Source organism: Lithobates pipiens, unplaced genomic scaffold, assembly GCF_037356315.1.
Source record: "Lithobates pipiens isolate NorthernLeopardFrog02 unplaced genomic scaffold, aLitPip1_a1.2 Scaffold_8, whole genome shotgun sequence".
Classification (NCBI taxonomy): Eukaryota; Metazoa; Chordata; class Amphibia; order Anura; family Ranidae; genus Lithobates; species Lithobates pipiens.
Window position 1 is genome coordinate 14,910,193 of NW_027507903.1, and position 144,179 is coordinate 15,054,371.

General features: G+C 45.1%; 1 protein-coding gene across 1 annotated transcript; it reads left to right on the top strand.

The window, feature by feature from the left end:
- Positions 1 to 27,655: 27,655 nt before the first annotated feature.
- Positions 27,656 to 106,535, top strand: LOC143963564 (chondroitin sulfate synthase 1). Its single transcript, XM_077473239.1, has 3 exons — positions 27,656 to 28,355; positions 34,093 to 34,588; positions 101,256 to 106,535. The coding sequence occupies exons 1-3, from the start codon at positions 28,012 to 28,014 to the stop codon at positions 102,846 to 102,848; spliced, it is 2,433 nt and encodes an 810-aa protein (XP_077329365.1). The 5' UTR covers positions 27,656 to 28,011; the 3' UTR covers positions 102,849 to 106,535.
- Positions 106,536 to 144,179: the final 37,644 nt, after the last annotated feature.

Genomic DNA, 144,179 nt, shown 5'->3' on the forward strand with positions numbered 1-144,179 from the left:
CTTAAGTGGTTAAAAAAAAATTGGATTTTGAATGTGGGAAAGTGAACAAACAAATGAAAAATCTTCATCAAATGATTACAATGGCTCTTTAAATCACCTTTGGCTTAACTAAAACAGCATTGTTTTTCGAAATGGTACTCTGATAACACACACAGGCTTTGATATCAGCAATAGGTATACAACTAGAATTCGACTGGAGTCCGATGTAAAATTCGATTTTAATTCCAGTCCGAATTTCAAGCGAAATTAGTTTCGTTATTTGGAGCATTCGGTAAAATTTTGTTTATATTGTAATTCGGGTATTCAAATATATCCGAATAACGAAAAATTTGTCCGAATATTAATTCGGAACGAAACGAACTGCACATATCTAATGAGATATACAGTGCCTTGCGAAAGTATTCGGCCCCCTTGAACTTTTCAACCTTTTGCCACATTTCAGGCTTCAAACATAAAGATATAAAATTTTTATTTTTTGTGAAGAATCACCCACAAGTGGGACACAATTGTGAAGTGGAACGAAATCTATTGGATTTTTGAAACTTTTTTAACTAATAAAAAAATGAAAAGTGGGGCGTGCAAAATGATTCGGCCCCCTTGCGTTAATACTTTGTAGAGCCACCTTTTGCTGCGATTACAGCTGCAAGTCACTTGGGGTATGTCTCTATCAGTTTTGCACATCGAGAGACTGAAATTCTTGCCCATTCTTCCTTGCAAAACAGCTTGAGCTCAGTGAGGTTGGATGGAGAGCGTTTGTGAACAGCAGTTTTCAGCTCTTTCCACAGATTCTCGATTGGATTCAGGTCTGGACTTTGACTTGGCCATTCTAACACCTGGATACGTTTATTTGTGAACCATTCCTTTGTAGATTTTGCTGTATGTTTGGGATTATTGTCTTGTTGGAAGATAAATCTCCGTCCCAGTTTCAGGTCTTTTGCAGACTCCAACAGGTTTTCATCCAGAATGGTCCTTTATTTGGCTGCATCCATCTTCCCCTCAATTTTAACCATCTTCCCTGTCCCTGCTGAAGAAAAGCAGGCCCAAACCATGATGCTGCCACCACCATGTTTGACAATGGGGATGGTGTGTTGAGGGTGATGAGCTGTGTTGCTTTTACGCCAAAATATCGTTTTGCATTGTGGGCAAAAAGTTGGATTTTGGTTTCATCTGACCAGAGCACCTTCTTCCACATGTTTGGTGTGTCTCCCAGGTGGCTTGTGGCAAACTTTAGACGAGACTTTTTATGGTTATCTTTGAGAAATGTCTTTCTTCTTGTCACTCTTCCATAAAGGCCAGATTTGTGCAGTGTACGACTGATTGTTGTCCTATGGACAGACTCTCCCACCTCAGCTGTAGTTCTCTGCAGTTCATCCAGAGTGATCATGGGCCTCTTGGCTGCATCTCTGATCAGTCTTCTCCTTGTCTGAGCTGAAAGTTTAGAGGGACGGCCAGGTCTTGGTAGATTTGCAGTGGTCTGATACTCCTTCCATTTCAAAATGATCGCTTGCACAGTGCTCCTTGGGATGTTTAAAGCTTGGGAAATCTTTTTGTATCCAAATCCGGCTTTAAACTTCTCTACAACAGTATTATGGACCTGCCTGGTGTGTTCCTTGGTCTTCATGATGCTCTCTGCGCTTTCAACAGAACCCTGAGACTATCACAGAGCAGGTGCATTTATACAGAGACTTGATTACACACAGGTGGATTCTATTTATCACCATCAGTCATTTAGGACAACATTGGATCATTCAGAGATCCTCGCTGAACTGTTTGCTGCACTGAAAGTAAAGGGGCCAAATAATTTTGCACGTACCACTTTTCAGTTTTTTATTTGCTAAAAAAGTTTAAATTATCCGATAGATTTCGTTCCACTTCACAATTGTGTCCCACTTGTTGGTGATTCTTCACAAAAAATAAAAATTTTATATCTTTATGTTTGAAGCCTGAAATGTGGCAAAAGGTTGAAAAGTTCAAGGGGGCCGAATACTTTTGCAAGGCACTGTACATACACCGTGCCAAGCTGGACAAATATAACTTTACACGTAAGCTGTAAGCTGTAATGTAAGCTCATTATACTAGCTGGAATATTTATTCTAGCCACATGAATGAATTTCCACATTCATGCATATTAATAAGGGTATGTGCATAAATGATGGCGGTCAGCTCCTCTCTGAACACAGGTCTAGGGGACTTTGTTCTAATTTTCCTCTGAATGCCGCTCTAAAATATCAATCTAAATGCCACAGCCACGATTTGATCGCCCCACCCCCTCAACCACTACCCTCTTTAGCTGCGAATTCAGCGGCCATGGATGCACGCCATTCAGGTGGATGGGGCCACTCTGCAAGCGCAACGCACTAGTACGAGCTTCAAGGATTACCCACTTAAAAGGATAGTTCACCTTTACAAAAAAAAAAAAAAAAAACTGCCCACGCAGGTAAGGGATGTTTGTAGATTAAGGGCTGTTTCTCACCACATGCAGTCCAGTGCGTTTTTTTTCTTTCTGCATCAGAAACGCATAGATAGTAAGTTATATGGCTTCCAATGGCATTGTTCACACCATTGCTGTCCGTTCCAGTGCATTCCAAGTCCAGAAAAAAATAAAGTAGAACATGTTGCATTTTTTCTGCACTGAACAGTACTGGAACGTGGTAAAACGCATCAAAAATGCACTGGAATGCACATGAACCCACCATAAACTCACACCGGAATGCACAAGTCCCCATTTAAGGTGAAGAAAAAAAGAGTTGGGAAAAATGCACCAGAAACGCATCAAAAATGTGTTAAAAAAATGTGCATGCAGAAATGCATCCAGACTGCGTTTATATGGTGTGAACTGACCCTAAAACAAATTGCAGCTGTGACTAAAAATGAATAACACCCTTGCTATAGGTGAAGGCCATATACATTACTTATGAACCCCCAGGACGTTGCTAAGTACCCTCAGGAAGTTGCTAAGTACCCCAGGACGTTGCTATGTACCCCCAGGACGTTGCTAAGTACTCCCAGGACATTGCTATGTACCCTCAGGAAGTTGCTAAGTACCCTCAGGACATTGCTATGTACTCCCAGGACGTTGCTATGTACCCCCAGGACGTTGCTATGTAACCCCAGGACGTTGCTATGTAACCCCAGGACATTGCTATGTAACCCCAGGACATTGCTATGTACCCCCAGGACGTTGCTATGTACCCCCAGGACATTGCTATGTAACCCCAGGACATTGCTAAGTACCCTCAGGACATTGCTAAATACTCCCAGGACGTTGCTAAGTGAGGCCTAGTCATCACTGCTCACCTCCAACATCACAGAAGTGAGCTCTATAACACGGAGCTCAGAGCTAATGCATCAGGGGAGAGAAACAGTATGTGAGGAGGTGTGTATCAGAGAAAGAGCTCACTTCTGTGATGGTGGTGAGCAGTGATGACTAGGCCTCACTTAGCAACGTCCTAAGGGTACTTAGCATTGATCTGGGGGTACTTAGCAATGTCCTGGGGGTACTTAGCAACGTCCTGAGGGTACTTAGCAATGTCCTGGGGGTACTTAGAAACATCCTGGGGGTACTTAGCAATGCAATCGGATAATTCCGATAAGCCCCCCGCCCGCAGACCCCGACAACCAATGGCCAGGGTTGTCGGGAAGAGGCCCTTGTCCTCATCAACATGGGGAAAAGGTGCTGTTGAGGGCACGAGACCTGGTACGGCTCGGGGGGGGGGGGGGGGGGGGGGGGGGGCGCTCGCTCGTCCCCACCCCCTTTCCTGACCGGCCGGGCTGTGTGCTCGGATAAGGGTCTGCTATAGAATTTGGGGGGACCCCCACAGCGTAGGAGTTCCCCTTTAAATCCATACTAGGTGACGGGAACAGCAAGGGGTCAATCTCGGCGATGGAGGTCCGCCCTATAGCAGTTTACTGCTGCAGGCCGACACCTCTGTGCCGGATCATGTGTGTGTGTGTGTATATATATATATATCCACTTGCTTACTGGGCACTTAAACACCCTTCCTGCCCAGACCAATTTGCAGCTTTCGGTGCTCTCACACTTTGAATGACAATTACTCAGTCATGCAACACTGTACCCAAATTCATTTTTTGTCCTTTTTTTCCCACAAATAGAGCTTTCTTTTGGTGGTATTTGATCACCTCTGGGGTTTTTATTTTTTGCGCTATAAATAAAAAAAGACAGAAAATTTTGAAAAAAACGCATATTTCTTTGTTTCTGTGACAGAATTATTCAAATTATAAATTTTTCTTCATAAATTTTGCCCACAATTTATACTGCTACATATCTTTGGTAAAAATAACCCAAATAAGTGGATATTATTTGGTCTTTGTGAAAGTTAGAGAATCTACAAGCTGCGGTGCGAATCGCACAAAATTGATCACATCTGATGTACTGGGGGCCTATCTTATTTCTTGTGACCCGAACAAGTCAGGAAAGTACAAATACCCCCCAAATGACCCCTTTTTGGAAAGTAGACATTCCAAGGTATTTAGTAAGAGGCATAGTGAGCTTTTTGATGTTGTCATTTTTTTCCCACAATTCTTTGCAAAATTAAGATTTTTCATTTTTTTTTCCCACAAAATTGTCATTGTAATAGGTTATTTCTCTCACATGGCATGTTTATACCACAAATGACACCCCCAAAAAAATTCTGCTACTGCTCCTGAGTATTACAATACCAAATGTGTGGGACTTTTTCACAGCCTGGCCACATAGAGAGGCCCAACATGCAGGTAGCGCCATCATGTGTTCTAGGAGCATAAATTACACATCTAACTTGTTGACTACCTATTACACTTTTGAAGGCCCTGGAGCACCAGGACAATGACATGTGACACTGATGATAGATGGCACTGATACGTGGCAATGATGACACTTATATGTGGCACTGATGACACGTGGCACTGATGACAGATGACACTAATATGTGGCACTGATGACAGATGGCACTAATACGTGGCACTGATGACAGATGGCACTAATACGTGGCACTGATGACACGTGGCACTAATACGTGGCACTGATGACACGTGGCACTAATACGTGGCACTGATGACAGATGGCACTAATACGTGGCACTAATACGTGCCACCGATGACAGATGGCACTAATACGTGGCACCGATGACGTGTGACACTGATGACAGATGGCACTAAGTGGCATTGATGACATGTGACACTGACAACAGATGGCACGGGACACTGACACGTGGCACTGATGACAGATGACACTAATATGTGGCACTGATGACAGATGGCACTAATACGTGGCACTGATGACAGATGACACTAATATGTGGCACTGATGACAGATGGCACTAATACGTGGCACTGATGACAGATGGCACTAATACGTGGCACTGATGACACGTGGCACTAATACGTGGCACTGATGACACATGGCACTAATACGTGGCACTGATTACACGTGGCACTAATACGTGGCACTGATGACAGATGGCACTAATACGTGGCACTAATACGTGCCACCGATGACAGATGGCACTAATACGTGGCACCGATGACGTGTGACACTGATGACAGATGGCACTAAGTGGCATTGATGACACGTGACACTGACAACAGATGGCACGGGACACTGACAGGTGGCACTGATGACAAATGGCACTGATACGTGGCACTGATGACAGATGGCACTAATATGTGGCACTGATGACAGATGGCACTATGTGACACTGATGACACGTGGCACTGATGACAGATGGCACTTATACGTGGCACTGATGACAGATGGCACTGGGGACAAATGGCACTGACAACAGGTGGCACTGGGGACAGATAGCACTAACAGGTGGCACTGGGGGCAGGTAGCACTGGGGTGGATGGCACTGGGGTGGATGGCACTGGGGCAGGATGGCACTGGGGTGGATGGCACTGGGGGAAGATGGCACTTTTTTTAAGTTTTTTTTTTTTTTTTACACTTATGGCCGCTGCAGCCATTCATCTCTCCCCTCTCACACGCTGTCTGTGTGAGGAGGGAGAGCGGCGCTGAGAGATGATCTCATATGTTTACATATGAGATCATCTCACATTGGACACGCCGATCGCACTGTAAACGGCCGCTGTGATTGGCCATTTACAGCGATCTGTGTTTGCCTGTCTCCGGGGGACACGGCAAACACAGAACTTAACCGATGCACGCCCGCGGCGGCGCGCATTGCGGAAGTAAACAACAGGACGTCCAGGGACGGCCTGCCGGACGAAAGCGCCTGCTCTACGGCCGTCATTCGGCTATAGGGCGGGCGCGAAGAGGATATATATATATGTTTGTGCGTGCGTGTTTGTATATATATATATATATATATATATATATATATATATATATACTGTATATGATACCATATGTGTGTGTGTGTGTATATACATGAACCCATCTCTTCCCCTAGTACAAGCACCTCACACAGTACACAGAAACTCAGGTAACCCTTAGATCGCCCCTGATGTTTAACCCCCTTCCCAGCCAGTGTCATTAGTAAAGTGACAGTGCTTTTTTTTTTTTTTTATTTAGCACTAATCACTGTATTAGTGACACTGGTCCCCAAAAAGTGTCAGAATGTCCGCTGCAATATCACAGTCCCACTATAAGTCGCTGATCTCCACCATCACTAGTGAAAAAATAAATAAATAAATAAATAAAACAATCCCATAGTCTGTAGACACTCTAACTTTTGTGCAAATCAATCAATATGCACTTATTGGCATTTTTTATTTATTTTTTTACCAAAAATATATAGCAGAAATACATATTGGCCTAAATTTAGGAAGAAATGTATTTGATTTTTTTACATTTTTTTTATTGGATATGTTTTATAGAAGAAAGTAAAAAATATTGTTTTTTTTTTCAAAATTGTCGGACATTTTTGTTTATAGTGAAAAAAAAAAAATCACAGAGGTGATCAAATACCACCAAAAGAAAGCTCTATTTGTGGGGGAAAAATTGGACATAAATTTAATTTGGTTATAGTGTCACATGTCTGCGCAATTGTCAGTTAAAGAAACGCAGTGCCGTATCAAACAAAATGGCCTAGTCATGAAGGGAGATAAACCTTCCGGGGGTCAAGTGGTTAAAGCAGACAGTGAGGAAGCGATACAACACCTCTTTACCGCCTGTCAGATGCTGCAAAGCTGGTGTGAACGAGTCCTTAAAGCTGCATTTCTTTTTCTTTTGTCCGTGTGCATTAAGACTGAAGTATGCCCAGAGGCTTTAAATTAGGAGGCACTTTGCATGAGTTTACATACACCTGATTTAGCTTAATTGTCACCAATGTCCCCTAATTAGCACAACACCCCCTTGACACTGTGCAGGGTATAGTATATACTAGCATTGCAAATGCTCCAAAACTTAAACCAATACCTTCATGTATATGCGAATTGGATGCATTTTGAACCACATCCGATTCGCATGACATGTGAACCTGCAACCTTTTCAATGGAGCCGGTACACATATGCACCGGCCGCAGCACGCTTTTAGGCTGGGTTCACACTGCTGCGGTTACGAGAACCGGATGTGATTCGCACCGCACTGCAGTGCAAATCACATCCGATCTCTGTGCGATGCGAGTTCAGCCATACAGATAGTATGGCTGAATTTGCATCGCACCCGCCCCAAACTCACACAGGACCCTTTTTTTGGTCCGCAGCAGAATCGGATCGCATTGGGTGTTCACACCATGCGATCCGATTCCTGTCCGAGTTTGCAGATCGCACTGCGATATGCGAACTGATCTGGGGGTGTCATTAACGTTTCACTGACACTCCCGGCTGTTCGCATAGGGCAGTGTGAACTGCCGCCGGGAGGTATGCGATGCGGGAACCCGCCGCGGATTCGCGGTGTTCCCGCATCGCTGCAATGTGAACCTAGCCAAAAGGAGTCTGGTACAATTTTTAAGCGCGGTTTGCGATTTCCATTGTCATACACTTTGACAATTCGCACCTTAATTGCAGCTGAACCACTGAACAAAGTCACTCCGGAGGGGGCTGAAATCCCGCTGTCAGAACCGGACCGCACATATGTCACTGAAAATAGGTATCGGTAATTGGTATCAGCAAGTACTTGAGAAAAAGTATTGGTACCCATACTCCGCAATAAAAAATGAATATCTCTGCATCCCTAGTATATACTGTACACAGTATAATATGTATAAGGCATACAGTAAAAGGTATAGTGTGTGTATATACAGTGGTGTGAAAAAGTGTTTGCCCCCTTCCTCATTTCCTGTTCCTTTGCATGTTTGTCACACTTAAGTGTTTCGGAACATCAAACCAATTTAAACAATAGTCAAGGACAACACAAGTAAACACAAAATGCAATTTGTAAATGAAGGTGTTTATTATTAAAGGTGAAAAAAAATCCAAACCATCATGGCCCTGTGTGAAAAAGTGATTGCCCCCCTTGTTAAAACATACTATAACTGTGGTTGTCCACACCTGAGTTCAATTTCTCTAGCCACACCCAGGCCTGATTATTGCCACACCTGTTCACAATCAAGGCATCACTTAAATAGGAGCTGCTTGACACAGTAAGGTCCACCAGAAGATCCTTAAAAGCTACACATCATGCCGAGACCCAAAGAAATTCAGGAACAATTGAGAAAGAAAGTAATTGAGATCTATCAGTCTGGAAAGGGTTATAAAGCCATTTCCAAAGCTTTGGGAATCCAGCGAACCACAGTGAGAGCCATTATCCACAAATGGCGAGGACATGGAACAGTGGATAACCTTCCCAGGAGTGGCCGGCCGCCCAAAATTACCCCAAGAGCGCAGCGACGACTCATCCAAGAGGTCACAAAAGACCCCACAACAACGTCCAAGGAACTGCAGGCCTCACTTGCCTCAGTTAAGGTCAGCGTTCATGCCTCCACCATCAGGAAAAGACTGGGCAAAAATGGCCTGCATGGCAGAGTTCCAAGGAGAAAACCACTGCTGAGCAAAAAGAACATCAAAGCTCGTCTCAATTTCTCCACAACACATCTTGATGATCCCCAAGACTAGTGATGGACGAACTTCCGACGGGACGTTTCGCGAACGCGAAATGCGAACGGACCCAAACGTTCGCGAAACCGAACGTTCGCCGCGGGCCCCATTGACTTCAATGGGAGGCGAACTTTGCAAACCTTCATGTCGAATTTGCGGCCACGTGGTAATTATTAGGGGGTAAAACGTAGTCCCACCATCTGGACAATGACATAATACATGTATGAGGTGAATTTGGGATCGATAACTACAAGCATTTTTATTTTATTTGGGAAATTGTTCTAACAATTCAGGACTATGGAGCTAATGAAGGCAATGGAGGAGAGGGAAGGTCAGGGACCAGGGTAGGCAAAGAAGAGGGTGCAGGAGATGATCACCAGCAGCGTGACATACCGGAATGACACATGCACCGTGATAGAGGCATCTGACAGCAGCACCGTAATACAGAGCACTGACAGCAGCACCGTGACATACAGCGCTGACAGCAGCACCGTGACATACAGCGCTGACAGCAGCACCGTGACATACAGCGCTGACAGCAGCACCGTGACATACAGCGCTGACAGCAGCACCGTGACATACAGCGCTGACAGCAGCACCGTGACATACAGCGCTGACAGCAGCACCGTGACATACAGCGCTGACAGCAGCACCGTGACATACAGCGCTGACAGCAGCACCGTAAGCAGCCCCAGGAGGAAGTCAGCACAGCACAGGGATGGTGTGATCCCCTCATAATAAGAACCCCCAGGAGGAAGTCAGCACAGCACAGGGATAGTGTGATCCCTTCATAATAAGAACCCCCAGGAGGAAGTCAGCACAGCACAGGGATATCATAAGCAGCCCCAGTAGAAATATGACACCGCTCAACCTCTTCAAAGAGGAGGGTAGGGGCATATAGTACGGTGTGCTTTTTTGGGTCAAGGAAGTGAGCCAAATGAATTAAGAAGGTCTGTGTGCTTGATTAAAAAAATAGTTTATAGACATATACATGGTCTACTGGTCACATGTGTTGAATTCCTCCGAGATCCATGCCTCATTCATTTTTAGAAATGTGAGGTAGTTAACACTGTGGTGAGCTAGGCGAGTACGCTTATCGGTCACAATCCCCCCTGCTGCGCTGAACGTCCTTTCGGACAGGACACTGGATGAGGGGCAAGCCAACAGTTCGATTGCAAATTGGGCAAGCTCTGGCCAGAGGTCAAGCCTGCCCACCCAGTAGTCTAGGGGTTCATCACTCCTCAGAGCGTCCACATCGGCCGTTAACCCAATGTAGTCGGACACCTGACGGTCTAGGCGTTCCCTGATGCTGGATCCGGATGACACCTGTCGATGGGTCGGCTGAAAGAATGACCTCATATCCGAAGTCACCAACACATCTTCAAACCGGCCTCTTCTTGCAGGCGCTGTTGGATTGGTACCCGCAAATCCTTCTCTGGGAGTGGGAATTGCTCCTCTGCCAGCGCACGCAAAAGCAGAATGCAGCATTTCTCGAAGCAAGGCCTGGAAGTGCTGCATTCTGACAGCCCTCTGCGACGGCGGTAACATTTCCGCCATTTTGTGTTTGTACCGGGGGTCTAAGTACGTTGCCACCCAGTACTGGTCCTTGACCCTCATGCTTTTTATACGGGGGTCCCTATTAAAACACTGGAGCATGAAGGCCCCCATTTGCACTAAAGTGGAAGCGGTGTGGTGGCCTGGCTCCTGCTCATCATCCAGGATAATGTCGTCCTCTTCATTCTCCTCTCCCCATCCTCGCACAACAGGGATCCCAGAAAGGTTTAAAGCATGCTCTTCTTGCTCCTGCTCATCCGCCCCGGCACCATCCTCCTCTGACTCCTCATCAGACTCCTGTTGTTGACTTGTCTCAGATAGAGTAGCCCCCCCTGGGAATTCATCCAGCATTGCGACTTCCTCATCTTCCCGCTCCTGCTCCTCCACAGCCTGATCAATGACACGACGCAATGCACGCTCCAGAAAGAAGGCATAAGGTACCATGTCACTGATGGCGCCATGGCTGCGACTGACCAGTTTGGTGATCTCCTCAAATGGCCGCAGAAGTCTGCATGTGTCGCGCATGAGCAGCCACTGGCGCGGTGAAAAAAAACCCAGCTCCCCAGAACCGTTTCTTTCGCAGAGTTCATACAGGTAGACGTTAACTGCACGTTTCTGCTGGAGCAGCCTATCAAGCATATAGAAGGTTGAGTTCCATCGCGTCGGGCAATCGCAAATAAGACGTCTGACCGGCAGATGGTGTCGCCGCTGAATGTCAGCAAGGCGAGCCATGGCCGTGTAAGATCTTCTGAAATGGGCCGAGATTTTCCTTGCCTGCCGCAAGATGTCCTGGACCCCAGGGTATTTGACAAGGAATCGCTGCACGACCAAGTTTAAGACGTGTGCCATGCACGGCACGTGCGTGATTTTGCCCTGTTTCAATGCGCTAAGCAGATTGGCACCGTTGTCACACACCACTTTACCAACTGTCAAATTGAGCGGTGTTAGCCACTCATCTGCCTGTGAACGCAAAGCTGAAAGGAGTGCCGGGCCAGTGTGGCTCTTTGCTTCCAGGCACAACAGACGCAGCACGGCATGGCAACGTCTCACCTGGCATGTGGAATAGGTTCTGGGGAGCTTGGGCGGTGCAGTGGAAGAGACGCTAGCAGCGGAAAAGGAGGAGGCAGCTGAGGAGGAGAGGGAGGAGGATGGAGTAGGAGGAGGAGAAGAAGAGTCAGGCCTGCATGCAATCCGTGGCGGTAAAACCAAATCTACACGGGTGCCACGGGTTACATGCTTGACGGCCGTCAGAAGGTTCACCCAGTGGGCAGTAAAACTGATATACCTTCCCTGCCCGTGTTTGCTAGACCACGTGTCTGTGGTCAGATGTATCTTGGCACCGACACTGTGTGCCAGAGATACATTCACTTGCCGCTGAACATGGCCATATAGCTCTGGGATGCCCTTCTCTGAGAAATACTTCCTTCCTGGGACCTTCCATTGTGGTGTTCCAATGGCCACAAATTTGCGAAAGGCCTCCGAGTCCACCAGTTTATATGGCAGTAGTTGGCGGGCTATGAGTTCTGACAAGCCAGCCGCCAACCGTTGGGCAAGAGGGTTATCCGGCGTCATCATTTTTTTACGCTCAAACATTAGGCCCACGGAAGCCTGCCTTTTTGCAGAAAAATGTGAGCTTGGCGTGATGGAAGGTGGAGTGGAGGACAATTGTGAGGAGAGAGGAGAAGGAGAAGTAGAAGACGAGGCTGGACGGTGAGAGCCTGCAGTGTGGCTTTGTGTGTTCCGTTGCTCCCACTGGGCTCGGTGATGGCTGCTCATGTGCCTTCTTAAGGCGGTCGTCCCTAGGTGAGTATTGGGCTTACCGCGACTAACGCGTTGACTGCAAAGATTGCAGATGGCAACGCTATTGTCAGCAGCGGACACGTTAAAAAAAGCCCACACTGCGGAGCCATGTGCCGGTGTCCTGGGAGCGCCAGATGTGACCGTACATGGTCGATGACTCGCTCCTGATACATTTGCAGTCTGCTTTGTCCCTGCTGTGCAATGTAAGTCATTGCTGCTTCTCCTCCCTATCTGCTGGTCCATATCTCCCTCTGAACTCCCCTCCTCTTCCTCTCTTGTGGGCACCCACGTGACATCACTAGACACGTCATCATCAACGTCACCTTCCCCACCGCTATAAGTAGAGATCTCGGAGTAGGCAGCAACACCGGGGACCAACCTCCTCCTTGGGCTGATCTGGGTACTGGCGTCAGACTGCTGAGTAGCGCTTGTTGCTACCTCCTCTTCCTGATCCAATACCAAGAGTGGCTGCGCATCAGAAATGTCCTCTTGATATGGATCGGAAAATAATTCCAGTGACTCAAGCGGAAGGTATGTGGTGGTGGTGGTGGTGGTCGTGTTGTTGGTGGTAGTGTCTTTGGGGGTGCACATAGCAGAGAGTGAAGAAGAGGGTGCAGATCGAGAGGATGAGGAGGGTGCAGAAGAGTAAGGCTGAGCGAGCCACTCAACCAAGTCTGGTGCATCCTTTAAAGTAATTGAACGCACCTTCTGCAACTTCCCACTTTGGCTCAAGCCTGTTGCTCCTGCCCTACCCCTACCACCCCTGCGGAAGGGCCTGCCTCTTCCTCTGCCTGTCATTTTTTAAATGACCCTGTGACAAAACTCTTAGTCCCTATACCGATGAAGGACTGCTGCAGTATAGGGCAGCGGTCAGCAGTGGTGCACGTCAACCCTATCTATTGTGGACCGATAGCGGTCCTTACAGAACAGCAGACTGTACCGCACTCAAGCCTATGTACCGTAGCACCCTATACCAAGTTACCAGTCCTTATAAGAACTTTTGTGGAACAAGCAGGTTGTGTGTTAGTGATTAGCAGACTGTACGTCAGTCCCTATACCGCTGAAGGACTGCTGCAGTATAGGGCAGCGGTCAGCAGTGGTGCACGTCAACCCTATCTATTGTGGACCGATAGCGGTCCTTACAGAACAGCAGACTGTACCGCACTCAAGCCTATGTACCGTAGCACCCTATACCAAGTTACCAGTCCTTATAAGAACTTTTGTGGACCAAGCAGGTTGTGTATTAGTGTTTAGCAGACTGTACGTCAGTCCCTATACCGCTGAAGGACTGCTGCAGTATAGGGCAGCGGTCAGCAGTGGTGCACGTCAACCCTATCTATTGTGGACCGATAGCGGTCCTTACAGAACAGCAGACTGTACCGCACTCAAGCCTATGTACCGTAGCACCCTATACCAAGTTACCAGTCCTTATAAGAACTTTTGTGGAACAAGCAGGTTGTGTGTTAGTGATTAGCAGACTGTACGTCAGTCCCTATACCGCTGAAGGACTGCTGCAGTATAGGGCAGCGGTCAGCAGTGGTGCACGTCAACCCTATCTATTGTGGACCGATAGCGGTCCTTACAGAACAGCAGACTGTACCGCACTCAAGCCTATGTACCGTAGCACCCTATACCAAGTTACCAGTCCTTATAAGAACTTTTGTGGACCAAGCAGGTTGTGTATTAGTGTTTAGCAGACTGTACGTCAGTCCCTATACCGCTGAAGGACTGCTGCAGTATAGGGCAGCGGTCAGCAGTGGTGCACGTCAACCCTATCTATTGTGGACCGATAGCGGTCCTTACAGAACAGCAGACTGTACCGCACTCAAGCCTATGTACCGTAGCACCCTATACCAAGTTACCAGTCCTTATAAGAACTTTTGTGGAACAAGCAGGTTGTGTGTTAGTGATTAGCAGACTGTACGTCAGTCCCTATACCGCTGAAGGACTGCTGCAGTATAGGGCAGCGGTCAGCAGTGGTGCACGTCAACCCTATCTATTGTGGACCGATAGCGGTCCTTACAGAACAGCAGACTGTACCGCACTCAAGCCTATGTACCGTAGCACCCTATACCAAGTTACCAGTCCTTATAAGAACTTTTGTGGACCAAGCAGGTTGTGTATTAGTGTTTAGCAGACTGTACGTCAGTCCCTATACCGCTGAAGGACTGCTGCAGTATAGGGCAGCGGTCAGCAGTGGTGCACGTCAACCCTATCTATTGTGGACCGATAGCGGTCCTTACAGAACAGCAGACTGTACCGCACTCAAGCCTATGTACCGTAGCACCCTATACCAAGTTACCAGTCCTTATAAGAACTTTTGTGGACCAAGCAGGTTGTGTATTAGTGTTTAGCAGACTGTACGTCAGTCCCTATACCGCTGAAGGACTGCTGCAGTATAGGGCAGCGGTCAGCAGTGGTGCACGTCAACCCTATCTATTGTGGACCGATAGCGGTCCTTACAGAACAGCAGACTGTACCGCACTCAAGCCTATGTACCGTAGCACCCTATACCAAGTTACCAGTCCTTATAAGAACTTTTGTGGAACAAGCAGGTTGTGTGTTAGTGATTAGCAGACTGTACGTCAGTCCCTATACCGCTGAAGGACTGCTGCAGTATAGGGCAGCGGTCAGCAGTGGTGCACGTCAACCCTATCTATTGTGGACCGATAGCGGTCCTTACAGAACAGCAGACTGTACCGCACTCAAGCCTATGTACCGTAGCACCCTATACCAAGTTACCAGTCCTTATAAGAACTTTTGTGGACCAAGCAGGTTGTGTATTAGTGTTTAGCAGACTGTACGTCAGTCCCTATACCGCTGAAGGACTGCTGCAGTATAGGGCAGCGGTCAGCAGTGGTGCACGTCAACCCTATCTATTGTGGACCGATAGCGGTCCTTACAGAACAGCAGACTGTACCGCACTCAAGCCTATGTACCGTAGCACCCTATACCAAGTTACCAGTCCTTATAAGAACTTTTGTGGAACAAGCAGGTTGTGTGTTAGTGATTAGCAGACTGTACGTCAGTCCCTATACCGCTGAAGGACTGCTGCAGTATAGGGCAGCGGTCAGCAGTGGTGCACGTCAACCCTATCTATTGTGGACCGATAGCGGTCCTTACAGAACAGCAGACTGTACCGCACTCAAGCCTATGTACCGTAGCACCCTATACCAAGTTACCAGTCCTTATAAGAACTTTTGTGGAACAAGTGAGTTGTGAATGTTTAGCAGACTGCAGCAGAAGGGCAGCAGTCAAGTATAATATCCTTTCTATATTTGGAAGAAAGAATATTATACATGTACAAGCCTATTACTGTACCACTGATACCAGTCCTGAAAAGAACCTTTGTGGAACTAATAATAACAGCAAGTCTTTAAAATTACCCTCACTGCCTGACAACACTGCTTCCTTCCTGTCCCTATACAAATTGGCAAAAAAAGAGAACGATTAGTGGTTACTGGAACAGCTCTTTTGTGGACCTTGATAGTAACAGCTAATGATGATGATGATGATGATGATGATGAAAGACTAATCTGGCTGTCCCTGTAGCATACACCGTCCTTTCCCTTTCTCTAAACTAACAAAAGACACTCAGGCTGCTGCAAGAATCAGCAGCACAGCAAACCTATCAACACCTAACACCTATACCAGTCCTGAAAAGAACTTTTGTGTACCAAATAGCTAGTGGTTTATCTCTCCCTACTCCACACAGGAACCTGTCCCTATCGTAACAGAAGAAAGAATGTAAAATGGCCACCGGATCGGGTGTATTTATAGGTTAGGGGGAATGTACAAGTGTCCATGTGCTGTCATGTCTCAATTGGCTGTCCTGTATCACATGATAAACGTGTCACCAAAGGTTAAAGTTCTTGTATACATTAAACACGTAAGTCCGCCGCGGCGAACGACGGAAAAAGGCGTTCGAACGTGCGGACCGCGAATGTCGGAAATTCGCCGCGAAACGACCGCCGGGCGAACCGTTCGGCCATCACTACCCAAGACTTTTGGGACAACATTCTGTGGACCGATGAGACAAAAGTGGAACTCTTTGGAAGGTGTGTGTCCAAGTATATCTGGCGTAGAAGGAACACTGCATTTCATAAAAAGAACATTATACCAACAATAAAATATGGTGGTGGTAGTGTGATGGTCTGGGGCTGTTTTGCTGCTTCAGGACCTGGAAGACTTGCCGTGATAAAAGGAACTATGAATTCTGCTGTCTACCAAGAGATCCTCAAGGATGTCTGACCATCTGTTCGTGTACTCAAGCTGAAACGAACTTGGGTTCTGCAGCAGGACAATGATCCTAAACACACCAGCAAGTCCACCACCGAATGGCTGAAGAAAAACAAAATGAAGACTTTGGAGTTGCCTAACCAAAGTCCTGACCTTAATCCTATTGAGATGTTGTGGTATGACCTTAAAAAGGCCGTTCATGCTCGAAAACCCTCTAATGTAACTGAATTAGGACAATTCTGCAAAGATGAGTGGGCCAAAATTCCTCCAGGACGCTGTAAAAGCCTCATTGCACGTTATCGCAAACGCTTGGTTGCAGTTGTTGCTGCTAAGGGTGGCCCAACCAGTTATTAGGTTTAGGGGGCAATCACTTTTTCACACAGGGCCATGATGGTTTGGATTTTTTTTCACCTTTAATAATAAACACCTTCATTTACAAATTGGATTTTGTGTTTACTTGTGTTGTCCTTGACTATTGTTTAAATTGGTTTGATGTTCCGAAACACTTAAGTGTGACAAACATGCAAAGGAACAGGAAATGAGGAAGGGGGCAAACACTTTTTCACACCACTGTATATATATATATATATATATATATATATATATATATATATATATATATATATATTGTGGCAGCACGCAGGTAAAATCACCTGGTTGTATTCAGGATGGGAAATATGTGTGTCCTAGATTCAGGCTTTATGCAGACTTTTACAATTAGAGGGGAAGAGTTAATGAGCCCAGCTGTAGTAAGTGGGCTCATTAAGGCCTCTACAAAAAACCCCAGCATGCATAGGGAGATGCTCCATTCTGGAACCAGTTTTGTGTGTATAGACTGGGGAGTCTGAGATCTGTTCTGTGTGGTGAGTTAACGCCTGTGTGGCAAACCCCTACAATAGAGACAGGGACTGGGGCAGCACAAGGCTGCACCCAGTTGTTAGACAGGGAGTCTACGTGTGTAGTTAGAGGTCAAGCTGACCAGGATTTATTTTCTTGTTTTATTTTGTTTGGCTGTTATTTGTATCACTGCATGTAGCAAAAATAAACCGGATCTTTTGTTTTTTAAACCTACACCGCTGTCTGCTGTGCCTGACTTCGTGTTGTGAACCCATCCAGGGGGTCACACACACCCGCTACCGAGCAAACCCCTCACAGTTGGTGGAGAATTTTGGCAAGTTTTTTTTTCAATTTTTTTTAAGGCCAGCATGGAAGAGATACTGAGACAGCTGGCTCTAGCAAATGCAAACCAGCAGCAAGCAAATGCAAATCAGCAGCAAACAAATGCAGCTTTACAAAAGAGCCTTGCAGCCCAGCAGAAAGCTCACCAGCAGAGCCTGGAAGCTCAGCAACAAGCACTGCAGCAATCTGAAGCCCGCTTTATAGACCTATTGCAGAAACAAGAGCAGAATTTTCAACAGAAAATAGAGACATTAATACAGCAACGTCCGCAGACCAATGAAGCAAGTGGTTACAATAATACCGCATCCTTTGGTGTGAGCCGTTTATTGACAAAAATGACTGGAGAGGATGATCCGGAGGTGTTTTTGACCACATTTGAAAGGACTGCTGAAAGGGAAAAGTGGCCTAAGGAGCAATGGGCTGGACTGGTGGCCCCTCTGTTAACTGGGGAATCGCAGAAAGCTTATTATGACCTAGAGCCTGACCAAGCAAAAGACTATGTGATGCTAAAAGCAGAAATATTGGCACGGCTGGGTGTCACCCTGGCCGTCCGGGCTCAGCGTGTGCATAATTGGACTTTTCAGGTTGGAAAACCCCCCAGGTCTCAAATGTATGATCTCATTCACCTGAGCAGGAAGTGGCTGCAGCCAGAGACTTTGACCGCACCAAACATTGTGGAACGTGTTGTTATGGATCGTTTCCTGAGAGCTCTTCCTACTGCCATCCAAAAATGGGTAAGCCATGGAGACCCAGAAAATGCAGATAAACTTGTGGATCTGGTTGAGAGGTACTTGGCTACAGAGAACCTGACCACCTCTTCCAAGGACTCACGGACTTTCCACCCTAAGACCAGATCATTCCCAGGGGCGGGTAAGATGTCTCCAAGGGGTGAGGGTGGAGAGAGTGAGAGGGTGGGAGTTCTACCTAAGGTCTGGCGGGAGCCACCCAGGAAGCCCATGCTGCAAGAGACAGCGAAAAAGATTGTTTGCTACCGCTGCCGGCAAGAGGGACATATTGCAGCCAATTGCCCCGTTGTGGATGAGCCTATGCAATGTGACTTTATAAGGGAGAGACGTCAGTCGCTGTTTGCGACAGTTGCATGCACTGCCATTCGGGGACCTGAGAAACATTTATGTAAAATGTGTATTAATGGTAGAAATGTTGATGTGTTGCTGGATTCAGGTAGCCTGGTAACATTGATAAAAGCTGAATTAATTACTACAGAGGTCTCTGGGAGGAACAGGGTGGCTGTTATTTGTGTGCATGGGGACACCCGAGAGTATCCTGTAACTTCAGTGTTTTTTGAGACCCCCAAAGGTAACCTCTCTCATCAGGTGGGGTTAGTGTCTCACTTACCACATGATGCTATTGTGGGAAGGGATTTTCCAAAATTCTGGGAACTCTGGGATTGTCCTGAGGCCCCCATTGGTGCCCCTATAAACCAGGAAGATGACCAGAATTCCTCTGGGAGTGGTGAGGACTCTCCTGAATTTCCCTTGTCGGTATTGGTGGGGGAAACTCGAGAAACTGGGGAGGAGCCAACTTCCTCAGATGAAAACATGCCGTCTGTGGAGTTTTCGGATCTTGAGGTTCACAGGGAAAATTTTGCCACAGAACAGTTAAAAGACCCCACCCTAATAAAGGCACGGGAAAATGTGGTGAAAATAGATGGCGAGTTAGTGAACCCAGATAAGACTTGCCCTTATCCTTACTTCACGATGGAAAGGGACCTGCTATATCGAGTGGCTCAAAGGGCAGAAGAAACCATTGAGCAACTTGTAGTGCCCAAACCTTACAGGAAGTTGGTGTTAGAATTGGCTCATGGACACATTCTGGGAGGTCATCTGGGGACAGAGAAAACCAGAGAGAGGGTATTGCAGAGATTCTATTGGCCTGGGGTCATGAAGGAAATAGAAAAGTATTGTTCCTCCTGCCCTGTGTGTCAGAAGTCGGCACCTATGCCACATTTCCGTAACCCACTGGTACCTCTTCCTATCATTGAGGTCCCCTTTGAGAGGATCGCAATGGATTTGGTAGGTCCGATAATGAAGTCCGCCAGGGGGCATCAGTACATTTTGGTTATATTGGACTATGCCACCCGTTATCCGGAAGCAATTCCTCTCCGAAATACCTCGGCCAAAACCATAGCCAAAGAGCTATCTCTTGTTTTTAGCCGTGTGGGTATTTGTAAGGAACTGCTTACGGACCAAGGTACACCCTTTATGTCCCGGGTTATGAAAGAATTATGCAAGTTGTACAAAGTGAAGCAATTGCGTACATCTGTGTATCACCCCCAAACAGATGGGTTGGTTGAAAGATTCAACAAAACCCTAAAACAAATGTTAAAGAAGGTGGTGGATAGAGATGGAAAGAATTGGGATTGTCTAATACCCTATCTGATGTTTGCCATTAGGGAGGTACCCCAATCCTCTACGGGTTTCTCACCCTTCGAGTTGCTCTATGGGAGACACCCAAGAGGGCTGCTGGATATCGCCAAGGAAACTTGGGAAAATGAGAGTTCTCCTCACAGGAGTGTGATTGAGCATGTCGCCCTGATGCAAGATAGAATTGCACAGGTAATGCCAATTGTAAAGGAACATTTAACCCAAGCGCAGTTAGCACAGCAGAGTGTGTACAACCGTGGGGCCAAGACCCGTACTTTTTCCCCGAGGGATAGGGTCTTGGTGCTAGTCCCTACGGTTGAAAGCAAATTTCTGGCCAAATGGCAAGGTCCATATGAAGTAATTGAAAAAATTAGTGAGGTGAACTACAGGGTTAGACAGCCAGGAAGGCGAAAGCCGGAGCAGATCTATCACGTCAATCTGCTGAAAGCCTGGAGGGATAGGGAATCCCTAGTCGCAGAGACTTTGTCACAAGTACAGCCTGATTGCTTAGTTCCTGAGGTTGGAATAGCAGACACCTTATCGAAACCCCAACAACAGGAGGTTAAAGAGTTTGTACTTCGTAACAAAGAGATTTTCTCTGAGCTTCCGGGACAAACATCTGGCGTAGAGCATGACATTATCACCCCGCCAGGAGAAAGGGTAAAACTAAAACCTTATAGAATACCAGAGGCCCGACGGGAGGCAATACGTGGGGAGGTTCAAAGGATGTTGGAATTGGGTGTGATAGAGGAGTCCCAGAGTGACTGGTCCAGTCCTATTGTACTAGTGCCCAAACCTGATGGGAGCTGGCGGTTTTGTAACGATTTTAGACAATTAAATAAAGTTACAAAATTTGACACCTACCCCATGCCACGTATAGATGAGTTGGTTGACCGGCTGGGAACAGCCCGATATATGACAACTCTTGATCTCACCAAAGGGTATTGGCAAATTCCCCTGGCCGAGTCGGCCAAGGAGAAAACTGCGTTTGTAACCCCAGATGGGGCATTCCAATATAAGAGAATGCCGTTTGGGTTACAGAATGCACCGGCAACATTCCAGCGGAAAATGGATACGATTCTGAGGCCCCATCATAAATATGCTGCAGCTTACCTGGATGATGTGATTATCCATAGCACAGACTGGGTCTCACATTTGCCAAAAGTACAAGCAGTCCTAGACTCTATCCGGGAAGCTGGGTTTACGGCCAATCCAAAGAAGTGTACCATTGGACAGGAGGAGGCCAAATATCTTGGGTACACTATTGGGAGGGGGGTGATAAAACCCCAAGTCAATAAAGTCGAGGCCATACAGAGTTGGCCACGTCCCAACAGCAAGAAACAGGTACGAGCCTTTCTGGGAATCGCTGGCTATTATCGACGATTCATTCCCCATTTTGCTTCTCAGGCTGTGCCCCTCACCAACCTGACAAAAGGGAAAGAGTCGGTTATGGTTAAATGGTCCCCAGAGGCTGAGGAAGCATTTCAGTCCTTAAAAACAGCCTTATGTAGCCAGCCAGTGTTGTACTCACCAGACTTCTCTAAGGACTTTGTTGTACAAACTGATGCATCAGACGTTGGGTTAGGAGCAGTGTTATCCCAGGTCTGGAACGGGGAAGAGCACCCAGTCATTTACCTCAGCAGGAAGTTGAAGTCCCATGAGGTAAATTACTCCACGATTGAGAAGGAATGTTTAGCAGTGAAGTGGGCTCTAGATTCCCTTCGGTACTATCTGCTAGGTAGGCACTTTGACCTGGTGACTGATCACGCTCCTTTAAAGTGGATGGCTCAAAACAAGGAGACCAATAGAAGGGTAAATAGGTGGTTCCTGGCCCTACAGGAATTTAACTTTACAGTTAAGCATCGTCCTGGTGTTAAAATGGGAAATGTGGATGCTTTGTCTCGGATACATGCGTGTCTGGCTGCTTGTGTTACAACCCCAAGGTTGAAACAAGAGGGGGGGGTATGTGGCAGCAGGCAGGTAAAATCACCTGGTTGTATTCAGGATGGGAAATATGTGTGTCCTAGATTCAGGCTTTATGCAGACTTTTACAATTAGAGGGGAAGAGTTAATGAGCCCAGCTGTAGTAAGTGGGCTCATTAAGGCCTCTACAAAAAACCCCAGCATGCATAGGGAGATGCTCCATCCTGGAACCAGTTTTGTGTGTATAGACTGGGGAGTCTGAGATCTGTTCTGTGTGGTGAGTTAACGCCTGTGTGGCAAACCCCTACAATAGAGACAGGGACTGGGGCAGCACAAGGCTGCACCCAGTTGTTAGACAGGGAGTCTACGTGTGTAGTTAGAGGTCAAGCTGACCAGGATTTATTTTCTTGTTTTATTTTGTTTGGCTGTTATTTGTATCACTGCATGTAGCAAAAATAAACCGGATCTTTTGTTTTTTAAACCTACACCGCTGTCTGCTGTGCCTGACTTCGTGTTGTGAACCCATCCAGGGGGTCACACACACCCGCTACCGAGCAAACCCCTCACAATATATATAGTGTAGCATATACAGTATAAGGTATAATATATATGGTATATTGAATATATAAGTTATAGTAAATACAGTATAATGTGTATATATGTTATGGAGTGTATAAGGTATAGTGTATACAGTATAAGGTATAATGTATATAGTGTATATATATATATATATATATATTTTATATATATATGGTACAATGTATAGTATCTACAGTATCAGGTATAATATATATGGTATAGTGTATATAAAAGGTATAGTATATACAGAATAAGGTACATTGTGTATATATATATATATATATATATATATATATGGTATAGTGTGTGTATATATAAGGTATGAATAAACTGTGTATGGGGATTGCGCCCCCTATTTATAGTTCCCCCCAAAAAAATCCTAAAGTGCTTGTGCTATATTTATATACATTTCCAAAAAAGCCTAAAAGAGCTAGTTTTGAGCGCCGGTACGATTATAGATTTTGATATATAAAGTATGGTATAGTATAAGGTATGGTATATATATGTTTTAGAGTGTATAAGATATAGTTTATATGGTATAGTGTATCTAAAAGATATAATATATATATGGTATAGTGTGTATATATAAGGTATAGTATATACAGCATAAGGTATAGTATATATGGCATATAATGTGAATATATAAGGTATAGTAAATACAGTACAAGCTATACTATAAGTTATGGAGTATATAAGGTATAGTGTATACAATATAATATATATGGAATGTAATGTGTATGTGTGTATGTATATATAGAGTGTATAAGATATAGTGTATGCAGTATAAGGTATAATGTATATATGGTATATAGTGTGTATATACAAGGCATAGTAAATACAGTATAAGGTATAGTGTATAAGTTATGGAATAAATAAAATAGTGTATACAGTATAATATGGTGTGTGTGTATATATGTGTATGTATGTATGTATGTATATATATATATATATATATATATATATATATATATATATATATATGTGTGTGTGTGTTTGTGTATATATATATATATATATATATATATATATATATATATATATATGTATATATTTATTATAGTAGATCTTGCACACTGTCAGTTTCTTCCTATTGGCAGTCATAGCCGTATATAATAAATGATGGGTTCCCCTCATTACACTTTCCTTTGATGAATTATCCCAATCACTAGTAACAATGTTAAAATTCTACTCATCCCATTACCTATAATAGTGTTTTTTTTAAAACACAAAGGGGTCCTCCTTATAATTAGGTTATTGCATGTAATGTACCTACCACACGCTCTACACCCTCCTGTATTGTCTAATCTGGAAGATAATAAAGATCTTGTTGAGGTTTTCAGATCAAAGAATTCCTTTCACCTCCAACAAAGACTTTTTTTCTTTCTTTTTGCAATGTCTTTGTTCCTGGCTTGTTATTACACCATACCCCCAGAAGGGGGACTCAGAGATCTTATAGTAGGGGTTTCCCTTTTCTGTCCCTGTTGAGACATCTTATATCTATAACAAGCCTATTATAATACTGCTTTGCCTTATGTTACCCTTGTTGATCAGCATGGGTATATGATTTTTACATGCCAAAATGAAGAAATCTACAATAGGTGTGTGCAAACATCTTACACTTTTATAGTTAATAATAAAAAATTTGTGTAATATTAATAATGTTCTCATGTATTGACTACAATTTTATTAAAGGCTCAAAACAGAGTTTAGATACTTATTAAAAATAAATATATTTATATAAAAGTTGATATAATGATAGCACTTTTTTCCGTGCAGCGTTGGGGTCTCCAGTTTTTATCCTGGCCAGGGCAAAATCTGCCTGGGGTTTGTATGTTCTCCTTGTGCCTGGGTGGGTTTCCTCCGGTGCTCGGGTTTCCTCCCCCAAACCAAAGACCTGCTTGTAGGTAATTGGTTCCTGTCTAAACTGGCCCTAGTATGTGTATGTATGTGAGTCAGGGACCCTTAGATTGTAAGCTCCTTGGGATAGAGACTGATAAATATTCCCATAGTGTGAAGAGGTATTGACATAATTTAATGGTTCCATGAAGACCTCACAGGGGAAGGATGGCAAATACCACCCCTTGGAAAGGCTTACAGAAAGCCCCTCAGGGGCAGCACTGGGAGACACCGGCAAACATTTCACTTCACAGAAATAGTCATAGATGTACTACACACCGATCAGCCATGACATGGACCCACCACAACCCGTTGAGGCATGGGCTCCACTAGACCTGTGGAGGTATGTTGTGGTATCTGGCACTAGGCCATCAGGAGCAGATCCTTTAGGTCCTATAAGTTGTGAGCTGGGGCCTCCATTGATCGGACATCAGATTCCTTGATTGGATTGAGATCTGAAAAATATGGAGGCCAAGTCAACACCTTGAACTCATTGTGTTCCTCAAATTCATCAAACCAGGCACCTCCATGCGTTGCTCTGTGGTCCAGTTCTGTTGCTCACGTGCTCATTGTAGGCACTTTTGGCTGTGGGCATGGGTCAGCATGGACACCTTGACTGGTCTGCGACTATACAGCCCCATACTCAACAAACTGTGATGCTTTGTGTGTTCTGACACCTTTCTATCAGAACTAGCATTATTCTTTCCAGCAATTTGACCTCCAGTAGCTCTTTTATTGGCTCGGACTACACGGGCCAGCCTTCCCTCCCCACCTCCATCAATGATCCTTGGGCACCCATGACCTTGTCACCAGTTGGCCAGTTTTCCTTCCTTGGACCGCTTTTGGTCAGTCCTGACCGCTGCAGACCGGAGACAAACCCACAAGAGCTGCCGTTTTGCAGTTGCTCTGACTCAGTCATCTAGACCAGTGGTCTCCAAACTGTGGCCCTTTGCTTGCATCTGTCAGGCCCTTGGGTCACTATTCCTCCTACTGACACCAACCATGAGGCTCCATTCCTTCCACTGACTCCAGTAATTACAATTTGGCCTTTATCAAAATCACTCAAATGACCATTTTTTTTTCCTGCTTTTAACACATCAACTTCAGAGACAACATGCTCATTTGCTGCCTAATATATCCCACCTACTTTCAGATACTGTTGCAAGGAGATAATCCATGTAATTCGCTTTACCTGTCAGTGGTGAGAATATGGTGGCTGATGGGTATAATATGTGCCCGCCTATGTCGGGAGAGGTGAATGAGGTATAAATTCTATATAGAAGTGGAATCTATCAGAGATGAGCTCCAGGTTTGGTCTGGATTATTTTGCCTGTTCAGATGTTTAGTAAACTAAATGTGTGTTCAGTCGAGCTGAACCTCCAGCTGCAGCGGTGTCTGGTATTCACTTCGGGGGACTCCCCACCATTCATTGTTTTTTTTTTCATTTGTTTGTTTTCTGTGCCCCCCACCATCCCACTTTGACATCTTTACCAGATCCTTGTCAAGGGTTAGAGTCTAGTATATATTTTTATGGGAACCCACACAGTTTTATTTTTTTCACAAGAGATGGTCAAAGACTGGGGACACGCTGTAGACGTGGTTGGAGACTGGGGACACGCCATAGGAGATGTTAGAGACTGGAGACACGCTGTAGGAGTTGTTGGAGACTGGGGACACGCCATAGGAGATGTTAGAGACTGGAGACACGCTGTAGGAGTTGTTGGAAACTGGGGACACGCCGTAGAAGTTGTTGGAGACTGGGGACACGCTGTAGAAGTTGTTGGAGACTGGGGACACGCCGTAGAAGTTGTTGGAGACTGGGGACACGCTGTAGGAGTTGTTGGAAACTGGGGACACGCCGTAGAAGTTGTTGGAGACTGGGGACACGCCGTAGAAGTTGTTGGAGACTGGGGACACGCCGTAGAAGTTGTTGGAGACTGGGGACACGCCGTAGAAGTTGTTGGAGACTGGGGACACGCCGTAGGAGTTGTTGGAGTCTGGGGACATGCCATAGGAGATGTTAGAGACTGGGGATATTCTGTAGGAGTTGTTGGAGACTGGGGACACGCCATCAGAGTTGTCGGAGACTGGGGACATGCTGTAGAAGTTGTTGGAGACTGGGGAAACGCCATAGGAGTTGTTTTAGACTGGGGACATGCCGTAAGAGTTGTTGGAGACTGGGGACATTCTCTAGAAGTTGTCGGAGACTGGGAACACGCGGTCTGAGTTGTCGGAGGCTGGGAATATTCTGTAGGAGTTGTTGGAGACTGGGGACATGCCGTCTGAGTTGTCGGAGGCTGGGAATATTCTGTAGGAGTTGTCGGAGACTGGGAACATGCCGTCTGAGTTGTCGGAGGCTGGGAATATTCTGTAGGAGTTGTTGGAGACTGGGGACACTCTGTCGGAGTTGTCGGGGACTGGGAATATTTTATAGAAGTTGTTGGAGACTAGGGACAAACCGTAGGAGTTGTCGGAGTCTGGGGACACGCCGTAGGAGATGTCGGAGACTGGGGACACACCGTAGGAGTTGTCGGAGACTGGGGACACGCCGTAGGAGTTGTCGGAGACTGGGGACACGCCGTAGGTGTTGTCAGAGACTGTGGACACGCCTTTGGAGACTGGGGACACGCTGTAGGAGTTGTCGGAGACTGGGAACATTCTATAGGAGTTGTCGGAGACTGGGAACATTCTATAGGAGTTGTCGGAGACTAGGAACATTCTATAGGAGATGTCGGAGACTGGGGGCGTGCTGTAGGAGTTGTCGGAGACTGGGGGCGTGCTGTAGGAGTTGTCGGAGACGAGTTGTATCATATGTACAGATTATTACGAGACGTGTATATATAGGATGTAATATTGATTATATTTTTTATTATGAGGGGGGAATTATGTTGAAGAAGAAGAAGGGGTTGTGAGGTAATGATTGGTTGCTATCACGTGCTCCGTTGCCCAGGGTAACCGCTGCACGACACTCCCCCGCCGTCTCCCTGTACGGCACTGAGCTCTGTGGGGAGGCCGCGGGGAAACTTTTGCTCCTCTCACAGGTCACGTGAGGTGGCGGGGGAGGCGGGGTCTGTGACTCTGAGCCAATGAGAGGCGGCGGACGGGTGCCGGGCGGGTTCGATCCCTGGCTGTGTCTGTGTGCGCCTCATATAGAGCCGCGGTGCGGGTGAGGAGCGGAGCAGAGGCCGGGAGATGAGGGGGTGTGATCCGTGACAAAGGCCGGAGCGAAGAAAGGAAGGCGGGTTGTCAGGCCGGACGGACGGAGAAGGAGAACGGCGGCGGTGGTGGGGTGTCCCCGCTGTATGACGGAGAGTGGCGCGGCTGGATGGGCCGGCGGTGATCTCTTCTCGGTGTGATCTCCCGGTAGCGGTGGGGACTCCGGCGGTGTCCGCCCTGTACATAGGGGCCCCCTCCCCCCCTGCAGCTGCTGCTGGCGGCACTGCACTTCCCCCCCTCCCCGGTATGGCCGGTCGGAGCCGCCGCTCGTGGCTCAGCGTCCTCCTCGGACTGGTCCTCGGCTTTCTCCTCGCCTCCCGCCTCATCCTCCCCCGGGCCGCCGAGATCCACCGCTACGGCCGGAGAGGAGGAGGCGGAGGGCTCCGGGGGGGAGGACAGGCCGGGGGAAGCTGCGGGGTGCCGGCCGGGAGCCGGAGCGATCTCCTCCAACTACCGTACATCGGATCCCGGGCCCCGGAACCGGGGGACACCGGGGAGGAGGAGGACATCCCCCGGGACCGGAGATTCCTCTATGTCGGGGTCATGACGGCCCAGAAGTACCTTCATACCCGGGCGGTGGCCGCCTACAGGTGAGACCTACCTACCTATGTACCTACCTACCCCCCCTATACATAGAAGTGCCTATAGGTGAGACCTACCTACCTGTGTACCTACCTACCCACCCCCCCATACTTGGGTAGGTCTCACCTGTAGGCACTTCTAGCTGTGTACCTACCCCCCCTCATACATAGAAATGCCTACAGGTAAGACCTACCTGTGCCTACTGTGTACCTACCAGTGTATACAGGTGAGGCCTATCTGTGTACCTACCCCATCCTCTACACCCCCTCTATACATAGAAGTGCCTACAGGTGAGACTTACCTACCCCATCATCTACACCCCCCTATACATACAAGTGCCTACGGGTGAGACCTACCCCCCCCCCCAATACATAGAAGTGCAACCTACAGGTGAGACCTACCTACTGTGCAGCTACACCCCCATCTATTCTCCCCCCCCCCAATACATTAGAAGTGCCAACAGGTGAGACCTAAACCCTTCTCTTTACCCGTACATACCCAGGTTGTGGCCACCTACAGGTTAGACCTACCTACCCCCGATACATAGAAGTGCCTACAGGTGAGACCTATCTACACCCCCCTCTATACATAGAAGTACCTACATACCCGAGTGGTGGCCACTCACAGGTGAGACATACCTACCCCCCCCCCCCCCCATTACATAGGAGTAACTACACACCTGGGCTGTGGCCACCTACAGATTGGAACTACCTCCCACACCTTCATCTATACCCCCCCCCCCCACATGCATAGAAGTACCTCTATACCCGGTGGCCGCCTACAGGTGCGTGACCTACCTGTACCCCCCTCCCCCCAAATAGAAGTACCTTCATACCAGGGCAGTGGCTGCCTACATATTAGACCTACCTGTCTCCCCCCCCCCATACATAGAAGTGCCTACAGGTGAGACCTATACCCCCCCCCCCTTACGTAGGAATAACTACACACCTGGAATGTGGCTGCCTGTAGGTGAGACCCCCCCCCCTATATGTATCCCCTCCACACATACACAGAAGTACCTACATGCCCAGGAAGTGGCCACCTACAGGTTAGACCGACCTACCTCCAATATATAGAAGTGACTACAGGTGAGACCTATCTATACATAGAAGTACCTACACACCGGGTGGGAGCCACCTACAGGTGAGACCTATCTATACCCCTCTCTATACATAGAAGTACCTACATACTGGGGTGGGGGCCACCTACAGGTGAGACCTACCTGTACCTACCTCTATACAACTTCCTACCTACACCCTATCTATACCCCCGCATTTATAGAAGTGCCCACACACCGGGTGGTGGCTGCCTAGAGGTAACACCTACCTACTGTATACCTACACCCCCCTCTATAACCCCCACTGCCCACACATAGAAGCATTTGCAGACCTGGGTGGTGGCCGCCTTCAGGTGAAACCTTCCTACCGCTATACCTACCACTATACCTACCACTATACCTACCTGCACGACTTCCTACCTTGTAGTAGGTGTGATGCTGGGGATTGTTCTTGTGGTTGGAAATCATCAGAGCCGGGAGTCTTCCTTGTCCATGGACACCCTCCCCCTCCCCCGCCATGTGCTCGCTCGGGTTCTGCTGGCACAGCGCCTTTATGGCATTTGATTTATTGTTTGATTTATTGGAATACGATTTGTCAGATTGTGTGCTTGTAAATAGGTGCCAATTAGAGGCTGTAATCCGGGAGATCTTTCGTGGGAAACGTTCCTTCCAAAGAGTAATTTCTACAATCCTCAGCACTCTTATTATTATTTATTATTATTATTATTATTATATATAGTGCAAGGTTGTGCAGAACTTTATAACACGGATCCGATCATTTGCCGGTGCCAGCCTCTAATTGTATTCAGTTTATTCCTTGTCACACGAATTGTAAATGTACCCCCCCCTTGTTCCTCCCCCCAGGGGGTGCCTGGAGATCTTCCTTCTATCAGTAGCTTGGGGCAATGCTCTGCACACTTCTATCATCAGGATGGTGTTTGTTCTGATGAAGATCAGTATGAATATAAACATTCCCGCCCTCTATATACAAATAATCTTCCTGGATCTCATTGTAGTCTTTGCTTGTCTTCTCTCTCCCGGGGTGCTTTCATGTCTCGGCACACACATTGTACATGACAATCAGAACCTACCCCCCCCCCCCCCCCCCCAGACACCCATGTCTCCACAATCCCCTCTGATAGAGGGGCTTTACATCCCTTTCACATTGAGGTGCTTGAAAACTGACCATAAAATGCCGGGTGCTTTTGCAGCGATCGCTAGGCATTTTTCAAGCACTTTTGAGGCGTTAGCGGTGGCTTTTTAAAAAAAAAAAAAATAATAATTTTTTTGCGCTCCAGTAATGCTGCTTGCAAGAGTTATTACCTGCACTCCAGTGTGAAAGCTTTTATTGATTTTAATGTGCCTTTTTTTTTTTTCTGCCAAAACACTTGAAAAGTGCCTCGATGTGAAAGGGCTCTTGTGCTGCTTTCACAATGGGGCGCGTTGGCGGTAAAGCGCAGCTAGGTTTAGTTGCGTTTTTAGGCCACTAGCAGGGTGCTTTTTGGGAGCAGTATACAGTACACCCAGAAAACGTGTTGGTTTTTTTTTCCTTCCCCATCCTGCAGTGTGATAACACTGAGGCTTTTACACTGCGGAGGCATGAGGTGTTGTTTTTAGCGCCTTAGTGTGCAAGTAGCTGGGGGTGGTTAAAAATATAACTTTTTAGCAGCAACTATAAACAACTCCATTTTTTTTTTTTTGTAAGTGTAAGGCTATCTCCTATCACTGAGCAATTAAACACTGCCGGTCACTCGGTTCGCAGAGCGCTTGGCTGTGGAGGGGGCAGGAACAGCCAGCTCAGGCTTGCAATGGCTCATTGCAGTTGAGCCGGGGTTCCGTCAATCTGCGACCCATCAGATTGGGTAGCGGAAGTGACATTACATCAGCTCCACTTGCATCCCACCGCTACAAGATTTGCTCATCTGACAGAACACCTGCAGTCAGAAGGCAGCAGACATCTTGCTACACCCAGCTACATGTTGAATTTCAGTGTCTATCTTCCAACATGGCCTCCACCACCTTCCTTCTGCTGGCCTTCAAACAGCATCACAGGTGTCCATATACTTTATACACTCGCTTTATTGCTAAATTTATTCTGAAATTCTAGACGTAGCCGGGTGGTGTAAGATGTCTGCTTCAGCAGGTGTCAGATGAGCAAACCTCTTAGCGGCGGACGCATGCGCAGCTGACCAAACATCACTTCCATTACCTAATCTGAGTCACCGATTCTGATGGCATAGTGGTCCAGGCATGTGGGCGGACCCCCGAATCTTGCCTGAGCCTGGACCGGTGTTGTGCCATATAGCGTCCGGCCATCTAGAAGTGGCCGCCCCATATTGCACAGGCGCAGCGCTTGCGCAGTACTGAGCAGAAGGAGATTCGGAAAATCTCCGAAGATGAACGGCGCCTGCGCTGTGAGTCGAGGTGCAAGCCCCACCATCCAAGTGGACATAGGGCTGCACATATTAGAGGGTCCTTCGAGGGGCTCGCTTCGCTCGCCACACTTCGGGCTCGGCCTTGCTGCGCTCGGCTCTTTTTATTATAACTCTATGTCCACTTGGATGGTGGGGCTAGAACCTAGACTCGCGGCGCAGGCGCCGTTCATCTTCAGCTATTTTCAGAATCTGTGTATCCTGTGTACTGCGCATGCACGGCTACAGTGCAGTCGCACTTTGGTGGGAGGCTGTAATGCGACTTGTGCTGTCTGCACGCCCCCTGTGGCACGCATTGGCAGTGATCTGTGATAGTAGCCTCCTTTGGACACAGCTGATGCGCAGTACACAGCAGACACTATCTGATAGGGGACATTATGTGATAGTACACCGGCTCTGTGACATCAGACAGAGAGCTTCAGCCCGCTGTCTGCGGAAAACTGGTCAGAAGAGTACAGAACCAACCGCACTCCTGTGATCCACAGAAGTACAGCCAAGCCAGCTTTCCTGTACTTCTCCTTTAATAGAATTTCATTATCTCGGCTCATGCCTGCATGCTGTATTATGGTTTGCATTCAATGTGACAAGACTCTGTTGGTCTCCTTCAATATTCTGTAAATGTGCGATTTATTTAACGTTTTGGCTTTTGAAGAATGTGGTTTCTAGAACTATTTTTAACTAGGAGAGCGAGCTTTTCAGGTAGTACAAGTGCAGTGCGCTCCATTCCCCCCGGACAACTCTACACCTATACATTCCTAAACTGCCTCTCAATCCTAAGGCTGACATTGCATTGCGCCGCCTTTAAGTGCGATGCAGTCGAGCATGCCGGTTTGTAAATGCAGGAAAGGTCTTATGACATGTAAGGTAAAGAGGATCCATCTTTGTTCCTGGGTCTAGTGGTTGCCGAGTAAAGTTCCTGATAAGTATGTCTATACATTGGTGACTAATGCAGCAGGAAGCCCGCCATCACTAGGTCATCGTTCAGCTGTAAAAAAAAAAAAAAAAAGTATTTGTCATTTTTCACAAGAAGGTGACAGACATGGAATCAGCGTTTGGATTCTGGTCAACGGGATTATGGAAACAATTTGTGCCCCCCTACTGACATTATATGGGCCAGGAAAGATGGCTGACTTCTGTGTGGGACCAAACACAAGCTCATGCCTTCTGCACAGCCAATCTAAAGTGGTTGTGAAGGCAGAAGGTTTTTTTAGGTAAGGTGAAAAAAACACCCGTATGCAGCCTCCCCCCCCCCCCCCCCCCCCCGCAACTCGTGCAAGTGTGACATTGCATAACAGATTGCACTGGCGTCAACCAAAGCTCAATGTGACAGTAGCTGTAGGGGAGGGGAACCCCCACCTACTGTCATGGGGTAGAGAGGCTATGCTAGAGCACGGCGCACCATATTTTCAGGGGGGAGGGGGGAGTGTTCTAAAGATCAATATATCCTTTAAAATGTAACACTTTCCCTCTAGCTTCACATTAGAATGGCCTTGGTTGGCATTAAAGTGATTGTAAACCTGAAATATGAACAAAGCCTATCCCTCTATAGTGTGTACTTGTGTCTATCCAGAGACCTTAGACTGGGCCAGATTCCCCCATCCCTCCCTGGTCCCGCTCTACCAGTGTCCCACAGGGATTTGAGATCCACCTGGGTTGCTTTCCTCCCAGTACTGACAGGACAGGCTAGACGGATTTTGATTGGTTAGTGCCCTCTGACAGTGCTGTCCAATTAGAATGCCTTTTGTCTGTGCACGCTGAGGGGTACGGATAGGATCTTAAGCCACAGGGATTTGAAATCCCTGGACTGGTGAAGTGGCGTCCCAGTGTCTTACAGCGGGGGAACGTGGGACACTAATGGGGGTCCAGTGTAAGGTCGCCTAAAGGTCATCATTTTATTTATTTTTTTCACGGCTGCGCTTTAGCCGAACGGCTACAGTGCAGTCGCACTTTGCTGGGAGGCTGTAATGTGACTTACGAAAAAAAAACAAAAAAACATTCCAGTGGTGATTAAATACCACCAAAACAAAGCTCTATCTGTCTCAAAAAAATTGCTAATTTCATATTGATAGTGTTGCATGACCATGCAATTGTCATTCAATCTGCAACAGTGCTAAAAAATGGGCCTAGGCAGGAAGGGGGTAAAAGTGCACAGAAGGCAAGGGGTTAAAATCTTGACTCTGCATAAAGTTTTACTGATGGTGTTCTCCTCCTTCTGGATGTCTGTTCTAAATCCGATACGTTTTTTTTATTTTTCAGAACCTGGTCACAGTCCATCCCTGGAAAAGTGGAGTTCTTCTCAAGCGAGGGCTCAGACACATCCATACCAATTCCTATCATAGCGCTCCAAGGTGTAGACGACTCCTATCCACCCCAAAAGAAATCCTTCATGATGTTGAAGTATATGCACGATCACTATCTGGATCAGTACGAGTGGTTCATGAGAGCGGATGACGACGTCTATATCAAAGCCGAACGCCTAGAAAGCTTCCTGCGCAACCTTAACAGCAGCGAGCCTTTGTTCTTGGGGCAGACTGGCCTGGGCACTACGGAGGAGATGGGCAAACTGGCCTTGGAGCCGGGTGAAAACTTTTGCATGGGTGGTCCTGGGGTGATTATGAGCCGAGAGGTCCTGCGGAGGATGGTTCCACACATTGGGGAGTGTCTCCGATCCATGTACACCACCCACGAGGATGTTGAAATTGGCAGATGTGTTCGGAGGTTTGCCGGAGTGCAGTGCGTTTGGTCTTATGAGGTAAGGGATGATGCTGGGCGTTATAAAAAACATGAGAGGTCTGGTGGTGCCTAGTTTTGACAAGTACCTAGCTCCTACTTTCACTCGGCCTGCCTAGGCGGCTCAAGCGGAAGTTCTTCTCCTCCCCCTGCACTCTTCTGGGACAGAAGATTGCCCAGCCATTGAGGAGGCGCAGTGCGACTTGCGCATGTGCAGTGAAGCCGCAAGCTGTCAGACCCGGGTGCCCACACTTGTAATGCCGTCGAGGGTTCAGGCAGCCGCATCACTGGCTCCTGGGACAGGCGAGTGTCAAGTCAGAAGGTACACTTTTTGTAGCTGCTGACTTTTAGAGCCCTTTCACAACGAGCCGCAGGGGGCGTCGGTGGTAAAGCGGCACTATTTTTAGCGCCACTTTACCGTCTTGGTGGCGCTGTTCAGCTGCTAGCGAGGGGTTAAAATCGCCTAAAACAAAGTGGTTAAATACGCTCGCAAAACGCCGCCGGTATCAATGGTTTCAATGGGGAGGATCGGTGAGTTCACCGCGCCAAAGAAGCTGCTGGCAGGACATTTTGTGACGTCCTACCAGCGCACCGCTCCAGTGTGAAAGCCCTGCTTTTTTCAGGCACAATACAGGTGCCATTTTTAGCGCTGTTGCGCCTGAAAAAAAAAGCTGGCCGTGGTTAGGAGTCTACATAAACACACCAATCGCTGGAATTCCGCTTTTAAAGTGGAAGTAAACCCATCAATTTAAACAGTTTAAAAAAAAAGGCATGCCGGGAATGCTAACTGCACATTGGCTGGGCTCTCAACCAAACTGTCAAACCACCCAATGGCTGGTGTCATACCGGATCACATGTGCAGCACTGTGGCAGCTGAAGATTAAACGGAGGCAAAGATGGCAGCTTCCATGGATGAAAACGATAGGGGAGTTTACTTCCACTTTAATGGTTTTTAGAAATCAAATCCTAGAAGAAACGCGTTGATATTTTAGATTTTACACCCAGCAGAGAACTGGCCAATGCGTTTTTGGGATTTACTCTGCAGATCTGCCGCTGATCTATTGAGCAAATACCGGAATGTACACCCCGAGCTCCTGAAATGGCGCAGATGTCAGATGAAAGCCCAAGGCGGTGACACGGATAATCTCTTGACAGTTAGAAATGCAGCAAAGAACATTTTTGAAGTGTGAATGTTTTCATCATCTACCTAAACAGAATAGGTTTGTCCTATTACGTTTGAACTTTGTGATTTTTATGGGTGTAACCTTCAACGTTTACCGCAATTTATTTACAGAAGAAAGGCTGTGATGTCAGTATGGATTGTGAAAGTGGGTACTTAATGCTGTTTAATCACACTTAGACATTAAAATCACTCAAAGTGCTTAGAGGTCACCGGAAGGTTTAATCTCCCCAAGCCCTTTCCTTTTTTTTTATATAATTTTGCGCATTCACAAACGATTACATTGGGTCATTTGACAAGCCGCTCTCATTAGGCGCTCACCTATCTGCACTTTTAGACACTGATATCTTGTGACATTGTTTCCAGTCCAGTCTGCAGGAAATGAATAAGATATGAAGATGGATCATCCTTTCCACTGAGAACGAACAAATCCTCTCATAAGGATAAAGAGACTTAGTGCTGTAGGCAACTAATTAGAGAGCTGCGTGCGGTTTCCAGGCTGAGGGCAACGCTCGCTAGTTACATTTTACACTACATAAGGGTTTTATGGCTCGGCGAAAAGTCTGCAAGGTTCGGCTTCTGTGGAAATGGGCAGCTGGCCTTTTAGGTGGGATAGTAGAGACTTGCCACCGTAATCACTGCTGTAAAATAATATTGTATATCTGGAAAGATCATTTTTAGATCTAGATGCGCTCAATTGTCAAAAGTATTGTGACACCTGCCTTACACGCACGTGAACTTTAGTGGCATCCCAGTCTTAGTCCGTAGGGTTCAATATTGAGTTGGCCCCGCCCTTTGCAGCTTCAACTCTTCTGGCAAGTCTGTCCACAAGGTTTAGGAGTGTGTCTATGGGAATGTTTGACCATTCTTCCAGAAGCGCATTTGTGAGGTCAGGCACTGATTGTTGGATGAAATGGCCTGGCTCGCAGTCTCCGCTCTAATTCATCCCAAAGGTGTTCTATCGGGTTGAGGTCAGGGCTCTGTGCAGGCCAGTCAAGTTCCTCCACCCCAAACTTGCTCATCCATGTCTCTATGGACCTTGCTTTGTGTACTGGTCCAAACCATTTGGTGGAGGGGGGATTATGGTGTGGGATTGTTTTTCTGGGTTGGGCTTGGGCCCTTAGTCCAGTGAAGGGAACTCTTGAGGCATCAGCATAGCAAGACATTTTGGACAATTTCATGCTCCCAACTTTGTGGGAACAGTTTGGGGATGGGCCCCTTCCTTTTCCAACATGACTGCACACCAGTGCACCAAGCAAGGTCCATAAAGACATGTCACAATTTTAACGTGTTCAGGAATGGGTGCACGGATCTGAATGCAGACAGTGTGAGTTTAATTCTGTGTACCCATTTTGTACTAGAATAGCCATTCCACAGCACCTGATGTGAACCAGGCCTAAAAACCCCTTCACACTGATCTGCTTTTGGTACCTTCTGATTGACTTACAGTGGAAGGTGCACTTCAGAAAAGTTGCGCTAAAGATGCAGCATGTTTTAGCGCAGAGCAACTGCAGTGTGAACAGTTGGATAGGATTTAATGGGGAATAGTTTTCATGAGCTTTTATTGCCCTGGAATAGTACAGAATAGATGTACCGGGGTGAAAGGGGCCTACTCGCGCACACATCTTGCTAACGCATGTGCCAAAATGCATGGTAACACAGTACCGTGTGTTTTGGTATGGCACAGTTTTTGAAAATGGTCAGGCTCTTTTACCTGTTTCTCGTGTGTTGGGCCACCCGTTTAAAATGGATTTCCCTAAACACGATGTGCAAAAACACGTGCACTCCATTGCACCTTCATGGTGAGCAGAGCCTTAATGTGATACTAAAGTCTTGGTTATTTTTAAACAAGTCTTGTCTGTTTTGTGTAATGGTTTTGACCAGAGCAGCCCCGGTCCTTCTCTTCTTGGGTCTCTAGCTGGTGCTTCTGGCCCCTCCCAAATGGCCCCCACAGCAAGCAGCTTGCTATGGGAGCACCTGAGCTAAACCGCTTCTCTCTGAGCCATTGGCGCCTGCTACTGTCAAGGCCAGCTGAGCCTCTTGTGCTGGATCAAGATGGGGCTCAGTTAAGTACTTGGGGGGGGGGGGGCAGCTGCTGCAACCCGTAGTTGTAGGAAAGAAAACTGCTTAATATAGGGCCGGCCTTGCTGCATGATCATTGCCTATAGCAGAAACGGTGCAGCCTTTATAGCAGAGGGACCTGCTGCTGGTGCGTTCTGACCCAACACATGGCCAGCACAGGTGTGTTTATATTGTTCGAGAAGAACAAACATTGCAGGACCATCTGAATGGGAGGTTCGGCACTTTGTACATAATGGTCTCTATATGGTGTTTGCATCTTTCATCTCCCAGGTAATACAAGTTGTCGGGTGTGCTCCGGAACAATTCTGTGTTCACTCGAATGTTTGACTCCTATGAAATGTCAATACCTTGGTGTTAAAGGTAATGGTAGAGCAGATCTAGACATTAACAATGTATATAATGAAAACTCTCTCGGGTGTTTATTAGCTGTCAGTAGAATCTGACCGGTTACTTTCCTCCTCCTTGGCTATTTTCTGCCTCGTTGCTCTCGCTCATTAACCCCGCTGATTCTGATTCCTCTGCCTGCACTGAATGGCTTTCTAACCACGTGGCACATTTCTCGGCATGGAAGGGGATAAGGAGCGCTATGGATTAAACGTCATTTTCGATAAGGTCAGCAAAGGCTAATCTCTCATCACTCTGCTGGGAAAGGTGCACTAATGTTTTTTCCTCTTGAGTGCCTGCTAAGTTTTCCAAGAGCAATGAAATCTCTTAACGAAGATGCGCATGAATGATTAATGGTATATCCTTTAAAGGAGAAGTCCGGCCCAACAGTAAAATTGCTACATCTATAGACATCCACGATCTAACCCTAACCTATCTAACCCAGTAAATAAGAAATCGGTATACATAACCTTTTCTGAAGCTGATCAAGGAAGCTCTGCAGAGGACATAGCTGATAACGGCTGTGACATGAATGGAAAGTGACGTCACCCATACTTGCTATGGGGCTTCCGTTGTCGGCTGTGTCCTCTGCACAGCAAAGCCACCGCTGACAGCTCAGTTTGGGATTGGCTTGAGAAAATGTATGTATACTGATTTCCTCTTTACAGGGTTAGTGTTGGATCGTGGATGTCTGTAGATGCAGGGGTTTTAGTGTTGATCTGGACTTCTCCTTTTTACAAGCTGGTTTACACCAGATGCGGTAGGACTGCGTTGGGCGGCTATTCCGTCGCAGTCCCACCGCATGGACAAGGCAAAATGTCTTGTTTATGTGCCCAGTTCATACCACGGGTAAGATGCGCTGGAAAAGTACTGCATGGAGGTTTTGTTTTTTGGCATGCTGCCTAACGCTGCCTGGCCAGGAATTGAACTTTGAGATGTCTGTCCTCTTTAAAAAAGGAAAAAAAAAAAATAAAAATCCGTCATCACTGCACTGATCTCGTTCGATCGTAATGCATACCAGCCACTGCACTGTTGGTGTGAGCCAGCCCTTGGTGCAGAGAAGATGGTGTCTTAGACCCCTTTTACACCACACCGCCCATAGCGTGGACGGTAAAACGCCGCTAAAAATAGGATTTGCAGCGCATTTCGGCAGCTAGCGGGGCGTTTTTACCCCCGCTAGCGGCCGAGAAAGGGTTAAAACTGCCGGCAATTGCGGCGGTATTACATCGCTGCCCCATTGATTTTTCAATGGGGAGCAGTGGTGGAGGAGCGGTAAACACACCGCTCCTTCACCACTCTAAAGAAGCTGCTGGCAGGACTTTTCCCTGACGTCCTGCCAGCGCACCGCTCCAGTGTGAAAGCCCTCGGGCTTTCACACTGCAAACAATAGTGCAGGCGCTATTTCTAACGCTATAGCGCCTGAAAAACACCCTGGTGTGAAAGGGGTCTTGTACTCGTAATTCCCATTTACAGTAAAGCTGTTTTTTTTTATTTTTTCATTTTACCACTTGACCTCCAGATTTAAACCCCCCCCCCCCCCCCCCCGTCATGACCAGGCCATTTTTGCGATACGGCACTGTTACTTTAACAGTTTAACTTTGCACGGTCATGCACTGCTGTACCCAAATATAACGCATGTAATTTTTCTTTCCCACCACAAATGCACAAATAAAGCTTTCTTTGGTTTTTGCTTACCACTGCGGGGTTTTTATTTTTTGTGCTATAAACAAAGACAAACCCCAATAGTTTTTACTTTTCTGTTATAAAACATATCCAATAAGCTGTAAAATCAAATTTCTTCATCGATTTGGGCCAATATGTATTCTGCTACGTATTTTTGTTAAAAAAATAAATAAAATCTAAGTGTATATTGCTTGGTTTAAAATTTGGATTACGTGCTGGAATTTTTTATTTATTAATGGCGGGTTTCGGTGACTTATAGCAGGCCTGCAATATTGCCACAGACAATCTGGCACTAACTGACTTTGTAAGAACCAGTGACACTAATACAGTGATCAGTGCTAAAAAAAACAGTACTGTCACTGTACTAATGACACTGGCTGGGATGGGGTTAAACATCTACGCCAATAAAAGGGTTAAAGAGGAAGAGAAACCCTGATGAGTTTACTTCCTCTTTGATTCCCTGTAAAGGTAAAGCATAATGGACTACTATGGCTTACCTGACACAGGACCCAGCGAAGTTACCGCTGTCCCCTTGTGTACGGAGCCTCCATCTTGGTGGGTCTCACTGCTCTGGCGCTGTCATTCGACGGAGCCGCGATGACGTCACTCCCACGCATGCGCACGGGAGCCTCCACTCGCAGCATATTGCCATTAACAGCGGCGCGCTCAGTGCGCCTGCGCGCTGCTGTCTATGGCGCCGTAGACGGTGCCTGTCTCTTGGCAAATATCTCCTAAACCGTGTAGATTTAGGAGATATTTCTTGGACCTACAGGTAAGTCTTAATCTAGGCTTTCCTGTAGGTCAAAGTGGTCTGTAAGTGTTTACAACCACTTTAAGGCTTCATGTAGACTGTTGCTGGTAAATAGACTGACATTTTAGGAGCAGTTGGCATTTTCTTTTATTTTTTTTGCTGCCCCTGAACTCTCCTGTTATAAGTACATGGACACGGTGTCGTTTTATAGTAATTTCTCGGCAGTTTGAGTTTAAAAGCATTTTTTTGGAAAGAAAAGATGGGTTCAGACGGATGTTCAGAGGCATTTGAAATGCCTGTAACTGCCTGTAAGCGTGTTTTTTTTTTTTTTTTTTTTTTTTTTTTTAAGTTTTTTGACTATTTGAAGAGAGGGGAAAAAAAACTTGCAAAGCGCGATGGTTTTTAAATGTCTGTTTCTATCAAGTTATTCCTTTGTACATTAAGCCTAGCCAGTGTTTTTGTGTACTGAGAGGTGCTTTTACTAAGGGAAGTGATGGGTTTTATTCCATGCTTTACGAGGAAAGAAAAGCCATTACTTCCCCCGCTGACCGCACGGAGCTGTGCCTAGACAGGGTTCTGTCCTGTCTGCCTGATGATTGGTGGGTGCCGCCTGACATCTATTGGCTGGCACCTGCTGATCGCCATTTGATCCGTGCAATCACAGCATAGCTGGGGGTCAGAGTGGTGGATCGCGTACTTGGTACATGATCTGGCACAGGAGAGCCGCCTTGCAGCCGTATATGTGAGTTGTATGGTCAGCAAGTGATCAAGTCAAATTTTATATATTAAAAAAAAAAAAATTTCTTCGTGAAGCTTGGTTTACTTGCACATAAAATTGAGAGAAGTTTTAGACTCCAGCCTAATTTAAAATTTATATATATATATATATATATATATATATATATATATATATATATATATATATATATATATATATATATATATATATATATATATATATATATATATATATTATAATTTTTTTCTGTTTTGCCTTCCAAAGGCGAAAGCAATAATCCAGTTGGTTGCCACATGCAGCGTCTGGTCCTTCCTTCGTTGCACATACCGCATGACACAATTTAGTGTAGACACTAATCCTAGTCTCCGACCTCCTGCATTACTCATATAGAAAACAGTACATTTCCTCCACTTCTTTGAATCAATACTTCTTTTTACCAGCAGTCTATTGCAGTATTTCCTATGTGTCGTGTTGCTGGAGTCACTTGGCGCCTGCTTACTGTTGGCGGTGTGCATGACCTCTGGGGTCACAAGTTGATTGAAGAACTAGGGCCAGCTTAGTGCCAGTCTGACGTCACCCGAGGGAAGCTTCTTGTCCGCACTCACTTCCCCAAATCTTCAGATTAGGCAGACCCCCGGTGTGGCAGAAGGGACCTGTCTTGTGTCTATCTGCAGAAGCCTGGGAAAAAATAAAAATAAATTACTGGCCGCATATTGTCAGGAAGGTGGAGATTATCATCTTAACACTCTGGAGAGTAAAAGCCTTTAAGCATGTGTACAGGGGGCCCTGCCAGTGTCTGCCCATAAAGGTTCTGGAGTTTTGAGGCTTTAAAGATAAGCAGTGCTGGGAGGCTTCTGCACAGCCTAGGATTGCTGTTAACCCTTGCTGCAAAAATAGTTTTTAGAAGTGACTACTGTCTGAGCACCAAGCATTTGCTGGTCCTGGGAGTGCATTATAACTATAGAATGAGCCACAAATGTCCTGCCCTGATCCAACATGGCTAAAACCATGCAGCGGGTTTGTTGGAGAGGTCATTTTTTTATTTGTTGGTACGATTAAAGATCATGCAGCTTTTAAAGGCTTGGTTCATCTTTGGACAAAAAAAAAATAGTAGTAGTAATGTTTTAGCAAGGGGAAAAATGATCATTTATTACGAGATCTCGCAAAGCATTGCACTTGCTATCAGTGGATTATGGGTGCAATGCCAGCCTCCTGCAAACTTTTTCCAGCTTCCCGCACCTCTGTATGGGCTTTCCATTAGGGAGCTAGAGGAAGATTCAATAGACTGATTGTGCGCTGATCACCGCACTTTCATTACGAACTCCAGGTCCCTCTGGTGCTGTAGCAGAAGAGGCTTAAAGGAGTTGTAAACCCTCGAGGCTTTTTACTTTAAGGCATTCTATGCATTAATGAAATGCCTTCTGTAGTGCAGCAGTCCCCCCAGAACCCCACTTTACTTACTACTGAATCTGATCGTTCCATTGTCTCGGGTCTTCATATGATAGATTGATGGCAGTGCACCTATTGGCTCCCGTTGCTGTCAATCAAATCAAGTGACGGGGGAGTTCTGTCTGTGTCAATGGACGCAGCAACAGGACTCGGGAGCACGCCCGCATGAGTGTTCCCTTTGGAATTCAGGTCTCCTAGGGGGCACTCGATGTGGGGAGGAGTGCCGCAGGGGGACCCCAGAAGAGGATTGGGGCCACTCTGTGCAAAACCCTTGCAGAGAGGAGGGAATTATAACATGCGTTTGTTTTATTGTTTTTAACAAACTTTCACAACCACTTTTAAAGAGGTATTACTTTTTTTTTTTTTTTTTTTTTTTTTAAATCCTACTTGCCTAGGTGTATTCAGGGTCGGTCTGATGCTCCATCTGTCGTCGCTTCCCCCCCCCCCCCCCCCCCCGCCGGCTCTACAACTGAGGATCAAGCAATCAAAGCCCGCTGATCACTCAGTTCTCAGAGCTGGTGGCTACTGTCGGTTACCAGCTCTTTGCTTTGCCCCCAACCCTCCGGTGCTTACTGGAGTGCTGGGCTGTGGAGGGGGTTGTAGCCTGAGTAATTTGTTGCTCAAGGGTTGTGGGCGGATCCCAACCATATTTTTGCAAGCTTGCCCAGCCTGGACCAGCTCTGTGACGTCAGCTGACGGCAGGCTTCAGCCCGCTGTCTGCTGAAAACAGTGGGCCACAGGAGTGCAAAACAAACTGCACTCCTGTGATCCACAGGAGAAGTGCAACCAATCAAGTTTTGGCTGTACTTCTTCCTTTTTTATTTTTATTTTATTTTTTATTTTTTGTAGCCCTTCAGAGGCGGAAGGAAAGAAAATTGCCAAATTTCCTCCCAACAGTCAGTGTTGGGGGGGGGGGGGGGGGGGAATCCCTCCCGCAGTGCTATCGTGTTCTGCTGGTGGGGAGCCTTTCCTGCCAGCAGAACACAATGATCACAGCTGGCCGCTATAGTCGCCTACAGTGAACACGACTGGCTTTATAGTTCATTTATTCAAATGCCTGTGAATAAATGATGTGGCTGTGCGGGCAGAGCTGCTTAAAATGTGACGCTGGGTGGTAGAGAAACCCCAACCTCTGTCGTGGGGGCAGTTGCCGGTTTTGAGGGTGCAGGGGAGGCATTTGCACCATGTTACTCCCTTAGTCCTGGTTCACCCTGGTGTGATTTGTCATGCGATTTCAGTTGAAAATCGCATGCACCCCATTGCCAGCAATAGAACTGTTCAAATCGTTATCATTCCAACTCAAGTTACACCAACTTTGCAGAAAGTTTCCTGCACTACTTTCTTTTTTTTATTTTGTGGGGATTTGATTGCGACTTGCAATGACTTCTGGTGAAATTGGAGGTGCCAATCATCATTCTGTGGCTTTCAAATTGTGCTGATGTAGTGTGCGATTTTTCAAAGCTGCACTGGTGTGAACAAGGACAAAATACAGGTGTAACAATGCAAAGGGTGAACTTGTCTCCTCCCCTTTTTTTTTTTTTTTTTTTCTTTGAAAGCAGAACTTCACCCAATAGGGGTGGTTCCATTCTTCTCTCCCCACTTTAAGATTTGGCACCTTTTTTTTTTTTTTTATTTGTGGGGGGGGGGGGAGGGGGGAGTTCTTGACAGGTACCCGCGCTCATACTTCCAGTTGGATCGCCATGGCAACCTGAGCTCACGTTCAGTCCCTCTCCTTCCCCTGGTGCCTTCTGGGGCACATCACAGAGCTGGGGAACCAGATACGGTGCAGCTCGCGCATGTGCAGTGAAGCCGCAAACGCACAGCCAGCTTGCCAGTTGGTATAGCAGGGGCCGAACCCCGATGAGGACATCGCTGGATCCTGATATGGATTTTATATTATAATTTTTTATTCAGCAGCTACAATTTTTGTAGCCGCTCACTTTATTTTTTCAAAAGATGACAGAAGAACCGCTTTTTAAGGCGCCTCTGAAGTTACCCATCTCGTGTTCCGAGATTTGTTGGCATTATGTGTTGACGTTTCGTATTTTCTTGATTTGTACATTTGGTACTCTAAAGAAAACATTTTGACTTCTGTCCTAAAGGAGTCATTGAAAAGTCCGGCACAGAGTGAAGAGCTTCATGTATTGGTGTCTCGGGGATAAGATGTGGAGGAAAAGGCAAAATGTGAATTCCAAACCTACCAACTGAGCAACAGCTTGTTTACTTTACTGGCCTGCCGAGGGTATATCTTACAGACTGAGCCTTGTTAGGATTCTGGATGGCACAAGGCCTGTTTGTAACAACTCTTCACCTAGGCTCCAACACTGCTCTCTATAATTAGTACGGGACACTTTCCTCTGCAAGCACACTGCTGGAGCAGCAAAGGTATGCGTGCAGCTGATTAGAGCCGTTCGGTGGGTATACTGTCCTATACTGTCCTAGTGAGCAGCAGAAGGTTCTGTAGTCTCTGTGACTATCAAGGATAAATGCTGCATTCACTTAATTTAAAATGGGAGGAACAGAAGTCGTTTTGTACTCCGCTCTCTCTCTGGTTTTGCCTATCTGTCATCTTCTCCTGAAAAGACATTAAATATTCTACAGTCTAATGCAGCCTTACTCAACCTTTTCAACACAGAGGAACCCTGGAAATAAATTTCCAGTCTCAGGGAACCCCTGCTAAAAATTACTATCTATTCATAATACATTAAAGTGGAAGTAAACCCACTTTTTTAACTTTTACCTACAGGAAAGCCTATAATAAGGCTTACCTGTAGGTAAAAAAAATATCTCCTAAACCTGTACGGTTTAGGAGATATTCCCCTCGGTATGCGCCGCTGACTGCAGCGGCGCATGCGCACAAGGGGGTTCTCTCCGCGAAAATCCGGCAGCGCTCGTCCGGCCGGATTTAAATCTCCCGCGCGCATGCGCGGGAGTGACGATATCGCGGCTCCGGCCACTCACAGCGCCGGAGCCGCGATACCCGGAAGAGACGCCGAGGGAGCATGTCGGCTTCCTCGGCGTGGATCGGGCGAGATGTCGGGGCCTCGTTCTAAGGTAAGTATTTCATAATGAGCTAGTATGCGGTGCATACTAGCTCATTATGCCTTTTGCTTTGCAGGTTTTAAAAAAAAAAAAAAAAAAATGCGGGTTTACTACCGCTTTAATGTGATGGTCAGTGTTCCTTGCACTTGTGGCCATTGGGAAGAATTACCCCCTTTACAGATGTCTAAAAAGATCAATTGTCAGTGGAAACCTATATAAGAGGCAGAAATTGCTGAAGGAACCTCTAGCAACCTCGTGGAGGAACTCTGCATTGGTGTGATGGTCAGTGGGAGGAATGCTGCTTACACTTGTGGCCTTTGGGAAGAGTTACCCTCCCCTTACAACTAAAATGACCTCTAACTTAGAGGAAGTAAACCCTGATGAGTTTACTTCCTCTTTCATTCCCTGCAAAGGCAAAGCATAATGGACTACTATACATCGCATAGTATTCCATTATGTGTCACTTACCTGACACAGGAGCCAGCGAAGTCACAGCTGTAGTCCGGCGCATCCATCTTCTCGGTGGGGTCTCGCAGCTCAGCTGCTGTCATTCGGCGAAGCCGTGATGATGTCACTCCCGCACATGCGCACGGGACCCGAGACGCGCGACGTCTTCGTCATCGACGATGCCACGCTCAGTGCGCCTGCGCGCCGCTGTCTACGGCGCATGCGCCGTAGACAGCGGTGCCTGTCTTCGGGCAAATATCTCCTAAACTGTATAGGTTTAGGAGATATTTCTTGGACCTACAGGTAAGCCTTAATCTAGGCTTGCCTGTAGGTCAAAGTGGTTTGTAAGGGTTTACAACCACTTTAACTACCCTGTTTCCCCCGAAAATGAGACCTATCGTGATTGTTGGTGATGGCTGCAATATAAGCCCTACCCCCCCCCCCCCCCCCAAATAAGCCCTTGTTAAAGAGGAAGTAAACCCTTCCAAACAACTTGGACCTATAGGTAAGCCTAGATTAAGGCTTACCTGTAGGTCCAAGCAATATCTCCTAAACCTATATGGTTTAGGAGATATTTGCCCGAAAATGGGCACCGCTGTCTACGGCGCATGCGCCGTAGACAGCGGCGCGCAGGCACACTAAATGCGGCAAATCCAAGAATGGATTTGCCAAATTTGTCGACTCCCATGCGCGGGAGTGACGTCATCGCGGCTTCGCCGTATGACAGCAACGGAGCTGCGAGGCGCGACTCCCGTGCGCATGCGCGGGAGTGACGTCATCGCGGTTGCGCCGCTGTCATTGGTCGGAGCTGCGAGACGCCACCAGCAAGATGGACGCGGCGGACTACAGGGATCAGCGGCGACTTCGCTGGCTCCTGTGTCAGGTAAGTGACACATAATGAGCTACTATGCGATGCATAGTAGTCCATTATGCTTTACCTTTGCAGGGAAAAAAAGAGGAAGTAAACCCATCAGGGTTTACTTCCTCTTTAAAGTCCTTGTAGGTCTTATTTCCAGGGTAGGGCTCATTTGGGAGGTAGGGCTTATATTGCAGCCATCACCGACAATCATTTCTAGGTCTTATTTTTGGGGAAACGGGGTAAGATGACTAAAAAGCATCAATGGTGCCAGTGGGATATTATTGGAGAGGCAGAAATTGGCCTTTGCTCAAGGAACCTCTGGAGGAACCATGGTTGAAAAACCCTGCTTTGGTGTGATGGTCCTGCAAAGAATGCGTCTTAAACTTGTTGCCTTTGAAAAGAATTACCCCCTTACAGACAGCGCAAATGTTCAGTTGTGCCAGTGGAAACTTATCTGAGGCAGACATTGCTCAGGGATCCTCTAGCAACCTCTGGAAGGAACCATGGATGAGAAACCTCGGCCTAATGGATAGGGCTGGGGGAAAAAAAAATCTATTTGAGAGGTCAAATTAAAAATTTCAGCAAATCATGTTTTTTTAATTTTTCCAGGTGCTGACACTGCGCTGGTGCTGCGAGCAGGGGTTTTTAGGTGAGGCTTCGGCCTAGTCCACAGCCAGATGCCACAGACTAGGCCGCAGCCTCACCTAAACTCCTGCCTGCAGCTCCCAAGGACCAGCAAAAAATTGTGAATCATGTGTTTAATTTATATATATATATATATATATATATATATATATATATATATATATATATATATATATAATTTTTTTTTTTTTTTTTTTTTGAGAAAATCACCCAGCTCTACTAATGGAATATGACACATTAGCACTTATTTTTTTTATTTTTTTTCTTTCAATGCAAAAGCTGTTAACGTGCACCCTAGAACTGTGTTGAACCTTGGCACCCCAGATGTTTTGGAACTACATTTCCCATGATGCTTTGGCACTCTGCAGTGTAGTAGAGCATCATGGGAAACTTGGTTCCAAAACATCTGGGGGGGGGGGGGGGGGCAAAGGTTTTGCCATCACTGTCCTAGAATGTGACGTCATTGTGGTGCGCTTGGATGGCATTGACCTAAAAGGCAATGGTCCATGCAACGTGCAAGACTCTTCTCCAATGAGCTAAACAGCGCGCGTCGGTGGGCAGACATGTTGAAGAGCAGACTTTCTGGTGGTCAGACATTTTACGTGTACTGGAAAAATGTACAAAAAAAATCTCCAGGCTGTTCTCAGTTCTATGATGTCACCAGATAAAAAGTAAATGGCTCCAGGGGCGGACTGACCATTCGGGCTCTGCCCGAGGGCCCCATGAGTTATCAGTCCGCCTCTGAATGGCTCTTTCCCGTCCGAAGTCTCTTAGTTCATGTAACCTGCATTTCTGGCAAGTGTTTTCCAGTCATTCTTGTTCTGCTGGATAATTGCATCCAAATTTATTATCCTTCTAGCATTTGTATCACTCCCCTACCTAATCATTACTGGGATAATATTCGCCTCTGGGATTTTTGCTGTTCTGCAAGGATTGTAAAGATTAAAGCAATTTAAACGAGCGTTAAAACGCATTATGTTAAAAAATAAAATAAAAATTGTGTAATCTGTTCGTAGCATTGCTCCAGATTTTCATGTCCGTTTAAGCCCCGGTGTACTCGCACACACTTGTCGGGCACGCTCTGTTCAGACAGCGTAAACTATTTCAGCTTTGAGTCTATTCACCACAGGAATCGGCAAAGACCAAGTCTAATCCATAGTTAATTAAACCAGCATGAGTTATAAAGCCAATCTCCTTTAGATTGCAGCTGCGGAGATGGAGCGCGGTTCTATCTTCCGTCGTCCCATGCAAATGTCCCTGCTGGCCTGTCCGCTTGGCCCTTTTTCCTGATGCCCGGATTAGACGTAGCCATGCCATTTAATTTTTTTTGTTCAGATCACGTTAAAGCCAGGATGTTAGATTGGGATGCTCTGTAGGAGGAGGGGTGCATGTGCTGTCCATGTGTGTAAAGCGGAGTCAGGCATAGGTCAAATAAATGCAGTCATGTCTGGGTCCCATACGCATAAATATACTCACTGCCTTAATGGATGAATAATAATGGCAATGATGCTCATAAACTATTAAACAGTAAAAGGAAAAAAAGCTAGATTCTTTCATTTTAAAGTACATTGCAATCTCAATGAACCATTGTTTAAGTATGTGACTTCCTGAGTGTATTTTGTGTCCCTCTTTACTGTTTTTTTTTTTTTTTTGTTCCAAGTGGACTATAAAGCAGCTGGTAGCCACACCAATGGACTTGATGTGCAGATGAGATGCCAACAAGACTTTGCATAGCAATCCCTTTGATCTTCTAAATTTTTCATTTTGTGATTTGATCCATCTCTTCCACTACCTGTGACCTCGTTTCCTAGAGTTATGTAATCTCCAATATCCATCTCCATTTGGTCCTCAAGCTTCCCAGAGGAACAAGATTTATTTTTTTTTTTTGGAATGACTAAAGAGCAATGCATGACAGCCCAAGTCAAGTTCTGACTTGCGTTCAGTTCTTCAAAGGGGTTGTAAACCCTGGTGTGTTTTTCCACCTTAACGCATTAAAGCTGAGCTCCACCTTAAAGTGGAACTTTCACACAGCGGATTCCTCTGACCCCTTTCAGAGGGGAGGGGGTGCAAATACCTGTATAGTTCAGGCTCTGAACACACTTCTGGGCATAGATAGCCACAGATTCTTATTAGAGGCATCCAGCTCCTGCTTCCTCCTGGGGCGCTGGAAGGAAGTTCCTCTCCCTCCCCTCCCTGCAATCTTCATGGACACGTCACAGGTCCCAGAAGATTGCCCGGCCATTCACAGCGTGTGGCTCATGCATTCGCAGTGCAGCCACAGCTGGGCGCCCAGTTACAATGCCGGCACATTTGTTCCCCCGCATCGCTGGACCCTGGGACAGGTGAGTGTCCCAATTAAAAAAAAAAAAGACACTTTTTGTAGCTGCTGACTTTTAAATGGATTGGGGGGGGGGGGGGGGGGGAAACAATTCTCTGATTATCTAGGCAAAGATCAGAACTTGTACTTTTAAGTTCCGCTTTTAAGGTGTGCAATAAATCATGGAAAGTTCAGAAGGCAGGTGTGGAGCTGCCATGGCGTAGTGTATTATGAATGGTTAGTTCCTCATCGCATAAAAAAAGGATTATCCTCCATAGACTAGATTAATACTGGTGTCCACTAGGACTGCAACTAACTATTATTTTCATAATCGATTAGTTGGCAGATTGTTTCGATTAATCGGTTAAAACGGGAGTCCGCTTTTTTAAAGCCAGCAGCTACAAATACTGCAGCTGCTGACTTTTAAAATGACACTTGCGCGCCCACGATGTCGGCACCCGAACGCCGATCTCTCGATCGTCTCTCGGGTGCTGCCGCCGCCATCTTGGGTATGGGAATCAGGAAGTGGAGCCTTGCGGCTTCATTTCCCGGTTCCCTACTGCGCATGCGCGAGTCGCGCTGCGCAATAAGGATGGTCCCCGCTGTCTCTGGGATCCGTGTGTTTCCCAGCAGACAGCGGGGGACTTTCGGAAAGGGGCGTAGATTCTGCGGAAAGGGGTGTACCTTCTGCAGATATCTATGCCGGAAGTGGGTGCAGATACCTGTACTGTACAGGTACCTGCACCCCCCCTCCCCCCTGAAAGGTGCCAATTGTGGCGCCGGAGGGGGGGGAGGGTTCCAAGCTCCACTTTAGGGTGGACCTCCGCTTTAATAACCGTAAAAAAAAAAAAAGTGGGCCAAATTGACGGTAATTTTCAACCACAGTGACGGGAAAATTTGGAAATGGAAATCTTTCAGCGAATGTACAAAGATTTTTCATCTGAATTTTCTCACCTGAAAATTGATCCGGGAGGCCAGCATAAGGCTCGGTACACACATATGCAGTTTTTGCTTTTGATCTGTTTCTGCGGTGCTTTTTGCTGTGCATTTTGATTTTTGCACATGTGACTTTACTGCAATTTGCATTTTTTTTTTTTTTTTTTTTTGGGCAGATTAAAAAACACAAATTGCTGCAAAAATGCATTACATTCTTTTATGCAGCTTCTCCATTGAAGTATATTGAACCAAAAAAAGCATAGTTTTGCGTTAAAAGTCCCCGACCCTCTCCAAATATGCAGCAGCTGAAAAAAGCACAGATGTGAACGTGTCCCATAGGAAACCATGTAAAGTAACTGTAGTGCATTTCTACAAAAAGCACCAACAAACATATATAGACGTGAACCAGGCCTAAGATGTTTAGTAACATAATTGGGTTAAAAAGAGTAAAATTCGCCCTATAGTCAAAAAAGCAGATAATCACTACTGGAAGGGGTTCATTTCTTTACTGTAGAACGGTGAAAGTAATATTTACAGTAGTGATTTATATTTTTGTACTATAAAGGGCTAATTTTAGTTTATTTTTTAACCCCATTATGTTCCTGGCCGATCAATTATGAAAATAGTAATTGATTCCATAATTGATTAGTTGTTTCAGCTCGAGTGTCCACTCCTTCTCGTCGATCGTCCTTGGTGCCATATTTTCAGTAGTGTCTGATCGGTAGAGTTTGACAAGGCGGAGGAGAGGTTGCGGGTTCATGCCTGGGAGTGTAGTGTTAGAATGCGGCCATTTGATTTACCGCTTGCTGACTCAAGTCTCGCAGACAAGTGTGGAACAAGGTGAGCTATGAATAACGTGCGTCTTCACCTCCGCTCTCCAGGCAATGCCATTCTGGGCTTTTTGAAGGAGCACCGCCTTCACGTCCAACTTTAATCTTCCCTCATTGTTCTGTATTATAGAGCATTATGACACAACATTAATGCTTCCTTTTTTTTTTTTATAAAACAAATTCTTTCTTTTTGTATAAAGCACAACCATAGAAATTCTCCTTAATCTTTATAATGACCACTTTGATGTTTTTGAGGTGATTGCTCGGTTTTGTCATTTTAACTTTTTAAATAAAATAAAAAAGTTGGCAAGGCTTCCACCAGCAGAGGTAATGAAATGGTTAAAAAAAAAAATAACCCTAATGTCGTGTACACACGGCTGGACTTTTCGTCGGATTGAACTCCAAAGGACTTTTTGTCGAAGTTCCGCCGAAACTGACTTGTCTACACACAATCGCACCAAAATCCAACGGATTCGACCGTGATGACGTGCAACTGGACTAGAATAAGGAAGTTCATAGCCAGTAGCCAATAGCTGCCCTAGCGTCTGTTTTCGTTCGTCCAGACTAGCATGCAGACTGTTTTTGTGACCGGACTCGAGTCCGTTGGAAAGATTTGAAACCTGTTCTAAATCTAAAGTCCATCTGATTTTTCGACAGCAAAGGTCTGATGTAGCCAACAGTCGAATTGTCCACATTCGTTCCGTTGGACCTTTGCTGTCAAAGTCCGGCCGTGTGTACACGGCGTAAGGGTTTAAGTAGTATCTTATTTTAATATATTGAGAGATCTATCGAGCTGAACTCGTATTCTCTTCATTAACCAGAAAACTCGGGGTGCCTCTTAAAACTGGTTTCATTCTGTGACGTAACTTTAGGGCTGAGCCTTGCCAGCCGCTTTACCCCATGCCCATTAAAAGCACCTTGTTGGTGATTAAGGGCATTCTCATTAGGCAAGTGGAAGTTTCCCTATAAGCCAGAGGGAAAGGGTCTCCTGTGAAGTCATCGGGATAAAGTGAGAATAGTGACAGTTTTGATGGGCACAGGCTGCATTCTTTTTTAGACCGGCTTTCTTCTAAGATCATTCAGAATTCATTGCAGATGACCTGCAGTTTCTCCTTTTTGACCCAAGTGGTAGTTCGGGATACTTTTACATTGGGGAGAGCATCTAGGTTCGGTATTGTACGTCGTGCAACGACGTTGAGTACATATTCAGATATTAGGAACTCGCTAACAGTCAACAAATTGCATGTAAATCAAAGAAGGGAGATAAAGGTATATACAAATCGTCTCCTCTCCTGGTGTGGAACCCCAATTGGGAGCACTGTTGCTGCAACTTTTTGATCAAAGATTGGGGTAAAGAACCAATCACAGCTGCTCTTTACCATGTGATCAGCTGTGTCCAATCGCAGCTGATCACGATGTAAACACACTTGCTAGTTATTGGCATTCCTTTCCTCATGCTGTCAGAGGTGAGCTGGTAGCATCAAGTGTGAAAGACAATTACACCTATAATCGGTACCCCCCCCCCCAACAGTGCTGGAGAAAAATTACCTGTTCACAAAATTTTATAACTTATAATAAAGAAATTTAGTATTTTTTTTTTGCCTTGTTTTTTTTTTCCAAAAATGTTTAACAAAAAATAAACCCCAGTGGTGATTAAATGCCACCAAAAATCTGTACAAACTAATAAAAATGTCCATATGGGTACAGCGTTGTGTGACTACGCAATTGTCATTCAAAGTGTGACCTCACTCAAAATTGGCCTTGGCAGAAAGGGGGTGAAAGAACCCGGGAGCAGGCAAGTGGTTAAACCAGGATGAGCCCTGGCGGCAGCATGGGACTGAAGTGCATTAGCTGGCGGTTTTAGTTACACCTGCTCTCCCGCCGCTCTGGTCCAGTCGCTGCTGGGAGGACCTCCAATGTCTCAGCGCTCGCCAGTCTCTGGGATGTCGGTGCAGAAATGGTTAAGCTGGTCTCTAATGAGCCATTCAGCACCCCCCCCCCCCCCCCCAAAGTCTCTCTTCAGCTGTAAAAGGATATCGCTCAGGATATGGTTTAAGAGAAGGGGGTGAATGAAGTCCTCCCCGTGCATTTTACAAAGCCCACATTGTTCAGACCCATTGCCAGCCCCCTGCCCAGCGCTTGCTGCAGCGCTCTCCCTGCAAGAGGATATTGAATTCAAGTTATCTTGTGATAAGTGATATATTACAGAAGCCTTTTCTGCACAATGGCTCAGTCACAAAACAGAAAAACACCTTCCGTTCCCATTTACCTCCTACTAAAAGGCACATTGTCATCTTCAGGAATGATTGAAAGGATCCTTTATTCAGGAAGACTCTGGTTACTCCATAGTAATGGAAGGCATCTCTGGGATTCTCTGTGCAGGCCTGTCCATGGAAGCGGGGCGCAGAGCGGTGCTGGATTCTGCATGATAGTCCCATTTCCCCCCCCCCCCCCCCCCCCGCGTGTTAATCTGTCTTTTGCCATCAACAATGTGAAATATTTTTAGTCTGGGTAAACTGATGTGGTTTGTGGGGGGGGTGGGGTGTTTTATTTTTTTCTCCTCTTTGCATTTGACAATACCCAATTGGCTCTTAATCTTAACTCCGCTGCTGAGTGTGTCTCTTGAGACCATTTGTTTCAGTTTCACAAGGGAATAAGTGATGTTCAATGTTAATCTTAATTCAATTCCCTGTGATTTGTGATTACCCGGAGGAAGAGCTCCCCAGTGACTAATAAAGAGCCTTAACAGGCACGTTCCTCCTAGTGAGATTCCCGCCACACTGAACTGTCTGGAGGTGGCAGAATTATTTATTTTAGTCGTATTCTTTAATAAATGCAGGTCATAAAAGAGGGGGGTGCGTCTAGACCAGGGGTAGGCAACTTGGGGTCCTCCAGCTGTTGCAGAACTACAAGTCCCATCTCGCCTTTGGGAGTAATTGGAACTGCCAGCCTTGCAATGCCTCATGGGAAATGTAGTTCCACAACAGTTGGAGGTCCCCCAGGTTGCCTACCTTTTTAGTCTAGGCAAGTGATGGGGGAACCTTGGCACCCCAGATGTTTTGGAACTACATTTCCCATGATGCTCATGCAGTGTAGTGGAGCATCATGGGAAATGTAGTTCCAAAACCTCTCGGGTGCCAAGGTTCACCATCACTGGTCTAGGCTGTACAGATGATCCCACCTTAAATGGAAGGCCTTTGCCTAGTGGGTGTCTGTGGTTACTAAGCAGTGTGGCAGCTGCTCAACACAAGACCCTAAAGCAGTGATGGTGAACCTTGGCACCCCAGATGTTTTGGAACTACAATTTCCATGATGCTCATGCACTCTGCAGTGTAGATGAGCATCATGGGAAATGTAGTTCCAAAACATCTGGGGTGCCAAGGTTCGCCATCACTGCCCTAAAGGCAGCAATGATCACTGTAGTAGCGCCATTGACTACTATAGTGATTCCCAGCTTCCACAGGGATCAGAGGTACGGTATATGCATGCATACACTGGTCCAATGTAACTGATAAAATCTATACCTGGAATTCAGCTTTAACCACTTCAATACCGGGCCTATTCTGGCACTTCTCTCCTATATGTATAAATCATCTTTTTCTACCAAAAAAAAAAAAAATTTACTCAGAACCCAAAAACATTATATATGTTATTTTAGCAGACACCCTGGGGAATAAAATGGCGGTCATTGCAACTTTTTATCTCGCACAGTATTTGCGCAATCATTTTTCAAACGCCTTTTTTATTTTTTGGGAAAAAGATTTCATGAATTAAATAACAGTAACGTTAACCAAATTTTTTTTGTATAATGTGAAAGATGTTGCACCAAGTAAATGGATACTCAACATGTCACGATTTAAAATTGCGCACGCTCATGGAATGGCGCCAAACGTCAGTACTTAAAAATCTACATAGGCGACGCTTTGAAAATGTTTACAGGTTACCAGTTTAGAGTTAGAGGAGGTGTAGTGCTAGAATTGTTGCACACACGGCGATGCCTCAGATGTGTGGTTTGAACGGCGTTTACATATGTGGGCGGGACTTGCGTTTGCTTCTGAGCGCGAGCTGACGGGCGTAAAATAAAAAAAAATTAAAAAAAAACTATCACTTTATTCCTATTACAAGGAATGTAAACATCCCTTGTAATGGGAATCATTTGTGACAGGTCCTCTTTATGGAGAGATGCCGGGTCAATACATTGTTAGGCAAGGTCGCGGCTTCGGCCTGATCCGCGGACTAGGCGGGAGGTACGGCCTCGCCTAAACTCCTGCCGGCAGCTCCTCAGGACCGGTGTGGTGGTGAGGAGAGAAAAAAAATCAAAACTTAAAATTTGAATCGATTTGACCTCTCAACTCGATTCAAGATTTAAATCGTGTGTTTTTTTTTTTTTTTCCCCTTCCCTAGGTTGTCACCAGAAAAGTAATAAAGGGGAAATCTTCCACTTGGGACACTAGTTCTGCTAGCCTGGGGGGTCCCTAAGGAAGTCCCTTTAATTTTGGAGGGATTTCCTCTCACTTCCGGTTTGGCTGTGGGACAGGAAGTGAAGGGTAATCTCTGCAATGGGACAGATGATGATTTCTGGTTATAACCCTCCTGTACACTATCTAAAATAAATAAAATTGCCTATTTCTGCTTTAAGTGTCACAAATTGGTGGAAATGTCTATATTACCTGATCACTTTGCGGGGACATATACCGTATTTTCCAGCGTACAAGACAAACTTTTACACATAAAAAAAAAAGGCCAAAAGGTCTTATATGCCGGATAGCTGTATGTCAGCCTGCCGAATGTGCGGTAATACTCTATGTAGCTTTGGCTACATACGGTATACACCGCTGAGCCAATCCCGGCGAGCGATGTATTCTATTAATGAATACAGAGCCTGCTCAGATTGGGGTGATGACCTCTGCCAGTCTGAGCAGGCTACATACAATGGCCTGCTCAGGATTGGCTTCGAGAGAGGCGCGGGCTGATGTTACAGCCTCTGCCAATCTGAGCAGGCTTTGTATTTAATAGAATACATCGCTCGCCGTGACTGGCTTCAGCAAGAAGGAAATATGAAGCCTTGGAAGGGGTCATCTTATACAGTGAGTATAGGCAAAAACTGTAGAAAAAAAAGTAAAGGGCGGCACAGTGGTGTAGTGGTTAGCACTCTCACCTAGCAGTAAGAAGGGTTGCTGGTTCAAATCCCAACCACAACACTACCTGCCTGGAGTTTGCATGTTCTCCCTGTGCCTGCGTGGGTTTCCTCCGGGTACTCCGGTTTCCTCCCACACTCCAAAGACATGCAGGTAGGTCAATTGGCTTCTGTCCAAAATTGGCCCTAGTATATGAATGGGGACCTTTGATTGTGGGCTCCTTGAGGGTAGGGACCGATGTGAGTGTGCAATGTACAGGGATAGGGACAATTGTAGACACTCACTCAGGTTGAACTGGATGGACTTGTGTCTTTATTCAACCTTACTAACTATGTAACTATGTAAAATGAGGGGTTTGTCTTATACACCAGAAAGTGTTTTTCAATCCCATCTCTTGTATCCATTAATGTGCTGCAGACTTGTGAATGATTTACCATAAAATTGATTGGCTGTAGATGGATGGTATAGATAGAAGTGTTGGGTGCTGCAGGTGGGTGGTATAAATAGGACAGGAGTGGTGGGTGCTGTAGGTGGGTGGTATGGATAGGACAGGAGTGGTGGGTGCTGTAGGTGGGTGGTATGGATAGGACAGGAGTGGTGGGTGCTGTAGGTGGATGGTATGGATAGGACAGGAGTGGTGGGTGCTGTAGGTGGATGGTATAGATGGGACAGGAGTGGTGGGTGTTGTAGGTGGATGGTATGGATAGGACAGGAGTGGTGGGTGTTGTAGGTGGATGGTATGGATAGGACAGGAGTGGTGGGTGTTGTAGGTGGATGGGACAGGAGTGGTGGGTGTTGTAGGTGGATGGGACAGGAGTGGTGGGTGCTGTAGGTGGATGGTATGGATAGGACAGGAGTGGTGGGTGCTGTAGGTGGATGGTATGGATAGGACAGGAGTGGTGGGTGCTGTAGGTGGGTGGTATGGATAGGACAGGAGTGGTGGGTGCTGTAGGTGGGTGGTATGGATAGGACAGGAGTGGTGGGTGTTGTAGGTGGATGGTATGGATAGGACAGGAGTGGTGGGTGTTGTAGGTGGATGGGACAGGAATGGTGGGTGTTGTAGGTGGATGGGACAGGAGTGGTGGGTGCTGTAGGTGGATGGTATGGATAGGACAGGAATGGTGGGTGTTGTAGGTGGATGGGACAGGAGTGGTGGGTGCTGTAGGTGGATGGTATGGATAGGACAGGAGTGGTGGGTGTTGTAGGTGGATGGTATGGATAGGACAGGAGTGGTGGGTGTTGTAGGTGGGTGTTGTAGGTGGGTGTTGTAGGTGGATGGGACAGGAGTGGTGGGTGTTGTAGGTGGGTGTTGTAGGTGGATGGGACAGGAGTGGTGGGTGTTGTAGGTGGATGGGACAGGAGTGGTGGGTGTTGTAGGTGGATGGTATGGATGGGACAGGAGTGGTGGGTGTTGTAGGTGGATGGTATGGATAGGACAGGAGTGGTGGGTGTTGTAGGTGGATGGGACAGGAATGGTGGGTGTTGTAGGTGGATGGGACAGGAGTGGTGGGTGCTGTAGGTGGATGGTATGGATAGGACAGGAATGGTGGGTGTTGTAGGTGGGTGTTGTAGGTGGATGGGACAGGAGTGGTGGGTGCTGTAGGTGGGTGGTATGGATAGGACAGGAGTGGTGGGTGCTGTAGGTGGATGGTATGGATAGGACAGGAATGGTGGGTGTTGTAGGTGGGTGTTGTAGGTGGATGGGACAGGAGTGGTGGGTGCTGTAGGTGGGTGGTATGGATAGGACAGGAATGGTGGGTGCTGTAGGTGGATGGTATGGATAGGACAGGAGTGGTGGGTGTTGTAGTGGTGAATCTGGGGACATGTTGTTCTCATTTTGATGATTTTTTGCTTTTTCTTCTGCAATTCTTTCCACAGCTCATCTGAGCACATTGTCATCGCTGGTTAACCACTTGTTTGCACAGTATACGTATTGGAAGCTCTGACTTCCTGTGTCGGTCGCACACAACATGTAGTGTTATCTCTCTGCCTTCAATCTGTTTAGCAGTTTCAGTCTTTCTTCAAAAAACTCTTCTATTTTTATGTCTGCGGTGAAGCTATTGTTTTGCTTTAGTGGTGTTTATTTTTGTGACAACAAACTACCATCGGGACATCTTGTCTCCGGGTTGCTGATTTTAATTGAAGATATTAAAGAGGCACTTCACTTTTATTTTTTCTCAAAAAAAAAAAAAACATTCCCCTCTGGGGAATCTCTGTACATTGCAGGGATATTGCCCAGGGTGGCTTTGTTTTAAATCGTTGTGTGTTGTGTGTTTTTTTTTTTTTTTTTTTAGAAGAGCAACTGTCATCTGTCCCGCAGCTGACTCACTGACGGCTATATTCACTTTAATGGGACGGCTGTTGATGCGGCAGCGACACAACAAGGTGAGGGATGTGGTGGCAGCATCCGTCTCTTCAGTGGGCGGTCCGGTTTACGATAATGGTGGTCTCTGCAGCGCATTTGCCACAAGATCAGTTATCTGTGTGAGAGGGGGTCCCACCTCCCGCTCCCTCTGCTTACCGGAGGTGATTGTGTCCTCCTTCCTAGCTGGTTATGGATACAAGTGAGGGAAAGATGGGCCCCACCCGTCTCCATACCATAGCTGGGCAGAAGCAACGTCAAAATGCCACTTCCGCCCATACCTCTTAAAAAAGAAAAAAAAAAATCTACAGGTTGCATGTTTTGAGTTATAGAGAAGGTCTAGGGCGTTTTCATATGCGGGTGCCACTATTGTATGTGTTTGACATGACAGGGCACATTTAAAAAAAAAAATTTTTTTTAGTTATTTAACCTTTTTTTTTTTTGATATAAGAGCTGAAGTCTTTTTGACCACAGATCTCATATTTAAGAGGACGTCATGCATTTTTGTTCCCCCCCCCCCCCATAAAAAAATTGGTGTTTTTTTTTTTTTTTAAGTAAAAATAAAAGGTAAAATAAATAAAACATTTTTTTAAATGTGCCCCGTCCCGTCGAACGCATACAATAGTGGCACCCGCATATGAAAACGCCCACAAGACCTTCTCTATAACTCAAAACATGCAACCTGTAGATTTTTTTTTTTTTTTTTAACATCGCCTATGGAGATTAAGGGTAAGAGTTCTAATCTACCCCATTCCACAAGCGGGCGCAGTTTTGAAGCGTGACATGTTGGGTATTGAATCGATTTACTGAGCATTACATTATCTTTCACAATCTAAAAACAAGTTGGGCTAACTTTACTGTTTCATTTTTTTTTTTTTTTTGTGAAGTATCGGTACTTGTTGTTTTTGGGGAGGGGGGGGGGGCAGGTATTGGTGGAACCCTAAATTTTGAAGGGCAATCTGAAAGCCGATGGCTCTTCAGCACACATGGCAAGTGTGAATGAACCCCAGTCCTGATTACGGCCGGCTTGTGAACCCCATGTGTAGCAGTGACCTCCTGTTACTCCTGGCAATCTGCTGCCACACTTGCCATGTTTCCAAATAAAGTGCAAAAATCTCATCTATTTGCAAATTATAGTGAAGGAAGAGAAAATCTACAATGTATATTCTGTAATATTTATTTCCACCAAATCGGCTGAAGTGTACAGCTCAAATGCTTGCTTGTCTATAAATGTATCTTTCCCCTCCCCCCCTCCTCAGTCTCTGTATAATGATGACTGCATGCAGACTGAAGGTGAGCAGAATCCATGGCCTGTCATAAAGTCTGATTCAAGAAATGTTGAATATTTCATTGCAGGCTGTGGAAATAGATCTGCGGGCTGCTTGGGGTTTCAGGGAGGTATCCAGTGGAGGAAGCCGGGGGGCCCCCAATTGGTCCCCCTGTCATTGTACTGCTTCATCCTGGTCATATCTTACCCATACACAATACTATAAACGCTGCAAAAAAACCTGCTCAGCAACTGGGCAACAAATCGCTGGTATTGCTGCAACAAAGACTTTTTTTTTTTTTTTTTTTTTTTTTTATATATATACAAGTAGCATCATGTCACACAAATGAGTATAAAAGAGAGGTGCCTCTAAGTGTAGCAATATGGTTACATTTTAATGAAGGTACAACATTTAGCAACATATTGCTACACTTATGCCCTGTACACACGATGAGATTATCGGACAATGATCGTCTGTTTTTTTTTTTTTATTTATTTTTTTATGCTAATCTCAGATCGGATCTGATGCGTTTACTAAAGCTGCAAATTCCCATACAACAGAAAAAAAAATTCTGAAAGAGGGATTCCACCTACAAAAAAAATATTAAAAGCCAGCAGCTATAAATACTACAGCTGCTGACTTTTAATAAATGGACACTCACCTGTCCCGGGTTCCAGCGAGGCCGATCAATCTCTCGGCTGCTGCCGTCACCATTCTAGGTGAGGGAATCAGGAAGTGAAGCGAATCGGCTTCACTTCCCGGTTCCCTACTGCGCATGCGCGAGTCGCGCAGCACAATAGGAATTCTCCGCGCTGTCTCTGGGACCCGTGTGTGTCCCAGCAGACAGCGCGGCAGAACAGGAAATGGCGTAGACTCCCACGGGAGTCTATGCCCGGAAGTGGGTGAAAATACCTGTCTTTGACAGGTATCTCCACCCCCCTCCCCCCTGAAAGGTGCCAATTGTGACACCGGAGGGGGGGAGGGTTCCGATCAGCGGAGGTTCCACTTGAGGGTGGAACCCCGCTTTAAGTGATGTCATGTGTTGTAAGGAATTTGTATTGCATTTTCAAACAATGGCTGTACTGATTAAATGAAAATCGGACGATCTGGCATTGTACATAAAACAATTTTGTGCATGTCCGATAGAATAATATCGGATGAACTGTCCTGATCAGCTCTCGAAATCTCTGTACTAGCGATCCGATTATCATACGATCGCTTCAAAATCAGTATTTTCCATACGGTTTTCTGATCATCTGTATGGGGCATTAGAGGCGTCTCTCTTCTCTTTTATACTCTGGCGCTCCTGCTGGATTTTTCTTCTAATCCCCTTGTGGAGGCTTCCATCTGTGGATGGACATTTTCTGGTTACACAACCTGATCACATTGCTGTAATCTTTTTATATGGACTACAAACTAGAGGATTTATGAATAAATGGTTGTGGAACGAATCATTTTAGTTTCCATTATTTCCTATGGGAAATTTTGCTTTGGATTACAAGCATGTGTCTGGAACGAACTATACCCACAATCCAAGGTTTTACTGTGTTTTTGGCCGGTGATTCTGCGTACCATAAGAACAATCATAGCGGCAGTTCAGCTGCTTGATCGTTCTTACAGGTGGGGACATCCCCCCTCCCGCCCTCCTCCGGTGCTTCCACGTGTGAGTTGGGGAACGAATCGGTCGCCGCTGGAAGTTGATCAGAGATTTCTGGTGATCAGATGGTCCTCGGTCATCTCTACGACCCTCGGAGGCCCAGGCGCAATGTTGTGACAACTATGCCGGGGACTCGGCTGGGAAGGCTGAGGCTTGTTATGCCGCGTACACAGGATCAGACATTCTGACAACAAAATCCATGGGATTTTTTCCGACGGACGTTGGCTCAAACTTGTCTTGCATACACACGGTCACACAAAGTTGGTCGGAAATTACGAACGTCAAAAACACAGTGACGTACGATGAGTTGACAAAAATTAAGTTGAATAGCCAGTGCGGCTCTTCTGTTTGATTCCGAGCATGCGTGGAACTTTGTGCGTCGGAATTGTCTACACGCGATCGGAATTTCCGACAACTGATTTTGTTGGAAAATTTGTCATCCAGATCTCAAATTTTGTGACGCAAATTCCGGTGGAAAATGTCCGATGGAGCCTACACACGGTTGGAATTTCCGACAAAAAGCTCCCATCGAACATTTTCTGTCGGAAAATCTGACACTGTGGTTTTTGGGTTTTTTTTTTTTTTTTTTTTTTTTTTTTTCTCTCCATAGAGGACCTGTCCTACACTATTCCTTTTACAATGGGTTTACATTCTTTGTAATGGGAATAAGTGATCAAAAAGAAGAAAAAATTGAAAGTGTAAAGGTAAAATGAAGAAAAGCGCGCACGCATATGTAAACGGTGCTCCAATCACACATGTGAGATCGCAGCGTGCGTAAAAGAAACAATTCTAGCCCAAGACTTCTAACTCTAAACATTAACAGTTTTAATGCGTGACATGCTAGATGTCAGTTTACTTGACGTTAATCATTGTTCAAAAAAAATTGGGCTAACTTTTAATTTTTTATTTTTTATTTTTTTCATGGGGGGGAAAAAATTCCTGCGCAAATACCATGTGACGTAAAAATTTGTAATGAACGCCATTTTATTCCCTAGAGTCTGCTAAAAAAAAAAAATAAATAAAAAGTTTGAGTGTTCTGAGTAATTTTCTAGCAAAAAAAGATTTTTCCATTTTAGGAGAGGAGTGCCAGAATAAGGCACGGCATGGAAGTGGTTAAAGGCCAAAATTGCCTTTCCTGTGAAAGCTTCTGTGCATTCATGTGTGCCCAGAAGATTAAAGTGTGTTTAAACCCAAACACTAAAATTGATTGTATTCAGCTTACCGGTCCTAAAGCTGGCTGCTTTCTTTTTTTTTTTTTTTCTTTTTTTTTTCTCACTTATTTTAAAGAGTTCTGGTCTCCTGTGGAAAATATGCCTGGAGCTCCGCTTTTAAGCTGACCCTTGGTGTCTTGGTCCTATCATATAAGGTTTCCCATCTGATAGTGTCCGCTGTGTACTGCGCATGGCGTTTTTCGTTACGGCACTGTCGCTTTAACAATTGCACAGGCGGGCAACATTGTACCCAAACCAAAATTGTGTTTTTTTTTTTTTTTTTTTTTTTTTTTTTTAAATGCACGCACGAACGCACAGCTTTCTTTTGCTGGTATTTGATCATCTCTGCAGTTTTTTTGCACTATAAACAAGACCAATTTTGAATGAACAGCATTTCTTTTACTTTCTGCTAGAATACATATCCAAAAAAATGTAAAACAAATTTATTCACTACCTCACCCACACAATAATTGCGATCTGCGTTTTACAGAAAAAGCTTTGGAGTTTTACTCCGGCAAACCTCCCCACCAGTCACCTGCTTGCCAACCTGCCAAACATAATAGTCTTTGTTCAGCTCTTTCCCCAGACCACAATATTTGCCTGGGTAAGGAGTTTACCATCTTATCTTTGGTTATTAGAATGTTCTTTATGAATTGTTTAAACGCTCTCCATACAATGATGAAAGTAGTGCGGCTTCTACATTCCTCCTCACCGTGCCAGCCTGGAAGCAGACTAGTCCAATATGTATTCTACATATTTTTTGGTAAAAAATCACAAGAATACAGTAAAACCTTTGGATTGCGATCATAATTCATCCCAGAAACCTGCTTGTAATACAAAGCACTTGTATATCAAAGCAAATTCCCCATAAGAAATGATGGAAACTCAGATGGTTCGTTCCACAACAGTTTATTCATAAATCCTTCAGTTTATAGTCCATATAAAATGATTATAGCAATGTGACCAGGTTGTGTAACTATAAAATGTCCATCCACAAGGGGATTAGAAGCAAAATCCAGCCGGAGCTCCAGAGTATAAAAGAGAAGAGAGGCGCCTCTAAGTGTAGCAATATGAGTACATTTTAATGAAGGTACAACATTTAGCAACTCGCATGGTTGAGTAAGAGGCGCATCTAAATATGCAGGCATCCGGGGTAAAGTTGTCCACGTAGACCATCCTCCACACCGTGTGCCAAAAACTGCCACCCCCCCCCCCCCCATTGGATAGTGTTTGCCCCATACAGCTCAGGCTCAGCGCTTGTGCAGTACAGAGGACAAGGAGACTCTGAAAATCTCAGATGAATGGTGCCTGCACACCGAGTCCAGGTTCAAGCCCCACCATCCAAGTGGACATACGGTAGCACTTAGTAACCAGGCCCCTTGCAGGCTCGCTTCGCTCGTCACGTTCCGGACACGGCCTCGCTTCGCTCTGCAATTTTTTCATTCTAACTCTATGTCCACTTGTTGGTGGGGCTTGAACCTGGACTCAGTGCGCAGGTGCCGTCCATCTTCGGAGACTTTCAGTGTCTCCTTGTCCTCCGTACTGCGCAAGCGCAGTACAGGGCGGACACTATCCGATGGGGGTTATTATTCGACACAACACCGGCTCTCATTGCTGTCAGTCTGCATTTGTGACTGGGAAGATTACCCTGCAGTAGAGTGATCTGAAAGCGAGGCTTGAAGCGCTCGTGGAAGGGATGGCATCGATGGCGGTGTGGAGGGCGGTCTATATAGACAGCTTTAACCCGGATGCCTGCATACTTAGATGTGTCTGTTTTAAATCGACCATGTGAGTTGATAAACGTGACTTCATTAAATGTAACCGTATTACTACACTTAGAGGAGCCTCTCTTCTCTTCTTTTATACTCTGTTGTGACATGACGCTACTTCTATATCAAGACATCACTTGTTTATCAAGTCAAAATTTATTGGAAGATTCTGCTCGCCTTGCAAAAAACTCGTCAAACTAAGGTTTTACTGTGTGGTTTCTGCAAAAGTTAGTGCATCTACAAAATGGGGGGGATAGATTTAGGAACTTTACTTTTAATTTTTTATTCTTACTAGACTTTACTAATGGCGGCAATCAGCAATTTTTAGCACGACTCTGACATTGCGGCGGATAGATCTGATCTTTTGACACTTCTTGGGGCCAGTGACACCAATACAGTGATCAGTGCTAGAAAAAAAATGCACTGATCACCGTATAAAAGTGTTCGGGGAGGGGTTAATAGAAGGACATTCAAGGGGTTAAGTGTGTTCCCTCCGTGTGTGTTCTAACTGGGGGATGGGCTCGCTGGGAAAAACAGATCACTGTTCCTAATTACTAGGAACAGCCGATCTCAGTGTTGTCCCCTTGTCAGAATGTGGATCTGCCTTGTTATGCATGGGCAGATCCCCGTTCTGCCTCTGGAGCGATCGCGTGTGAACGAAAGACGGTCTGCCAGATCTGCATGCATGCTCGTGCATCGGCGCACGTGTCCACAGCATCTAATGCACAAAACCATGTACAGGTATGTCCTTTCACACAGCTGGACCCACCTGCCGCAGTCTGTGCAGTGAGCGCTCCGGAAGTGGTTAAAAGATACGATCCGGAATTTTCCAGGCATTAATTCTTCTAATGCTAACTGGTCACGCAGAGCGTTTTAGCAATACTTGGCAGAAGTAAGTTTTAATCTTCATCTAATGAAACGGTAAATTGTTTTATCGTATCCTCCGTCATTCATAAACCTTTATACAACCTTTCCAGAAAACCACAAATCCGGATCTCTAATTGTTCTGTTAATGTTTGTTTTGTTTTTTTTAGGTTGTGTTTCTCTTGTGCAGCTTCCAGGTCTGGTGGATGCCAAGTCTGCTCCCAGGCTGGCACGGGGAGGAGGAATGTAGAAGCCGCACTACTTTTATCATTGTTTGGAGAGTGTGTTTAATCTAACAATGCATAGAGAGCGCATTCTATTTACCAAAGATTAGATGGAAAACACCTTACCCATCCAAATATTGTGGTCTGGGCAAAGAGCTGAACAAAGACTATTATGTTTCCCAGGTTGGCAAGCAGGTGACTGGTAGGGAGGGTTGCCGGAGTAAAACGCCATAGCTTTTTCTGTAAGATGCTGCAGATCGTGATTAGTGAAGAGGGGGGTGTGTGGAGTAGTAAAGTGGTTGGTATTCCTAGTATCAGATCTTAGCCTGGGGGGCTAAATGAGAAAAATGGTGAAAATGCACACCACAATGATTTTTTATTTTCCACAGGTCATGTGACTCAAAGTAACCACAGGTATGTGTGTGTTGTATTTTCAATGCATTTCAACGGGGAGGTGTTTATTTTTTTTCGGGGGGTTTACTGACCAGCAATGCAACAAACAAGATTTTTAATACAATGGAAACATAACGGACCAGTGTAAAGACGTACAGTAAATGAAAAGGGGTGCATTTTCTTGCGCCAAAGTTGCCAAAGCTCTCGTCTGTCTATTTTTTTAATTTTTTTTTTTTTTTTTTTTCGGCCGAGTGCATCCTGAGTTTTCAGTGTCAGCACCAAATGTCTGTTCCGTGTCCCTCTGTTTGCTACACGAGTCACATTTGTAATTGAATGTTATTAAAAATTGACTATCCTCTTCAATCTGCAGAGTTTTTTCCAAACTACTTTGGTGTTCTGAAGAAACAGCTGTTTCAGTGTCAATGTGCAAAGTGAACCTAATGGCAGTGGTTTTATAATTATCAGCTGCTGCACTTGCAGGGTTCTGAGGAAATTGGCTGGGTCTACATCCCTTTTTAGATGGGATGTATACCATCTGTGTACAGAACACCTCCATTTTTTATTGTACAGAGCTGCAGATTGAAAAGGAAAAGTCATTTTTAATAACATTCAGTGACAATGACTTGCGTAGCAATTGTATACAGTATTTTTTTATTTGCTATCGTTTTTTGTTTCCCCCACAAAAGTTGCCTTACTCGTTAAGTGGAAACCAATGGTTTTCACAAGCTTCTAAAAATGAGAAGACCTTTTTATTTGCAGATATAAGACACACGACTATTAAATCTGCATCATAATTTAATTTCTTCTTTTTTTTCTTTTTTTTTTTTTTCTTTATTTTATTTTTTTTCCTTTTTCAGTGCATCTGCTGCAAAAAAACATTTGGCACTTAAGGTTAGGGAGCAGTGCTGAATAAAAGGAGTGTTTTGTTGAGCCAGTAGAAGATCTCCATGAGATGGCGAAAAACAAAACAAAAAAAAAAACCCTTTCACCCCACTGACTGCCGAATCCCAAGCCGCTCTCCATTCTTACTACAAGGAAGCTGATGAGCTGATTTGTGATTAACTTTACCGGTTACATTCTGAGTGGTAAACCGGTGCCAGGACTTGCCCGTGATATATGGAAATTGTTGTGGCTCATTGACCGCTTACACCGTCACCTGTGCCTACATTTATTCCACAATGGCTGCTATGTCAATTATACGTGTCTGGAATAAGTTGGTGACATTCCAGAAATATTGTGCGGAATGCAGCTTGCCCTGTTTGCTTACTTGAAGACCAAACTTTTCTTTCGTCACGTTTTTAAGTCAGTATTTTTTACTAGAAAATTACTAATAACCCCGTGTGTGTGTGTGTGTGTGTGTGTGTGTGTCTATCTCAGTGATGGCGAACCTTTTTGACCCCAAGTGCCCAAACTGAAATAAAGTTGTGTTGCAAAGTGCCAACATGTCAGTTCGTGAAAGAGAGGGGTGGGGGAGACTGAAAAAGAGGGGGGCTGAGAGAAGGAGACCTCTAGCTGTCCTACTCTGCAGTCCCAATCTTTGTCTACATGTAGTCGGTGTATAATTGTCCCCGGTACCTGTCTCCGTCCTTTATCCGGGAGAGCTCTCTGCTCCATCCAGTGGCTCCCTCACAGGCTGCACCTCCCACCTGTCCTTGTCTTCTGGGCCCAGAGTCCACCTGTTCTCCAGCCTCAATGTTGAAGAGGTATTAGTCCAGGCTCCCGAAGGTGCCAGGGATGCTGCGCCCGCTGCCTCCCTCTTTTCGGTCAAGTAAGCGGTGAAGCTCTTCTCTCCCTCCCTGTAGCCTTCCGCACGGAGTATGCGGGGCCGCCTGCCCACTCACTCGTGTAGTTTCCCTCTGCTTGCTGCTGTGATCTCCCAGTCCCAAACCTGGACCCTCCCGTGTGCCCAAAGCGATGGCTCTGTGTGCCATAGGTTCGCCATCCCTGCCCTAGCAAATAAATTGGCAATCCGTTTATTTTTTTTATTTTTTTGTCAATGTCTATGCTATTCTGGGGAAAAAAAAAGACACTTCAATGCAAAACCCCACAATATATACCCCAATTTTCTAAATGTTAGACCAAGTAGATGCTCTTTCCAGCTGTCCTATATTGGTTTAAAAAAAAAAAAAAAAAAAAGTCAGCACATTCATTCAAATTTGCATCCTGCAGAATAAGTAGATCACACACGGCTTTCCATTAATTGTGCAGATCGGGATTCTGCGTGCATTTCAGGAATAGACAAACAAGGCTGTTTATGTAATCCAGTGCAGTCATTTAGTGTTCCTGGAAGTCGGCATTGACTGCTCACATCTGAATAGCTGCACTAAAACATCCAAGATTTGTTTACAAAGACGCTCTCTTCCATAGACCGGCTTCCTGGCTGTCCGCTTTCACTTGTCATTTATCTTAATGAGCACAACTTAGGAACTGGGATTTCTAACTGGTAATAGACTTCCACCCATCTTCCCCCAGTCTAGGGAAGACCGGCAGCAGTCACCCAGGCCTTAAATTGGCTGTCCTTTTTATTTTATTTATTTTATTTTTTTTATTTTTTTTGATACCAGGATCCTTGAACTCACCTAACTGCCATCTGTCATTAGTAATCCACTATTGTACATTGGGAGAGTAATAAAGAATTGTAACGTGTGTGTATGCTTTTGCTACAAAACTTTGCTTCAACCCAGAGATGTTGATCATACTTCCCTCCCACATTATGCACTTGGTTGAGCATTCGGCACTAGGGATGGTTTTTGCACAGAGCAGCCCCAATCCTCTTCTTCTGGGCCTCCCTCCTTTCGAGTGCCCCCCACAGCAAGTAGCTTGCTATGGGGCACCTGAGCCAAGCCACAGCAGTGTTTTGGCCCCACCCGCTCTTGTTCCTTATTGGCTAACTGACTTTGACAGCAGTGGGATTCAATGGTGCCACTGTCTCAGCCAATCGGGGGGAAGACTCCCAGACTGCTGAGGCACTCGTGCAGCATTGCTGGATTGAGATGGGCTCACGTAAGTATTGGGGGGGGGGGCTGCTGTACACGGGGGTTTTTTTTTTTTTTCCTTGTATAGAACACCTTAGACCCCTTTCACACCGAGGCGCTCAAACTGCCCATAAAATGTTGGTGTTTTTTTGCGGCGTTGGCAATGCGCCTTTTTTTTTTTTTTTTTTTTGTTTTTTTTTTTTTTTTTTTTTTAGTCACATTTCTAAAAAAACATTTTGCGGTGCTTTTCGTTCGCTTTTGAATTGCTTTCCATTTATTTCAATGGAGAGGAGTTTTTGAGGTGCCAAAGATGCTGCTTGCAATACTTTTTTCACCGCCGCAGTGTGAAAGCATCCAGTGACATGAATGGGAAGCACCTCGGTGTAAAAGAAAGGAGTCCTAAAGCGGACTTCCACTCATAAAAATACTTTTGCATAACTGCAACAAATAACATGGCAAATGACATTGGGAGAATTTTATTTTTAAACTTGCGTTTTTAATCCTTGTTATGTGGTCCAGTCTAATCTTCCCCTTCCTCACTGCGACGCCTGACGTCACTTCCCTCGGCTCCTCTGCTCGCTCCTGGTAGACGAGTCATCATTTCCCAAGAGTCAGTGGGCAGCACCGAGGGCTTTGTTGACTTCACAATGGGGCGGGCACTTCTGACGACACCGCCCATTGTGATGGCAGCCTGTATAGCTTACAGCGCTGCTACGCATTAGTACTGTGCATATGTGAGAATGGGAGGTGTATGCTGGGAATACAGCAGTGCCGTATACCGGAAGACCATGCATGTGGGCTTCACATGCCCATAAACAATATGGGAACTGCCAGGATATTTCTTATCTTAAAGCGGCGACCTTTTCAAAACATGTGAGTGGTATAATGTCTGCTCTGATCCTAAGATGTGCATTAACTTGTTGCCGCCCGCCCACTGTCATATGATGGCGTCCCAGAACAGCCGCCCTTACATGCCTGTGGGGGTGCACGGCAATCGCGCCATGTTGCTCGGACACGGTGCGATCCAGATCTGTGTCAAGAGCTGCGTCCGTGGCTCTTTAACCATGTGATTGGCTGTGTCCAATCACATCCGGTCACATGTAAACACGGAGATGCCTTTTAATCGGCTCTCCTCGCCTCACATTGTCAGAGTTTGAGGTGAGGAGAAACTATCAGTGGCATCTCCTCACAGGGGGACATCTAGGGATGTAATCAGGGCACTGATCATCAGTTCCCTGATTACAAGAAAGAAATATAGTATAACGATACAGAGCCCACCAATGCCAGCATACAGTTGCCCACCAGTGGCGAAAATCAGGGCCTACAAATCAGTGCCCATTAGCCATGCCAGTCAGTGCTGCTCATCACTGCTGTCCATCAGTACCACCAATCAATGCCCATCAGTGCCACCTATTGGTGCCAGCCACTGCCTCTTGGTGGCATTTATGGGCACTGATAGGCTGAACTGGTGGGCATTGATGGTGCCCATCTGTGCCGCCTCATCGGCACACATCAGTGAAGGCGAAAAATGACTTGGTTACAAAATTTACTGACAGAAAAAAACGTATTTGTTTACAAAAAAGCAAAAAAAAACAGGAATGATTAAATACCACCAAAAGAAAACTATTTGTGTGAAGAAAATTAATAATAAAAAACATGTTTGGGTACAGTGTAGCATGACTGCGCAATTGTCATTCAAAGTGCGACAGTGCTGAAAAATGGCCTGGGCTGTAAGGGGGTGTTGGTGTCTGATAGGCAAGTGGTTAAGAAAAAAAAAATGAACGTGTTGAACTCAGTTTTTAAGATTTAAAAAAAAAAACAAATATTCTGACTTTAAAACTACTTTTATTAACTTGTATCAAAGTAACTAAACATTAGTTTTTTTTTCTTCCCCCACTAGAGAACGGCCATTTCCTATGAAAGGGGATTGCTGGATATTTTCTGTGGCTTTTTTAATGCATTTTGAACGTGCTTCTAGTCGGGGAGACGAGCGCTGAGGACGTTCTTGCTGTCACTTCATAGCCATACATGACGCAGTTCCATCTTTATGCATAAAGTTTCACAATTTCTCAGATTCTCTTCCTGGCAGCTAATAACTCAGATTTCTGCCTCCTTCGTATTGGATGAGCGCACACAGGATAACGATCGTTCTCTGCTCTGCATGTCTTCAGTTTTTTTTTTTTTTCCATCTCACAACTTCAACACCCCATTACCACTCTTTGTTGTGTGGTGGTTTTTTATTTTAATTTTTTTTTTTTTTTGTACGTGCGTCTCAACCACTTCCTGGGAATTTGCTTTCTTTGTGCATTGAAAAGAGATCCTTTTAATGGGGGGGGGGGCTACCTTACTAATGGGGTGGATTTGATTTAAACTATTTAAATCACTAGTAAAAAGGCTTTATTTTAATCTACTTGCTTTAAATCATCATTAATCACTTCCCTACCGGGCCATAGTAAAATGACGTCCTTGACTTTGGAGGCGGGGCTGGATGGATATCTGATGCCTGCAGCTAGAGGCATCATTCAGATATCCTTATTTCCAGTTGGCGATTCTGTGCACCATAAGAATGATTATAGCAGCAGTTCTGCCGCTTGATCGTTCGTTCTTATAGGTGGCAGGAGGGGACGTTTCGGTGCTTCTCTGGGCTCTCCTGTGCCATCTGGGGCCTGGTGCTGGATGACTACGATAGAGATTTCTGGTCACCGGTCATCTCTGACTATCAGAGGCCCGGGTGTCCACATGAGGTGGGTGAATTTTTTTTAATTGACCCCCCGCAGCTCTCCATAAAGAGGACCTGTCGCATAGATAACAGGAAGTGATTGGAAATCTTCACAAATGGACACTTTAGTTAGAACAGGGAAAGCCTAGGATTTCTGACAAAGTATTGGTGTTTGTGCTTTCTTGGTAACTGCACTACTTACTACTATACTTCTAGTATGAAGGTGTGTGTGTGTGTGTGTGTGTATATAATATATATATATATATATATATATATATATATATATATATATATATATATATATATATATATATATATATATATATATAAAAATTTATAATATAAAATATATTTTATTTTATGTTATATACATTTTATTTTATTTTAATATAAAATAAAAAATATAATATAAAATAAAATAATTTTATTTTATATTATATATACATTTTATTTTATATTAAAATAAAATATAAAATAAAATATATTTTATTTTGTATATATTTTATATTATATATATTTTATTTTATATTGGTGTGTGTGTGTGTATGTATACAGTGTCAGAAATACTAGGCTTTCCCTGTCCTAACTGAAGTGTCCTTGTGAATTTTCCCACCACTTCCTGCCCTGACAGGGGGACCCTTCTATCCCAAAAATTTTTTGTCTGGAGTTGGCCTTTAAAGAGGAACTGCAGTCTGCTCACATAATTTGTAAGAATAACATATTTGCCGTTCTGAAGCTTCCTTATATTTATATAATTTATTTTTATTTTTTTATATTCTGTGCTTGCCAAACATGCTGCAAAAAAATCTGCCGCCACTGAGTCTTGCCTCCATTTTACCTGTGGGTACCTGAAGCTGCTGCCTGTTCACTTCCTGGATTTAGACACGCAGAGGCATACCTTCAGCTTTCATTGGCCCTCTTATGACTCCTCACGCCTCCCTGGAAAACAGAGGGAGCTGTGCATGACGACACAAGCCTAGGCTAATGACCAAACGGGAAGGGGGCTGTATAAGGTATTTACTGGCAGAAAAAGTTTTTACTATCCAAAGTTAAAACTACAACAAGGGCAGAAGATTTAATAGATGGAAAGATGGGGAAAAAAATATGACTGAAGTTCCGCTTTAAATTGGGGGAGAGATCTCCTCCTTATTAGGGGTACTATATAAGAAATCTTTTATGGCCTCGGCAGCAGAACTGTGCAGTGTATAGTTGCTTTCTGTCCTGGAAGGGGTTAAGAATCGGCTTGTAGACCTCAGAACTGGATTTCCATTGTGGTGTCCGGGGGATCGGGATTCCGCTCTTCCTTCTGCTTTTTGTGTTTTCTTGGAGTGGATCAGCGGAGGTTTCTTGGCCTCATCACTCTGACTTCATCCAACATCCTGACACTCGCACTGCTGATTTATTGGGGATCTCACATTGACGCATCCACCTTTTAGTGGCCTCTTGTTTTGCATAACTGATGCCAAATGATCGTCGTCTGTTTACACGCAGTACACGGTATATGAAGTTTACTGCCTCGGCATGGATTGTATAGTTAGTGTGACTTGTAATGTATACAACACCAAGTCATACGTGTTTGCAGTCCAAAGTACAGAAGAGTGCCAGCTGACGTGATCTCTGGAGGTCTGGATGTGACTCAGAAGATTTGTAGTACATGAGATAATCTATTCCATATTGTCAGTAAATTGTCTAAGCGGCTTTATTGCTGCACTGTTACTTTTATCTTATCTCTGACAGCCATGGCTGGCATAGGAATGTGCCATTGAAATGTCAGCTTTAAACCCGTCAGATATCCGGTTTTGAAGATCGCGGCTTGAGTCAGTAGCTGTGGGAAACATTCAGATTTTGCATTTCTGACTTTTCAACGTTTCTACATTTTATTAAAATGCTTTTTCTTCTCGGGGTGGATTTGGCTTTAAGCTTTTTTACTAGTGCTTTAATTTAAATCAACTTTATTTTTAAAGAGCGACTGCCGTCTGTCCCGCAGCGGCTCCTCCTCTGACCTGCTGTTGACTCACAGACAGTCCCATTCATTTTAATGGGTCGGCTGGTTATGTGGCAGTGACACAACAATGTGAGGGACGTGGCGGCAGCAGGTGAGTGGATGCCCGCCAACGGGCACTGCCATGATGAATCTGAAATGACAGGTGCTCTTTAAATGTAAGGACTTATTCTTGATAAATAAAATCTTTAATATTTGCAAACCTTAAAAACTTTTATTTGAAAAAATGTCATGTCAGTAAAGCCGTGATATCGGAACTGATTCAATCATACAGTTTGTAGTGTACATGGATTTGCAAAACAATGGAATGAAGGAATATTCATGAACCGTTTTTTTTTTTTTTATCTCATGGTTATTGTGAAATTGTGTGAATGCATCAATGCAGTGCATGTTAGATCAGCTTGCAGAGCTTGGATTCATTGAATGAGTTTACCAAAAATATAAATATTGCAGAATATACAGCCTCGTGCTACATAACTAAGCTCCATTTCATGCTGGATAAAACTAAAGTGAAGGAAAAACTTTAGATAGATTTTTATTCCTAAAGCATCTTATTAAAATTTGAGAATTCAAAAACTTTTTTTTTTTTTTTTATTAAAAAAAAAATATGGCTTTTTACCACCCGGTTACAAGTGCAGCATCCTCAGAATGAAGGTGGAAAAATTTCCTTTTTGCCCTTTAAACTATCTGTATATCCAATAGCTGCAGGGATCTCCAAACTACGGCTCTCCAGCTGTTGAACTACACGTCCCATGAGGCATTGTAAGACTTGACATTCAGACATGACTAGGCATGATGGGAGTTGTATTTCCAGAACTGGAGGGCTGTAGTTTGGAGATCCCTGTATAGGGTATAGCACAGAGGCAGTTTTAAGACGTTAAAGCAAAAATAAAACTAAAGAAGGAAAAAAATTAAAAAAAAAACACCCAATGCAGCCATCACATCTAAAGAGTGATAAGCCACAATATAATAAAATGTTTGCTTCTGGGTTTAATACCGCTTCAAGAAAACCTATATCTGTACACTTGGGCCTCGGTTTCACAGGCAATGATGCCCATATAGAAGACCTCCACAATTTAAAAAAAATTGTGATCTCGATTCAACCCCTCTGAGATCTCTATTGCAGAGTTTGCAGATTCTTTCATATAACAAGTGGAGAGACTTATCTGCTCACTCAGCTGTCAATAACTTAGCAGACTGCCGATTTTGTTTTCTTTTATGAAACATTGTAACTAAGCTTCCTTCTTAGATCAAAGGATACAATTCTGTTTGTAAAGAAAAAATCCAGCCAGTCTGCCAAGTTTTCAACAAATGCTGGAAGTTTAACCACTTAAATCTTTTTCTGACACTTCTTTCTTAGAGGTGTTGCCATTTAAAAAAGAAAATAGTCAGCAGCTACAAATAATGCAGCTGCTGCCTTTTAAAATAATCGGACACTTGCCTGTCCTAGGGTCCAGCAATGCATGGGATCGAAGCCCCGCTCAACTCCCCCCTCCAGCGGGCGCTGGCATTGTAACTGTGGGCGCCCGGCTGTGGCTTCACAGCCGGACACCCACTGCGCATGCCCGAGAGGCGCCATGCAATTATCTGGGACCTGTCGCGTGTCCCAGATTGACGAGGGAGGGGGCAGAGCTGAGCCCTTCCTATGCCGAGGGGAAGTGATGTCACGAGCTCAGGCACTGAAAGAGGCAGACTACGAGGGACCCCCTAGCAACAGCCATTGAGAGGTGAGTAAAAAAAGTGTGTTTTAGGAAAATTGTTTGGGGAAAAAATACACTTCCATGAAAGGGGGGGGGGGGAAAAAAGCCTTGAGAATCGTGATCTATCTTCTAAGCAAAAAAATTGATTCCCATATTGGCCAGAATCGTGCAGCTCTACCATACAGTGTGAACGGATGTTTGTGTTTGTGGTTTTATTTTTTATTTTTTGCGCATGCAGCAGCCCTGCAAAGTCTGTTAGAATATTACTGGGCTGCTATAGCACCAGGAGAAGACAATAGATTTCCACACCAACACTGGCTGTATTGCTGGGGGAACTGAGCAAATCTTTTTTGCCTGTGGTTGCAGCAAAGAAATTATCGTGTGGACGGCCTAAGTTGCACCTGTTTATCTACAATGTTCTCTTCAAAGTCCAGAATTTTTATAACTCTTGTCTGAGCTGTCAAAGCTGTAAAATGGCACACATTGAAGCTCGGTGAGGATCGCTCTGAGAGCTGATTGGAGGGAAAGTGACAGCCACAGCTCTGTCCCTGTGTGAAAGGGGGTCAATCACAGGCTATGTGCTGGTGCTCTCTCCCCGGTCACTTTTTTTTTTTTTTGTCGGAATCGTGTCAGAAGTGATTCATACAGATTGCAGAGAAACTAGACAGCAGTGAGAGATTGCACTTAGTGCTCTGGATTGAGACAAGTACACAGCATAGAGGGATTTGCTTTTCTCATATTTCATGTCTGAGGTTTATCTCCAAGTACCTCAGTTTTACCCCTCGGATTCCGGTGTGCACCGATGGCCAGCAGATCTATTTGACGTAAACTGGAAACATTCTTGGGAAATCCTGGCAATGTGATTACCTGTGACATTTCTATTCTCTGCTCTGATACAACAAGCCTATTGTTCCTCAGTTATATTGTTCCTCAGTGATTTGCTGCCGTATATTTTATATAAAAACTCCATTATGTGTAAATCTAGAGTCCGGTTGTTGGTGACTAGCAGAGGTCTTATAAAGCCGACTGACGGCTCACATTCTCCTAGAAAGCTGCCGAGTCAAAGTCGTTTTCATTGCCGAGCTCCAGACCTCATAAAGAGCCTCAGCACTTCCTTTCAGCAGATTGTTATCACAGGCCTGTTAGTTATCAGGGAAGTAAAAGACTTCTTCATGGGGCCTGGCCAGCGGGCCAAGACTTGCTCCAAGGACTAGTCGAGATGACAGCACAGAGCAGTTAATGGAGTGTGTAGTTTGCTCCGATAGAAGTCTTACCTGGATCACACCTGGACTTGCACCCGTGTTCCACCAAGGCTCACATATTTGGGTGCTGGCACTGAGGGCACAGCTCGCTGTGGGGGCACAACAATGTCCCTTTCACACAAAACAAGTGTTTTGCAGAAAATGGTCCCCAGGGAATGTCACCGGAATGTCACCAGAAAGGGAAACTGTCTTCTGTGGCCATTTTGAGTCGTGTTTTGCAGCAGAATGTTTCAGCCGGTGCATATTGATGATCTGGCTGTCCTCTTCTCCAGAAGCCGTGTTTCATCTCGGCAGCTTCTGAATTTGGACATCCAGAATTGCAGGTCCATGTAAAGTTCCCTACTACAGGGCTTGACAGATTTGCTTTGAATCTAGGATCCGCTTTTCTTGAAGCTTAGTGTGGTTTTTCAGCACCTGAGGCAGGGCAGATAATTTGTGCCTCCTAACTTACAGCAGAGCGGCCAACTGACAACTCTGATGTACGCCCCCCTTGCTGTCTGGAGGTGTTGTTCCCCCTCCCCTTGATGTCCGATGTGTGTCCCCCCCCCCCCTTGCTGTCCGGTGTTCTTCTCCTCCCCCCCCCCCCCCCCCTCCCCTTTGCTGTCCGATGGTGTTCCCCCCCTCCCCTCCCCTTTGCTGTCCGATGGTGTTCCCCCCCTCCCCCCCCCTTGCTGTCCGATGGTGTTCCTCCCCCCCCCCCCTTGCTGTCCGGTGTGTCGTCGTCGTGTTCCCCCTCCCCTCCCCTTGCTGTCCGGTGGTGTGCTCCCCTCAAATTTGAGTATACAAAACAATATTTATTTTCCTTCTCTGGCAGTGGCATAAAATATGTAGGCAAATGAAGGGGGAGAAGCTGGGCCAGCACAGAGGAATGGGCTGATGACATGGCAGGAAGGGGGCTGTGCTAGGTAATTGAGTATTCAAATTTTCATAGTAGGTTCAAAGGCACACTGCAAGTGAATAGAAATTTTTCGGAGGGATAAACCCTGCAAAAGTAAGAATATAAAATATTTGATTTTTCGGTGCTTTTACTTATGATCAGGACTTCAATTAGCTGCTTTTTATCACTTGCTGTGCAGAGATGTAAACCTAATTGGTAAAGGGTGCCTAATGATGGTAATTTTTTTTTGGGTCATTATCTAGTTTGGCATCTTGTTCCTACGTGTAGACAGTATATACTGGCCCAGTAATGACCGTTCTGGAGAAAATCCAACCATGCCTTAGATTGGAGAAACAATGCCTGCAACAGACTAAACATCTCTCTGCTGTCGGTGACCGTAATTACAGGCCCGATGGTGCCATGCCAAGGTCCCAAGGTGCCATGCCAAAGTGGAGGGCTAACAAATAACCCATTCACCCGAAAATGGTACATTTTTACCATCGTCCGGTCTGCTTCTGAAGGACCTTTTTTGTTTTCCTATTTATAATTTTGCTTAGTAAAGTTGAAAACAAGTTATGATTACTTTTGGGAAATTCCAGCTGATTTCAAACCTTTTTGTTGCTATTATAATAAAGTAGAAAGGCAGCAGCTATTGCCTAGTAACGTGTACAGGTCAACAATAGTACAGGTTCCCATACAGACTGTCCACCCACACAAGTAATTGGAGTCCACCTGTCGGAAATATGTAGGCTGTCATTGTTTACCAGCTTCTAAAATTGCCGTTTAGGCTTTTCACCCCTTTCTTAGTAATGCAACATACTAAAGGATCTGCATTACAACCCAGCAACTAGTATTTCCGCAGGGAGGGTTGAGCAATAGCGGCCTCCGTGTCTTTTTTTCTGATGACGCGTTACAGTTAAAGAACTAGAGGCAAAAATACTTGTTCCAAAATGTCCTTTTTGTATTTGCACTATGTATGTTGCAAAACATTTTAAAGAAAATTTACCCATCTGATGCCCACTAGGTCCTTTGCTGACACCGGCATCTTCTCCCCAGCTTCTTTCAGTTGCCTGTCTGTGATTGGTGTGTGAAGACCTCTCTTGTGTCGGCGCGTAGACTGTGTGTGTCGGCGCGTAGACTGTGTGTGTCGGCGCGTAGACTGTGTGTGTCGGCGCGTAGACTGTGTGTGTCGGCGCGTAGACTGTCAGGGATTTAAAGGAGTACGACCAAAGCTTGTTTGGCTGTATATCTATGGATCACAGGAGTGCAGTTCGTCCTGCATGCCTGTGACCTGTTTTCAGCAGACAGCGGGCTGAATCCGCCCACATGCCTGGACCGGCACCCAGCTCAGTCTCTCAAAACCGCTGAGAGACTGCGCCGGCCGCTCCCGCCCCCTCCACAACTCGGCTCTCCGGGGGCAGAGGAGACAGCTGCTGACCATCGGTCACCACTCTGCTCAAGAACCTGTAAGAACAGAGCGATCGACAGCATTCGCTTGGTTTTCAGTTAGAGGTGCTGGGGGACAGATACAGCATTGGGGCGATGCTACATCCGCCTAGGCAAGTATTATTCTTATAAAAATTTTACTTAAATAAAAACATGCTTATCTGCCTGTTTGTAAAAGTAGTATCTTCTATTGCTGAGATTTTATGTCCAAAGACATGCTGGTAAGTTGACTTCTGTCTAAATTGGCCCAGTATATGAATGAGTTGGGTACCTTAGATTGTAAGCTCCTTGACGGTAGGGACTGATGTGAATTTACAATGTATATGTAAATCGCTGCGTAAATTGACGGCGCTATACAAGTACCAATAATGTCTGCAATAAAGAGCTGGTCTGCTTCCCGACCCCCCCCCCCCCCCCCACACACACACTTTTAAGTGCACCTTTTTAGAGAAATATAGCGACTGGCCAAGTAATGCTAGTTGCCTGGCTGTAACTGGCTTTAACAGTCCTGAGTCAGAGACCTGGCTCAAACATGCTCCAAAATCAGTAAAATCTTCCCCGATCGCATTGATTTTTCTGGGATGGTGATTTAACCCCTAGGTGATGACAGTACTCAATTATATTTCCTCTCGGCGGGTGGGCCTTGACGCTGAGCGACCGCATATTTGCGTACCAATTAGCAGACACAGCTGTGCACCTCCCCGCCACAGTTGCCGTCCGCTAGCAGAAAGCTCCCGATTTTGCTTTTTTGGATCATGTGATTGCCGTGACTGCCAATCATGGCGGTACTCTGGTTTTGACAGGTACTCGCTCCCTCTCACACATGCAAAATGGCCAGCCAGCTGTGAAGCTGCAAACAGTAAGTCGGCTGCCCACAGTTGATATATACCAGTTGAGGACCGCACTGGATCCTGGAGATAGCTGAGTCTTAAGTCAGCAGCTACAGTTTTGTAGCTGCTGACTTTTAATTTTTCCGCAAGTTGCTGTAGAACTGCTTTACAGTATTGAACCCTATGAATCCACATGGGCAACCAAGTAATTGGCATTGGCAGAAGATAAACTGTGGTAGCCTACATAGGATGAGTTTACTATAATGCCCTGTACACACGGTCTGACTTTCCGATGGAAAATGTGCGATCGGATCTTGTCAGAAAATCCGATCGTGTCTGGGGGCTCCATCAGACTTTTTCTGTCGCAATTTCCGACAGTTTGAGATCTGGATCTAAAATTTTCTAACCACAAAATCCGATCGTTTAAATTCCGATCGTGTGTAGACAATGCCGATACACAAAGTGCCACCCATGCTCAGAATAAATTACGAGACTAAAGCTATTGGCCTCTTTATTAAACAGTAAAGTTAGCCCAATTTTTTTTTTTTTTTTTTAAATGTTCTTTTTATGTGAAAGATATGCCGTGAGATTTGTGATCTTTATTCTAAGCAAAAAAAAATCGCTTCCCCCCCCCCCCCCCCCCCCCAAAAATAGTGCAGCTCTAACCATAGATTACCAAGACTTCAGAAAATCCTCATTTATATATCTTTTAAGGTGATTATATAATCTTTTTTTTAGAATTATGGATTGCATCAACTCAAATTCTCTCAAGGCGTGGGTTTTTTTTTTTTTTGTACTTTCCTGAGACTGGCAAGATGATGCATTCTGTCCTCTGCCCATGGTCTAGTCACTTATCCACCCGACTTTCCTCTTTGGCATGAGACGTATGCTAAAAAAATAAAATAAAAAAAATGCCACAGCCAGGAAAAACTTACAATTACGTAAAATCACCTCATCTTCTCTCATGGGAGTGCAGGGCTCTCTAGGTGCATTTTTTTTTTTTTTTTTTTGTTCTATTTAATACCATTACAGAATAATTTTCTGCCAGGTGTGTCTAGAATTTTATCTACAGTAATACGCTGGCAGATTCTGGACCTAGACTGTACTCTGCTACGGTCACCCATACATGGAAGAAAGTCCAATTAGTGATTTGTCTACATGTTGGCATCCATTGAGAGGTAATGAAATCCACATAGTATACCGAGTCGGCATGTAGTGAGCAGTACCTGATATGATTGGTTGGCAGTAGTAGTTAGGGGCGAAACAACTAATCGATTATGAAATTAATAGATTACTATTTTCATCTATTAATCGGCCACTAACATAATGGGGTTAAAAAAAACTAAAATTAGCCCTTTATAGTACAAAGAGCAAATCGCTACTGTAAATATTACTTTCTCTGTCCCATAGTAAATTAACCCCTTAGGCTCGGTTCACACAGGGGGCGATGCGAGGCGACACGACTTGCTGCGCCGCGACCTCAGCGGCGTCTTGCAAATGACTTCTGTATAGAAGTCAATGCAAGTCACCCGAGGTCGCCCAAAAGTAGTACAGGAACCTTTTTTCTAAGTCGGAGCGACTCGAGTCGCTCCTTAGAACGGTTCCGTAGTACAGAACGGGGGCAACTTGTCAGGTCGCGGCACGGCAAGTCGTGTCGCCTCGCGTCGCCCCCTGTGTGAACCGAGCCTTACAGTATCAATTTATTTGCTTGCTTTGAACTAATTTGTAGTTTTTTTTTTTTTTTAACCCCATTATGTGTTACTAAACATCTCAGGCCTGGGTCACACCTCTGTGTTTTTTGGTGCTTTTTGCAGAAACACACTACAGTTCATTTACATCCATTATTTTTTTTCAGCTGCTGTGTATTTGGAAAAGACCAGGACTTTTTGTTAACGCAAAAACGGTGCTTTTTGGTTCAATATACTTCAATGGAGAAACTGCATGTAATGTGTTTTTGCAGCAATTTGTGTTTTTTAATCTGCCCAGCAACAAATTGGCCCAAAAAATGTAAAAATGCAAATCGCAGCAAAATGAATTCCCCCCCGATTAATTGGCCAACTAATCAATTATGAAAATCATTAGTTGCAGCCCTAGTTGTAGGTGATATGAATTGTGCCGAGGTTGGGAAGTAAGAAGACCAGGGATCTCTAGGTCATGTTATAAATTTATGGAACATACAGCAACTTTTCAACCAATTTATAAGCCCTAATTAGATTGTAAATGGAATCTTCATAAAGATAGTGAAGAGAAGGGTTCACTTTTGTTAAAAATTTAGAAATGCACTTATTTTTATTTAACTTTTTTCAGTTAAAATGTGCATTTTTATTTTTGGAGAACTAAGTCGACAGTCGCAAAAGATTTTGGGGCTTGTAGTTTATTCACACAGAGCTGTATAAATTATACGCCCGCATGGGCGAAGCCCTGCATGGCCACGCTGATTTCAAAAAGTGGAATTTAGTACTGTCAGCGGGGGTGGTTTGTGTGATCGGGCAACAGCTGCAGCATTGAGACCAAGTTGCATGTTTCCAAAGGTGAAATGATCCTTTAAGCCGGCCATATATGGTTCACAGCTTGGCCGGTTCAGCAGGGATCGTCTATGGGCAGGCTGACTTGCCAAATTATTAATGATGATAATTTTTTTTTTTTTTTTGTACTTTCCTAGCGGTCTGATGCTGCATCTGTCCCCACCAGCTCCAACGCTGAGAACCGAGTGATCAAACACGGCCAATCACTCACTTGTTTTGCATTCTATCAAAAACAAGTGCACTTGTATGTGTGGGTGCCTAGGAACTCTTGTGCCTACAGCCTCATAGCTGTGTATCTGCAGTGTGATCGGACTTATTAGTGTAGATTTGGAGGTGTCACTATTGTACTGCTCACGGTTCTCCTTGCTGAAGTTTCTGGCACGAGGAAGCAAAGCCCTGCCTCTACCAAGATGGCTCCCTTTACACTTATACAATGCCTGACATGGGATGCTGGTAATGGGTGGGAATGATCAACTGTAGGAAAACCATTGGCAAGCCAGGCGATTAGTCCTTTACCATCTGCCTACCATTTTTTTTTTGGAACAGTTTCCAAAGTTAGTTGCATCTTATGACATTGCAAGTAGAGAAAACATACCACTTGATCTGCCAGATATGCACTCCGTTCCAAATTTACTTCTGTGGACCTACTGTGGTGAGCAACCCAGTCTTTGCATCCCATGTCGAGTGGCTGCACTGCTGCATAGTGAACACGGGTGGTTCTCTTGGCGCTGCCACCGTTCACAGGACGCTTTGTAGGATTTTTCAATGAATACAAGGAATTCTCTGACTTGACGAGGTTGAGTGACGTCGATGCCCCACCAGAAGACCATGGAGATCTCTATAGTAGCAGTGACTAAAATGATTCTGACGGTGGCCCCACATGTGTGGCTTTATCATGTATACCTAAATCTGTCCAAGCTGGAACTATATCCACTAAAGCTGGACTCCAGGTATGGTTTTTAACCAACCAAAAGGAAGCGAATCAGATGTTGGTTTTTAATTGGGGCATCCTAAGATCTAGCTTATTTATGAGGCTTCTCATTGGTGGCAGATATATATATATATATATATATATAATGCGCCATGCGATCATCCAGCTATAACCTTTCTGTCCTGGTCGAGTTGCGCAATCCCCCCCCGTGGCATATAGAAACGTGAAACCACCAGCCTGTGTGAAATGACACGTGTCCAGCAGTGTTTTGAGTTTTTTGGAAAAGCCAGGAAATGAGGTGTTTCCCCCTTCTAGTCTAAACAAACCCTAGTGGATGCATAAATCTCTATTAAGATCTGGTTTTCCTTTTTTGTATATAGGAACCGCCACTCGTTGCCCATTGTTCAGGTTCTAGAAAGTCTGAGCTCTGTCTTTCCGCTCTCGCTCCTTGAAGTCTGTGCTGCGATGTCGTAGGCTTTCTCTTCTGACATGCATGGAGCCGAAATCCGTCCACAATAAAGTAGAGCCTGGAGGCAAGAGTTCTAAACCTCACACGCTGAATGTTGTAGATATCATTATACAAAGTCTTTGATGGAGGGGTTACATGGGGGGGGGAATAGATTTGAGAAAATGTGGCACATGTCTTTGCTTCTCCTAGTTTTGTTCAGGGGGGTCAGGCCACCTCTGGCTCCTCTGATTTCAAATCAACGGCCTTCAAATGTAGATGGTGATTGCAGCTGATTCCTTGTGTATGTGTGTGCCTGCTAAGCCGGGGTGTTCTGCACAGATGAGGACGCACAAAGGGCTTGATCACACTTGCAGCTGGTTTGTGGTAAAATCCAGCAATTGAGCTGCGGTTTTACTACCATCACCAGTCTATAATTTGGCATTTTTCTGTTGAACCCCAGTAGTTTAAAGGGATATTACTTTTTTTTTTCTTCTTCTTCTTCTTCTTCTTCTTCTTCTTCTTCTTCTTCTTCTTCTTCTTCTTCTTCTTCTTCTTCTTTTCTTCTTTTTTTTTTCTTTTGTCTTTTTTCTTTTTCTTTTTTTCTTCTTTTTTTTATTTTTCTTCTTTTTTTTTTTCTTTATTTTTTTTTTTTTTTCTCCACTTCCTTCCTTCCTGTTCTACTTGCCACCTCTGTGCAGTGATTTTTGTACAGGGCAGCCCAGATGCTCCTCGGGCCCCTCGCTAGCGCTCCTGGTCCCTCCCTCCTGCCAAGTTCCCCAACAAGTAGCTTGATAAGGGGGGCACCCAAGCCTCGATGTGTCCATTTAGACACAGAGCTGCAGTTTGGCCCTCCCTCATTGGCTCGCTGACTTTGACAGCAGAGGCAGCGCCTGCTGCCGTGTCTCAGCCAATCAAGAGGAAGCGTCATGGACAAGCCCACACCTTGTGCAATGTTGCAGTATTGAGAGGGGGCTGCTTCACGCAGGGGGGGGTGTGTGGGTGGGTTTTTTATTTTTTATTTTATTTTTTTTCCTTAATGCATTAAGATAAAATTTAAAAAAAAAAAAAAAAAACCTGCCCTTTTTAGAACCACTTTAAAGTTTTTAGGTACACCTTTTCAAAAATAAATGAAAAGGTGAGCTACTGCCGTACACTCATGGAGAATTATCCCTGGGATTGAAATGTTTGCAATTGTGTATCTATAATTGGAGAATGTAAAGAATACGTAAACAGTCGTCTTTTTCACTTTATTGTGGCACTATCTACGTAGGTTTTGAGGTTTTTGCATTCATGTGAAGCTCTAAAGTTCGTATGGAAGTTTTTTATTACAAGTAGAGATTAAGTGATCCAGCGCTGTGCATGGCTGCATCTCTTCTTTCTCTCTTCCCTTCCTCTGCACAGGGACTCGGGCAGCAGTGGGAGCCATTGGCTCTTACTGCTGTTAATCAAATGTTGAAGCGGGGGCGAGACCAGGCTGCACTGTGAGCACTGCTACATAGACACAGCTCAGGAGCAAGCATAACTGTGTGCCCCCATAGCTTGTGGCTTGCTATGGGGGCTCATGCAGAAGAGGAGCCAATATCTCAATGTGGGAGCCCCAGAAGAGAAGGCTCAGAGCTGCTCCTATGTGCAATACCAAGTAGATGTGTGTGTGTGTGTATATGTATATATGTATATATATATATATATATATATATATATATATATATATATATATATATATATGTATGTGTGTATATATGTATATAATGTGTGTGGTGTTTCTTTTGTTTTTTTGTGCCTTTTAGAAACCCTTTAAGAACTCGTAAGTATACAGGATGCTTTCATCAAGAAATTACAGATGACGTAGGATATGCTTTTGGTGTTTTTAATGAGATTTAAATAGAATGAATGTCTTCCAACAGGCACAATGACATGTCTTATTTGGTAAAATAAATCATAGGGCTCTAAATACAACTTTATAAAATGGCTCTATATTTAGTGATAAGCAGCGAGCGTTCCATCTGGTGGAATGCTAATTGTAGGAAGAAGATTGAATGTTGTGGTTAGATCGTCGTCCCACAATACAGAGAAGAGAAATAACGACTGAAAAGTGAATGGGTTGTGTGAATTTTTTGTCCAGGAAACCTCAGGCCCATCTGCCATGCTGGACAGGAAACCTTCCCTTTCACAGCAACGCAAAAACTATTCTTGGGCACGGGTCCGACCTGTGGCCAGCAACAGATGGTCTGCAGCAGGACATGGCAGACGCGGGTCTGTAAATACAGCTCAGAATACTCCATTATACAGAAGGCACAATTGCTACGTCTCGCCCTTTGTGACACGTGTCGTCTGAAATGTTGCTCTTTTTAAAAATAGTGATTGCTACCAGATTCCCTGGAAGAAATAATTCCACTTCTATATGTCCTGGTCCCTTTTTTAGGCGCACAAATAGTTGTGTTGAAGTTAAAAAGTTCTGATCATTTCAAACCTAGAGCTGGCCATACTCAAGAGGCAATTCCACCCTAAAACTAAAAATCCCTGCTTCTGCAGACATCTACAATCTAACACTAACCCTGTAAAGAAGAAATCGGTATACATAACTTTTCTGAAGCCAAACCAGCCCTGTCTCCAGTGGCGGAAGCTCTGCAGAGGACATGGCCGATAACAGCTGTGACATCAACCATAGACTTACTATGGGGCTTCTGTTGGCTGCACCCTCCGCCGCAGCTGACAGCTCAGTGTGGGATCGGGTCAGAGTGGCTTCAGAAAAGGTATGCATACCGATTTTTTTTTTTTTTTTTTTTTTTTTTTTTTTTTTTTTTTTTCTTTACAGGGTTAGATAGGTTGGTGATCTTGGGTGTCTGTAAATGCAGGGATTTTAGTGTTGGTGCCGGACTTCTACTTTATAGTTTGGCTAATTCCTGCTGACTTGGCAGAAATTGAGTACGACCCTTCCAGCAACACTGTTCAAGTTCAATCGACTTTTTTGATGAAGGAGCTGGTTGGAAAATTGTTGGCTGAACAGCGTCTGCATGCAAAAAGATGCAGGAGCGGTTTGTGTATTCTGTTGCGCTGGCTGTCTAAATAAAAATGGTCCAAGGCTCCCGTTATGCTGGCCAGACTTTATACAATGCAACATTTTATACAATTTTTGTTCCTTTTTAGATTTACCCAAACTGTATAATTTGAGGTCAAACCTAACGCTCTTTAATTTATATGCAATCAGACAGGCCCCTACACTACATAGTTGAAGGTAAAGCTAAAGAAAATTGTATAATGTATGACCAGCGCCAGTGTGGATGGAGAAATCTGTTAATGTCATTTTTTTTTAGCCTGCAGGTTGAGTGAACAATCTGGCGCCAGCTAAATGCTTCATTCAGACAGGTGTTGACACCCATTCTGTATGTAGCCGGTGTGTTGTGCCTGCAGGCAGCCTATTGAGGTGGATGCAAGTGACGCAGCTGCTGCCTGCGTTGGGATTTGTGCACCACTCCTGCAAGCATGTACTATTTTGACATGTGGTGCTGTGTGCAGCCATCTCTAAAGGCTATATGCAGCGAAGGGTGGATGCAATAGCAAGCGTGGCCTGCATGTGTCCCGATTTGTTTGTTTTTCTTATGCTGTTTAAAAGATGGAGGCTTTGGTTGTGAAGACCAACAATTGGACAAGGCCCAAGGTGTGTGTGTGTGTGTGTAAAAAAAAAAAAAAATATATATATATATATATATATATATATATATATATATTAAAAATATTATATATATATATATATATATTAAAAATATTATATATATATATATATATATATATATATATATATATATATATATATATATATATATATATATATATATATATATATATATATATTAAAAATATTATATATATATATATTAAAAATATTATATATATATATATTAAAAATATTATATATATATATATATATATATATATATATATATATATATATATATATACTCTATCATGATCCCCATTTAAAAAAAAAAAAATTCCTTTTTAATATTTAGCAATCTAATGGTTTTACTTTATTACTAATGTCCAGATAAAGGAACACCTGGGTAGCAGTGATCATAACATGATTTCCTTTGATGTTAGCGCTAAACAAGAAATACATACGGGTAAGATAAAAACACTTAACTTCAAGAGAGCTAATTTTCCAAGGATGAGGGCTACTCTCCAGGACTTAGACTGGGAGAGAATATTCGCTTCAATGGGCACAGAACAGAAATGGGAATTCTTCAAAAAGACTGTTGGGGACCTCACTGCAAAGTATATTCCCATGGGCAATAAGTTTAAAAGGCTAAAAACAAAACCTATGTGGCTCACGGCCAAAGTTAAAAAAGCTATAAACTGTAAGAGAAGAGCTTTTAAAAATATAAAAATGAAGGATCACTAGTGTCATTTAAATGTTACAAAGAATATAACAGAATATGTAAAAAGGAAATCAAGGATGCAAAAATTCAAAACGAACGACAGATTGCAAAAGATAGTAGGACAAACCCCCAAAAATTCTTCAAATATATTAATAGTAAAAAGGTCAAGTCTGAGCATGTAGGCCCTTTACAAAACAATCTAGAGTTTGTGACTGGGGACAAAGAGAAGGCTAATTTATTAAACACTTTCTTCAGCTCTGTGTACACAAAAGAGCATGGGGGAGCTCATGTCCATAATGGGGGTGGTAGTGACACAGCCCCAAATGATCCACAATGGCTCAAAAGGGATATGGTCCAGAAATACTTAGACAGAATAAAGGTGGATAAAGCACCTGGCCCTGATGGCATCCACCCACGGATCCTAAAAGAATTGAGCTCTGTAATTTCAGAGCCATTGTATCTAATTTTTAGGGACTCATTAATGACGGGAATAGTCCCACTGGATTGGCGCAGGGCGAACGTGGTGCCTATATTTAAAAAGGGATCAAAGTCTTTACCAAGTAACTATAGACCTGTTAGCTTAACTTCTATAGCTGGGAAGATACTGGAGCGTTTAATAAAAGACCACATCGACGAGTTCTTGCTGAACAAAAACACTTTAAGCAACAGACAGCATGGATTCATGAAAGAGAGAAGTTGTCAGACAAATCTGATTTCTTTTTATGAGGAGGTAAGTAAAACCTTGGACAGAGGGGTGGCGGTGGACGTGGTATACTTGGATTTTGCAAAAGCATTCGATACAGTTCCGCACACACGGCTCATGTGTAAGGTAAAGTCTACAGGTTTGGAAATATCAGTTTGTAAATGGATAGAAAATTGGCTAGAAGACAGAATTCAAAGAGTCGTGGTTAATGACTCTTACTCTGAATGGTCTAAGGTTATCAGTGGTGTACCCCAAGGTTCAGTGTTGGGACCCTTACTTTTTAACATCTTTATAAATGATATTGGGTCTGGCATCAAAAGTAATATTTCTGTCTTTGCAGATGACACCAAGATATGCAGTGGAATAACGTCTTTACAGGATGTCTCCAATTTACAAGCCGACCTCAATACACTGTCTAATTGGGCGACTATGTGGCAGATGAGGTTTAATGTTGATAAATGTAAAGTTATGCACTTGGGGCCTAAGAATATGCATCATACATGCTAGGGGGAGTACAACTGGGGGAATCCATAGTGGAGAAGGATCTGGGGGTTTTGGTAGACCATAAGCTCAATAACAACATGCAATGCCAAGCTGCTGTTTGCAAAGCGAGCAAAGTCCTTTCTTGTATTAAGAGAGGTATGGACTCCAGAGAAAGAGATATAATTTTGCCCCTGTTCAAATCATTAGTAAGACCTCACCTGGAATATGCCGTTCAGTTTTTGGCACCAGTTCTCAAAAAGGATATCGGGGAACTGGAGAAAGTGCAGAGAAGGGCAACCAAACTGATAAGAGGCATGGAGGAACTCAGCTATGAGGAGAGATTAGAGGAACTAAATTTATTCACTCTTGAGAAGAGGAGATTAAGGGGGGATATGATTAACATGTTCAAATATATTAGGGATCCATATAGTGAACTTGGTGTTGAGTTGTTCTCTGTACGGTCAACCCAGAGGACACGGGGGCACTCTTTACGTCTAGAGGGAAAGAGATTTCAGCTTCAAGTACGGAAAGGTTTCTTCACAGTTAGAGCAGTGAAAATGTGGAATAGACTCCCACCAGAGGTGGTTCTGGCCAGTTCAGTAGATTGCTTTAAGAAAGGCTTGGATACTTTCCTGATGGTACATAATATAACTAGGTACTAACATAGGTAAAGTTGATCCAGGGAAAATACGATCGCCTATTGGGGGATCAGGAAGGAATTTTTTTCCCCTGCTGTAGTAAATTGGAGCATGCTCTGCTGGGTTTTTTTTTCGCCTTCCTCTGGATCAATTGTGGGCATAAAATTGGGTATCTGGATTGTACGATTATTTTTTATTTTATTTATTTGTTTTTAAGGTTGAACTGGATGGACTTGTGTCTTTTTTCAACCTGACTAACTATGTAACTGTGTAACTTTAGATTGGGGCCTCTAGGAGCATATTTCCTATCATTGTAGTCTACTTTTGCCAGGAAATGTGATTTATCGGTTCCAGTATTTGCGAAATAAGATGCATATTTTAGCATTTTACGCCCCCTTAGTTTGGCTTCAGAAAAGCTTTCCAAAGAATTTCGGGCTTTTCATTCATGGTTTTCTTTTTCCATTCAGAGATTCTTCATCGTCACTGCAGACCTGTGCATTCATTGTCTGTTTTTATAGGCTCCATTTACACCTGAGCATAGCAACAACTGCTGCAGCGAGGTTGTGTGTTTTTTTTTTTTTTTTATTTTTTTTTTTTTTTTTTTTTTTTTGGGCCGCACCGTTCATTTGAATGGGCCTCCCTCTCCAAAAATCGCTCCTAAGCTCATGTCCTGAAGCTTGGCACAGATCCTGGAGTGTTTGGTGTTGCAATTTTAGCGTGTTTTGTTGCTAATCATGTCAAAATCGCACTGCATTTAGGTGCTGTTAAATAATGGCATTCCAAATATATGTCCCACGTTTTTTGCAATTTCAAATCACGTAGGTGTGAATGGAGCCTTAGTGGTCTCGTTCTTGGCTGCTTTTTATTTTTGTCCTTTTCTCACTTTTAAGCCCTGTAAACATGGGCAGAATGTTGAGACATTTGCCGTTTACAAAAAATACCAGCCGGCATTCTGCCCATGTGCATGCTGTAAAATGCCAGCAGCCGACCTACTCTCTATCAGCGCTTTCAGCCAATGTCAAGAGAACAATAGTCGGAGTGTTCTGGCGGGGGGGGGGGGTATTGGGGCATCCCCCTGTCAGGGCACAACAACTTAGCGGGGTAGACCACTGAACTTGCCTTGCATGGTTAGTACAGCGGCTCTCGACCGGAGATATGTTTGTGTGTGTTTTTAATTTGCTATTTATTTATTTTTTCATGGGGGTTGCACAAAAATGGTGTGTACCTGGCTTTAAAGTGAGGAGCTTTCATGGTTTTGCTTTTTTGGTAAAGCTGGATAATGGGTAAAACATCAGGGTTTTTATTTTTATTATTATTTTTTTAATATCCACCTATCTTGAAGAAACTGCTCCTGGTTCCCTCCAGTGCCAGTCACATCACACCAATGCCTTTTTGGCATGGCATTTGGTCATCTCAGCCATTGAAATGGATATTGGTTCAGGCAGAGCTGCAAATTGGCCCTCCTGAATATTTGACCTACGCCCCCCCCCCCCCAAGGCAGGTTGCCTTTCATTTTTATTTGTATTTTTGTAATGTAGATGTACATGAATGGATTAATGGCTTTTATATTTTTATAGATGGATAGATAGATATATATATCTATCTATCTCCTGCTCTTATTTAATATCCTGCAGGACTGTTCCGTTTCTTTAAAATATTGACTGGATTTATTTTCTAACAGGCAAAAACTGCTGAAGGGCAGTCTAAACCCGTCTATATGGTGGCCAGATGCCTGGCTGCAGCTCTCCTATTTGCATGGGCAAACGTTTCCTTCTGCTTTTCATCTCCTCTGCGGTTTTCTGTAATATACCTGCCCTTTTATAAATGTTATCTCTGTCCCTTGTAAGTGTGTGTGCTTTTTCAAGGGCTATTACTTGGGGCCCAATTAGCTTTTTTTTTTTTTACCACACTGGTGTCATGTGACTCGTTAGTGTTACAAGGTCTCAGGTGTGAATGGGGAGCAGGTGTGTTAAATTTGGTGTTATTGCTCTTTCGTATTGGTCACTGGAAGTTCAACATGGCACCTCAGGGCAAAGAACTCTTTGAGGAACTGAAAAAAAGAATTGAGCTCTACATAAAGATGGCCTAGGCTACAAGAAGATTGGCAAGACTCTGAAACTGAGCTGCAGCACGGTGGCCAAGACCATACAGAGGTTTATCAGGACTGGTTCCCTTAGAACAGACCTCGCCATGGTCAACCAAAGAAATTGAGTGCACATGCTCAGCGTCATATCCAGAGGTTGTCTTTGGGAAATAGACATATGATTGCTGCAGAGGTTGAAGGGGGGGATGGGTCAGCCTGTCAGTGCTCAGACCATACGCCGCACACTGCATTGAATTGGTCTGCATGGCTGTCATCCCAGAAGGAAGCCTCTTCTAAAGATGATGCTCAAAGCCTGCAAACAGTTTGCTGAAGACAAGTAGACTAAGGACATGGATTACTGGAACCATGTCCTGTGGTCTGAGACCAAGTTAAACTTATTTGGTTCAGATGGTGTCAAGCGTGTGTGGGGGCAACCAGGTGAGGAGTACGAAGACAAGTGTGTCTTGCCTACAGTCAAGCATGGTGGTGGGAGTGTCGTGGTCTGGGGCTGCCGGCACTGGGGAGCTACAAATCATTGAGGGAACCATGAATGCCAACATGTACTGTGACATACTGAAGCAGAGCATCATCCCCTCCCTTCAGAGACTGGGCTGCAGGACAGTATTCCAACATAACGACCCCAAACACACCTCCAAGACGACCACTGCCTTGCTAAAGAATCTGAGGGTAAAGGTGATGGACTGGCCAAGCATGTCTCCAGACCTAAACCCTATTGGGCATATGTGAGGCATCCTCAAAGGTGGAGGAGCACAAGGTCTCTAATATCCACCAGCTCCGTGATGTCGTCCATGGAGGAGTGGAAGAGGACTCCAGTGGTGACCTGTGAAGCTCTGGTGACCTCCATGCCCAAGAGTTAAAGCAGTGCTGGAAGATAATGGTGGCCACACAAAATATTGACACTTTGGGCCCAATTTGCACATTTTCACTTAGGGGTGTACTCACTTTTATTGCAGTGGTTTAGACATTAATGGATGTGTGAGTTACTTTGAGGGGACAGCAAATTTACACTGTTATACAAGGTGTGCACTCACTAATTTGAGATATCGGAGGTCTAAGCAGACCCCCATCTTTTGAGACAAAAAGACTGAAGATGGTCCCTTTTTACTGTATCACTTGATTGAGAATCTGTATAGATTCTTCATTCAAAAAATACAATGCATCAGACTGTCAGCTCTCGTGGTTACTCAGCTGTCAGTTGGGATTGCTGCATGTGCCCTCTCGTCTACTGGGGGGGGGGGGGGGGGGGGGGATCTTGGTAAACACATGTCTACTAAAGTGCCAACTTCACCACCAGCCACACCACTCCCCTGGCTATGAAGCGGGTAAAATCTTCCGGAGCTCAAGTGGTTAAAAAAAGTAGTTTTGTGGCAATTTCCCATTGAACCTTGTAACCTTTTTATTGCGCATTAGACTTCCTAATTGCTTATAACAACTGATGTGTTCTGCTTATCTGACCTGCCTTGGCAGCGTCTCCCAGGGTGGAGCAATTAAGGTTTAACCAGGCAGAACGAGACTCTATTCAGTAGTAGTGTACTCTATAATGTACAGATATAATCCTGCTGAGTGATGCACGAGGAATAACCGTACAGGGCACGGTAGATGGATCCTTGGGAATCGTTAGTCGGTGTATTCTGCTGTACAGGAGTGTCCTGGCAGAGGTTTTGGTGAATTGGGGTGTTTCTGTTGCCAAGCACATGTCCAGAATCCCGTACAACGTTGTCATTTTGTCTGCAGCCGTCCAAGCTTAAGTGGTTAACTTGCTAGATTTAAACTTGTGGGCAAAGGCTTGTGGTTGGCACAGGGCAAATAAGCATACTGTTCTGCCTCTATAAAAAGAGAACTACTAGGCACTCTTCTCCTAATTATGTGTATTGGAGTCCTCCGAGGTATACCGAGAACCGCTTGTGTGCCATCGTGCCAGGATCAAGTGACTAGGTGACATCTCATTTACTCCGGTGCCACATCATCCATTTCCTCTTTCTAATATTGGCAGCAAGATGGATTTTCAGCGGAGAACAAGTTTGTATTCCAGAAAATGAATGTTACTGAAAATCAGACAGTCTTGTGCCGAAGAACATTGTAAGCCCCTGGAATGCAGTTTATCTCTAGGTTTAAGCTGTGGGCTAACAGACTGGTTGGGTGACTGGGTTGCCTTGTATTATGATAGACCCGGTATATGGACTACAGGTTTATATATATTTTCATGCTTCATTGTTGTACACAAACATCCAGAATTTATGGCCAAGTTCTTGATGGAAACAGATACTGTTTATAACTTGGCTCATCTTTTATTTTACTTTCTGCTTCTGAAGAGGACTGGTTTTATAGTCTAAAGCAGTGATATGCAATTAGTGGACCTCCAGCTGTTGCAGAACTACAATTCCCATGAGGCATAGGAAGACTGACAGCCACAAGCATGACACCCAGAGGCAGAGGCATGATGGGACTTGTAGTTTTGCAACAGCTGGAGGTCCGCTAATTGCATATACCTGGTCTAAAGCAAAACCTTTTCATTTCAATTGGCATTGTATAAGCCAGTGATCGCAAGACTGCGGCCCATAGGTCAAATGTGTCCCTTTGCTTGCCTTTCATCCAGCACTCGGGCCACTATTCTTCTGATATGAGCCACTATTTCTCCCATTGACACCACTGACCGTGCGCCCCCCACCTCCTCGACCCGGGGTGAGGCGTGCCCACCCCCCTCGACCCAGGGTGAGGCGTGCCCACCCCCCTCGACCCGGGGTGAGGCGTGCGCGCCCCCACCCCCCTCGACCCGGGGTGAGGCGTGCGCGCCCCCACCCCCCTCGACCCGGGGTGAGGCGTGCGCGCCCCCACCCCCCTCGACCCGGGGTGAGGCGTGCGCGCCCCCACCCCCCTCGACCCGGGGTGAGGCGTGCGCGCCCCCACCCCCCTCGACCCGGGGTGAGGCGTGCGCGCCCATAATGTTTGGAGCCCCCTGGCATAAACTATTGTTAAAACCCCATGGAGGGGTGTGCGTTTTTTTTTTTTTCCTCCATCTTGCAACTCATCTGCTAATATCAGTAGATCGATGTCAGTACAACCAGCCTGCCCCTAGATTTGACATTCGTTCGGTTTCTCTTGAACTGGCCAAATTTTGTTCTTACTATGGCCAGCTTTAGTATTAGAAGCCAGCAGAGGGGTACAACAGCCAAGTAACGAGCATTTTCCGATGGTCTCAATATTTCTTTCCTGAGGTTTACTTTTTAAGAATAAAATAATTCTGGGCAGGACTGTTCTGGTTGAGTTTGTTACCTGGAGTGATCCGTTCAGGATATAAAAGCCTCGCAATATATACAAAGAATCAATACTAGAAGCTGCTAATGGTTTGTTGCCAGAGCTTTTGTTGGCTTTGGCAGGACGGAGAAGGTGCTCAGTTTTGAACTGGATACACTTTTCTACTTTCACTGCTTCTGCCTTTGTGTAACCGAGGCCAAGCCTTTCACTCAACCTGCTTCAGGTACATTGAATGAACAGCTTTCCAGATGAGTTGGCACTGGAGTCTGGGTGTGCCATTTATGCAACTATAACTTGTATGCCGTTACAGCACCCATTGCGTAAATAAACTTTTGAGTGCGGTAATTATATGGTGTGCACATTCATATTGCTGTAATAGCTTTGTCTTTTCAGAAATTAATAGATTTGAACTCTTGGTTCACAAAGCTAAGGACACAAACCTGAGTGACATTACTAAAAAAAAAAAAAACTTTCCCCAAATATGGTAGTTTTTTTTTTTTTTTTTTTTTCACATGGTGACAATCGTAGAGTAGTGGTGGATTGCACACAGGTTTTTCCGTTTTCTGAGCCAATAACAATGTAACCTACATAGCAGGTAATTGCAAATTGAGCATGGCTGATCCAAAGCAAACCAAACAGGGTTCCCCCAGAGGTTGCTAAGGGTTGCATGACATCAGTGATCCCCCCCCCCCCTCACATTAGAGGCGCTCCAGTTGTTTGTTTTTTACAGTCAGCAGCTACAAAAAAAAATTTATGAACACACGCGCCTGTCCCTGGGATGCAGCGATGTGGTCACCTGTACAGCCGGTTCTCTCCCTCTCTTCTCCCCAGAGCTGGCATTTCAATTGTGGGCACCTGGATGTGACAGCTGCCATCTTTACAGCTGAGTGCCCATGTGCGTTGTGCTGCAGCTGCTGAATGGTCCAGCAGTCTAGAAGACTTGGGGTAGGGCAAATGACAACTTCTGCTTGGATTGCCTAGGTCAAGGGTCTCCAAACTTTCTGAACAAAGGGCCAGTTTACTGTTCAAACTTTGTGGAGGAGGGGGGGGGTTCCAAACTGTAGCCAGTGTGAGTAGAAAATGCCCTGGCACCAACGCAAGTAAAGAGTACCTCATAATTGGCATTAGTGTGAGGAATATTGCCCCGTTGGGTTGGTATTGGGGGAAGAAATGGTGCACTAACATTTGTCATTGGGAGGAATAGGGCACCATTGTTGGTATCAGAGGAAGGAATAGTGCCCCATCATTGGTGCCAATGGGAGGAATTGGTGCCGCATTGTTGGTATAAGGGCAATGATTAGTGCCCCATCATTGGTATCGGTGGGGAAAAATGGGGTCCTGCAGTTGGTGTCAGTTGGCTGAATAGTATTCCAACCTTGATGTTGGTGGGAAGAATAGAACCTACCATTGTTGGGGTCACTGGTTGTATTAGTGCCCCATTTTTGTTAGCTGTGACAGAAATGATGCCCTATTGTTGAAGAATGAATAGTGTCTCATCATTGGTGTCAGTAGAAGGAATAGTGCCATATTGTTGGTATCGGTGACAGGAATTATGCCCCATTGTTGGTGCAGAGGGAATAGTATCAGTGGGAGGAATAGTGTCCCAAGGGCCCGATCAAGGCAAGCAAAGGGCCACAGTTTGGAGACCACTGGCCTAGGTGATCCAAGTGGGGAGCAGATTCCTGTCAAAACCAGATACCAAAAAATACATTTTTACAGGGGTTTTATTTTAAAACCAAACTCCCCCTTTTGGGTGGAGCTCTGCTTTAAAGTGGAAGTAAACCCTCCTATCGTTTTCAGGCAAGGAAGCTGCCATCTTGTAAGCTCTAATAATTCAACTGCCATAATGCTGCACATGTGATCAGTTATGACACCAGCCATTGGATGGTTTGAAAGTTTGGTTGAGAGCACAACCAATGTTAGCATTTCCGGCATCCCGGGAATGTAAGTGTTTTTTTTTTTTTTTATTGGGTTTACTACCGCTTTAAGAATTTTCAGAAATCCAAAAATGAGCCACAACCAGTGATTATATATGTATATTATTATTATTACTTTTTTTTTTTTTTTTTTTTTTTAATATAGCGGTCTGTAAGGTTGCTGTTCTCACCACCCAACTAATTTCTTTTTAGCAGGGATTCCCCAAGACCTGATTATTTTAATGTTTCCACTGAGATGAGGTTGAGAAGGGGGCTGCTTTAGATCTTGCTTATAATTGCCCTTTTGTATAGGCACCTGGATAATGCCAGGATTTGTGGATTACTTGATGTAGGGTACGGAGTGTGACCAGGGCAGTGCCCTCTCATATCCGTCACCTGTAGAATGTGCTTCTAAAGAATATCGGCATCCGCAATGTCCATTTCCAGGTAGAGAGGAGCGCGTCTTCTATAATAAGCCATCACATATTGCTTGCACTTATGCATTGATAACCCACTGAACATGAGGCCTTGTTCATTGAAGTATGCCAAGCTCTGGAGTCTGACTCTGCAGTACAATCTCTGACTGTGATGAAATCCTATGGGATTCTCCACAGGCAGGATGCCAGGTTTTTCTATAAACCGGGTCTTCTATTAGAGCCGCGGATTGACCAATACATTGAGCGCTCGCTGGCAGGAGTTTGTCTTCATTAAAACTCAAGAACACAACACACTCGCTCTTTCAGTCGCTTTGCTGGAAAGCAGCCAGTGAAGTCCACAACAGCTGGACCACAAACATTCAGCCTTTAATGGATGGGAGAACTTTAGAGCATTTAAGGCTTTCACAGATCTCGGGTAAACAGATGATGGCGGAGGCTCCGTGTCCCTTTTTTTTTTTTTTTTTTTTTTTTTTTTTTTTATCAACTCTTTCGTTTGAAAAGACCAAAAAGTATAAAAAAATGCTTTAACAGTAAACATCTAGTGGATAACCCGGCTTTAATATGGATGAAATTGTGTAATTAAAAGCTTCCTCTCGCCTGTCTTAATCTTTAGTGCCGGTTCACACAGGGGCGACTCAGATCCGACTTCAAGTCGCCCCTAGTCGCCTCAGGTCGCACAACATGTAGAATTCAATAAGTGAATGAGAGCCGTCTTAATGCACGCTACTGAAGTCGCTCCGACTTCAGAAAGGGTTCCTGTACTACTTCAATCCGACTTGTAGGTGACTGGTACCCATTGATTTCAATGGAGGTCGCCTCCAAGTCGGATCTCTGTCTATACAGAGGCGACTCTCAGAGAATTATCAGCTCTCAAAAGGAGTCGTCAACCCCCCCCCCCCCGCCCCGAGCTCATTCTCTGATTGGCCATGGCAAGTCGCCGGGCCTGGAGTAGTGTTGTAAGTCGCGTCACCTCAAGTCACGTCCAAGTTGCCTCCAAAAGTCATGTTGCCCCCTGTGTGAACCGAGCCTTAGGCCCCTTTTTAAACAGTGTTTTGTTAGGAACCAGGATTCTTCTATGAGTTATTATAGAAGAGCTCTACTATAGCATTTAAAACTTTTTATTTTTATTGAATGTTTTTTTTTTTTTTTTTTCTGTGTGATCTAAATGTAATCTAGTAATTGGGAAGGCTCTGGCGTCTTGGTATTTGGTGCTGTTCTGCATCTTTTAACTGGTTTCTAGGACATAATTGGTGCCCATTTTCATCTCCCAATACTCTGGCACTTCATAAGTGAAATTGGGGAAACCCCAAAGGGTACATGAGTTAGTCCTCAATCCAAATGATTTAAAGCAGCTCTGAAAGTGTAGATACTTAACTGATGTGATTTTTCCTTTCCTACAGCCGCAGGTTGCAGGAAAGAAAATAGCTTGATTCTGACTGTTGGGGGGGGGGGGAGGGGAATCCCTCCCACGGAGCCATTGTGTTCTGCCACCAGAAAAGTGATTACTGCTAGCAGCTATAGCCACTGGCTGTAATTACATGGTGGTTGTACCCAAGTCGACCGATTGAATTGGGTACAACGAGCCTGCCCATAGATGGCTCAAATCTGTCGTTCCGTGCAGATTACAACCATCTATATATGGCCAGCTTGAGTTCCAATGGTCTGATGCCAGCAATCTTCTGTGTTCTTCCAGCTGTCAATCTTTGGCCAGTTGGATTTGGCCGCTGTGGGATTACAGCCTGGCAGTGTGCTGGAAGGTAAACATTCAGAGGCTTGCAAATAGGTGTATTTTTAGAGACATTGCATGTCTGTTCTGCAATAAAAAGCCTGCTCACAATTTTTTATTTTTATTTTTTGCATTTAGTTCTGCTTTAAGATTGCAGGATGTTGGAGGGAAACTTGAGCAGGTGCTGCTCACCTCCAGTAGAGATAGGCAGGATATATATTCTGCCCTTGTTTTTAACTTTTTGGATAGTACCTAATTTTTTATTTTTTTTTATTTTTTCTGCCAGTAAATACTTTTATATTGCTCACTTGCTGTTTCTTATGATGTGCACAGCTCTCTTGTGAGGGCGGTGTTGTGAGTCATAAGGGTACCAATGAGAGCTGGAGGTGTGTCTGTAAATCCAGGAAGTTAACAGGTAGCGGCTTCAGCTGCCCACAGTTAAAATGCCTGCAGCCAGACTCAGTGGAGGGAGATTTCTGCAACATATTTGGCAAGTAAAGAAGAAAAAATGTATATAAATAAAAATTATATATCTATCATCTATCGTATACATATACATTTTCTTTTTTTTCTTTTTTTTTTCTTTTTTTTATGGTTACGGATTAACATTTTTGTGGTTCTTATAACCAGATTGAGCACAAGTCTGCTTTTTATTTTTATTTCCCCCCCTCCCCTTTCTTGGTTGTCCCTTTAAGCATTCTCAGATGGATTCCATACATTCCTGCTGAAGTTAAAAATACTTTTTCAAAACCTTTATTAAGTAATCTGGACCACATTTGTCCAAAACTATTTTTTGATTTAAAAATTGAAGGGTAAATATAGCTTAATAAATCTGTCATCTAGTTTCACATATATTCAGATTTTACTGTACAATCTGTGTCATGACTTTCCATGTTTTGTGTTAAGCTGCACATTAAGCAACCATAATATAATCAATAGCAAAGTTTTCAGTCTGTGAATGAATCACACTTTAAACATTTGCAATTTTTTTCCCCTGTCTATGGGAAAAGCGGTAAACATGCTGTATGTACATATAAGGATTGCAGTTAAAGCATGTATGGAACGGACTTTAATTTTTATGTATTTTTATTTTTTTTTTCTTCCAGATGCAGCAGCTGTTTTATGAAAACTATGAGCAGAACAAGAAGGGATATATTCAGGACCTGCACAACAGCAAGATCCACAGAGCCATCACTCTACATCCGAATAAGAATCCACCATACCAGTATCGACTGCACAGCTACATGCTGAGCCGCAAAATAGCAGAACTACGCTACCGCACAATCCAGCTTCACCGGGAAATCGTTTTGATGAGCAAATACAGCAACACCGAGGTCCACAAAGATGATTTTCAGCTCGGAATAGCTCCGTCTTTTATGAGGTACCAGCCACGCCAACGGGAGGAGATTTTGGAATGGGAGTTTCTCACCGGCAAGTATTTGTTTTCAGCGGCTGATGGGCAGCCCCCAAGACGAGGAATGGATGCTTCACAAAAAGTAGCGCTAGATGATATAGTGATGCAGGTCATGGAAATGATAAATGCCAATGCCAAAACCAGAGGGCGTATTATTGACTTTAAGGAGATCCAGTATGGCTACCGTAGGCTGAACCCGCTATACGGCGCAGAATATGTTTTAGATCTGCTCCTGCTTTACAAAAAGCACAAGGGCAAGAAAATGACTGTCCCTGTGAGGAGACATGCCTACCTCCAACAAACCTTCAGTAAGCTTCAGTTCAAGGAGCATGAAGAGATCGATGCTAAAGAGCTGGCGAATAGAATCAACCAAGATTCCGGCTCCTTGTCTTTCCTTTCCAATTCCCTTAAGATGTTTGTCTCATTCCAACTCACCTCTTCGAAGACTGAACACAAGGAGCCCAAGGAAAAGAAGGTCAACATTCTGGTTCCATTATCTGGGCGCTTTGAAATGTTCAGTAGGTTCATGGCCAATTTTGAAAAGACCTGCCTTCTTACCAACCAAAACGTGAAGCTCGTTGTTTTGCTGTTCAATTCTAACTCCAATCCCGACAAGGAGAAACAAATCGACCTCATGAGAGATTATCGCGTTAAGTATCCAAAGTCAGACATGCAAATATTGCCGGTGACTGGGGAGTTTTCTAGAGCATTGGCCCTGGAAGTTGGATCTTCTCAGTTTAGCAACGATTCTTTGCTCTTCTTTTGCGATGTGGATTTGGTGTTCACCACTGAGTTTCTTCAGCGTTGTAGAGCCAACACTATCTTAGGACAACAAACCTACTTTCCCATTATCTTCAGCCAATATGATCCTAAGATTGTTTATGCCGGGAAGGTTCCCAGCGACAATCATTATGCATTTACACAAAAAACTGGATTGTGGAGGAACTATGGCTTTGGTATTACTTGTGTTCATAAGGGAGACCTCCTTCGTGCTGGAGGATTTGACGTTTCTATACAGGGATGGGGACTGGAGGATGTAGACCTTTTTAATAAAGTAGTACAAGCAGGTTTGAAGACTTTTAGAAGCCAGGAGGTTGGTGTGGTCCATGTACACCACCCGGTGTTTTGCGACCCAAATATTGATCCTAAGCAATACAAGATGTGTTTGGGATCCAAAGCATCAACGTACGGTTCCACCCAGAGACTGGCAGAACTATGGCTTGAAAAAAATGACCCAGCCTTTGGCAAAACTACTCACAAAAATGATACTGTGAGGACAGCCTGATGAGCCAGCGTAGCTGGCCCACAATGAACTTTTTCATAGCCATCTAATTTATTTTTATTTTTTGGTTTTGTTTGTTTTTTGTTTTCAAAACTTTAGCTAAGGAAACCATAGTTTTTAGTTATTTTTATTTTTTATTTGTTTTTTTTTCTTATGAGGCGCTCTGCTCCCAAATGAACTTTTTGAACAAAAAAGAAATGTGATCAGTATTTGCCTTTCAAACATTGCAATACACAACAACTTGAAGCTTTTTATGTACAGATCTCTGTTTGTCACATTCCATGATGTCTTTTGTTTTCTGTCCTGCCCCAATCCCTCTTCTGCAACATAGTGAGTATGGCCAGTAGACCCTGCACTGTACCTGGGATATCTCTGGTTTGTTTGCCCCAAACATCAATCCATCGGTTTTTTTTATTTTTATTTTTTTCTGAACCAATCACATTAGTTACAAGCATTCATAATTATGACAGTCTTTATTTGAAATTGGTTTTAAAGTCAGCATTTGAGGATGTAGTGTGTTCTTGACATCGTTGTATGGACCTTGGCCCCTTTGTTTTGTCTGAATGCTTTTACCAATTTTTTTTATAAATTTAAAGATGCATGTAAAATATTAGCCCCCCTTTGTCTTCAATATACCCCTCTAAATTAAAGGGGTGTGGGGGGGTAGTCTTTTGAATGTACGCTTTAAAAAAAAAAAAAAAAAAATTTTCTTTAAGTACCAATTTACTGCTCCTTTTAGTAGTTGAGTCTATAGTGCTTTACTTAAAGTGGTTGTAAACCCTTACATATACCAACTGAAGAGACTATCCCCAGGTGATCGAGGTGAAGCAAATCCTCCTACATAAGTTGTACCTGTTTACAGTGTTTTTTGCCTTCAGCCTTCTAAAGTACACAGATCAAAGGCTATTTTTTTTTTTTTAGCTCCGGGGGCTAAGATCTAATGTATTTTTGTCCAACCTTTGGCCCTTCCAGATGTTGCAAAACTAAGTCCTATGAGGTATTGCAAGCACGGCTCTCAATTTGCAACAGCTGGAGGGCCGCAGGTTGGACACCCATGATCTAATGTCACACTGGGCACAGCAGGGAGCTAAGTGTTATCTGAGGCTTGAGTGGATAGAATTCCCCCCCCCCCCCCCCCCCCACCCCACCTACAAAGTCACATAGGGAACCATGCACAGCTGAGGCTGTCGGTCACCTGCTATGTACTGGGGGGTGGCAGGGCCACCCCACCAGGATTGTCTGGTGTCGGCATAAACCAGTCCTTTTCAACCAGGGTTCTATGGAACCATAGGGTTCTTTCAGAACTGACTAGGGATTCCTTGGGCTGTGGCTAACTAACCTCCCATGTAAGGCAGAGCCATGACTAAGGGTGTCATTGGGACCACCAATGTAAGGCTTTCTCACCACAGACCACCAACTATGAACAATTTTTTGCAGGGGTTCCCTGAGGTCTAAACTTTATTGCAAGCGCTTCTTTGGAATAAAAAGTAGGAATGCAGAGACCAAAAAAATCAGTGAGTACCGATGCTTTCAGTCAGGTACTAATTGATACTGAGTATTCATGCTTTGCAGTGCGATTTGCGTCCATACAAAATGAATGCGTGCATATTGCACCGCAAAGAATCCCAAGATTTTAACATCGATTTGATACCTGTCCAACTCGCCGGTGCTTTTTCCCACCGCTCCTGTGAGCCCAGGCTTGTCATAGTGATTTAATTTTGTGTTCACAAAGGAGCACCTCTTCAAATTGCATTTTGTATCTTCTTTTTGTATGGGCGCAAATCGCAACACAAAGTAATGGTTTCAGAAATTGGGAGTATTTTCACGAGTAGTCAGCACCGGTATCTTTGCATTCCTAGTAAAAAGGTTAGAGGTATTCCACCTACAAAAAAATATTAAAAGCCAGCAGCTATAAATACTACAGCTGCTGACTTAATAAATGGACACTCACCTGTCCCGGGTTCCAGCGATGTCGACATATGAGACCGATCAATCGCTTGGCTCTCGCCTGCTGCCACCGCCATTCTAGGTGAGGGAATCAGGAAGTGAAGCGTTGCAGCTTCACTTCCCGGTTCCCTACTGCGCATGCGAAAGTTGAGCAGCGCATTAAGAATGGTCCGCCCGTGTGTGTCCCAGCAGACAGTGCGGCGGGACAGGAAACCGCATAGACTCCCGTGGGAGTCTATGCCTGGAAGTGGGTGCAAATACCTGTCTTAGGCAAGTATCTGCACCCCCCTCCCCCCTGAAAGGTGCCAACTGACACCGGAGGGGGGAGGGTTACGATGAGCGGAAGTTCCACTTTAGGGTGGAACCCCACTTTAAGAACGGATGTGCTAGACCATGTGTCAAACACAAGGCCCACAGGCCAAATCTGGCCCTTGCACCTCTCCTGCAGCTGTAGCACCTCCCTCATCTCCACCCCACCTTGTCTCGGCAGGTTGGCAGTAGAGAGTGACGCAATTCCTCTGCCAGATCCTGCAGCTCTCTTGCAGACCCTGCACTTTCTGCTTTCCAGTTCCTACCTGGCACAGGGGGTGCACTGTGATGTAAGGAGGGTAGGGTTCTCTGAACATCTAGTCTTAGTTACAACCGGCCCTTTTGAGGGCAGCCAGAATGCTGATGCGACCTGTGATGAGATCCAGTTTGACACCCTTGGCATAGACCATGGGTGCTCAACCTGTGGCCCACCAGTTGTTGCAGAACTTTATATTTTTTTTTTATTAAATCTGAGGTTTACAACCACTTTAATAACTGATAGAAAAGCGATGCTGTGCAGTAACTAGAGACCAGGGTTCTGATTTTGGTTTCATCTGTTTAGTGTAGCAAAACAAATGAAAAAGATATGCGATGGTTCCCAAAGGTTTCTACACACTGCATTCTGCTCTAAGTCCATTGGGTTACACATACAAACGCACATAGTCTATCGAATTGTTGAAATAACACTTGACTTGCATCAGATGCCACTTTCTAGGATGGCCTTGGTACACTGCAGGATCTGAATGTTCACCGACTCGCACACGGTCTGTGCAGAGTCCTCTTGCCATTACACCCCATAATGTGTCCTTATTGTTTATACTGGAATCCTGCCACTACAGCAGCTTTTTACCTGTACATTTTTTTTTTTTTTCTTTTTTTTTTAATGACCAAATACTTGCACATTCCCAGTGGTGTTTATCTTCTGTGTTTTAAAAATCATTTTTACAATGTGCCTTACCTCCATTTTTATATAGATGCACTCCACATCTCCTCCTCTGCCCATTTCTTTGCTATCCCATTCGTCCCTCTGAACAATTGGTAAGGTATCTGTTACCAACATGGGAATGTATCCTGTGAATCGTGAGACTTCATCAAAGTGTTATTTCTTTAGGTTTTAGTGCCCCCCCCCCTTTTTAAGCTTTCTATTAGATTTCTTCCAGTGCCTTAAACGTTCCCATCTCCCTGCAGCAGGGGGACAGTTCAGTGGATACCAGGCACTGAAGTCTGTACCAAATACATCTTATGAGCTCGGGGTCCTCAGGTCTCATCCCTTTCCTATACTGTCTGCTTTTCTTCTTTCTGGTGGCACAATAGTGCTCAATGAACAATGTTTTAAATTATGTTTTTATTTTATTCAGTCCCTTTCCCATTTCACTTTTTTTTTTTTTTTTTTGATTATGCAAAATGTTAAATAAAATGTTCAATGAAAAATGACAGTATGCTTCATGACCTTCTCATTGGTTGTTTACACACATTTGTCACTCCTCAATTTACTGTTTGAGAGCTGTTTTTCTTCAAATTTGTTTGTCAAAGGCAAATTGCCTTTCCTTTTTTTTTTTTTTTTTTTTTTTCATAACATACAAACCTTTTGTGTATTAATACAAAGTGTACGGTCTCAAGAAGCCATGTAATTATAAATGCAAATATATACAGTGCAGTTGTATCCAAAATTAAAGCATTGTAGAGTCAAAGGTTGAGCACCTGGGGACCGTGACAGTGCGACAACACAAAAACCCTGATGGGGGGGGGGTAGAACATTTTGGGGTTGAGCCAAGATGTGATGAGGAGGATATGGAAGGGGAATAAAAAAAGTGGGGGGGCGGTGTAGAGTGTGTGAGGAAGGAAGAAGAATGAATTTGTTACGTAAGCAACGGGAAACACAAATGTGGGGGGTCGTTTGCTATTCTACCTTGTGGCAGTGGCCCAAAGGCTGTTATGCTGAGGACTATCAAAACTGAGTCCAGTAGCACAAAGTCTTTCTTATTAAATTATTATAAATATACAGACTCTTCCATATAATTTCCAATACATGAATACACAAAACATTCAAAAAAGGAAAATACATACAAGAAAAAAAAATTGTCTCTTTTTATCATCGCCTCTCAAATGGCCATATTTCTGAAAAAAATTAGTTAACATTTTCTTTCACTTTCCTCTCTCCCCTCTTCTTCTTTTTTCTCCTCATCTCCTTATTTCCTCTTAAGTGTGGAGAAGGATACTGTCCCATTAGCTCCCAATCCCCTCTTTACAACACCCCTCCCAGAAAAAAAAAATGGGGGGTCGTTCCCTATTCTACCTTCTGGGTTGTGGCAGTGGTCCAAAGGTCCTGGTATGCCGAGGAGTATCAAAACTGAGTCCAATAGAACAAAGTCTTTCAATGGCTCTCTCCTTGGTGGACAAATACATTGTGAGGTCTTCAGTGGTATTGGGGATTTAACAATACTATGATGTGTGTGTGTGTGTGTATATATTATACATTTTTAAGCCTGAATGAATAGATACACTGGGTGTTTGAACCAGCTGAATGTTCCCCACCAAAATATAAATCTCCGCTGCTGTGTCAAATTCTAATTATATAGGCTTTACAAACACAAATTACTGGCATAGAAAAGTGAACTCCAATATCAATGCCTAAATATATCTTGGCATGTTAATCATCTGAAAATTGGTATCTATAATGTCCATGTAGTCACAGCAAATAGAACTGTTTGCATTGGAGTTTTGGTTTCACCAACCAGTGGAAAGTTGGGAGTCAGAACAATACTTATGAATAGTGATGGACGAACTTCCGACGGGACGTTTCGCGAACGCGAAATGCGAACGGACCCAAACGTTCGCGAAACCGAACGTTCGCCGCGGGCCCCATTGACTTCAATGGGAGGCGAACTTTGCAAACCTTCATGTCGAATTTGCGGCCACGTGGTAATTATTAGGGGGTAAAACGTAGTCCCACCATCTGGACAATGACATAATACATGTATGAGGTGAATTTGGGATCGATAACTACAAGCATTTTTATTTTATTTGGGAAATTGTTCTAACAATTCAGGACTATGGAGCTAATGAAGGCAATGGAGGAGAGGGAAGGTCAGGGACCAGGGTAGGCAAAGAAGAGGGTGCAGGAGATGATCACCAGCAGCGTGACATACCGGAATGACACATGCACCGTGATAGAGGCATCTGACAGCAGCACCGTAATACAGAGCACTGACAGCAGCACCGTGACATACAGCGCTGACAGCAGCACCGTGACATACAGCGCTGACAGCAGCACCGTGACATACAGCGCTGACAGCAGCACCGTGACATACAGCGCTGACAGCAGCACCGTGACATACAGCGCTGACAGCAGCACCGTGACATACAGCGCTGACAGCAGCACCGTGACATACAGCGCTGACAGCAGCACCGTGACATACAGCGCTGACAGCAGCACCGTGACATACAGCGCTGACAGCAGCACCGTGACATACAGCGCTGACAGCAGCACCGTGACATACAGCACTGACAGCAGCACCGTAAGCAGCCCCAGGAGGAAGTCAGCACAGCACAGGGATGGTGTGATCCCCTCATAATAAGAACCCCCAGGAGGAAGTCAGCACAGCACAGGGATAGTGTGATCCCTTCATAATAAGAACCCCCAGGAGGAAGTCAGCACAGCACAGGGATATCATAAGCAGCCCCAGTAGAAATATGACACCGCTCAACCTCTTCAAAGAGGAGGGTAGGGGCATATAGTACGGTGTGCTTTTTTGGGTCAAGGAAGTGAGCCAAATGAATTAAGAAGGTCTGTGTGCTTGATTAAAAAAATAGTTTATAGACATATACATGGTCTACTGGTCACATGTGTTGAATTCCTCCGAGATCCATGCCTCATTCATTTTTAGAAATGTGAGGTAGTTAACACTGTGGTGAGCTAGGCGAGTACGCTTATCGGTCACAATCCCCCCTGCTGCGCTGAACGTCCTTTCGGACAGGACACTGGATGAGGGGCAAGCCAACAGTTCGATTGCAAATTGGGCAAGCTCTGGCCAGAGGTCAAGCCTGCCCACCCAGTAGTCTAGGGGTTCATCACTCCTCAGAGCGTCCACATCGGCCGTTAACCCAATGTAGTCGGACACCTGACGGTCTAGGCGTTCCCTGATGCTGGATCCGGATGACACCTGTCGATGGGTCGGCTGAAAGAATGACCTCATATCCGAAGTCACCAACACATCTTCAAACCGGCCTCTTCTTGCAGGCGCTGTTGGATTGGTACCCGCAAATCCTTCTCTGGGAGTGGGAATTGCTCCTCTGCCAGCGCACGCAAAAGCAGAATGCAGCATTTCTCGAAGCAAGGCCTGGAAGTGCTGCATTCTGACAGCCCTCTGCGACGGCGGTAACATTTCCGCCATTTTGTGTTTGTACCGGGGGTCTAAGTACGTTGCCACCCAGTACTGGTCCTTGACCCTCATGCTTTTTATACGGGGGTCCCTATTAAAACACTGGAGCATGAAGGCCCCCATTTGCACTAAAGTGGAAGCGGTGTGGTGGCCTGGCTCCTGCTCATCATCCAGGATAATGTCGTCCTCTTCATTCTCCTCTCCCCATCCTCGCACAACAGGGATCCCAGAAAGGTTTAAAGCATGCTCTTCTTGCTCCTGCTCATCCGCCCCGGCACCATCCTCCTCTGACTCCTCATCAGACTCCTGTTGTTGACTTGTCTCAGATAGAGTAGCCCCCCCTGGGAATTCATCCAGCATTGCGACTTCCTCATCTTCCCGCTCCTGCTCCTCCACAGCCTGATCAATGACACGACGCAATGCACGCTCCAGAAAGAAGGCATAAGGTACCATGTCACTGATGGCGCCATGGCTGCGACTGACCAGTTTGGTGATCTCCTCAAATGGCCGCAGAAGTCTGCATGTGTCGCGCATGAGCAGCCACTGGCGCGGTGAAAAAAAACCCAGCTCCCCAGAACCGTTTCTTTCGCAGAGTTCATACAGGTAGACGTTAACTGCACGTTTCTGCTGGAGCAGCCTATCAAGCATATAGAAGGTTGAGTTCCATCGCGTCGGGCAATCGCAAATAAGACGTCTGACCGGCAGATGGTGTCGCCGCTGAATGTCAGCAAGGCGAGCCATGGCCGTGTAAGATCTTCTGAAATGGGCCGAGATTTTCCTTGCCTGCCGCAAGATGTCCTGGACCCCAGGGTATTTGACAAGGAATCGCTGCACGACCAAGTTTAAGACGTGTGCCATGCACGGCACGTGCGTGATTTTGCCCTGTTTCAATGCGCTAAGCAGATTGGCACCGTTGTCACACACCACTTTACCAACTGTCAAATTGAGCGGTGTTAGCCACTCATCTGCCTGTGAACGCAAAGCTGAAAGGAGTGCCGGGCCAGTGTGGCTCTTTGCTTCCAGGCACAACAGACGCAGCACGGCATGGCAACGTCTCACCTGGCATGTGGAATAGGTTCTGGGGAGCTTGGGCGGTGCAGTGGAAGAGACGCTAGCAGCGGAAAAGGAGGAGGCAGCTGAGGAGGAGAGGGAGGAGGATGGAGTAGGAGGAGGAGAAGAAGAGTCAGGCCTGCATGCAATCCGTGGCGGTAAAACCAAATCTACACGGGTGCCACGGGTTACATGCTTGACGGCCGTCAGAAGGTTCACCCAGTGGGCAGTAAAACTGATATACCTTCCCTGCCCGTGTTTGCTAGACCACGTGTCTGTGGTCAGATGTATCTTGGCACCGACACTGTGTGCCAGAGATACATTCACTTGCCGCTGAACATGGCCATATAGCTCTGGGATGCCCTTCTCTGAGAAATACTTCCTTCCTGGGACCTTCCATTGTGGTGTTCCAATGGCCACAAATTTGCGAAAGGCCTCCGAGTCCACCAGTTTATATGGCAGTAGTTGGCGGGCTATGAGTTCTGACAAGCCAGCCGCCAACCGTTGGGCAAGAGGGTTATCCGGCGTCATCATTTTTTTACGCTCAAACATTAGGCCCACGGAAGCCTGCCTTTTTGCAGAAAAATGTGAGCTTGGCGTGATGGAAGGTGGAGTGGAGGACAATTGTGAGGAGAGAGGAGAAGGAGAAGTAGAAGACGAGGCTGGACGGTGAGAGCCTGCAGTGTGGCTTTGTGTGTTCCGTTGCTCCCACTGGGCTCGGTGATGGCTGCTCATGTGCCTTCTTAAGGCGGTCGTCCCTAGGTGAGTATTGGGCTTACCGCGACTAACGCGTTGACTGCAAAGATTGCAGATGGCAACGCTATTGTCAGCAGCGGACACGTTAAAAAAAGCCCACACTGCGGAGCCATGTGCCGGTGTCCTGGGAGCGCCAGATGTGACCGTACATGGTCGATGACTCGCTCCTGATACATTTGCAGTCTGCTTTGTCCCTGCTGTGCAATGTAAGTCATTGCTGCTTCTCCTCCCTATCTGCTGGTCCATATCTCCCTCTGAACTCCCCTCCTCTTCCTCTCTTGTGGGCACCCACGTGACATCACTAGACACGTCATCATCAACGTCACCTTCCCCACCGCTATAAGTAGAGATCTCGGAGTAGGCAGCAACACCGGGGACCAACCTCCTCCTTGGGCTGATCTGGGTACTGGCGTCAGACTGCTGAGTAGCGCTTGTTGCTACCTCCTCTTCCTGATCCAATACCAAGAGTGGCTGCGCATCAGAAATGTCCTCTTGATATGGATCGGAAAATAATTCCAGTGACTCAAGCGGAAGGTATGTGGTGGTGGTGGTGGTGGTCGTGTTGTTGGTGGTAGTGTCTTTGGGGGTGCACATAGCAGAGAGTGAAGAAGAGGGTGCAGATCGAGAGGATGAGGAGGGTGCAGAAGAGTAAGGCTGAGCGAGCCACTCAACCAAGTCTGGTGCATCCTTTAAAGTAATTGAACGCACCTTCTGCAACTTCCCACTTTGGCTCAAGCCTGTTGCTCCTGCCCTACCCCTACCACCCCTGCGGAAGGGCCTGCCTCTTCCTCTGCCTGTCATTTTTTAAATGACCCTGTGACAAAACTCTTAGTCCCTATACCGCTGAAGGACTGCTGCAGTATAGGTGAGCGGTCAGCAGTGGTGCACGTCAACCCTATCTATTGTGGACCGATAGCGGTCCTTACAGAACAGCAGACTGTACCGCACTCAAGCCTATGTACCGTAGCACCCTATACCAAGTTACCAGTCCTTATAAGAACTTTTGTGGACCAAGCAGGTTGTGTATTAGTGTTTAGCAGACTGTACGTCAGTCCCTATACCGCTGAAGGACTGCTGCAGTATAGGGCAGCGGTCAGCAGTGGTGCACGTCAACCCTATCTATTGTGGACCGATAGCGGTCCTTACAGAACAGCAGACTGTACCGCACTCAAGCCTATGTACCGTAGCACCCTATACCAAGTTACCAGTCCTTATAAGAACTTTTGTGGAACAAGCAGGTTGTGTGTTAGTGATTAGCAGACTGTACGTCAGTCCCTATACCGCTGAAGGACTGCTGCAGTATAGGGCAGCGGTCAGCAGTGGTGCACGTCAACCCTATCTATTGTGGACCGATAGCGGTCCTTACAGAACAGCAGACTGTACCGCACTCAAGCCTATGTACCGTAGCACCCTATACCAAGTTACCAGTCCTTATAAGAACTTTTGTGGACCAAGCAGGTTGTGTATTAGTGTTTAGCAGACTGTACGTCAGTCCCTATACCGCTGAAGGACTGCTGCAGTATAGGGCAGCGGTCAGCAGTGGTGCACGTCAACCCTATCTATTGTGGACCGATAGCGGTCCTTACAGAACAGCAGACTGTACCGCACTCAAGCCTATGTACCGTAGCACCCTATACCAAGTTACCAGTCCTTATAAGAACTTTTGTGGAACAAGCAGGTTGTGTGTTAGTGATTAGCAGACTGTACGTCAGTCCCTATACCGCTGAAGGACTGCTGCAGTATAGGTGAGCGGTCAGCAGTGGTGCACGTCAACCCTATCTAGTGTGGACCGATAGCGGTCCTTACAGAACAGCAGACTGTACCGCACTCAAGCCTATGTACCGTAGCACCCTATACCAAGTTACCAGTCCTTATAAGAACTTTTGTGGACCAAGCAGGTTGTGTATTAGTGTTTAGCAGACTGTACGTCAGTCCCTATACCGCTGAAGGACTGCTGCAGTATAGGGCAGCGGTCAGCAGTGGTGCACGTCAACCCTATCTATTGTGGACCGATAGCGGTCCTTACAGAACAGCAGACTGTACCGCACTCAAGCCTATGTACCGTAGCACCCTATACCAAGTTACCAGTCCTTATAAGAACTTTTGTGGAACAAGCAGGTTGTGTGTTAGTGATTAGCAGACTGTACGTCAGTCCCTATACCGCTGAAGGACTGCTGCAGTATAGGTGAGCGGTCAGCAGTGGTGCACGTCAACCCTATCTATTGTGGACCTATAGCGGTCCTTACAGAACAGCAGACTGTACCGCACTCAAGCCTATGTACCGTAGCACCCTATACCAAGTTACCAGTCCTTATAAGAACTTTTGTGGACCAAGCAGGTTGTGTATTAGTGTTTAGCAGACTGTACGTCAGTCCCTATACCGCTGAAGGACTGCTGCAGTATAGGGCAGCGGTCAGCAGTGGTGCACGTCAACCCTATCTATTGTGGACCGATAGCGGTCCTTACAGAACAGCAGACTGTACCGCACTCAAGCCTATGTACCGTAGCACCCTATACCAAGTTACCAGTCCTTATAAGAACTTTTGTGGAACAAGCAGGTTGTGTGTTAGTGATTAGCAGACTGTACGTCAGTCCCTATACCGCTGAAGGACTGCTGCAGTATAGGGCAGCGGTCAGCAGTGGTGCACGTCAACCCTATCTATTGTGGACCGATAGCGGTCCTTACAGAACAGCAGACTGTACCGCACTCAAGCCTATGTACCGTAGCACCCTATACCAAGTTACCAGTCCTTATAAGAACTTTTGTGGAACAAGTGAGTTGTGAATGTTTAGCAGACTGCAGCAGAAGGGCAGCAGTCAAGTATAATATCCTTTCTATATTTGGAAGAAAGAATATTATACATGTACAAGCCTATTACTGTACCACTGATACCAGTCCTGAAAAGAACCTTTGTGGAACTAATAATAACAGCAAGTCTTTAAAATTACCCTCACTGCCTGACAACACTGCTTCCTTCCTGTCCCTATACAAATTGGCAAAAAAAGAGAACGATTAGTGGTTACTGGAACAGCTCTTTTGTGGACCTTGATAGTAACAGCTAATGATGATGATGATGATGATGATGATGAAAGACTAATCTGGCTGTCCCTGTAGCATACACCGTCCTTTCCCTTTCTCTAAACTAACAAAAGACACTCAGGCTGCTGCAAGAATCAGCAGCACAGCAAACCTATCAACACCTAACACCTATACCAGTCCTGAAAAGAACTTTTGTGTACCAAATAGCTAGTGGTTTATCTCTCCCTACTCCACACAGGAACCTGTCCCTATCGTAACAGAAGAAAGAATGTAAAATGGCCACCGGATCGGGTGTATTTATAGGTTAGGGGGAATGTACAAGTGTCCATGTGCTGTCATGTCTCAATTGGCTGTCCTGTATCACATGATAAACGTGTCACCAAAGGTTAAAGTTCTTGTATACATTAAACACGTAAGTCCGCCGCGGCGAACGACGGAAAAAGGCGTTCGAACGTGCGGACCGCGAATGTCGGAAATTCGCCGCGAAACGACCGCCGGGCGAAACGTTCGTCCATCACTACTTATGAAATTTTGTTTATGCATGGACACTATAGATGCCAATTATCATATGCATGTTAATCTGATACTTGGCATCTATAGTGTCCATGCATAAACAAAACTTCATACGTATTGTTCTGACTCCCAACTTTCCACTGGTTGGTGAAACCAAAACTCCAATGCAAACAGTTCTATTTGCTGTGATTACATGGACATTATAGATACTAATTTTCAGATTAACATGCCAAGATATATTTAGGCATTGATATTGGAGTTCTTTTCAATGGTATTAACACTATATAGATTATTAGTATTTGACATAGAAGTGCAGCACATATATTTACTGTATACTGCTCTCTATTGCCCTGTACAGGGAGCCCAGGACACCCTCACTTAACATGGAGCCGGGGCGGGGGAGAGATCTAATCACACTGTGATCTGTTGCAATGGTGCAGTGGCACTGCTTAGGGGGGAGGGGCTGTGTGTGTTTCCCCATCGGACAGGGCACAGGAAGAAGCCTCGCTGTGTGCAGAGCCGTGGAGCTGCCAAGGAACAGTTCTATGCTGGGCCACATGGGACTCGCTCCTGACCAGATGGGTAGAAAGAGGCAAGGCAAGCTGTGAATGGCAAAGCCAAATGAGCTGCGCAGGGGGGGGGGGGGGAGAGCTGGGCTTGCTCACCTCTAATGCAGGCAGCTTCCAGAATTGAAGGTCCGCAGACATGCAAGCCAAGTGACAGCTGGAGGGGGGGGGGGGGGAGGGAATCCTGAGGACGTGAATGGTGGTTAAGGATGCGGTGGCCCTGTTCCTTAACCAGTCGCCAGCATTTTTCTTTCTTTACATTTCAGCTGTTAGTGGGATTTCCCCGCTAACGGGTGAAAGAACCGAAGCTGAAGGTGACGGCTGAAAGAACCGCACCTATTGTAAGAGTATCGGTGCAACCCTCGTATTAAGATTTATTAGTTTAAGCTATTGTCCTGTTGGGTTTGGTCAGATTCACCAGCTATAGGTTGTTAAAATTGGCACTGACCTATGAAGACTCTGCCTTATCAGCATGGAGACAGTGGGTCACATAATCCAGTGCAGGGGTAGGCAACCCCCGGCACTGGCGCCGCAAGCGGCACACAAGGCCTCTTTTGGCAGCAATCAACTCTCTCCCCATAAGCAGAGCAGCACAGGGAAGTGTCAGTGAGATACTAATGCACCCCAATTTCAAAATTCCCCACACCTGCACTGAGGGGGGGGGGGGGGGCACTGTGCCCCACACATTGTAAAAGAGCATTGTTTGGTTCTTTAACTCTGCTGCCATAACCCCGGCATCCCCTTCTTCAGCAGGTGGTCCGCTACAAGATAAAAGTGGTCTCTGCGGCGGATTTGCGGGAGAGGTGCCCCTCCCCTCCCGCTGCGAGTGAGGGGAAGATGGGTGGAAGCGATGTCAAAACTTCACTTCCACCCAGCTCTTAAAGGGCCGATTTATTCATTTTTTTTTTTCTTCTTAATTTACAGGGTTTTTTTTCGTTGCATTTTAGTGTAAATATGAGATGAGGACTTTTTGACCCCAGATCTCATATTTAAGAGGACCTGTCATGCTTTTTTCTATTACAAGGGATGTTTACATTCCTTGTAATAGAAATAAAAGTGACCTTTTTTTTTTTTTTTAAACGGTGTAAAAATAAGGTAAAATAATAAAAAAAAATGTAAACGTTCCCCGTCCCGCCAAGCTCACGCGCAGAAGCGAACGTATATGTGCGCAGCGCCCACATATGAAAACTGTTCAAGTTTTTCAGTCCTCAGCGCCAAGGTCTGATTGGTTCAAACAACCGTTGCCAGCTTCTGCATTACATGGTGCAGTAATATCTAGGGACTAGTGCAGACTTGGAGACCTTTCCAACAGAGCATTTACTGGGTCTTGAGGATGGACCACTGGCCAGAACTTGCTCAATATGCAATTAAGCTACTGGCCCGTCCTGCATCCAGCTTTCTTTCTGAATGCACATTCAGGGCTGCTGGAGGGTTTGTAATGGATCATAGAGTGCGCCTGTCCACAGACTCCATTGATGGGCTCACATTCATGAAAATCAGTCTTGGATCAGCAACTATCAAGCACCTGATGTAACTGAACGAATTATTTATGGATGTGGGATCTCTTTAAGACTGCCTGTGCTGAGTGACTATCCTATTCCTCCTCAATCTTGATAGCTTCCAACAATATTTTTGGTTTAGGGCACCACCACCCAAGGTCCAGTTTTTCTGCCCCTGTTTAACAGGGTCATGCAATTACCATTTTTTGATATGTTAACGCAGGGCCTGCTCCTGTGCCCAATAAGAGTGTCTGTGAGGGGTTAGTGTTGTGGCACCACCACCCAAGGCCCATTTTTTTTTCTGCCCCTGTTTAACCGGTGCATGTAATTACAATTCTTGATACATTTCATAGCAGGGCATGTTCCTGTGCCCAACAAGCATAATTGTGAGGTCTTAGTGTTCTGGTACCACCATCACCAAAAGCCCAATTTTTCTGCCCATTTAACAGGGGCATGTAATTACAATTTTTGATATAGTATTTCACAGCAGGGCCCGTTCCAGTTCTCACCAAGATTAACTGTGCGGGATTAGTGTTCTGGTACCACCAACACCGAAGGCCCAATTTTCTGAAGATTATATATGGCATGCTGTACAGTATATATACTTCTGTTCAGAGTATATAGGGCTTGGGGGGGACCCCCACGTCATTTTTAAAGTGTGCAGGGTTCCCCTTAATATCCTTACTAGACCCAAAGAGCCTGGTAATAGACTGGGGGGACCCATGCCGTTTTTAAATGATTTTTATCTATATTGCCAAGACCAGAAAATTGTAATGCTGTAACGTATTGTCAGAAGAGTATATATGGCAGGCTGTACAGTGTATAGATACTGCTGTTCAAAGTGTATAGGGCTTGGGGGACCCCTATGTAATTTAAAAAAAGTGTGCAGGGTTCCCCTTAATATCCATACTAGACCCAAAGGGCCTGGTAATGGACTGGGGGGGTTGGACGTGCCGTTTTTTCTAAATGATTTTTTTTAATCTATATTGCCAAGACCCGACAATACGTTACAGCCGAAAGCAGTTTTAAATGACTTTTACCTTTCGAAATGTAATTTTGTTGTGGTATTGTTCTAAACACGGGAAAACTGCCACTTTAAAGGCATACAATAGCCCCCAGGCACGCTATTTAAAGGAATATTTCATTTTTGTTTCACTTTCAAGCATCATTAAAATTGCTGCTTCTAAAAAAAAACTGACATTTTTAAAACTTTTTTTTTTTTTTTGCATTGATACATGTCCCCTGGGTCAGAACCGAGTCCCCAAACGCTTTTTATGGCAATAACTTGCATATAAGTCTTTAAAATTAGCAATTTTTGATTTTACACGTTCGACTCCCGTAAACTTGAATGGTGTTTGCACAAATGTTTTGCCTGGTCGCAGGTTCTGGTGCGGGCCGAGGCCTTGCCTGAAACCCGGACGCTTTATTTAGACTTGGACTATGGCTTCCAAGCAGGGTTGCTGGCTGCAGTTGTCTAAGAGTGTCTGTTGCACTCTTTTACACTGCCCAAAGTCAGCATTAACACACACGAGAGAGGGCTTGATCTGCACCTCACCCACCCACCTCCAATCCCTACCCATCGGTGTTTGCCCACATTCCAATCCCCGGTGCTGTGGCTCAGAAAAGGAAAGTTGGGGCTGCAAATTTGAAGTCCGGCAGCCTCAGATGCATCTGGATGAGAGATGCCAAGGGATGAGAGCTCACCATCCACCCTTCTCTCTCCCGCATCTGAGTAAGTACACTAAGGTAAATCGGGGTTCTCAGAGCACCCCTTACATCAGAGTTCTCCTTTACACCAGAGGCCACAATGTGTCCCCTTACATCAGAGTTCTCAGTGTTCCCTCTTAAATCGGGGTTCCCAGAGCATCCCTTATGTCAGAGTCCCCATAGTTCTCCCTCACATCAGAGTCTGCAGAGTCCCCCCTTACAGTGAAAGGGAAACGTGCCATGATTAGAAATGTTATTTTTATAACAAAATATATGTATAGTTTATATGGGGTAGAGAACCTCGGCTTTCCAGCTGTTTTGAAACTACAAATCCCATCATGCCTCTGCCTCTAGGAGTCATGCCTGTGATTGTTGGGGTCTTGCAATGTCTTACGGGATTTGTAGTTTCAAAACAGCTGGAGAGTAGAGGTTCAATTGCCGTGCGCCGCTAAAGTGTTTGGGTTTGACTTGAAGAAAAGGTGGCAACCCTATATATGTGACACACATCCCAGGTAGCCCAGTGCGTGCCATGATATGCAAGGGGAGGTAGAAAAAAAAAACTAGCCTATTTTTAGAGTTGGGAAGATGAGGAATTTGCTTTTAAGCCCTGTCCTGAGCATTAAATATTTTTCATGGAAACTATATTTTGGATAGCGTTTGGGACTTTGCTTGATATGCGATTTAAAGATGTAAGATATGAAGAGTAACCATTTTTAGAAAATACCATCCCTTTTTGCATTATTGTACACATTTTTAATATATTTACTTTCCACGCACACCTTAGTGAATATTCTTCCCTAAGAAGCGTTCTTCTAGGGCGGACTTATTTTGTTTAGCGCTGCATTTTTTTTTTCTTGTTTTGCTTTTTCACAATTTATCATTGTTGATGCTGGCTGCTATTTTTCATTATTTTTCATACGTAATGCAACTTTAATATTTTTTTTTTGTATTTTTAGAAAATGACCTAAAAAAAAAACACCCAGCAATATAACATTTTAATAAAGAATATGGGAATGTTTAACTTCCAACAGAAATGCCTAGATGAGCTTTAACTGTGGATCTCATTGACTGTGCTGGGCTACTGTGTATGTTTAATACATTTTGTAAAAGATTCTAAGGACTCCTAGTATGTTCTGAATTATAACGCGCCTGGCACTGCTTTAGAAGAGCATTAAGCTGTAAATGTTTGAAGTAGCACATGCCTCTTGATGGTAACTCAATCATAAAGTAATAAAATGCAGGAGGCTACCTATGTTTTGCAGCCGGAACGCACATACCTTACCAGATGTATTCGGTGTAACAGATACTGTTGATGCCACATTTCCCAAATTGCAGGCTTCCAGGATCTCTTTTGTGCTTCATTTGGCCCCCGTTCACACCGATGCGATTCGACAGATCCCTCTCATGACAAGACACACACTATTCCTGGCTATGGAGCTGTTTGTACCGGTGCGACTCCAACTTGCAGCGACTTTGAAAAGGTTCCTGTGACGTTTTTGGCGACTTCATGTGCAACTTGCATTGACATCTGTGTGTAGAGTTGCCACCTCATCCCTTTAAACCCGAACGCATATGAATTACATGGGTTCTGAGGCTAATTAAATGCAGATGAGGCACAGAGTGAGTTTAACACCTTCCTAACCGATGCATGACGACATACCTTGGCAGAATGGCATGGGTGGGCAAATGGGGTATACAGGTTAAGACTCGGAATTGTGGGCGCGTGCTCCGTGACCACGGGTCCCACGGGCTCTATGTCCGCCGGGTGCCTGCGATCATGTCGCGGAGCGGAAGAACAGGGAGATGCCTTTGTACACAAGGCATTTCCCCGTTCTGCCTAGTGATATGACAGATCACTGCTCCCTGTCATCGGGAGCAGTGATCGCTGTCATGTCAGTGGTAGCCCACCCCCCCCCCACAGTTAGAACATCTCCCTAGGACACACTTAACCCCTTTATCGCCCCCCTAGTGTTTAACCCCTTCCCTGCATTTTTATAGCACTGGTTGCTGTATAAATGGCATTGGTCCCAAAATAGTGTCTGAGGTGTCCGCCATAATGTCGCAGTCATGATAAAAATTGCAGATCACCACCATTACTAATAAAAAAAAAATAATAAAAATGCCATAAAACTATCCCCTGTTTTGTAGACTCTATAACTTTTGCGCAAATCAATCAATATACACTTATTGCGTTTGGTTTTTTTTTTTTTTTTACCAAAAATATGTAGAATACATATCTGCCTAAACTGAGGGAAAAAAACACTTTTTTTATATATATATATATATATATACACACAGTGCCTTGCGAAAGTATTCGGCCCCCTTGAACTTTTCAACCTTTTGCCACATTTCAGGCTTCAAACATAAAGATATAAAATTTTAATTTTTTGTGAAGAATCACCAACAAGTGGGACACAATTGTGAAGTGGAACGAAATCTATTGGATATTTTAAACTTTTTTAGCAAATAAAAACTGAAAAGTGGTGCGTGCAAAATTATTCGGCCCCTTTACTTTCAGTGCAGCAAACTCACTCCAGAAGTTCAGCGAGGATCTCTGAATGATCCAATGTTGTCCTAAATGACTGATGGTGATAAATAGAATCCACCTGTGTGTAATCAAGTCTCTTTATAAATGCACCTGCTCTGTGATAGTCTCAGGGTTCTGTTGAAAGCGCAGAGAGCATCATGAAGACCAAGGAACACACCAGGCAGGTCCGTAATACTGTTGTGGAGAAGTTTAAAGCCGGATTTGGATACAAAAAGATTTCCCAAGCTTTAAACATCCCAAGGAGCACTGTGCAAGCGATCATTTTGAAATGGAAGGAGTATCAGACCACTGCAAATCTACCAAGACCTGGCCGTCCCTCTAAACTTTCAGCTCAGACAAGGAGAAGACTGATCAGAGATGCAGCCAAGAGGCCCATGATCACTCTGGATGAACTGCAGAGAACTACAGCTGAGGTGGGAGAGTCTGTCCATAGGACAACAATCAGTCGTGCACTGCACAAATCTGGCCTTTATGGAAGAGTGGCAAGAAGAAAGCCATTTCTCAAAGATATCCATAAAAAGTCTCGTCTAAAGTTTGCCACAAGCCACCTGGGAGACACACCAAACATGTGGAAGAAGGTGCTCTGGTCAGATGAAACCAAAATCCAACTTTTTGCCCACAATGCAAAACGATATGTTTGGCGTAAAAGCAACACAGCTCATCACCCTCAACACACCATCCCCACTGTCAAACGTGGTGGTGGCAGCATCATGGTTTGGGCCTGCTTTTCTTCAGCAGGGACAGGGAAGATGGTTAAAATTGAGGGGAAGATGGATGCAGCCAAATACAGGACCATTCTGGATGAAAACCTGTTGGAGTCTGCAAAAGACCTGAAACTGGGACGGAGATTTATCTTCCAACAAGACAATGATCCCAAACATACAGCAAAATCTACAAAGGAATGGTTCACAAATAAACGTATCCAGGTGTTAGAATGGCCAAGTCAAAGTCCAGACCTGAATCCAATCGAGAATCTGTGGAAAGAGCTGAAAACTGCTGTTCACAAACGCTCTCCATCCAACCTCACTGAGCTCGAGCTGTTTTGCAAGGAAGAATGGGCAAGAATTTCAGTCTCTCGATTGTGCAAAACTGATAGAGACATACCCCAAGCGACTTGCAGCTGTAATCGCAGCAAAAGGTGGCTCTACAAAGTATTAACGCAAGGGGACCGAATAATTTTGCACGCCCCACTTTTCATTTTTTTATTAGTTAAAAAAGTTTCAAAAATCCAATAGATTTCGTTCCACTTCACAATTGTGTCCCACTTGTTGGTGATTCTTCACAAAAAATAAAAATTTTATATCTTTATGTTTGAAGCCTGAAATGTGGCAAAGGGTTGAAAAGTTCAAGGGGGGCGAATACTTTCGCAAGGCACTGTATTTGGGGGATATTTATTATAGCAAAAAGTAAAAAAAAAAGTGTTTTTTAAAAATTGGCGCTCTTTTTATGTTTATAGTCCAAAAAATAAAAACCGCAGAGGTGATCAAATACCACCAAAAGAAAGCTCTATTTGTGGGGGGGGGGGGGACGTCAATTTTGTTTGGGTACAGCGTCGCACGTCTGCGCAATTGTCAGTTAAAACCTTGCAGTGCCGTATCACAAAAAGTGCTTTGGTCAGCGTGACAGGAGTCACTTTGGGTGGGGGGCTTGTCGTCACAGTCAGGAAGGGGGTAAATCCTTCCGGGCTGAAGTGGTTAATTACCACCTTAATCAACCACAGAACTTGTGTAATTAATGTATTAGGGTTTAAAGGGATGAGGTGGCAACCCTATCTGTGTGTGTGAAGTCGCACAGATGTCTGCAAGCCACACATGAAATCGCACTCACTGGCAGCTTTCAGTGTGAACCGGGGCTAACAGACAAAGCTATTTTGGCTATATTTCTCCTGTGGGTCACAGGGCTGCAATTTTGCACTTTCCAGTTTTAGTAAATCCACCATTGTATCTCTCTACTGTGAAGCACCACCTCCTGTGTACCTTTTGGCCCTTCCTGCCTACTACCCAAAGCTTGTACCCCTACCACCACGCTCCCATGATAGAGATCTGGTGTGGCCTCCCTGAAGGAGGTTTACAGTGACTCACCGACAGCCAGATAACATGTCCTGTTTCTGCAGTTTGTTTGTGAGTACCCACTGGTGGGCTCCTGTAGAGGAAGAGAAAAGAACTTGATGTTTCCTGGAGAAGTGAGGGTCAGTGATGGAGAACCTTGGCACCCCAGATGTTTTGGAACTACATTTCCCATGATGCTCAACTACACTGCAGAGTACATGAGCATCATGGGAACTGTAGTTCCAAAACATCTGGGGTGCCAAGGTTCGCCATCAGTGGCCTAAGTGAATGGCATGTATAAGAGGCGGGTCCAAACCCCCTTAAAGTAGGCACTTTAAATTTTAGGCTGAAGATCCACTTTAATTATTCCCTAGGCTATCCACAACGGAAATGTTTTGTCTTCATGTGTACTTTAACAGGTTCCCGGCCGGCGCACGCCGATGTACGTTGGCAGAATGGCACGGCTGGGCAAATGGGCGTACCTGTACGTCCCTTTTAAATTTGCCACCATGCCATCGCATGCGCGCCACCTGGGACCTCCGTGAGTTGGATCGCGGATCACGCGTACCCCGATTGCCGTGGGGATACCCGCGATCGCCTCAAGGAGAGGAAGAACGGGGAGATGCTAATGTAAACAAGCATCTCCCCATTCTGCCTAGTGAAAGTGTCACTGATCTCTGCTCCCTGTGACCGGGAGCAGAGATTGGTGTTTTGTCACACGTAGCCACGCCCCCTACCGTTAGACACACTCCCCAGGATACACTTAACCCCTACATTGCCCCCTAGTGGTTAACCCCTTCACTGCCAGTGTCGTTTACACAGGAATCTGTGCATTTGTATAGCACTGGTTGCTGTATAAATGACAATGCTCCCAAAAATGTGTCAAAAATGTCCGCTGTGTTCACCATAATGTCGCAGTCACGATAAAAATCGCTGATCGTCGCCATTACTAGTAAAAAAATAAAAATAATAAAAATGCCATAACTATCCCTTATTTTGTAAATGCTATAACTTTTGAGCAAACCAATCAATAAATGCTTATTGCAGGGTTTTTTTTAACCAAAAAAATATGTAGAAGTATACATATCGGCCTAAACTGAGGAAAAAAATGTTTCTTTTATATATTTTTGGGGGATATTTATTATAGCAAAATGTAAAATAAAATTCAAAATTGTCGCTCTTTTTTTGTTTATAGCGCAAAAAATAAAAACCGCAGAGGTGATCAAATACCACCAAAAGAAAGCTTGATTTATGGGAATATGAAAATATGTAGCAGGATACATATTGGCCTAAATTGATGAAGAAATTCGATTTTTTTTTACATTTTTTTTTATTGGGTATGTTTTTATAGTAGAAAATAAAAAAAATATATATATTTTTTTTCACAATTGGCGCTTTTTTTTTTTTTTTGGTTTATAGCTCAAAAAATTAAAACTGCAGAGGTGATCAAATACCACTAAAAGAAAGCTTTATTTGTGGGAAACAAAGGACGTCATTTTTGTTTGGGTCCAACGTCGCACGACCGCGCAATTGTCAGTTAAAGCGATGCAGTGCCGTATCGCAAAAAGTGCTCTGGTCAGGAAGTGGGTAAAATCTTCCGGGGCTGAAGCGGTTAAAGATGAGGTCCATCCCCACCACAAAAAATTAAAAGTCAGCACCTGCAAATACTGCAACTGCGGAATTTTAATATATGGACACTTTGTCCAGGGCGCCCACGATTTCGGCACCCCAGCTGCCATTCCTGGTAAGAGAACCTGGCAGTGAAGCCTTTCGGCCGGTTCCCTACTGCACTGCGCTTTTTAATTGGTCCGGCGGCGGAGGAAGGAGAAGGGGGCCGAACTTCAGAGATACTGGGCCATGGCCTCATCTCCCGGAAGTTGGGAGCGGTACCTGTCAAAAATAGGTACCCGCCCCTACCCCCCCTGAAAGGTGCCAAATGTGGCACCGGAGGGGAGGAGGAGACGGATACGTCAAAGTTCCCCTTGTGAGTGGAACTCCACTTTAACCACTACAGATCCGCGCTATTGCCAAATGACGGCATTAGCGCGGACCTACATTTCCGGGACTACGTCTATTGACGTAGTCCCGGTTACGAGCGGCCTGCGCGCCCCCTGAGGGGCGCGCGCGGCGCGCTCTGTGATCGGCGAGTCCGTGAGACTCGCCTGATCACCGATCCGTGTAAGGGGTCGATCCCGACCCCTTATCACGTGATCAGCTGTCAGCCAATGACAGCTGATCATGTGATAGAACGGAGCCGGTAATCGGCTATTATTCCTCCTCGCGCTGACAGCGCGAGGAGAGAAATAAAAAGCCGATCGCCGGCGGCCGTGATCGGGACATCAGTCCCGATCACGGCCATCAATACAAGGGACCACCTGCCACCTGCCTGTGCCCACCTGCCTCCCGCAGTGCCATCCTGAAATAAAATAAAAGCAAAAGTAAGTGCCCCCCGTCAGTGCCCATAGTGCCCACAGTGCCACCCACAGTGCCACCCCACAGTGCCACCCACAGTGCCACCCACAGTGCCACCCAGTCTGCCTCAAAGGTGCTGCACCCCAGTGCCGCCCATCAGTGCCCAGCAGTGCCGCCCATCAGTGCCCAGCAGTGCCACCTATCAGAGCCACCTATCAGTGCCACCTATCAGTGCCCATCAGTCCCATCTATCTGTGGTACCTATCAGTGCCCATCCGTGCCACTTATCCGTGCCACCCATCCGTGCCATCTTATCTGTGCCCATCTTTGCCCATCAGTGCCGCCTTATCTGTGCCCATCGGTGCCGCCTTATCTGTGCCTATTAGTGCCGCCTTAACTATGCCTATCAGTGCCCACCGGTGCAGCCCATCAGTGCCCACCAATGCAGCCCATCAGTGCCCACCAATGCAGCCCATCAGTGCCCACCAATGCAGCCTATCAGTGCCGCCTAATCAGCGCACTTCAATGAAGGAGAAAAATGACCCGTTTGCAAAATTTTATAACAAACTATTAAAACATGATTTTTTTTTTTTTTTTTTTTTGCATCTTTTTTTGTTTGTTTAGCAAAAAATAAAACTCCGAGCTGTAACTAAATACCACCAAAAGAAAGCTCTATTTGTGGGAAAAAAATGATAAAAATTTCATTTGGGTACAGTGTTGTATGCCCGCGCAATTGTCATTCAAAGTGCATCAGCGCTGAAAGCTGAAAATTGGTCTGGGACTGAGGGGGGTTTAAGTGCCCAGTAAGCAAGTGGTTAAGCAGCTGGGATGATGGATGTACAATGTTCACTACAGTTACATGGTCCTCCATATAACTTTTCTCCGCAATGGGAAGGTTGGTTTGGACTGTACCTTCATTTTCTCGCTCGCCACGCTTTCTGGTCTTTGCATAATTTTCTTTGGTTGAACCCCAACCATTTGCTTCAGACTATAATAAGAACTAATCCTTTAAGTTATATTACTCAAGTTTCTAGAAAAATAATAAGTGACATACTTCTATGCGTTATGCAAGATGTCCTTCTACGTCATGGGAGAGCAGGTTCTACAGGTCCATATTATTTATAAACACGGAAACGTCCTGCCCCCACTCCGATACAATGGAACTCCTAAACAGCAATTCTGCATAAATGATTAATTTTGAGAATTTACAGGTAAAATACATTAGAATGTCTGTCCGTTTTTTTTTTTTGTTTTTTGTTTTTTTACCCTCTGCGCATATTTTTGAATCTAAGCGTCGTCCTTTTTTTTGTAACAAACGCTGTGCAAAACGACTGACCTGTATGTCGTTTGCGACTTCCGGGTGCACGCCTGCCGCTGGCGACCCGTTACCACTGTGGTTGGCCACCGGCCACCCGCGATTGCTTGGGAGAATGACAGAACGGGGGTCGGCCTATGTAAACAAGGCAGACCGCTGTTCTGTCCCAGCGAGAGAAAGAGATCTTGTGTTCCTGCTAATCAGGAACACAGATGTCTCTCTTCCTGCAGTCAGCCCATCCCCCACACAGTAAGAAAGCACTCCCAGGGAGCACACTTAACCCTTTCATCGCCCCCTGATGTTAACCCCTTCCCTGACAGTGCCATTTATACAGTTACAGTGCATCTTTTTAGCACTTATCACTGTATTGGTGTCTCAAGTCCCCAAAAAATGTCACTTAGTGGGTTATTTACTAAAGGAAAATCCACTTTGCACTGCAAGTGCACTTGAAAGTATAGTAGCTGTAGATCCGAGGGGGACATGCAAGGGGAATAAAAAAAAAAGCATTTTAGCTTGCACATGATTGGATGATAATATCAGCAGAGCTTCCCCTCATTTCAGATCTACCCCTTAGATTGAGAGTGACTGCATTTTCAAGTGCACTTGCAGGGCAAAGTGGATTTACCTTTCGTAAATAACCCCCTAAAGCTGGCCATACACCATACAATTTTCCTATTCAATTTCCTTTAGATTTACCTTCAACTGTGTAGTAGAAGGGCCTGCCTGATTGCACATAAATTGAAAGTGTTTAGATTTGACCTCATATTATATGGTTTTGGTAAATCTAAAGGAAATCTATAGAAAAAAATTGTATAATGTATGGCCAGCCAGCCAGTATGTCAGATTTGTCCAGCGCAGTCCCTGCTAGTAAAAATAAAATTGCCATAAATCTATCCCATAGTTTGTAGACAAAATAACTTTTGCACAAACCAATCAATATATGCTAATTGGGATTTGTTTTACCAAAAATATGTAGCAGAATACATATTAATCTAAATTGATGAAGAAATTTGATTTGTTTACATTTTTTTTTTTATTGGGTATGTTTTATAGTAGAAAGTAAAAAAATGTATATAAATTTTTTTCACAATTGTCGCTATTTATTTGTTTATAGCACAAAAAATTTAAACCGCAGAGGTGATCAAATACAAGCAAAAGAAAGCTCTATTTGTGGGGAAAAAATGACGTAAATTTTGTTTGGAGGAATTTTTAGCTTTGAGCGAATTAGATTTGTCAGTAAATTTGTTATCACTGTGGTACTGCATTGATTTTCACGTGGCCATCTAAGGCTTCTTTTTGGTGACATTGCCCTCCAAGAGAATGCACATTGATTTAGTTAATTATAGCTACAAAATGCCAATTTTATTCTTCTGCTTGTTTTGTTAAATCGTTCTAAAATGATGCACCTGATCAATTCTGCGGCAACTGAAATTGCATTTTTATTTACATTTTGTGTATTTTTGGTTGAAGGCGGAAACTCTGCTAAGACGATGGAGGAGGGTCATGCTGGGGGTGTATTGCATTAGCGCAGTTAAGAAAAGAGAGGTCCCCTCCAGCTCAAGGACCCTGGTAAGATAACAGGAAGCATGAGAGCACAGAGTGACAGGAGCGCTTGACAGTTCTTGCAATGGCTGGTGCTGACGAGTCGCCTGTGCGTCCCAAGGAGCAGACCAGAACGTGGATGCAGGACAGAAGAGATGACAGGCTCCAGGGAGCGTCTAGCAGAAACTGGCTTGGTCACAGACAGATGAGAAGCAGGCACTGGGCAGACCAGTAGACAGCCAGGTGCAAGTTGGCAGGCTCAAGAACTATCCTGTTTCTCCGAAAATGAGCCCTACCCCGAAAATAAGACCTATTTTGATTTTCAGGGATGACTGCAATATAAGCCCTACCCTGAAAATAATCCCTAGTAATGTCCTTGTAAAAACATGTAATCCGTTTTGTAAAAAGATGATATAATGTGCAGTGTCTCCTTTTTGTAACTTGTGGAAAATACCTTATTTACAGCGCCGCTGGACGATCACGTGACCTGCCGGAGAGCTGCTCTCATCCCGGCTGATGTCAGCGGCCCCTCCCTCTGCAGTACTCGGAGTGGGGCTGACGTCAGTGGGAATCTCGGCCCCTCCCTCTGCAGTACTCGGAGCAGGGCTGACGTCAGTGGGAATCTCGGCCCCTCCCTCTGCAATACTCGAAGCGGGGCTCATGTCAGTGGGAATCTCAGCCCCTCCCTCTGCAGTACTCTGAGCGGGGCTGACGTCAGTGGGAATCTCGGCCCCTCCCTCTGCGGTACTCGGAGCGGGGCTGACGTCAGTGGGAACGTCGGCCCCTCCCTCTGCAATACTCGGAGCGGGGCTGACGTCAGTGGGAATCTCGGCCCCTCCCTCTGCAGTACTCAGAGCGGGGCTGATGTCAGTGGGAACCTCGGCCCCTCCCTCTGCAGTACTCAGAGCGGGGCTGATGTCAGTGGGAACCTCGGCCCCTCCCTCTGCAATACTCTGAGCGGGGCTGACGTCAGTGGGAATCTCGGCCCCTCCCTCTGCGGTACTCGGAGCGGGGCTGACGTCAGTGGGAATCTCGGCCCCTCCCTCTGCAGTACACGGAGCGGGGCTGACGGCAGTGGGAATCTTGGCCCCTCCCTCTGCAATACTAGGAGCGGGGCTGACGTCAGTGGGAATCTTGGCCCCTCCCTCTGCAGTACTCAGGGCGGGGCTGACGTCAGTGGGAATCTCGGCCCCTCCCTCTGCAGTACTCAGGGCGGGGCTGACGTCAGTGGGAATCTCGGCCCCTCCCTCTGCAGTACTCAGGGCGGGGCTGACGTCAGTGGGAATCTCAGCCCCTCCCTCTGCAGTACTCGGAGCGGGGCTGGCGTCAGTTTGAATCTTGGCCCCTCCCTCTGCGGTACTCGGAGCGGGGCTGACGTCAGTGGGAATCTCGGCCCCTCCCTCTGCGGTACTCGGAGCGAGGCTGATGTCAGTGGGAATCTCGGCCCCTCCCTCTGCAGTACTCGGAGCGAGGCTGACGTCAGTGGGAATCTTGGCCCCTCCCTCTGCAGTACTCGGAGCGAGGCTGACGTCAGTGGGAATCTTGGCCCCTCCCTCTGCAGTACTCAGGGCAGGGCTGACGTCAGTGGGAATCTTGGCCCCTCCCTCTGCAGTACTCAGGGCGGGGCTGACGTCAGTGGGAATCTCGGCCCCTCCCTCTGCAGTACTCAGGGCGGGGCTGACGTCAGTGGGAATCTCGGCCCCTCCCTCTGCGGTACTCGGAGCGGGGCTGACAACAGTGGGAATCTCAGCCCCTCCGTCTGCAGTACTCGGAGCGGGGCTGACGTCAGTGGGAATCTCGGCCCCTCCCTCTGCAGTACTCAGGGTGGGGCTGACGTCAGTGGGAATCTCGGCCCCTCCCTCTGCAGTACTCAGGGCGGGGCTGACGTCAGTGGGAATCTCGGCCCCTCCCTCTGCGGTACACGGAGCGGGGCTGACGTCAGTGGGAATCTCAGCCCCTCCCTCTGCAGTACTCAGGGCGGGGCTGACGTCAGTGGGAATCTCAGCCCATCCCTCTGCAATACTTGAAGCGGGGCTGACGTCAGTGGGAATCTCGGCCCCCCCCTCTGCAGTACTCAGGGCGGGGCTGACGTCAGTGGAAATCTCGGGCCATCCCTCTGCAATACTCGGAGCAGGGCTGGCGTCAGTGGGAATCATGGCCCCTCCCTCTGCACTTTATATAATATTTTTACAAATTGGATTACATAATTTAACAATTACTTTAACCAAGGTTTATTTTTGGGATTACAGAATGTCATAATGCTGACTCCTGAGTTGATGGGAGGAAGCGAAGACGGGGGACTTGGGAACTTTTTAAAGAACACTTTATTGTTTTATTCCAGGTCACTGATACCAATGATGAGGCACTATTCCTCCCACTGACATCAATGATTGGGCACTATTCCTACTACTGACCACAGGTGCTACTGATACCAATCATTCCTACTATTGATACCAATGATGGAGCCCGTTTCTCCCATTGATACCAATGATGGGGCACTATTCCTCCCACTGATACCAGTCATGGAGCACTATTCCTCCCATTAATACAAATGATGGGGCACTCTTTTCCTCCCATTGATACCAATGAGAAGGACTGTTCCTCCCATTGATACCAATGATGGGGCACTATTCCTCCCACTGACACCAATGACGGGGCTCTATTCGTCCCACTGATACCAATGATGGGGCACTATTCCTTCCAGGAATACCAATGATGGGCCACTATTCCTCCTACCGACCACAGGTGCTATGCAACCAATCACCAACCCTGAGATAATGTTTATTCTCACTGATGGTGGCCCGGGACGTTTTCTACCCTCACTGGCCACAATCCGGCTCCCCTAAGGTTTGAAGGACAGTAAACCGGCCCTTTGAAAAGTTTGGAGACCCCTGATCTATGCTATACAGCACAGATGGACGAATCTCCCACTGCGCCTATTGTATTTTGATAGCCAGTCCTGGCAGCTGTCAAAGTATGTGAATGGTGGCTGAAAGAATTTACAGTGGGCCCTTCAACAAAATGTGATTGAATGATCAACTTTTGTCAAATGGGGGGGGGGGGGGGTGGGGGTTGGGTGGGGGCACATTATATTATTTATGAGGAAAAGGTTACCTCCGAGTAAACTCTAGTAGGTGTTTCCTTTCCTAAGTTGTGCAATCTCTCAGCATATAACAGTTTAAACAGAATTCTCGTAGGTAACAAAACATAGACTTTAGAGTTGACAATAGGACACTAATAACACCTGACATTCTTTCCATACTATGCTATACTATACTGTGCTATACTATACTAGTTGTTTGTTTTAACTCCTCCTAACCATTTAGGTTGTATTATCCAACCGTTTTCTGTTTAGAATTTTATGTAGCGGTTTGGTAACTAGTTTCAGCTAATAAAGGTGGTACGTCATCTTGGGTTCAACAAGGTAAAGGGGAAAAAATAAATCAGAATTTTTCAGACAAGCCAAAAATAACTGAAGAGTGAAGGGTATATTATGGCTTAGTTTAAATGCATATTATGCTCCTAAAATTGTCCCTTTTTTCTGTTAGAATGATTTAACACCAGTTTCATTCTTTGTATTTGAAAAAATTACTTTTGTTTAACAAAATTCTAATTTAGCAGCATTTTATGGAAATGCAGAAAATTTTTAAACATGTACCCTATTCATCTATCTTCTTATTCCTTTCCCATAGATGCAGCTACAGAGAAATCTAGACTTGGTTTAGAACAGGGGTCTCAAACTGGTGGCCCACCAGATGTTGTGAAACTCTGCCTGTGGGAGCCATGCTTGTAACTGTCAGCCTTGCAATGCCTCATGGGACTTGTGGGATTCAAGCTTGTAACTGTCAGCCTTGCAATGCCTCATGGGACTTGTGGGATTCAAGCTTGTAACTGTCAGCCTTGCAATGCCTCATGGGACTTGTGGGATTCAAGCTTGTAACTGTCAGCCTTGCAATGCCTCATGGGACTTGTAGGAGTCAAGCTTGTAACTGTCAGCCTTGCAATGCCTCATGGGACTTGTGGGAGTCAAACTTGTAACTGTCAGCCTTGCAATGCCTCATGGGACTTGTAGGAGTCAAGCTTGTAACTGTCAGCCTTGCAATGCCTCATGGGACTTGGGGGAGTCATGCTTGTAACTGTCAGCCTTGCAATGCCTCATGGGACTTGTAGGAGTCAAGCTTGTAACTGTCAGCCTTGCAATGCCTCATGGGACTTGTAGGAGTCAAGCTTGTAACTGTCAGCCTTGCAATGCCTCATGGGACTTGTAGGAGTCAAGCTTGTAACTGTCAGCCTTGCAATGCCTCATGGGACTTGTAGGAGTCAAGCTTGTAACTGTCGGCCTTGCAATGCCTCATGGGACTTGTAGGAGTCAAGCTTGTAACTGTCGGCCTTGCAATGCCTCATGGGACTTGGGGGAGTCAAGCTTGTAACTGTCGGCCTTGCAATGCCTCATGGGACTTGTGGGAGTCAAGCTTGTAACTGTCGGCCTTGCAATGCCTCATGGGACTTGTGGGAGTCAAGCTTGTAACTGTCGGCCTTGCAATGCCTCATGGGACTTGTGGGAGTCAAGCTTGTAACTGTCAGCCATGCAATGCCTCATGGGACTTGTGGGAGTCAAGCTTGTAACTGTCGGCCTTGCAATGCCTCATGGGACTTGTGGGAGTCAAGCTTGTAACTGTCGGCCTTGCAATGCCTCATGGGACTTGAAGGACCGCCAGTTTGAGACCCCTGGCCTAGAAGCTTGTACCACCAAAAAATGTTAGTTCCAACATGTTAACTTCATCATTTCAGGTCAATCTTGCATTCTTTGGAATATTGGACACTCCATTTTTACACTTGACTCCAAATTTTAGGTACAAAAGAATGTCAAGACAGGTATATTCAAAAACGTATCACTGCATCCAACTTTTAGCATTATTTAGAAGTGATACAAGGGGAATGATATGGGAGGATTTGTTTTTTTGAGCTAGGTAGTTTGCACCAACCTTTTCCAGCTCCAGATCTATATGGGTGATAAGCCCGTGGCCCTCCAGCTGTTGCGTAACTACAAGTCCCATCATGCCGCTGCCTTTGGGAGTCGTGCTGGTAACTCTCAGCCTAGCAATGTCTCATGAGACTTGTAGTTCCACAACAGCTGGAGGGCCACAGGTTGAGCACCCATCATATAGGCCAGCGATGGTGAACCTTGGCACCCCAGATGTTTTGGAATTTCCCATGATGCTCATGCACTCTGCAGTGTAGTTGAGCATCATGGAACATGTAATTCCAAAACATCTGGGGTGCCAAGGTTCACCATCACTGATATAGACCAACAAAAACTATGGATTTAATTCTTAACATTGATGACTTTCACTAATTTAAAATGCCCCCTGGTACTGTTTGTTTTTTCTGAGCTCGTTTCTAGGCTTCTTTGGTCTGATTACAGTAGATAACGTGTCTAACAATGGACCAGAAGATTGTAGGTTCAACTTCTTCCTGGCCTGTTGACTGTGCCATGATCAGATAGTGGTTAGTACTGTGTTGTGGCCGCAGCAACCCTGGTTCAAATCCACTTCATGGCATCTTAAAAAGGTAAACGTGATGACATCACAACTTCTGAAAACTGAGGAGTGGCACACTTCTCTGTGGGAATTTTCAGTTTCTTCTTGCTATGTGAAAATGAGCATGCTCTTAGACACCACATTAAGGAAATAGCTGGTGATAAGGCCTCTCCAAAGAGTTGTTTCCTATTAAACATAATCATTTACGTACACACTGCTGATTTGCCTCCAAAGAGCATCAGTATCCACAAAATCCTGGATCTGGATTGACATGAGGGCCAGTCAAGAATTTTGGAACAGGGCGTCTGCCAAACTCTCTACACAGTAGCATTGGGACAAAGGGAGTGTTTCCAACTTTTGGAGGACTGAAGAATATGGGAGGATCTTTCCAGGGTAACTTGCCATATGCTTGGCCTAAAAGAACATAAGGGTCTGAGAGAGAAAAAAAATGACTGTTGGTTGCATGGCCAAGCTAAAAAGAGCAAACGGAAGCTTTAAAGAGGTCCTCCCAACTCTAGTCCACATGGTCCCCTCAACCTGGAACCGTAATGCCGCGTACACACGATCAAACAATCCGGTGGAAAAGTCCGGCAAACTCAAGTCCGCCAAACAATCCCCCCGTGTGTAGCCTCCGGCATACTTTTTTGACCCGACAGTACGGCGGACTTAGAATTTCGGTTTGCACAACAATCTGCCCGCCGTACTCGCATTTCGGCGGACAATCCGGCCGTGTGTATGCCAGTCCGCCGTACTTTTGAAATGAGCGGACTTTTCCCGCCCGGAGAAAAGTCCGCTCATTTCGAGCGCGTCTCCAGGTAGGCGGGGCCCGCGAAGGAAACGTCGCTGGCCCCGCCGCCTGGTATGGACTTAAAGGGGAACCCCAATGCCGAAAAAAATCGGTGTGGGGGTCCCCCCCAAGTCCACAACAGACCCTTGTCCGAGCACACTACCCGGCCGGCCAGGGAAGGGGGGGCGAGTGAGCGCCCCCCCCACTCCTTAGCCGTACCGTACAAGGGGCGGTGTCACATGGCTTTATGTCACATGGGTTGGTCACATGGGTTGATGTCACATGGGGACTGTGACATCGTAAGGGGGCGGGGTCACCATGTGACACCAACCCATGTGACATAAAGCCATGTGACACCGCCCCTTGTCCCTATATAAGTGGCCGCGCAGCGCGTCCCTGGCATTGTGGCCGGAGAGAGCGTCGAGTCAACATCTCCAGGAGAAGAAGGAGAAGAAGAAGAAGAACGGAAGGCGACAGCGGCGACAGAAGACCGGGCCACCGCCTGTAAAAGAGCTATAAGAAGGCGCGGTGGCCCGGCAGAAGAACCGAAGAGGGGACAAGACCCCCGAAGTCGGGAGAAGAGGCCGGCGGCGAGGAAGAAAGCCGGACTCCTCCACTAGCAAAAGAGCTACAAGAAGATAGCGGAGGAGTCCGGCGAGAAGACCCCCGAAGACGGAAGACCCCCGGAGCTGTGCAATAAAGTATTTTATCTCGTGTGTTGTGTTTTTTTTTGTACTTTTATTTTACAGGTGAATGGGTAGGGGTACATTGTACCCCATACTCATTCACATAGGGTGGGGGGGCCGGTATCCGGGGGCCCCCTTATTAAAGGGGGCTCCCGGATTCAGATAAGCCCCCCGCCCGCAGACCCCGACAACCAACGGCCAGGGTTGTCGGGAAGAGGCCCTTGTCCTCATCAACATGGGGACAAGGTGCTTTGGGGTGGGGGGGGGCCGCGCGGCCCCCCCCTTCCCCAAGGCACCCCCCATGTTGAGGGCACGCGGCCTGGTATGGCTAAGGAGGGGGGGGCGCTCGCTCGCCCCCCTTTCCTGGCCGACCGGGTAGCGTGCTCGGACAAGGGTCTGTTGTGGACTTGGGGGGGACCCCCACGCCGATTTTTTTCGGTGTTGGGGTTCCCCTTTAAGTCCATACCAGGCGGCGGGGCCAGCGACGTCTCCTTCGCGGGCCCCGCCTACCTGGAGACGCGCTCGAAATGAGCGGACTTTCCTCCGCGTGTGTGGGCGAGTCCATTCATTTCGAAAGTACGCGGACTTAGTACGCCGTACTAGTCCGCTGAAAAAGTGCCGTGTGTGGGCAAGTAGCCCGTTCGAAAATTCCGACGGACAGTTTGGCGGACGTCCGCCAGACTAAGTACGTCGGACAGACGGCTACGTGTGTACGCGGCTTAAGGGATCCAGCAGCAAATAAGTTACATAGGTTAAAAAAAAAGACACAAATCCATCTAGTTCAAGCAAAAAAAATAAAGGGAGTCTATTCCACATTTTTACAGCTCTTATGCTCCATACAGACAGTCGGATTTTCCGACGGAAAATGTTTGATGGGCGATTGTTGTCGGAAATTCCAACCATGTGTAGGCTCCATCGGAATTTCCGTCACACAAAATTTGAGATTTGGATCTCAAATTTTCCGACAACAAAATCCGTTGTCGTAAATTCCAATCGTGTGTACACAATTCCGACGGACAAAGTTCCACTCATGCTCGCAATCAAGCAGAAGAGCCGCACTGGCTATTGAACTTAATTTTTCTCGGCTCGTCGTATGTGTTGTACGTCACCACGTTCTTGATGTTCCAAATTTTCGACAAGATTTGTGTGACCGTGTGTATGCAAGACAAGTTTGAGCCAACATCCGTCGGAAAAAATCCATGGATTTTGTTGTCGGAATGTCCGATCAATGCCCGATCGTGTGTACGAGGCATTACTGTGAAGAATCCTTTCCATATTTGGAGATTAAATCTTTTTTCCCCTTGTCAGCTGTGCTGACCTTAAATGGAATAACTCAACACCAAGTTCACTATATGGACCACTTATAGTATGTATTTGTACATGTTGATCAACCCCTCTTCTCCAGTGTACAACTGCCCTAAAGGTGTAGTCCAACTGTTGTATTTTTTATTTTTATTTTTTATCATTTAAGGTATATATATATATATTTTTTATGTTTTTCTGGTGTTTTCCACGGATAGTTTATATTCTGCAATGTCCTATGTGAAATTATTGATCAGTAGGTTTTCTAATTTGTGTTTTTATTATATTGATGGGTGAAGTTTGCCATAGTGTTTGCCCACACTTTATACGATGTGTATTTATCATTACACCTTATCCGTTTTTGGATGAATATAGTAGTTATTGACCTAAATATTCCTATCTTTTTTTTCTTTTCAATGATTAAGCAATATTTTTGTCTTCTCCAGATGCCTTGTGTTTCTTCCGCTTTTTGCAGTGTTGGGGGAACTATGTATTTTCTAACTCCTTCATCCATCTTCTGAACCTCATTCTCTGCATGCCTTTGATCTTCCTTTTTTCGTTTCTTCCTACCTAGAGAAGGTCTTTGAATTTTCTTTGCAAAACTTCTTGATTTGTTGATTTTCAAGCAACTCTCTATCCTTACCAACGACATAAATGTTTTCTCAGGAAGACACAATTGTACAGATGTTTCTTTTTTTTTTTTTCCTCTCTCTTTTTTTTTTTTGTCTTCTGTCCTTCTTTCATAACCACTTCAGCTCCGGAAAGGTTTTACCCCCTTCATGACCAGGCCATTTCTTTGCGCTGTGCTACCATAACTGGCAATTACACAGTCATGCAACGTCGTACCCAAACTAAATTTATATAATTTTTGTTCACACAAATAGAGCTTTCTTTTGTTGGTATTTAATCACCTCTGTGTTTTTTAATTTTTTTGCGATATAAATGAAAAAAATTTTTTTTTTTAAAAAAACAATATTTTTTACTTTCTGCTATAAAACATATCCATTTAAAAAAAATCAAATTACTTCAACAATTTTGGTTAAAATGTATTCTGCTACATGTCTTTGGTAAAAAAAAGAAATCCCAATAAGTTTGTATTGATTGGTTTGTGTGAAAGTTATAGCGTCTACAAACTATGGTGTGTATATCTACTTAAGGACCGCCTCATGTAAATATACGTCCTCTTTTTGAAGAGGGATATCTCGGTAACGGCAGCAGCTGCTGCCACAACCGAGGTATCCCTCTTTACAAGAGGCGGTCCTGTGTACGATAACGGTGGTCTCCGCGGCGGGTTGGCCATGAGATCACCGTTATCGGTGGCGGGAGAGGTGCCACCCCCCCTCCCGCCGCTCTCCCACGCCCTCCGCCGCTTACCGGAGCCGGCAGTAGTGGCGGAGGCGATCGGGTCCTGTCGATGGCCGGGAATGGAGACGAGTGAGGCTAAGATGGCCCCCACTCGTCTCTATACCATAGGAGGGTGGAAGCGACGTCAAAACGTCACTTCCGCCCATACCTCTTAAAGGTATATTTTTTTTCAATGTCATTTTTTAAAATGACTTTTTTTTTTTTATTGCATTTAAGTCCAAATATGAGATCTGAGGACTTTTTGACCCCTGATCTCATATTGAAGAGGACCTGTCATGCTTTTTTTTTTTTACTACAAGGGATGTTTACATTCCTTGTAATAGGAATAAAAGTGATACATTATTATTATTTTTTTTTTAAAGTGTAAAAATAAATAAAGCCAAGTAAAATAAATAAGAAAAAAAATACGGTGTGAAAAAAAGTATTGCAATGACCGCCATTTTATTCTCTAGGGTGTTAGAAAAAAATATATATATATAATGTTTGGGGGTTCTAAGTAATTTTCTAGCAAAAAAAAAAAAAAAACTGTTTTAAACATGTAAACGCCAAATCTGAAAAAGATGCCTGGTCCTTAAGTGGATATACACTATATTGTCAAAAGTATTGAGACGCCTGCACGCACATGAACTTTAATGGCATCCCAGTCTTAGTCTGTAGGGTTCAATATTCAGTTGGTCCACCCTTTGCAGCTATAACAGATTCAACTCTTCTGGGAAGGCCGTCCACAAGGTTTAGGAGTGTGTCTATGGGAATGTTTGACCATTCTTCCAGAAGCGCATTTCTGAGGTCAGGCGCTGATGTTGGACGAGAAGCCCTGGCTCAGTCTCTGCTCTAATTCATCCCAAAGGTGTTCTATCACTTTGAAGTCAGGGCTCTGTGCAAGCCAGTCAAGTTCCTCCACCCGGATGTAATTTTTCGACAATTGGGTGACAGGTCTCAGGACCTGCTTTCTGATTGGCTGGGAGGAGAATCAGTGTTACAATAGCAAATATTCATTCACTATTGTCATACAACTGGGTTTGCTTTGGGGAAATCCAAGCCTACCCTTTTTTGAAGCCTGTTAGAGCCTCTGGAATCTATGCATCCAGCGCCCTGCATGTAGATCAGGGGTCCAGGCGCATGAACAGGGGGTGGGGGGTGGCACCCATACGCCCCTAATGGACGGGCCACCACTTTTAACTGCATTTGCAGTGCAGAAAAATGCAGCATGCTCTACTAATTTTTAACTGCCCTGAACTGCACTGCAATGATGTGAACTATGCCCATATGATTACTTTGATTTTGGGCTGTATATGCAGTTGGAGTGCAGTTCAAAATGCATACAACTGTATTCAACTGCATTCGGTGTGAAAGGACCCTTAAAGCTAGCACATCCCCGATTTTTTATACTTATACCTATGTAGTGCTTACCCCCAAAGGGCCAGCTGAGAAAGTACCCAGGTCTCCCAAATAGTACAGAGGCTGCCAGTCACACAAGCTCCTTCCCACACAACACCAACAATTAAGGCTTAGTCTAGGGGATGTATTTTTAGGAAATGTTGCAGGAGAACTTTAAGGCCCCTTTCACACATGCGGACAGTATGTCCGTATTTCATCCATCCGTTTGCAGATGAAATACAGACATACATGCATTCCTATGGGATAGCGGGTGTCTGCGGATGAACATCCGCAGACACCCGCTATTGTCCGCCTCCGCTATTGTCCGATTCTGCAGACGGAGGAAAATCCTATTTTTCTATATGTCTGCAGAGCGGATCGGATGAACACGGACAGATGGTCCGTGTTCATCCGATCCCCCATAGAGGAGAGCGGAGAGCTGACAGGGCGGACCCTGCACAGTAGGCCGGGACCGCCCTGTCCGCTGCCGGCTCAGCGGGGACAACGGAGCCATCTCCGCTGAGCGAGCGGATCATCACGGGGCGGATCATTACCGATCGGTCCCGTGTGAAAGGGGCCTAACAGAAAGACAGGATACCCCAAAACTATCAATAGCAACAGTAGGACAATTTCCTAGAGCTAGAAGGGAATGGCCAGTACTCTGTAGACATGTACACTGCCAAAAAAATGGTTTGTTCCATTGTTTTTTTTTTCTACTGTTTTTCGGGTCATTCATTAACCTGAAAATTAAAAAATCTGAAAATAAGAAAGAAAATCTGAAATAACTAACTAACTAATAATAACTAACTATTACATTTTAGGTATTTCCTTTCAAATTTGTCTGTTAGGGACCAAAACGAATACGAATTTATCCGAAGTTGCGAATTATAACGAACGCCGCATCTAAGTAAATGGAACGGAACAAATTAATAATAAATAATAATAATAAATAGTTTTTACTATTGTTGTTTATTATTATTAATTCATTACGTTCCATTCGTTTAGATACAGCATTCGTTATTTTGGATAATTCGTAACTTCAAATAAATTCGTATTCCTTACGTTCACTAACAGACAAATTTGAAAGGCAATTTCAATACCTATAATTTAATAATTAGAAGTAGTTAAGTGTTGGGGGCGTATCCAACTTCCGGTATATGAGGAGCCATTTCTCAGAGCTCCGACCGCGCTGAGATACTTTTATTATCCTGGTCAGCTTCGGGCTTGAACTTTTTGCTGTCCACCTACCAGAATTGATTGGGGAACATACCGGGCACCTGACTATGGTAAAATACAGCCCGAGTTTGGATCCAACACCCGCATAGAGGCTCACAAGGTTTGCACAGGAGGCAAACCAAGATGGCACCTGATCGGAAATGGAACGACATGATTCTCCAGCCCCTGCTGGCCGCCTGTGGACCGAGGGGGACATGGACTGGCTGGATCCATCTGATCCCTTAGCAAATCCCCTGCCTTCTTCCTCATCTGACCCAGGAGAGAACGACTCTGGTGCACAGGTAAGAGAGCTGATGCTGCTGTAGATAATGGATACATTAAGTGCTGCCACGCTTTGTTGTCCACACAGATTGAAACCGTAAGGGTGGACTTTGCTCTCCTAAAGGATGATGTGCATAAAGTTAGGCAAAAAGTCACTCAGGACTGAACAGCGCATTAGCGCAGTCGAGGATGACCTCAATCCACTGATGGTGCAGGTGAGAGATGTGGTGGCAGACCACAAGTCCCAGGAGGCTAAACTGGGGGATATTGAGGACAGGCTCCACAGGAATAACCTTAGATTTCTGGGATTCCCAGAAGGCTCGGAGGGCAAATGTCCGGAAGAGTTCCTGTTATCCTGGCTCAAGCAAACCTTTGGGGATGATAGTTTCTCTCACTTGTTTGCCATAGAAAGGGCTCATAGAGTCCCCCTGAAGCAAGGGGCAGATATCCTAGACCCATGTTGGCCTGATTGTTGTACTTCAGGGATAAAGAAACCATACCACATAAAGCTCGCAACCTGCCTGAATTGCTGTATAACAACAACCACATTTCCATCTTCCCGGATTTCTCAGAAGCCACGCAGAAGCAACGAGTGGCCTTTCAAAGTGTGAAGCAGCACCTGAGAGAACGCAGTTTAGCATATAGTATGCTATATCCTGCTAAGCTGAGAGTCATACAATTCTTCATGTCCCTTAAAGAAGCAATCCACTGGTTGGAGTCGCTGGGATCTAGCTGACATGCTTACCCTTTCCCTTGATGAACTCATCCTCTATCTGGCCTGGGGGGGGCTCCTCCAGGCAGATAGATCTGTACTGACAGTTGCTATATAAGCACCCATCTTTTTGTGTTAATTTTTTTTATCTTGTTTGAGAGATCCTTTAACATTCAAGCCCTCGCAGGCCATGAAGATTGACCTTCAATCAACGCGGTTCATTTAATGCTCTGCTGCATACCACATACTCACCCCTTAATCTCCCTCTCCGGCTGGAGCAGGAAGGCTACCCCCCTTTAGGGTGACTTTGTTGTTCAATGTTTTAGGAGAAAACCTGTGGGGTGTTTGACGCTGCGGGCAGGGAGGGGGAGGTTGGGTTTTGGGATCCTCTGTTCTGGATCAAAGGTTTTATATGTTCTTTTTTTGTTGTTTTCTTGTTTTTTTCCTAAAAAAATGTTATGCACTTTATTGCAACCAATTATGCAACTACATGCGTATGTGTTTCCCAATTCTGCTCCCGGGTGGGGAGAAAAAGATATGTGCCCATCTAAGAAGCTCTTTGCCATCTCGCCTCAATAAAATCTGTATCATCCTGACACCCTAGATACATGTTGCACCAACCATGCAGACCCTTAATCTCCTATCATGGAATGTAAGATGCCTCAACTCCAAAATGAAGCAGGCCTTAGTATTTTAATATAAACATAAACCCCATATTGTATTCTTACACAATTCACATTTAGGTGGAGCATAAACGTTGGCCTTTCACAGAGCATTTGTGGGCAGTGCTTTTTCCCTCTACATACTTGAATTACACCAGCGGTGTATCGGTCTTGGAGGCTAAATCGTTATTGTGTTCCATTAAAGCTGTCAAACTGGATCCTTTTGGCAGATTTGTGGTTCTGGTGCTCCTCATTAACAGTCAACCCTACACGTTTGTAGCAGTATATATACCATGCCCATTCACTGTAGCAGTATGGGAAACACTGATGGCAAAGGTGCTCCAGGTGGCGGAGGGGCCTATTATCCTAGCTAGGGATTTGAATGCTGTATTATCGCCTGACATTGATAGACATGGTGCGGCTGCCAGAGGTGGCTCCCCAGTGGAAGCTTGTGTGAGGCCTTATAATTTAGAAGAGGCATGGAGATGGAAAAACCAAGATACCAAAGCATACTCCTGTTATTCCTCCACATTTAACACTGTCCAGACTGCTTTGTTTCTAGGGAGATGTTGCAGAGGGTTGTTGGGGTCCAATACCTTCTGCGGGCTATCTCAGACCACTCCCCCCCCTGCTTTCCACCATTGACATGGGGAGACCGCGGGGATATGTCCTATGGCGGCTAAGTCCCTTGTGGCTAAAGGAGGAGTGTTTTGAGAGGTTACACAAAATGGGAAGCCAGGAATCACCAGAATGCCCTCGATGCAGGAGTGCACCGGGATACTACTTCCATATGGTGTGGAGATGTCCTCTAGGGGAGAGATTTTGGAAGACAATCCTAGAATTTCTTGAAGACAAATTGGCCCTCCCTAACATTTATTCCCCAGCCAGGTTCCTTTTGGGAGACCTGGAGGAAGAATAAATATCTAATGCCTTGTACACATGGTCAGACATTCCAACAACAAAATCCCTCTGATTTTTTCAGACGGATTTTGGCCGAAACTAGTCTTGCATACGCTCGGTTGCACAAAGTTGTCGGAAAAGCAGATCGTTCGGAACGAGGTGAAGTTCATAACGTACGACAGAACTACGTAGAGGCCAGTAGCCAATAGCTTTCGTCTCCAAATTTTTTCTGAGCATCGGAATTCTTTGTGCGTCGGAATTCTCTACACACGATCAGAAAAAGGCTGATCGTATTTTGTTGTCGGCAAATTTTAGATCCTGCTCTCAAACTTTTTCCGTTGGAAATTCCGACAGAAAAAGTCAGATAGAGCCCCCACATGATTGGATTTTCCGACAACATAATCCGATTTGACTTTTTCTGTCTGAATTTCCGACCGAGTATATGGGGCATAACTCTCAGAAAACACTATTAAGAATGGCCTTTTTCTATGCCAAAAAAGCGCTAGCTCTTAGATGGAAGAACACGACCCCCCGTCTCTCCAAAACTGGTTGGAACTCATTAATAAAGCATTTTCAATGTACAAGATTACATACACTGCTAGAGGTTGCCCTAAGATCTCTTTGAAAATATGGGCTGGATAGATTTAACATGTGTCTTCAGAGATAGAGGTGTAATAGAAGATGAATGGGTGAAACATGGATAATATAGCATGGAACAGGCTGGTATTGGGGTAGCAGACTAGAATTTTGTTGAATTATTGAAAATTGATGGAGCATGACAGAAACACATAGACCGGTTACACCTATTGTAGTAGTTTTTCTTTATTAACAAGTTTAAACAAATGGATGACGTGATGCACATATCCTGATCA

Bases quoted from the DNA above. Each gene is read 5' to 3' on its own strand.
- LOC143963564 (XM_077473239.1), top strand. From the start codon at position 28,012: ATGGCCGGTCGGAGCCGCCGCTCGTGGCTCAGCGTCCTCCTCGGACTG. The intron at 28,356-34,092 runs GTGAGACCTACC...TTTATTTTTCAG, and splicing joins CGGGCGGTGGCCGCCTACAG to AACCTGGTCACAGTCCATCC. The intron at 34,589-101,255 runs GTAAGGGATGAT...TTTTTCTTCCAG, and splicing joins AGTGCGTTTGGTCTTATGAG to ATGCAGCAGCTGTTTTATGA.